General features: G+C 52.2%; 10 protein-coding genes across 53 annotated transcripts in view; 6 read left to right on the top strand and 4 right to left on the bottom strand.

Annotated features, from left to right (window-relative positions):
* Ccdc114 (coiled-coil domain containing 114) overlaps window positions 1-3,808 on the bottom strand; it is a 25,805-nt gene extending 21,997 nt beyond the window's left edge. For 2 of the 15 annotated variants that reach the window (NM_001364168.1, NM_001364169.1), the window contains exons 1-2: window positions 2,581-2,752; window positions 2,378-2,469 (exon numbers count right to left, since the gene is read on the bottom strand). In NM_001364168.1, the coding sequence (NP_001351097.1) occupies window positions 2,378-2,447 (70 nt within the window). In that variant the 5' untranslated portion in view covers window positions 2,448-2,469; window positions 2,581-2,752. Of the gene's footprint in view, window positions 1-2,377; window positions 2,470-2,580; window positions 3,472-3,717 lie in introns of those variants that run through there. The other 13 variants (XM_006540770.3, XM_030242332.1, XM_006540765.4 and 10 more) reach the window with 12 other exon arrangements.
* A 1,732-nt stretch (window positions 3,809-5,540) lies between these two features.
* Window positions 5,541-8,944, top strand: Emp3 (epithelial membrane protein 3). 2 transcript variants are annotated; one of them, NM_010129.2, is made up of 5 exons: window positions 5,541-5,725; window positions 6,563-6,678; window positions 6,930-7,032; window positions 7,509-7,649; window positions 8,732-8,944. In NM_010129.2, exons 2-5 carry the CDS (start codon window positions 6,601-6,603, stop codon window positions 8,899-8,901), a joined length of 492 nt encoding a protein of 163 aa, NP_034259.2. In that variant the 5' UTR covers window positions 5,541-5,725; window positions 6,563-6,600; the 3' UTR covers window positions 8,902-8,944. The 2 variants fall into 2 exon arrangements, with proteins under 2 accessions (NP_034259.2, NP_001139818.1); NM_001146346.1 differs by lacking the exon at window positions 5,541-5,725 and adding an exon at window positions 6,118-6,331.
* A 609-nt stretch (window positions 8,945-9,553) lies between these two features.
* On the bottom strand, window positions 9,554-29,976 carry Tmem143 (transmembrane protein 143). Of its 6 annotated transcripts, none has more exons than XR_003946562.1 (8): window positions 29,866-29,976; window positions 29,301-29,532; window positions 27,231-27,335; window positions 19,855-20,049; window positions 18,663-18,860; window positions 17,366-17,645; window positions 10,695-10,884; window positions 9,554-10,556 (listed from the first exon to the last, which is right to left on the bottom strand). XR_003946562.1 is itself a non-coding variant. In NM_144801.2 (8 exons), the coding sequence occupies exons 1-8, from the start codon at window positions 29,886-29,888 to the stop codon at window positions 10,336-10,338; spliced, it is 1,377 nt and encodes a 458-aa protein (NP_659050.2). In that variant the 5' UTR covers window positions 29,889-29,898; the 3' UTR covers window positions 9,554-10,335. The 6 variants fall into 6 exon arrangements, 5 of the variants coding, with proteins under 5 accessions (NP_659050.2, XP_006541251.1, XP_006541253.1 ...); NM_144801.2 differs by having other exon boundaries at window positions 18,730-18,860; window positions 29,866-29,898; XM_006541188.3 differs by lacking the exon at window positions 27,231-27,335 and having other exon boundaries at window positions 18,730-18,860.
* Window positions 29,977-30,239: 263 nt separating this feature from the next.
* Window positions 30,240-40,889, top strand: Syngr4 (synaptogyrin 4). Of its 3 annotated transcripts, none has more exons than XM_006541034.2 (5): window positions 30,240-30,359; window positions 31,079-31,276; window positions 38,118-38,355; window positions 39,461-39,600; window positions 39,842-40,889. In XM_006541034.2, the coding sequence occupies exons 2-5, from the start codon at window positions 31,184-31,186 to the stop codon at window positions 40,070-40,072; spliced, it is 702 nt and encodes a 233-aa protein (XP_006541097.1). In that variant the 5' UTR covers window positions 30,240-30,359; window positions 31,079-31,183; the 3' UTR covers window positions 40,073-40,889. The 3 variants fall into 3 exon arrangements, with proteins under 3 accessions (XP_006541097.1, NP_067457.2, NP_001277993.1); NM_021482.2 differs by having other exon boundaries at window positions 30,256-30,359; window positions 31,076-31,276; window positions 39,842-40,122; NM_001291064.1 differs by lacking the exon at window positions 39,461-39,600 and having other exon boundaries at window positions 30,256-30,359; window positions 31,076-31,276; window positions 39,842-40,122.
* A 2,351-nt stretch (window positions 40,890-43,240) lies between these two features.
* On the bottom strand, window positions 43,241-54,127 carry Kdelr1 (KDEL (Lys-Asp-Glu-Leu) endoplasmic reticulum protein retention receptor 1). Its single transcript, NM_133950.2, has 5 exons — window positions 53,866-54,127; window positions 53,108-53,208; window positions 52,766-52,924; window positions 45,215-45,467; window positions 43,241-43,990 (listed from the first exon to the last, which is right to left on the bottom strand). Exons 1-5 carry the CDS (start codon window positions 53,954-53,956, stop codon window positions 43,956-43,958), a joined length of 639 nt encoding a protein of 212 aa, NP_598711.1. The 5' UTR covers window positions 53,957-54,127; the 3' UTR covers window positions 43,241-43,955.
* A 1,645-nt stretch (window positions 54,128-55,772) lies between these two features.
* Window positions 55,773-95,084, top strand: Grin2d (glutamate receptor, ionotropic, NMDA2D (epsilon 4)). 9 transcript variants are annotated; one of them, XM_011250802.2, is made up of 14 exons: window positions 55,773-56,185; window positions 56,989-57,256; window positions 59,497-60,855; window positions 64,404-65,023; window positions 68,403-68,517; window positions 68,883-69,094; window positions 69,303-69,489; window positions 70,074-70,227; window positions 72,235-72,393; window positions 72,510-72,739; window positions 73,604-73,764; window positions 92,141-92,328; window positions 92,486-92,718; window positions 92,880-95,084. In XM_011250802.2, exons 3-14 carry the CDS (start codon window positions 60,400-60,402, stop codon window positions 94,185-94,187), a joined length of 4,023 nt encoding a protein of 1,340 aa, XP_011249104.1. In that variant the 5' UTR covers window positions 55,773-56,185; window positions 56,989-57,256; window positions 59,497-60,399; the 3' UTR covers window positions 94,188-95,084. The 9 variants fall into 9 exon arrangements, with proteins under 9 accessions (XP_011249104.1, XP_030098010.1, XP_006540694.2 ...); XM_030242150.1 differs by having other exon boundaries at window positions 56,959-57,256; XM_030242152.1 differs by lacking the exon at window positions 55,773-56,185 and having other exon boundaries at window positions 56,614-57,256; window positions 69,321-69,489; window positions 72,268-72,393; window positions 92,880-94,006; window positions 94,089-95,084.
* Window positions 95,085-95,972: 888 nt separating this feature from the next.
* Window positions 95,973-101,744, top strand: Grwd1 (glutamate-rich WD repeat containing 1). 3 transcript variants are annotated; one of them, XM_017321912.2, is made up of 7 exons: window positions 95,973-96,372; window positions 96,558-96,675; window positions 96,823-96,985; window positions 98,974-99,187; window positions 99,299-99,441; window positions 99,629-99,826; window positions 100,647-101,737. In XM_017321912.2, the coding sequence occupies exons 1-7, from the start codon at window positions 96,186-96,188 to the stop codon at window positions 100,704-100,706; spliced, it is 1,083 nt and encodes a 360-aa protein (XP_017177401.1). In that variant the 5' UTR covers window positions 95,973-96,185; the 3' UTR covers window positions 100,707-101,737. The 3 variants fall into 3 exon arrangements, 2 of the variants coding, with proteins under 2 accessions (XP_017177401.1, NP_700468.2); NM_153419.2 differs by having other exon boundaries at window positions 96,178-96,372; window positions 100,874-101,744; NR_152183.1 differs by lacking the exon at window positions 96,558-96,675 and having other exon boundaries at window positions 96,178-96,372; window positions 100,874-101,741.
* Window positions 101,745-102,219: 475 nt separating this feature from the next.
* On the top strand, window positions 102,220-110,500 carry Kcnj14 (potassium inwardly-rectifying channel, subfamily J, member 14). The gene is made up of 3 exons (NM_145963.2): window positions 102,220-102,350; window positions 106,834-107,595; window positions 108,755-110,500. The coding sequence occupies exons 2-3, from the start codon at window positions 106,888-106,890 to the stop codon at window positions 109,349-109,351; spliced, it is 1,305 nt and encodes a 434-aa protein (NP_666075.1). The 5' UTR covers window positions 102,220-102,350; window positions 106,834-106,887; the 3' UTR covers window positions 109,352-110,500.
* Window positions 110,501-112,644: 2,144 nt separating this feature from the next.
* Window positions 112,645-120,330, top strand: Cyth2 (cytohesin 2). Of its 3 annotated transcripts, NM_011181.3 has the most exons (13): window positions 112,651-112,869; window positions 113,811-113,958; window positions 114,054-114,120; window positions 114,669-114,787; window positions 115,358-115,438; window positions 116,001-116,113; window positions 116,248-116,396; window positions 116,729-116,840; window positions 118,235-118,237; window positions 118,518-118,594; window positions 118,720-118,791; window positions 118,880-119,034; window positions 119,119-120,330. In NM_011181.3, the coding sequence occupies exons 1-13, from the start codon at window positions 112,851-112,853 to the stop codon at window positions 119,204-119,206; spliced, it is 1,203 nt and encodes a 400-aa protein (NP_035311.1). In that variant the 5' UTR covers window positions 112,651-112,850; the 3' UTR covers window positions 119,207-120,330. The 3 variants fall into 3 exon arrangements, 2 of the variants coding, with proteins under 2 accessions (NP_035311.1, NP_001106171.1); XR_003946419.1 differs by having other exon boundaries at window positions 112,645-112,869; window positions 116,729-118,237; window positions 118,474-118,594; window positions 119,119-119,387; NM_001112701.1 differs by lacking the exon at window positions 118,235-118,237.
* Window positions 120,331-122,822: 2,492 nt separating this feature from the next.
* The window catches only part of Lmtk3 (lemur tyrosine kinase 3), a 21,011-nt gene continuing 8,371 nt past the window's right edge, over window positions 122,823-135,462 (bottom strand). For 8 of the 10 annotated variants that reach the window (XM_017322327.2, XM_030242731.1, XM_030242732.1 and 5 more), the window contains 8 exons: window positions 134,572-134,656; window positions 134,369-134,490; window positions 134,127-134,276; window positions 131,406-133,843; window positions 128,374-128,768; window positions 126,396-126,531; window positions 125,918-126,055; window positions 122,823-123,335 (listed from right to left, as the gene is read on the bottom strand). In XM_017322327.2, the coding sequence (XP_017177816.1) occupies window positions 123,319-123,335; window positions 125,918-126,055; window positions 126,396-126,531; window positions 128,374-128,768; window positions 131,406-133,843; window positions 134,127-134,276; window positions 134,369-134,490; window positions 134,572-134,656 (3,481 nt within the window). In that variant the 3' untranslated portion in view covers window positions 122,823-123,318. Of the gene's footprint in view, window positions 123,336-125,917; window positions 126,056-126,395; window positions 126,532-128,373; window positions 128,769-131,405; window positions 133,844-134,126; window positions 134,277-134,368; window positions 134,491-134,571; window positions 134,748-135,462 lie in introns of all 10 variants that reach the window. The other 2 variants (NR_110987.2, XM_030242735.1) reach the window with 2 other exon arrangements.

The following is a 135,462-nucleotide window of genomic DNA, read 5'->3' as shown; positions in this document are numbered from 1 at the left end:
AGTCTAGCTACCAGCACAAGGTACAACCTCGGCTATCTCTGGAACACAGCTTTTTTGTGCTCTCAGAAAACACTTCCCAGAAGATTTCACCTCAATGATGCTGTCCTCTTCTTCTTTTTTTTTTTTTAAAGATTTATTTATTATATGTAAGTACACTGTAGCTATCTTCAGGCACACCAGAAGAGGGTGTCAGATCTCATTACGGGTGGTTGTGAGCCACCATGTGGTTGCTAGGATTTGAACTCGGGACCTTCAGAAGAGCAGTCAATGCTTTTACCCACTGAGACATCTTGTCAGCCCTGCTGTCCTCTTCTTAAGCACCACTAATTTCTTAGCCCCAGCTAACCAGCATCAATTGTCCCAGTAGTCCCTTCTAGTCTTGACTCTAAAGCCAAAGCCACATGTCCAAAGCTGCCCAGTCCTACTGCTTGCAGAGGCTGAAGCATGTCCCCTTGTTCTATTACATTATCACCAGCTTTCTGTTTTCTAACTCCTTCAGTGCCAAAGCTTAGTGGTTTTGAAACTTGCTCTGTAGACTGACCTTGAACTCAGAGATCTGCATGGCTCTGTCCCCTGAATGCTGGGATTAAAGACCTGTGCCACCGTGCCTGGACTTAAGCTTTTCTTTATCTGGAACTTACTGTGTTCCAGGCTGGCCTTGAACTCAGAGATCTGCTTGCCTCTGTCTCCTGGGATGAAAGGCAGATAGCACCAAGGCTGGGCCTAAGATTTCATGGTCACTACGCCTCAAAATCTGGATCCACAAGTATGCCCTCAATTTCTGGATTGTAGTTCATGCCAGATTAAAAGCCCAAATGAAAACAATAACCAGGTAATAACATCTAACATGACATAACTATTCCTTGTTCAACTGCAAACACAAACAGTCAGCTTCGTTAGGTGAGATTGTGCCCTGAAGTCACCACTCCCTTCATCTGCTTATTCCTTGAGCACAAGATTCAGCTCCATTTCACTTCCTGGTGTCCCTTTATCACCTGAATACACAATTAATAAAAATTTTGAAATTTTTCTTTTTAAGCTTGCTATGGTTGATCAAAATGTTCTTCATGAGAGTGAACCAGAGGACAAAGTCTGTGCTGGGCTTTTCTGAGACTTCCTTTGTCAATGCAATTTAATCTGATTCTCTTCACTTTCGCCTTAGCCTCAGGCAGACTCTTCAGAAAAAAAAGGGCAAAAGTCAGTCACATTCTTCACCAAAATACCACAAAAAAAGTCTCTAGGCCATATACTCACATTCTTCTCTGAAAGCTTTTGAGCCAGGCCCCCACAGTTCAACTCATCCTCAGCACCAATGTCTTCTATGTTCCTACCAGGATGGCCCTTGAAGCCCCACTAAAAGCATTCCACTGCGTTCCAAAACGTCCCCAAATCCACATTCCTCCAAACAAAATCATGGTCAGACCTAGCAAAGCTATACCCCACTCCTGGTACCAATTTCTAGCTTAGTTAGGGTTTCCATTGCTGTGAAGAGACACCATGACTAAGGCAACTCTTATAAGGACAACATTTAAATGGGGCTGGCTTACAGGTTCAGAGGTTCAGTCCATCATGGCAGCATCCAGGCAGGCATGGTGCTGGAGGAGCTGAGTTCTATATATGTCTTTTTCCAGAGGCAAACAGGAAAAGACTGACTCCCAGGCACCTAGAAAGAGGGTCTCAAAGCCCACCTCCACAGTGATACACTTTCTCCAACAAGGCCATACCTACTCCAACTAGCCACACCTCCTCATAGTGCCACTCCCTGGGCCAAGCAGATACAAACCACTACACCATCCTTTCAATCTTTCCTACCAGCTTCCCACCCTCAGCTGAGAACTGACCCAAACCATGTCCACACTCCTACCCCAGCCACCCTAGCCATTTTTTTTTTTTTTTTGAGACAGGGTTTTACTATGTAGGGTTTTACTATGTAGCCCTGGTTGGTCTCAAACTATCTCCGCCTCCCCAGCAGAGATGAAAGATGTGTGCCGCCACACCAGTCCTTTTCTCTTTCTGTTTTAGTGTAGGAAGGTCCCAAGGGAGTTGCTTTTCTTCTCCCACCCCCTGGGTTCCCGAGTGGCACTCAGGCCGTCAGTTTGGTGCCAAGAGCCTTTACTAGGTAAGCCATCTCACGGGTCCTCCCCTAGCTCTCTTCTGGATGTTCTGGACCCCATTCAAACCACTCCTGAAGTCCAATGTCTGCCTAGACATCCCACTGCCTGGCTTGGCCCCACCACAGGCCAAGATCCCCCTGTTTGGGCTCGAATCTGCCCCCAGGAGAGGGCGCTCCTGGGAGGCCTCCCACCCCTGGCTCTGGAACTTGAAGAAGCTGAGAACAGAAAAGGAACTTCGGAGGAGATGGGGAATCATGAATTACCTGATCCCTCCAGGAAGATCTCGCTTCCTTCTTCGGAGCGGGCGCTCCTGGTGGGTGGACCCAAACGCATCCTCGACATAGCGGTGGAGCTCCTGCAAGGGCACACCAGCCTCAGAGAGCGCAAGCCAGCGCACAGAGCGACCAAACAGCACTGCGGCCTCTCTGAGCCTCGACCCTTCAAGGACTACTGGGATATCGCTCACCCCAAAAACACACAATCTGGACCCTGCGGCTTGACTCAGACTCGGTCCCTGGGCAGCTTCTCCGCACCTCGGAACCCCGGCCGGATTGGGGTGGGGTGGGAGGCGAGGTCAAGGTTCTACCTGCTTGAGTGCCTGACCAGTCGCTGTAGCTCCACTCTCACTGTTGTAGTCTGGTTACTGGGGAGACAAGGGGCCAATAAGGCCTGAGGACAGCGGAAGGGGCGGGCAGGAGAGATCAGTGGAAGACTCAGCCAACTTTAGTCTTGGACCCAGAGGAGGCCAGGCCAGAGCAGGGGCAGGCCAGAAGACGGGCCTGAGTGGGCGGGGGCAGGGCTGAGAAGACCCTAGAGAACAGCGGTTCTCAACCAGTGAGTCGCGACCCCGTTGTAGCCTCCAACGACCTTTTCACAAGGAGTCACCAGAGACCATCGGACAACACAGATGTTTGCATTACAATACATAACTGTAGCAAAACTACAGATATTTATGAAGTAGCAACAAAAATAATTTTACGGTAGGGCGGGTAAACACAACATAAAGAACTATATTAAAGGGACGCAGCATTAGAAAGGTTGAGAATCCCCGCCATAGAAAGAGCCAGGGGAGTCAAGGGAGTGGAGGTTAGGAGAGCGGGGAAGGGGAGGAGCATAGGTAGGATCAAGGGCGGAGCCTGGGGAAGATCTCATTGTAAAAGGGGAGGGGAGAAAGTGTAGTACTAAGAGGCGGAGCCAGAGGCTGTTAATAAAAGGAGGAGGGGCTCGGATGCTATAAGGGGCAGGATTGCAAGCAGAGGGTGGCATCAGTCCTGTACAGAGCGTTAACTATAGGGGAGAGATGCTCACGGTCTGTAAGGGGCGGGGACTAGAAGGGAGCGGCCGGCGAGTTTAGTGAGAAGGCGGGGCCTTGGGTTTGGGGGCGGGGCGGGCCCTGTTATTTAAAAAGAGCCAAGCGAGGTGCTGGAGATTGACTTGAATGCCTGGGAGGGACACTCGTGGGGCTCGGGACTATGGGCAGTGGAAACTGAAGGGAAACGTTTAGAAGACTAGACTTTGGGACTAGGCAGGGTCCTTCGGGGTCCAAGAAGTGCGTGCCTTGGACTGGTTATTTGGGAAATTCATGGTTTGGAGGAACGCTCACCACGATCTCAGTTCCTACACAGGTTCACTACGCATGCGCAACCAACGGTTTGGGGCCACGCAGGGCAGAGCCGGAAGTGGGAGTGGGCGGAACCTCCAGCGGTCCCATCTGGCCAAGCTCTTCATCCCACGTGGTCCTCTTGCAAGCGGGCTGTGGACGCCACTGCCTGAAGGCTGGGTGTGCCCGACGCCTGCGGTTTCCTGTGGGAGGAAGTGCTGCGATGCCGCGCTCCTTAGAGGCTTGGGCAGGGGAGATCCCACCACCCCTACCTCTAGTGTCTCCAGATACTTCCACTTCTATTGGGCACTATTGTTGGGGATTCCCTAAACGCCTCCCCTAGGCACCCCAAGTACCGAACTTTTTCAACTCTCAAGGAATATTAAAACATCCCAGCTGGCTTCTCAGCCAGTGGAGCTTCCTTGCTCCTGGTCCACACTCCTCCCAGGCCTGGGATGCAGCCTCCTGTCCCTGCAATCATGGAGAAGTACAAGCTTCCATCCCAGCCCCCCAATTTTGTCCTCAGTGACCCACTCTCTACTCTCTCCAGGGTCAGAGTTAGACTTCCCCTTGTTTCTGTCCCCCTCCTCCATCCATCCTCATTTAAGATTCCAAACTTTAGCTTCCGGACGCACTGGCCTCAAGTCTTTGCCCTTTCTCCAATTACTAGAGCCAGAGTTCCCTCGACTCCACTCGGGGCTCCAAAGCCCGCTCTAAGTTGTACAGTATTACCAGGCACTGCTCTAGATCTAAGCTAGCCGCGATGCTATCCCTCTTTTACAGATGAAGGAAAATAGTGGAGACGTCATCAGTAACGCCTATGGTCACACTGCCAATGGATGCTGCAGAGGCTGTGCTGTGTGGTACCCAGCTCCCAGTCTCGCAATCCCCAAGCCAGCTGGTCACTCACCCCTGCAGGCTTAGGTCATCACACCCAGCTCTAGCACCATCATCCAGATCCCCAGCCCTAACTTCATCAGTCCTAGTTCATCACCCACAGCCCCTAACTCTGAGAATAAATGATAGTTCACACTATAACCCTGGGACTAGAGTGCTGTGAGAATTCTAATGGCCTCCCACAGCACTTACAGTAAAATCCTGATTCCTCCATGACTTCCAAGTGAATCCTCTGCTGTCCCGCTCACCACACCCTACGCTCTCTGTGCTCCAGACACACTGGCCATTCTGTCTGCTCTCCAAACGGCCAGCGTTTCTTCTCAAAGCTTGGGACATTTTCTCCCTAGTATCCAAATGACTCAGGTCAAATAGCACCTCCTCCAAGAAGCTTTCCAGGATTATCCTTTTTAAATTAGCATCTGCCCACCTAGTCATTATTGCCATCCGTCTATTTTCTTTATTGACTGTGTATTATACCCACTATATAGATTAGCAAACTGAGGCCCAAGTAAGTGAAATAATCTATCCCAGGCCACACAACCATGGAATGGCAACATTGGCATTCTTTAAAGCTATATCCTGCTCCTTCCCGTAATTTCATACTTTTTGTCCTGCCATGAGCCAGCCCAAAGTTTGATCTGTGTCACAGGATCTGGCCTTCTACAGATTCTTGTGTCATCTACTCTGCCCCAAACTTCATCAAAGAGAGCAGGCATCCAGTCCAAGAAGGTAACATGCTCCACCCCAGGGCCTCAAGGACTTCTCATCTGAGCCCTGAAAGGAGGTCCCAGAACATGCCTTCTGTGTGACTGGGTGGGCAGAGAATAAGGAACCAAGATTTCGTGCCCTCCCCTGACTGGAGACCTCAGCTGGGCGAGGCTAAAGTGGATATAAAAGGGTTGGTATATATTGAGAGTCGAGAGAAGCAGAAAACCACCAGAGGAGAGAGAGAAAGGGAGGGAGGGAGAAGGCAGACGGAGAAGGGTGGGTATTAAAGGGTGGGAGGAAGGCGGTGAGGGAGGCGGGGGCCTCAGAGTGGAAGGAGGGAGCAGAAGGGCGGGGCAAGAGGCCCAACGAGGACAGACTCCAACTCTGACTTCTTCAGCAACTCTCGGTAAGTTTTTCAATCCGTTATTCAGATGGGGCTTTATTTACTGGGCGGCATGGCACCATGGGCGGGGCACCTTAGGCAGGAAGAGACCCTCCACTCTTAGCTCCAGAGGAGACTGGTAATTGAAGAACTGATCTCTCAGCCTTTGTAGTGGGAATACAGGAGAGCTTAGAGCTGTCTATGAGACTTGTCCCAACAGAGCCCACCATGAAGAATGTCCTGTGGCTTCTCCCTGGGGTCTTCCACTCCCTTCTTAGATGAAGGGGTGCAGGAGGGCTCCCAGGGCTGGCTGAGTTCTCTGGACACTGAAGGGTGGTAGGAGGTGGTCTCTCCACTCAGACCACACCCTCCCTGCTGCAAATCCACCTCCCTGAGTGTCTAGAGCCGGGGTCTGCAGTCAGGTCGGGTGAGGACCAGAGACTCAGCCAGAGGCTGGCATTTCCCTGGTGTTGGAGGGAGGGGGGATGAGTCACTCGTGACTCACTCCAGGAGAAAGAAGAGAGTCAGTGAGTCAAGGATGCCTGTCCCGGGGGCAATTCCTGCTCCTGATGGTTCATATGGAGACCCACACGGCCCAGGGACAGAGTGTTGAAGATGCACCAGCTCACTGTTAGTCCTGCCCGTTCCTCTGTCTCCCAAAAGTCCATCTAGGACAGTCTCTGCCCGCCTCCAAGAGCAGGAGTCCCCTGGCTTGCCCTTCTCCCCAGGGAGGAACTGCTCGGCCTACTCCCCTTCTCCCTCACACCAGAGACTTCCCTACCTCCCTGGCCCTCCTCTCTGATTTAGAAAGCCATTCTCCAGCCCTCCTCCCCTAGGATTGAGTGCTCCCACCCTTTGCAGGCTTGCCTCTCCTGCCCTGAGCCAGACATCTGGCAGCCATGTCACTCCTCCTGTTGGTGGTCTCTGCCCTCCACATCCTCATTCTTGTCTTGCTTTTTGTGGCCACTTTGGACAAGGTAAGTTTCCAGCTCACTGGGAACCCCAGATATAGCCCATCTCTAAGACCCCACCTACCTGCCTCTGCTTCCCTTCCTCCCTACCTCTGTGCCTCCTCCTCCCCACTCCTCCCCTTCCCTACTCTTACTTCTGCGTGTGTACTTTCCCCTGGCCTAGCCCATGCATTTGGCCATCAGGAGTCATCCCCACTCTCCCTGACATCTTTTGTCCTGTGTCTCACCTCACCCTCCCCGGTCTCTGTCCCTTCCAGTCCTGGTGGACTCTCCCAGACAAAGAGTCCCTGAACCTGTGGTATGACTGCACGTGGAACACCACCACTCAAACATGGGCCTGCAGTAACGTCAGTGAGAATGGTGAGCATATGGCTGAGGGCAGGGGAAGGCCTGCCAGGGCCAGGGTTGGGAGCCTAGACTAGGCTATGAGCACCTGGGGTGGCCATAGGCAGCTTGTCTGGATGGAAAGGCACCAATAAATCCAGAGAGGTTGGAGCCACATGCTGTAGCTTAAGGAACAGGGGAGAAAGCTCCCTAAATTCTGAGAAGACTTTTCAGAGTTGTAAAGAAATGGAGCGAGTGTTGTGATGTGGGAGGGAGAATAGGGAGAGGCCAGAGTTCTAAGAGATGGAGTGGCCTGCCTCCTTTCAGGATTCGAAGTGACCGCCAGTGAGTGTGGGGATGGGGCTCATCAGTAAGATGTTTCCCTGGTAACCCTTGTAATCCTTGTAACACGGACATCTCTGAAGCTTGCCTGGCTGAACCTACAGTGAGTAGAGTCCAGCCAGTGGGAACAGCGGTTCCAGCTGTGACCTCACCTGTGTCGCCCCCTGTAGGCTGGCTGAAGGCAGTGCAGGCCCTCATGGTGCTGTCTCTCATCCTCTGCTGCCTGTCCTTCATCCTCTTCATGTTCCAACTCTACACCATGCGGCGCGGAGGGCTCTTCTACGCTACCGGCCTCTGCCAGCTTTGCACCAGTAAGCACTTCCCCCAGCTTGGGGAACGGTGGCGAGGAATGGGAGCGGGCCACTGGAGGCTCCCAGCCCTCTCCTGAGAGCAGCCTCCATGGCCCCCACAGGAGAGGGAGAGTGGAGCTGTGTGCCTTAGAGGCTCTGCGGTGAGCCAGTGCTTGAGAAGTCAGTGGTGGTAAATGAGCTGGGTTCCAGGGATGGGGGCAGCTAAAGGATCCACAGAAGGAATGTTCTGCATCATATCCGCCAACTGTGGTTTCTTGGGCACCTGTTCAAGAAGTCGTTTTGTTTGTTTGTTTTCTATTCTCCCAATACCGGGGCTATAACACGGGGCGTGCCAGACGGACTCTCATCTCTGAGGCATGTGCCCAGCTCCACACTGGTGGATTCTAGGCATGTGCTCTCAACTCTTTTTATTTATTTTATTGGAAATAGGTTGGATAAATGGTCCCAGCTGACCTTGAACTTTCTATCCTCATGCCCCAGCACCCTGGGTAGCTGAGAGAGCAGAGGTGGGCCATTATGTCCCACTTTTTTTTTTTTGTTTTGTTTTTGGTTTTTCGAGACAGGGTTTCTCTGTGTAGTCCTGGCTGTCCTGGAACTCACTTTGTAGACCAGGCTGGCCTCGAACTCAGAAATCCACCTGCCTCTGCCTCCCAAGTGCTGGGATTAAAGGCGTGCGCCACCACCGCCTGGCCCCACTTTTTTTTTTTTAAGGTCAAATAAATTGAGGTTTGAGACAGTGTGGGGGTGAGGGGAGGTCAATGAGATCTGAAAGCACAGGTCTATTTTTCCTTTTTTAATTTTTTTTGGTTCCAGGTTGCAAAGGGCTGAGTTAATCATGGTGGTTTTGAAAACATCTTCCTGGGTTCCCAGAGAACCCCCTTCATTTTTATCTCATGCTTGCATTTTTGGCTCATGAAAAACTCAAAAAGGTTCCATGGATACACAGCTGTCCATGGCCTTATTTCACAGATGAGCAGTTAGGGACCAGAGGTGGTAGTGGTTCTGGGAGGCCACTGAGGAGGACCTAGGACAGTGCGGCCTCCTGTGCACCCAGCCCCACACTGCTGTTGGTGGTCCCGCAGGTGCAGCTGTGTTCTCCGGGGCACTCATCTATGCCATCCACACCGAGGAGATCCTGGCCAAGCACCCGAGTGGGGGCAGCTTCGGTTACTGCTTCGCCCTGGCCTGGGTGGCTTTTCCACTCGCTCTGGTCAGCGGCACTGTCTACATCCACCTGCGGAAACGTGAATGAGCACTGTGTCCCCTAGAAAATAAATTCATTTAACCACGAGCCTGACTCGGCTCCTCTTCCTTCCTTAACAACACCTGTCCTCTCCCGGCCTCATCCAGAGCTCAACTCCCAGGCGCTGTGCCCTGGGACACTGGCTGAAGCCAGCTTCCCCAGGGCGCCCCTCTCCTCCCGGAATACCTCAGTGGAGCTTAGTGTCAGTCCCTCTCCCTGCTCCGGCTTCTGTGGTGTCACTCTTAGAGGAGCCCAGGCTGCCGTGCATTCTGAGTTGATGGTCTCTCCCGTCCCTCCTCTCTGACCCAGACACTTACTGACTGGCTGTTTCCTATTGCAAAAGGTTCTCCCCTCCATTGTAGAACCTAACCCTTCCCTCACCAACAAAGGCCACCTCTACAGCCAATATGACACCTTCCTCTACTCTCAGGCAAGGGGTACCAGCTAGATTTCCCAGGCACCTACTTTCTGGCTGCCCGCCATTGCGTGGTGATCAATCTGCCCTCCTGCCCTTCCTGTTTGGGATCCAGACTCTCGCAGGCAAAACTCTGCTCAGGCATGAGTGCTTGCTTCTAAGGGTCGAGTCTCAGACCCAGCCACACCCTCTTTCCAGGACTGTGATTCCCAACCCCCCTTGACCTGCAGCCACACTACTCCAGAGTTATTAAGCATGATTTATTCCTTTGGAAGAGGGTGCACAGACAGGGAGACCCAGACTAAGGGGATTGCTGCAGCGAGGCAGAGCGGGCCACGGAGCCTGCTGGGGCCTGGGCTGGAGTGATCTTGGGGTGGAATCCTGCAATTCTTCTTTGGGGCATGAAGTTTCCAGTGCCTCCAACCAGAGCAGATGAGCTGCAGAACAGATGGCTCATCTTACGTGGGGTCTGAAGAGGTTCCTCCAGACATTCTGACCGGCTGCCTGTGGCTGAGGTGCCCAGTGTCTGTCACCCACTGTGTGCCAGGGGCAAATGGCTCAGGTGCCTGTGGCGAGCAGTTCTGCGCAGGTTAAATAGAAAATAAAGCAGCTTCCCCCACTCCCACCCCCGTCCCTCCTCCCCGCCCCCATGCAGCTTTCACAGCCTGGCCCATCTCAATGTGGCCAAGGCTGGCAGCTGCAATCCAGCAGCTGTGTGAGCCTCCCCAAGTCCCGCCTCCTCCAGCGACCTTGGTGAGGTTCCCGCCAGAGGCGGGTCTAAGAAATAAAATAACAAGTTGAAATAAACGGCTTTGATTGGTTGGCCTCAGGAGGCTGCCTAGCAACTGCCAGCAGCCCCGATTGGCTACTCTTACGTCTATAGCATAGCAAAATTAATGGCCTAGCAGAAATAATAGCCTGTCAACAACTGAAAGTCCAGGAAGGAGATGCAGTTGCCACAACTGACAGTTTGCCACGGAGGAGGCGGAGCTTGGGACCCTGTCAGCGCAGGGCCTGGTAGTAAGTGGTCAGGGTGAGGGGTAGCTGCTACCCAGCGCAGCCTGCGTGGCCTCTGGAGTGCCTAGGACCATTGGGTCCAGTTGTGGCAATTCAGGTGGTGGGAACAGTCCAAGGCTGGGGGTCAGGGCTTGCAGATGGGCCAGGGCCCGAGGTCCATTGAAGGTTACATCACAGCCTGATTGGGCCAGAAGCCAGCTTTCCACTTCAGACTGCAGCCACCTGGAGGTCTCTGTAGGGAGAGACAGTGTCCACGTTGTAGCTAGAGGAAACCTGGGCCTAAGGCACAGCAGGAAAGGCCTGGGGGCGCAGCAGGGAGGGGATGGGAGGTATCAGGGAAGGCTCATCCACAGCAGGAAGGGCGACTTACCTTCAGGTTTGCCTTGGGAGCCCCCTGGCCGGCGGGCTAGGAAGCTGTGAGCCAGGAGGGCTTCCTTGATATGTTCCTCCTGGGCTCGGAGTGCCAGGGCACTGAGCAGTTCTGAGTTGTTGGACGTGCTTCGGTAGTACAGCACGTGTGCCAGCTCCAGCGCCTGGGCACTGCGGCGCTGCCCAAACACCTGTGGGAGTACAGGCTTAGACACACGGATGCAGGGCCACTCAGCATTGGAGTGCCCTAGCCACCTGCTGCTTCAGATTAACTCTGAGTTGGGGCTGGGTTTAGGCCAAAATGGACTCCCTTGACCAGGGCTTTGCTTTCTGGCCACATGTTAATGGGTTTATGCAAAGATTTCAAACACGAGTTTTTGCCTAGGAGAAATTCTCCCCCATCCCCTCTCTCTGTATGTGTGTGTTAGAATATTTTAATTATTATTTTTTACTTATTCACTTTGCATCCTGCCCCTGCTCCCTCCCTCCCACAATCCTTCCCCTTCTCCTCCCCCTGGGTATCCCCCCACCCTGGCACATCAAGTCTCTGCAGAGCTAGGCACATCTACTCCCACTGAGGCCAGACAAGGCAGCCCAGCTAGAAGAACATATCCCACATCCAGGCAACAGCTTTTGGGATAGCCCCCCACTCCATGTGGTCTCTTCACGAAGACCCAGCTGCACATCTGCTATATATGTGCAGGAGGCCCAGGTCCAGCCTGTGTGTGCTCTTTGGTTGGTAGGACTTGGAAATTCTAAGCCCAGTACACCCCTGTCAAGTATTCTTCCATATTCCCAAGCAACATCTAAATTCACTTCACAGTGACTCAGTACAGACAGATGGGTGTGTTACAATGTAATCAGATTGTTGTAAACCGACACTGGGTGCAGGTGACCCTATTTCTGTGTCTATTTGAACCTTTCCATAATTGAAAAAGAAACATTTAAGCTACTACACTGTAAAGAGATCTGCAGGTAAAGGGCACCAGGTGCAGCCTGGCCCTCGCCCACACTGCAAACCAAGTGTTAGGCGGGATAGATGAGCTCACAGCAGTCCTGTGCCCTTGGGCGGCTCCTACCAGCTCCTACCAGCTCCAAGGCCTTGAGTGAGAGTGGTCTAGAACAGCACTGTCTATTTACAAGGGTGATGTGGGGAGGGCCCAGAAATCAGGACACATGATGGATAGTGTAAGGACAGAGCTTCGAGGCCCACCCTAGCATGCCAAAATCCAGCCTGCACTGACACATCAGGGGACCTTCCAACATGGTTGTGTGGCCAGACCTTCTTCTTAAGAGCCTACACCATGGATTCTACCCCTGCTTTGGAACCAATTGCCATAGAGGCAGGAATTCTTCAGTCTCCTATCTTCATCTGCCCAGACTGTAGTGCAGAGTTTTCAGGGCTAAAGGAGCATGGCACAGTGGTGTGCAAACATGCTCCCCAACTCCCCATGCCCTATTCTGGCAGCCCTACCTTCTATGGGTCACAGGCCACAGCCTACCACCATCCTCATCCCTCTTGCCTGGCCAGCTTGTCTGTCCCTCACCCATCCTGATGCCTGCTTCTTCCCTGGCTCCATCTTCCTATCCCCTGCTCATAGCCTCCCTAGCTCAGAATTTGAAACTCTACACCCCAGTCCTAGTGCAGCCCACATAGTAAACACTGCTGTACCCAAATATGTGCCCCAGCCTCCGGCCCCTTGGATCATGGGTCTTTAAACGAGCAACAGACCCCAGTCTGTTCTTAGAAAACACTGCCTCATGCTCAAGGCTGGCCAGAGAGTGGATGCACCCTCAGGCTCCTACAGCCCATGCCACCTAACCTGTGTCCACAGGCCTCTGCCCCCTAACAGAGCCTACATTCCCAGAATCCAAGCTGCCCTGGCCTGCTCTGCACAGGGAAGGCAGACTGTGGTAGGGTGTCCAGAGACCCATTCTAGCCCTAGTGATCTAGGAAAGTCTCAGGGACCTGATGGCCTCTGGCCAAGAGATGAGGGACGCAGAGGGTGACCGGCCCAGTGAGAAAGAATCAGTCAGAGCGGACGGAACGTGCAAATGCAGAGTCTAGGGAAGCAGGAGAGGAGGTTAGGTGTCACAAACACACAGAGCAGAGACTGGGGGTCAGGTGGGATAGTGGTGGTAAAGGATTCAGCTAACCACAAGGTAAGCTCAACAGGGCCCCCACCAGGTAGTAAGAAGGCCGGGTAGGGCCTGCCCTGGGTGGGGTTGGGAATGGGCTATAGATGCCACCTGGAGGCTGGAAACAAGGCAGGCACCATGGCCATGCCCCCACAAAGAACAGATATGAGAGGTGTTGGCTGTAGCAGTCAGTGAGAACCACCGCTTCAGGCCCAGCTTGCCACGGAGACTTAAGGCCCAAAGGCTCCCCAGCAGAGTTCTATATCCTGCTCCAAGACAGTAGCCTGCTGAGAAGCCAGGCAGAGAGCATGTGGCTGTAACAGGGAGACAGGAAAGGTCCAGGAGAGGGGCCTGTGGTACAGCAAACCCGGGGGCACTGAACACAGGAGGAATGAATACTTAGAGATGTGGATGGCTGAGAGTTGGCCCGGTGGGAGGTCAGCACAGGACTGCAGCTGGAGTATGAACAAATGAGTAATCAGATCACCAGAACTGGATGAACGGGGCCCTTCCACTCTGTAGGGCTCCACAGCCCTCTAGGGCCACTGAGGAGTGAGAGGAGGGCTCGCCTTGGTCAGTGTCCCCTCCCCAGAATTCTGGAGTGAGCACCCTCTAGCCTCCCTGCTTCCGGTCCTGCCCTCCTATGGCCCAGCAGCTCCTCTCCTTTTAACCTCCTTCCTGGTACCCTGAGGAGATAGCCCAGAATGATGTGTGGGCATGAAGCGACCATGCAGGCCACCCTGGGCCTTGTCTCAGTCCCTGCTGCACACTCCTCTCCCCACTCCTTGTGCTCGCCCTGGGTATCCAATCTCCCTGAGGCCAGTATGGCCTGGCCAATACTTGTAGGATTTACACTTCTTCCTGAGAAAGAACCTGTCAAGACTGCTGAAAGCAGCTTGAGAACTGGTGAGCTGGGGAGTGAATGATAGGATACCACACACAGCTCATGGCAGGCTACACTCTGGGGTCCTGTGATGGTTTGTATATGCTTGGCCTGGGGAGTGGCACTGTTGGGAGGTGTGGCCTTGTTGGAGCAGGTGTGGGCTTTAACACCCTTGTCCTAGCTGCTTGAGAATCAGTATTCTACTAGCAGCCTTCAGATGAAGATGTAGAACTCTCAGTTCCTCCTGTACTGCCATGCTCCCACCTTGATGATAATGAACTGAACCTCTGAACCTGTAAGACAGTCCCAATTAAATGTTGTCCTTAATAAGAATTGCCTTGGTCATGGTGTCCACAGCAGTAAAACCTTAATTAAGACAGAAGTTGGTACCAGGGACTGGGGTATTGCTGTGATAGGCCTGACCATGCTTTTGTTTGGAATGATGTAGATTTTGGGTTTTGAATTTGGAAAACAGTGGAATGCTTTAAATGGGGCTTAATAGGAATATGGAAGATTTTGTTGGTGAGATTGATTTGAGCTGTGCAGAGCTGGCCCAAGAGGGTTCAGTGGAGAAGAACTTCAGTATGTGGTCTAGAGACTATTTAGTGGTATTTTGGTGAAGAATGTGGCTGCTTTTTTGCCCTTGTCTGAAAACTCTACCTGAGTCTAAGGTAAAAATATTTATATTGCCGGGCAGTGGTGGCACACACCTTTAATCCCAGCACTTGGGAGGCAGAGGCAGGTGGATTTCTGAGTTAGAGGTCAGCCTGGTCTACAGAATGAGTTCCAGGACAGCCAGGGCTACACAGAGAAACCCTGTCTCGAAAAACAAAAAACAAAAAAAAAACCCAAAACAAAACAAAATTATACTAATTGCATTGACAATGGAAGTCTCAAAAAGCCCAGCAGAGACTTTGTTCTCTAGTTAAGTCTCATAAAGAGTGTTTTGAACAGGCATAGCAAGCTTAGAAAAGAAAAATATAAAATATATGATTCAAGTATTAAAGGGACACCAGGAAGTGCAATGGAGTGGAACCCTATGTTCTAGGAGAGAACAGATTAAGGGTTTGGGGCAAGATTCTATCCAGCTAAATTTAGATCCAGGCATGGTGGTAAATACCTTTAATACCAGAAGACAAAAACAAATAAATCTCTGAGTTCAAAGCCAGCCCCGGACAAAGCAGGTTCTAGGTGAAGAAAAGCTTAAATCCAGGTATGGTGAGGAGACAGAGCCCTGCAGATCTCTGAGTTCAAGGTCAGTCTACATAGCAAGTTCCAGGACAGCCAAGCTTAGGCAGTGAGGGAGTGGGAAAACAGAAAGCTGGTAATAGAATAAGGGGGGCCGTGTTCCAGCCCCAGCAAGCAGTAGAACATGGCAGCTTCAGCCATATGACTCTGGCTTTAGAGTGAAAAATAGAAAGAACTACTGGGACAATTGATGCTGGTTAGCTGGAGCTAAGAAATTAGTGGTGTAGCCGGGCATGGTGGCACACGCCTTTAATCTCAGCACTTGGGAGGCAGAGGCAGGCAGATTTCTGAGTTCGAGGCCAGCCTGGTCTACAAAGTGAATTCTAGGACAGTCAGGGCTATACAGAGAAACCCTGTCTTGACCCCCACCACACACCCCAAAAAAAGAAATTAGTGGTGATTAAGAAGAGACCAGCATCACTGAGGTGAAATCTTCTGGGAAGTATTTTCTGAGAGCACAAAGAAGCTATGTTCCAGAGATAGCTGAGGTTGAACCTTGTGCTGGTAGCTAGACTTGGTAATGTACAAAAATCACCCAGGTGGTACTGGTTTTGAAGGCATGAAGGGGTAATGAAGAATAGCTGAGGCTTGGCACTGTCAGAGGCCATGGAAGGCCATTGGTGAAGGTGCAGCCTCAGTTTCAGTTGACGGCCCAGGACTGAAGAGGTCACGCAAAGGATTTGAGGCTTAGCAACATGAAGAGAGCCTATGAGAGGCTAGTGGTGAAGCCTAGTTGCAGCAGAAGATCCCAGATCACCAAGAACAGCAGAGCAGTGGAGTGGATCAGCCTGAGCTTAGAGTGCTACCGAGGGCAAAGCTGGAGAAGTGATGCCAGCCCTTGGGAGGAGCCCAGAAGATCTTGTCTGGATCCCAGACACTGAAACAAGAAGTTGCCCTGGAGACCCCAAGATGCCAGAGCCATAGTCTACCTCCTGAGGAATGTTGCTAACAGGGAGTGGAAGGAGTCCAGGAAAATAAATTTGTTGCAGTCAACAAAGATGAAAAAGGATTTAGAGCCGGGCAGCAGTGGCGCACGCCTTTAATCCCAGCACTTGGGAGGCAGAGGCAGGCAGATTTCTAAGTTCGAGGCCAGCCTGGTCTACACAGTGAGTTCCAGGACAGCCAGGGCTACACAGAGAAACCCTGTCTTGACCCCCGCCCCCCCCCCCCAAAAAAGGATTTGGGATCTGGAGATCTAAAAAGCGCTTTGACATGAGACATGGAGATGCGGGGTTTGGAGTTTGGTGAACTGGTTTCCCATCTTGATTAGGGGATTACAGTTAAGTGATTGGCTGGATCTTAGAAGAGACTTTGGACTTTTGATATTGTTGAGACTGGTATAGACTATGGGGACTTTGGAAGTTGGACTAAATGTACTTTTTAAATTATGCTATGGCTAGATACAGCTTCCACAGACTCACGTGTCTGAACAAGCCTATGGGGGCCAGGGAGTGGAATGTGATGGTTTGTATATGCTTGGCCCAGGGAGTAGCACTCTTGGGAAGTGTAACCTTTTGGAGTAGGTGTGGCCTTGTGGATGTGGGCTTTAATACCTTTGTCCTAGCTGCCTGGGAGCCAGTATTCTGCTAGTAGCCTTCAGATGAAGATGTAGAACTCTCAGTTCCTCCTGTACCATGCCTGCCTGGATGCTGCCATGCTTCCCGCCATTATGATAATGGACTGAACCTCTGAACCTGTAAACCAGCTCCAATTAAATGTTGTCCTTTATACGACTTGCCTTGGTCATGGTATCTGTTCACAGCAGTACAATCCTAACTAAGATAGGTATTGCAACCACAGAGCTGAGAAAGGCCACCCTTCCCAGCCACCTCAGCCAACAGGGCATTCAATGGTCAGGAGAACACAAGTTGGGTGTCAGTACCACCTGACCTCTTGACCCTGAATCCCAGCTGGTGAGCAACACCACCAGTCTGAGGAGGCCTGAACGCCACGCTGCTGCTCAGAAAGGGAGGATAATACCCTCCAGGAAGGAAACGTAGGGACAAAGAGTCCCACTGTAGTGACCATCATCACCTCGGCAGTGACGTCACATGGTCCTTCCTGTGCTGTGGCAGGCTCCCTGTGACTCATCCCTGTCCACCCCTCTATGTCAGGTCTCCCCGTCACTGTCATTCTGCAGTGACAGAGCTGGGCTAAGACAGAAGAGCAGAGTCGTGCTCCTACGAGGTCAGTCAAGCTGCAAAGAACCTTCACTACGTTCTGAAAGATGCCAGTGAAGAAACTGAGGCAGGAAGAGTGAGAGCCCTGTCGGGGCACAGGGGGCTGATAAAGGAATTTAAAGGCTGTAAGGCCATTGTGCACCCGGAACAATGCATGGAAGAAGCAAAAGTACGGGAGGCCTGGGTGCGCAGCCCGTGGAGCGAGGAGCCAAGGGTGCTCACCTTGGAGGCCTTCACGCCCATGAAGGCAGCAAAGAGCAGCAGCAGCAGGGAGGTGGCCATCTTGAGGTCAGACAGTATCACCATGCCCACGTTGACGAAGATCATGACGCCTGAGACCACCAACATGAGGTTGAGCAGGGCGCGCTGCAGCACGGGCGTGCGCACCTTCAGCTCCGGCAGCAGCTGCTCTAAGCCCTCCAGCGGGGTATCCTTGAAGCTCTTCAGGACCAGGTGCCCTCCTTTCGTCCGGGCAGCCAACACCACACGCTTGAAGTATCTCCTGGGGACCAGAAAGGAGGAAGTGAGCACGGGACGGCCAGAACCCTCTCACCTTGTGACAGTTAATCCCGGTTGTCACATTGACTAGAATCATCTAAAACCCAAGCCTCTGGGTGCTCCTGTGAGGGATTTTCTTGACTGGATTTTTGAGGTGGGAAGACCCATTCTAAAATGTGGCAACCCACTTTCCAGTGATAGCCCGTATAAAAGGCTTGGTGATGTACACCTTGATTCTAGCATTCAGGAGGTAGAGGCAGGTAGATCTTCCTGAGTTTGAGGCCAGCCTGGTCTACACAGTGAGCTCCAGGCCAGTCAAAGCAACATATGGAAGACCATGTCTCAAAATTAATAAAGAGACAAGAAGAAGGGGGCTTCTGGGGTTTGCCTACTTGCTCTCACTCTCACTGGCAAGGGTATCCTGCTGCTGAGGCAGACCTCCTCCTGTTAGCCCGAGCTTCAGGGTTCCAGTCAGCAGCTCTCCAGAAACTCCAGGACTGAACAACTATTAAGTCTTAGCCTTTCCATCACGAGGCAGCCACTGGACTACCCTGACCACAGCCTGAAAGACAGTCTAATAAACCCAGTGTGTGTGTGAGAGAGAGAGAGACAGAGAGACAGAGAGATACAGAGAGAGACCTGTTCCTTTAAAGAACTCTGACTAACACACATCTAAAACTCCACATCTCCATGCTGCATGGCCTTTGAGAAAGCTATTTAACCACAAGAGACTGGAAGTAAGTCACATGTTCAGCCATGGGGGTGGGGCTGGTTAATTATATAACTTCTTAATGGACCTGTCAGTTGTTCATCAGAATCATGGCTGTGCCACTTCTTCAGGACATGTCCCCTCTGTGATTCTCAATTTTCCTCATTCAATGGAGGGCTGACCCTCCCCCTCTTCCTCTGGAATCAGTAGTTCTTCCTTTCTCTTGGGAAGAAAAGGCCGCATTTGGACAATCTGTACCTCCCATCTCTGGACTTCTCCCAGGGGCCCGAGACACCAAAGCCAGACACTGACCTGTCAGTTCCTCCCAAGTCAAACCTGGCTCTCTTTTGCTGCAACTGGGGAACAAGGGCCTCCTCACCTCTCCACAGGGGGCAACTTTCTGAAGAAGCCACGCTTGGAGCCCACACTGGACTTGTGGGGCATCTGCCCAACTCTCTGGCCCAGGGCCCAGAACTGTATGTAGATATACTGATCCAAATTTATTGTCACCTGCCAAGGGGGGAAAGGAAGCAGAGGCAGCTGAACATGAGCCGGGCATTATGGGCAAGGAGGCAGAACACTCTACCCAGGCAGAAATGGTCCCTGCCTTGTGTTGCTGAGCATGCAGTGTGGGGAGGTGGGGAGGTAGGTAGTAGTCTCCTGTGGTTGTTTGTGTTGAGCACTGCAGAAGGGCACCACCTCTAGGGCGGCCCTACAATGTAAGAATCTTCTTAGAGCCAAAGAGTCTCCATTTATGAAGCAACTACGAGGACAAGACATTGTCATTTAAATCATGTCTTATCACCACTGGCTGGACACTTCACAAAATGTGACAGTATGTCTAGGAAAAATAGATCTTAAAGTTCGCTAAGACGTGGAACTGGAAGATTTTAGTATTTCTTCCCAATTTTGTTGACTTTAAGGAGGAGGGGATCGTGCAGGGTTTTTTTGTTATTTTTTAATGGAATAGATAAAAAATTTTCAGGGAATACTGAGAAAGGGTCTCACTATGTAGTCCTGACTGGACCGGAACTTGCTCTGTAGACCAGGCTGACATTGAACTCACAGAGATCCACCTGCCTCTGCTTCCCGAGTGCTGGGATTAAAGGTGTGTGCCGCCACGCCCGGCCTTTGAATGATTTTTTTTTAAGATTTGTTTGTATTTTATGTGTATAGGTGTTTGGTGTTCATGTATGTAAGGGTGCTGCATGCATGTCTGGTGCCTACCTGTAAAAGCCAGGAAAGGACAATGGATGGCCCAGAACTGGAACTACAGACTGTCATGCGTGACCTCGTAGATACTAGTCCTCTACAACAGCAGCAAGTGTCCTTAACCATGGACTATCTGTCCAACCCCATGGAGTGAGTGCTACACTGTTTATCATAAAATCCTCTTAGGTGGCAGCACTGTACCTGAGACCCTCATCTGATAGCCCTTGCCTGACAGGTGAGGGAGGCATGCTTCCTCTAGGCTAGCAAACATGGCTCCTCTGGGGACAGGTACCTGGACCTCATCCTGAGGATGATGGACGACTAGTGCATAAGCCAGGGCATCTTCAGAGAGTGGAGAGAAGTTGGCCTGGGCCAGCAGGGGCCTCAGAGCCTGGAGCACATCCTTCTCACTGGACAGGCGCTCGGGGTCAGTAAGGGACGGCTGGTCCAGGGTCTCCCTGTCGGGGTTGATGGGGTCATACAAGGCCTGAGGAAAGACGACAGGAGAAACAGGGAGTTCACAACCTGAGTAATGTGGGCCCCAGAGGACTGAGAAAGCCCGAGCTCACTTCCTCTATCCTCTCCTCCAAGCTACCCTGTGTTACGCTTGCCACACACACACCTTAAAACACTGTGCAGCTGGACGTGACAGTGCACATCTCTAATCCCAGCACTTGGGAGGCAGAGGCAGGTGGATCTCTGTTGAGTTAGAGCCCAGCCTGGTCTATATAAGAAGTTCCAAGTTGGGGCTGGCGAGATGGCTCAGTGGTTAAGAGACCTGAGTTCAAATCCCAACAGCCACATGGTGGCTGACAACCATCCGTAACGAAATCTGATGCCCTCTTCTGGAGTATCTGAGGACAGCTACAGTGTACTTACATATAATAAATAAATAAATCTTTAAAAAAAAAAAGTTCCAAGTTAGCCAGGGCAACCCTGTTTCAAAAAGAAAAAAAAAAGTGTCGCTGGAGAGATGACTGTTCTTCCAGAGAACTTGGGTTCAATTCCCAGCACCTACATAGCAGCTCACAGCTGTCTGTAGCTTCTAAGGATCTGACAACCTCACATATAAATATATATAGTCAAAACACCAACATACATAAAATAAAAATAGAAAAAAGCCAAAACACTGTACAGACCACCTCAGCAGCTCTTCCAGCTTCCCTCTGAGGGCTGTCCTGAGCAGGTGGCCTCGCCATCTGTAAAGAGGCTGCAGGAGACTGTTGGGAACTTAAAAGGGGGGGCCCTGGGGAAGAGGGGAAAGGGGAAGACCCACACTCTGCCAGAGTTCCACCTATGCTCTAGTCAGGAGGGCGTGAGAGGGCTGCCATATGCTTTCCTGAGTGGGCATTCAAGCCTCTGACCCACTCTTCAGGGGGTGGCCAAGAGGCAGCCCTACCTGGGAGCCCCGGGGCTACTTTTCTAAAGCCCCCCCCCCGAGTTATAGGAGAGAGGGGTGAGGGAAGAGAGGTTCCCAACACCTGTGAGAGTGAGCGCAGCGGATCTTGACAGGAGCACAGGAAGGCCTTCCATTGGAAGATTAGAAACGGCTCATTAGGAGAAAGCCTATCCCATCCTCCAAGCACAGTGGGCCTTGATGAGCAGAGATATTCTATGGTTTTAGAGCTTTACTGTAGAAAGGCAGGGGGAAAGAGAGAAGGTAGAAAGAGAGAGAGAGGGGAAAGGCTAGAGAGAAAGAGTAAGAGGGAGAGAAGAGAGGAGAAAAGACAAAGAGAGAGGAGTGGGAGGGTGAGAGTGAAGAGTAAGAGAGAGACAATAAGAGAGAGATCAGAGGGGCCTAACAGCCCCTTTTTATGGTCTTCACTGTTGCTAGGTACCTGGGGAGGAGTCTAGCCTGAAGGTCAGAAGCTTGGGACATTGCCTATGTGACTGCTAGCCATGCTTCTCTTGTGGGAGCTGTGGGGGTCGATAACTTAGGCAGGAGCCAGAGTTCCAGGAGCATGAGGGAACACCTACCGTATCATTCTGGGGTTCATACTTCAGCTCAACTGGAGACCAGCCTGTCTGTGCATAGCCCAATTCCCCACAGGAGACCAGAGCCCAGACAGCCCTGGGGGAGACTACGATCAGGGTTCTAGGAGATAGGTTCACGCAGGGACGGAGTGGAGATGACAACCATGCCTCTGAACTTCTACTGCAACTTGTTGTACAAGCCTCACACCCCACCTGGCTTGCTGAAGCTGAGAGCCTGAAAATCTCCTGTAGATTAGGTCAGTGGGCCCCATGCATTTGGGCTAGGGAATCCGTGAAGAAGACTAGGAGGTATTTTGACGGGTCATGGTGGCATACACTGTCATCCCAGCTCTCAGGAAATTAAAACAGGAATATCACAAGTTCAAGACCAGCCTGGGATGGCTAAAACAAAACTTTTCAGACTGTTGAAGACATGGTCCTCCCAGCAGCAGCAAAGGCCCAGCCAGAAGCATGTCTGAGCTGTGCAAAGTGATCAGTCAGAGCTGCCCCATGCCTCCAGCCCCTCCTGATAGAGGACCATTTCCTCTGAGGCTTCATCCCAGGGCTAGGAGCCAGACCACCAGAGGCCACACCACACACAGCCCACAGCTCCAAGCCTGCAGAAGGTCTCATCCTGTAGTGCAATCCTGAGCTTTCTGCTTCTGCCCTGGCTGTCCGAGGAACGCCAACAGAGCTCCCACCATCCTGTGCCTGCCTCAGGTAGCCCAGCACAATGGGGTATGGCACCTTCCTCTAGAATAGTGAGAAAAGTAAATGTCTTTTCCCTGGTCTCCCCTGTGCCCCTTCTCATAGCTGTACCTGACTTACCTCCCCATATATGAAGATACAACAGGGTTGGAGAGATGGCTCAGTGGTTAAGAGCACTGACTGCTCTTCCAGAGGACCTGAGTTTAATTCCCAGCAACCACATGGTGGCTCACAACCATCTGTAATGGAATCAGATGCCCTCTTATGCTGTGTCTAAAGACTCATACACACATAAAATGAATAATTTTTTAACAAGGATAAAGCAAAAGGTGGCACAGGTCTGTCTTTCCATCTTTTAAAAAGGCTGAAACAAAACTGAAAGCTCAAAACCAGCTTGCAAAATTTTGCAACATGCTGTCTCAAAAGTGAGTGAATGAGTGAGTGAGTGAATGAATGAGTGAGTGAGTGAATGAGTGAGTGAATGAATGAATGAGTGTGTGAGTGAGTGAATGAGTGAGTGAGTGAGTGAATGAATGAATGAGTGAGTGAATGAGTGAGTGCGTGAGTGAATGAGTGAATGAGTGAATGAGTGATGAATGAGTGAGTGAATGAGTGAGTGAATGAGTGAGTGAGTGCGTGCGTGAGTGAGTGAGTGAATGAGTAAATGAGTGATGAATGAGTGAATGAGTGAGTGAATGAATGAATGAGTGAATGAATGAGTGAATGAGTGAGTGCGTGCGTGCGTGAGTGAGTGAGTGAATGAATGAATGAGTGAATGAGTGAGTGCGTGCGTGAGTGAGTGAGTGAGTGAGTGAATGAGTGAATGAATGAATGAGTAAATGAGTGATGAATGAGTGAGTGAATGAGTGAGTGAATGAGTGAGTGAATGAGTGAATGAATGAGTGAGTGAATGAGTGAGTGAATGAATGAATGAGTGATGAGTGAGTGAGTGAATGAGTGAATGAATGAATGAGTGGGTGAATGAGTGAATGAATGAATGAGTGAATGAATGAATGAGTGGGTGAATGAGTGAATGAATGAATGAGTGAATGAATGAATGAGTGGGTGAATGAGTAAATGAATGAATGAGTGAATGAATGAATGAGTGGGTGAATGAGTGAGTGGGTGAATGAGTGAGTGAGTGAATGAGTAAATGAGTGATGAATGAGTGAGTGAATGAATGAGTGAGTGAGTGAATGAATGAGTGAGTGTGTGCGTGAGTGAGTGAATGAGTGAATGAGTGAATGAATGAATGAATGAGTGAGTGTGTGTGTGAGTGAGTGAATGAGTGAATGAATGAATGAGTAATGAATGAGTGAGTGAGTGAATGAATGAATGAGTGAATGAATGAATGAGTGAATGAATGAGTGAGTGAGTGCGTGCGTGAGTGAGTGAATGAGTGAGTGAGTGAGTGAATGAGTGAGTGAGTGAGTGAATGAGTGAGTGAGTGAGTGAATGAGTGAGTGAGTGAGTGAATGAGTGAGTGAGTGAGTGAGTGAGTGAGTGAGTGAATGAGTGAGTGAGTGAGTGAATGAGTGAGTGAGTGAATGAGTGAGTGAGTGAGTGAATGAGTGAGTGAGTGAGTGAGTGAATGAGTGAGTGAGTGAATGAGTGAGTGAATGAGTGAGTGAGTGAGTGAATGAGTGAGTGAGTGAGTGAGTGAATGAGTGAGTGAGTGAGTGAATGAGTGAGTGAGTGAGTGAGTGAATGAGTGAGTGAGTGAGTGAATGAGTGCGTGCGTGCGTGCGTGAGGCACCTGATAAAGCTCAGTATAGAACATTTGTCTAGACTCCGCTACTGAGGGTCTGGGGGGCATGGCTCAGCAGAGAGAATCCCTGTATGTGTAAGATCCTGGGGCTGCAAAACAAATGTAAGGAGAAGGTAAAACAGACAGGCCCAGCAGATCCCACACAGGGCAGCGGAAGAGCACCACAGAATGAACTGTGTCCCAGGGCCCCCCCCCCCCCCCGGGGCGTTCTGCCTGGAAACCCTTGCGTAGGCTCTGTGTGGACAACTAAGCCTGAACACTAACTACACTCACCCTCTCACACGTGCTTCAAATCACTGCGGCCCAACACTTCATCAGAGACTCATTTCCTCTTCAAACCTGCTCCCTAAGACGTCCTGCCTTTGGTTTTCCCAGTCAGTCTCTGATGGCTTCTGTAACTCCCATTCCCCTTCCAAGATATTCCACCTGCTGATTTCTTCCTATCATCACCCCATACTCCTGACATCACAACCTGAACCCCCTTATCTCTCCTGATCCCCTCCCCAACCCCATGGGAGGGAACTTTTCTTACCTGCTTGGCTCTGCCCACTTAAAACTCTCTCACAAAGCCACGCCTCAGAGATTTCCACTTCATTTGGAATGAAGTGTGAATCTTTTTTTTGTTTGTTTGTTTTTCGAGACAGTTTCTCTGTGTAGCCCTGGCTGTCCTGGAACTCACTTTGTAGACCAGGCTGGCCTCGAACTCAGAGATCCGCCTGCCTCTGCCTCCCAAGTGCTGGGATTAAAGGCGTGTGCCACCACCACCCGGCTGAAGTGTGACTCTTTTTTTTTTCTTTTTCTTTTAATTAGGTATTTTGAAGTGTGACTCTTAGCAAGACCTTAACAGCCCCTAAAAGTGGCCCTAGCCCCCCTCATCTTCTGTACTGACAACCACCCCCAAGGCTCTGGGAGGGAGGGAAGGAGCAGCAAGAATCCCAGCTGCCAGACTATCTGATCCAGGTATGATGTGTAATTTGTCCTAGACATTGTGACACACACTGGAGGGACACGAGGTCTCAGGCCATCAGAACAACCTTTGAGCATGCACCACAAGACAGCAGAAGGTATTCCGTACGGAAGAGCCTGAGCAAAGGTTGATAGATGTCCAATGCCATTGAGCAGGAAGATGAGAGGACCAGGGCAAGACTCAAGCAAAGTCAGCCATAGACCACACCTACAGTCAGTCATAGGCCACACCCATGGTCAGTCATAGGCCACACTCACAATCAATCATAGGCCACACCCACAGATGCCCAGAAAGATTGCATGGCTGAGACTAACGCTGGAGCCTTCAGGGCTGAGGGGAGACGAGTAGCTGTGCCCTTTATGCCATCAGCCAGGTTCTCCTCTGAGAGCTTCAAGCTAGAAACTTAAACATGGCACATGGTCTGACGCTCCCCGTCCCCTCCCTCCCTCTCCCCCCCCCCCTGCTTGCCCCTCCTCTGGGTCTGCTGCCCAGCACAGATGGATGCGTTTCCCAGTTCACTGTTCCCCACCAGCAATACAAATCTAACCACCACAAGCTTCTCACTTAGTTTTGCTTGTTTGTTTCAATTTTTTTAAGATTTATTTTATGTGTATGAGTGTTTTGCCTGCATGGATGCATGTGTGCCACATAAGCCCACAAAAGTCAGAAAAGGACTACAGAAACCCTAGAACCAGGGTTGTGGATAGTTGTGAACCACTATCTGGGTGCTGGGAACTGAACTCGGGTCCTCTGTAAGAGCAACAAGCCTTAACTGCTGAGCCTTCTCTCCAATTCGGGACCTCCCCATTTGGAGGGGCTCAAACCACACTGATACCCTCAAGCCCCATTCTCTGCCCAGCACCATGAAATCTCCACAGAAGATGGAAAGAGTGTGTGAAAATTCTGCCCATTTTTCTGTTATGCTTGAAGCAAGTTAGAGGTACATTGCTAGCATGTAAAAATGGGACCATTGTGATTCTTACTTACAGATGTGAAAACTGAGGTACGGACATGCGCAGATCTGCCAATTATTTACAAAACTCCTTTAGTGCTTGGGAGGCAGGAGGATTGTATGCATTTGTGAACTTGAGGCCAGCCTGGGCTACCAGTGAGATCACACACCAATCAATAAATAAATGAAACCCTGCCAAGGTTGCCATTGCCCCTGGGAAGCAGGAGCGTATGCCCGTGAGGCCCTACAAAACGTCTATGTAACCCTGGTGTGTTTGTCTCTGATGGTGGGACGCACATGCACCAACCACACTGCAGTGGTCCGAGGATAACTCTGCGGAGCTGACTCTTTCTTCCCACCTTTACATGGGCTGGCAGCGGCAGAGGCCTGCGGGACACAGTATGCACACAGGGCTCTGAAGGGTTGCCCCTATTCAAGGGCAGCTAGAGGATGGTGTGGAGAACCAGCTCAGAAGCTTGAGGGGTCCCAACTTTATGCATTTATCCTTCACAGTGAGCACCTGGCTGACCTGCAGCCCTGACTACTTCAGGTCCCGTCACTGTCACTGTAACCTATGGCTGAACCTAGACCACTCAGTTTCTGTCTAATCTATGGAAGGGCTAGAGGAAAAGGTCAGCCTCCACGCCAAGATGTGATATTAACAGATTAGACTTAGGGGAGGAGAGATAGAGCCCACATGGAGATCAACATCCTTACAAGAAACCCCAGAGCTCTTGCTCAGTCCTCCCGCATGTGTGGACAAGGTGAGAGCATCCACTCTGAATGAGGAAGCAACCCTCATTGGACCCCAGATCCTGAACACTCTGAGCTCAGACTAAAGCTTCATGTCCCTGAGGAGACACGCTAGTGTATATAACGGCGAACCGAGAGCCTTTCTGTTATAATATCAGAAACAACACTAACTCCCTGACAGTCAGTGTCAAGAGCCTTCCATAGCTTCTCCGAGCCTTCAGTCTCCCTCTGCTGTCCAACTGGAATAACTAGCTTCCTCCAGGCGCAGTACAGAGGAGGCAGAAGTGTCGGTCTCTATGAGTTCAAGGACACCCCAGTCCCTTCTCCCTGCAGATCCCTCAGCCAGACATATTTTACATTCATTTTAGTTCCTATCCCACCCTGCCATCCTCATGCCTGCTCCATGAGGTCATGACCACATCTGTCCTGGCCATAGCAGAGTCCTCAGAACATAAAAGAGAACCAGGCTCCAAGCAAGTATCCATCACACCATACTAAACAGACGACGAGCAAACACACACGGCAGGACTGGAGAGCCATCCTCACCTGCAGCCTGGCCAGGAGCTGATGGTAGTGAAAGAGGGTACAGAAGTCCACGTGAGCTGAGAATGCCTCCAAAGCTGCTCTCTCCGCTGGGCTGGAGTGGAACTCCTGACACCCAGAAAGAAAACCCAGTTAGGCCTCTCTCCTCTTCCTCCAGAGGAACCCTTTCAAGGCAACCACGTACAGGATGGAAATTCTGGGCTTTTACATTTGTATTTAAAAGCTGATCAGAGGGCTGGAGAGGAGGCACAGTGGTTAAGAACACTGACTGCTCTTCTGAAGGTCCTGAGTTCAAATCCCAGTAACCTCACAGTGGCTCACAACCATCTGTAATGAGATCTGATGCCCTCTTCTGGGATGTCTGAAGACAGCTACAGTGTACTTACATATGATAAATAAATAAATCTTGAGGCCAGAGCGAGTGGGCCAGAGAGAGAAGAAAAAGTATCTGAACACAGCTACAGTATACTTACATATAATAAATAAATAAATCTTTAAAAAAAAAGAAAAAATGATTTGGTCGGGCTGAAGAGATGGCTCGGTGGTTAAGAGCACTAACTGTTCTTCCAGAGGTCCTGAATTCAATTCCCAGCAACCACATGGTGGCTCACAACCATCTATAATGGGTTCCAGTGCCCTCTTCTGGTGTGTTTGAAGAGAGCAGTGGTGGTGTACTCATATGCATACAATAAATAAATAAATAAATCTTAAAAACTGATTTGGTCAATTATACAGACCCAGCATAGCACGGGGAAGAGAAGTCTACAGGATGCAGAGGCTTGGCACCTGCTCTGTGGCAGCCGCACATCCACAGAACATGTGCTCTGTGGCAGCCGCTCTTCCTTTGCAGAACATCATCCTCCAAAGAAGGGACGGGGTGGATGGAATTAAAACTTCAGTTTTTCAAAAGAGGAAACTGAGGTTCAGTGAAGCCATTTCTGAGGGTCATGATGGGCTCATCTGACTCCAGAGAGAATCTAATTTATCGCGTGTTTACATATATGTGTGTTTTGATTGCATGTATGTGCACCACATATGTGCCAGCAATGGTCAGAAGGCGGCACTGGCTGATCCCCTGGAACTAGAGCTATGGGTGGTTGTGAGTTATCATGTGGGTACTAGAAGCAGATCCTGGGTCCTCTGCAAGAGTAACAAATGCTTCTAACTGGTAAGCCATCTTCTCAGGCTGACTAGAGGAATTTTTTTAAATTATTTTTATTTATATCAGTACATTGTTGCTGACTTCAGACACACCAGAAGAAGGCATCGGATCCCATTACAGATGGTTGTGAGCCATCATGTGGTTGCTGAGAATTGAACTCAGGTCCTCTGGAAGAGCAGTCAGTGCTCTTAACCACTGAGCCATCTCTCCAGCCACTAGGGGGAGTTTTTGATGAGATTGTTTGTGCTTGTACGTATGCATGTGGGCATAAAATCTAGCACGGGACTTGGTAGACACAGCAGGTGTTCAGTAAATCACTATTATACTAATGATCATCTGACAGTGATGGAGGGCTGAGAGCTCAAGCTATGGAATAGATCAGGGGTGAAGTAAGGGGCGCACTCTAGAGTCAAGCAAGCATGGGCCACTCACTGTAGCTTTGGATGGGTCACTGCCTTTAAACCTGTAAAATGGGATAATGGTGGCCTCTCACAGGGTTGTTCTGATGGCTCTATACATTACAAACACTTAGCACGGTGCCACGGAATAAAGAGCTCAAGGTGTGATAATAATTATCATTATGGCTTTGCAGATACAAATTTATTATGTACTAGAAAGGAATTATGAGGATGATAGTTACATCTATTTCAAGGGAAAAACTTATGTCCCAGTGTGCCTGTTCAAGGCCCCAGAAGAAGCCCAAGTCCAGAGATCTTTAGGCATCTCATCTTGGAGTTCTTTCTAGCCCCTGCATTCCAACTTTCTCGAACCCACTAGGAACGCCAAAGGGACCAGAAACTACACTCCCAGGAGGGCGCTAGCGCAGACCTCAAAAGCAGGTATAGTGGTGCAGTCGCGAGGTCGGCTGGAAACTGTAGTCTCTAGGTCCTTAGACCACTGATGGGCGGTACCTGTATCAGGAGGCGGAGCAGCTGCTCCTTGGAGAATGGAATGAAGCGCTCGCGGTACTGCTGGGCCCAGTCGCAGGGCTCCTTGGGGTTCCACATCTTGCGGTACACCCCCATCCTGTTCTCCAGGGACGACAGAGCTCGGGGAGTCCCGAGGAGAGCAGGCACCAGGGACCATAGTCGGACCTTGGACCCCCAGGTCACATGCAACATGGCCTGCCCCCTTTCCCAGAGCCTAAACATAAGCAAATGAAGGGGGATGTCAAAGGTCAGTTGGAGGTAGTACCTCCACACACCCCTCCCTTCGGGGACAGTTCCTGGCCAGTCTCCCTCCCTCTAATCCCTTTCCGGTTCCTTCTACACTGCACATTTAGGTTGGCTCCGGAATAGGGTCAGAGGTCGTAGTTTGGAGTATCTTGCAGGCCCAGGGACCCTGAAGCGGTACAAATGGTCTCTGAGAAGCTTAAACAATGAGGTGGAGCTCAGGAGTGTTGAAAAACTAGGAAAAGTTAATAGCGGGTGCTGGGCCGTCCTTCCTGGGCCATGCAATCCCCCACCCTGCCCTCACCTTAACCAACGCGCGACTGTCATTGAGCCTTCTGCGCATGTGCAGTAAGAGGTCCTAGGCCCAGAGGATTGGCTTCAGCAAGCAGTAAGGCGCATGCGCACAGCCTGAGCCGCTTGAAACCATTTAATAGCCTTTATCTCAACTGCGCATGCCTCATCGCTAGTCCTTTTTTTTTTTTTTTTTTTTTTTTTTTTTTAAAGGTAATGCGCACGCGCTGAAGACGTGTGGTCCGCTATTTGGAGCTGGGTCGGGCCCTCGCGCGCGCCCGGCCAACGGCGACCCGCCCAACGTCCGCCGAGACCACGCCCTTTCCATAGTCAGTTCGGATAGGCGGAAAGGAAAGGGGCGGGACTTGGCTGCAGCCAATCATCTGTAGAGGACAGAAAAGGCGGGAAAAAGAGGAACCAAAAAGAGGCTAGAGGTGGCTCCCGGGACCAGGAGAGGAAGCCAGGCAGGCAGAAGAGGAACGCAGGTCCTCGGCCCTCGGAGAAGAGGTGGTTCTCTTCAGCCAGCGTCCCCTTGGGGTCTCAGCACTTCCGCCCCCAGGTCCTTAGAAGGGAAGCCCCTAGTCTAAGGAGGTTGCCATGACTCTCATACCGAGTGGCAGCTGGTTTCTGAGGCTTCAGTCTTAAGACAATATGTCATCCTGAAACAGAGCTGAAGCCTAAGCAAGCCTGGTGTTACGGAAAATGACCCAAGTTAGGGAACACCTCAAATATTGCTGGGCTCTACGTGGTCTTCTATACCTAGGGTAGCTGCATTCCCTCAAGGACCAGTCTACAGTCCCCCTATTGACCCCACTCTGAGGGCCCAGCAGACCTGCCACCCCTTATCACCCTCATCCTGTATTCCCAAAATCTAGGGCCCTCAGAACCCTCTGGCCCCTTATCAGCACCTGAAACCTCCAATAGCCCATCAGCCTACATTTCCAACTTCTGGAACCCCGAAGCAGCCTTCCAGCCGTGCTCCCATTTCCAGAACCTCCCACATACCCTATCATGTCTCATCTCCAGCACCTAAGACCACCCAGCAGTTTCTCACCCCATATTCCTGACAACTGAAAACGGGAGCAGCCAGCCCCTTCAGCCCACCCCCTCTGTTCCTAGGGCTCCTAACAGCCCCTCAGCCTATCCATCCCCACAAAGGAAGGGCCAGTACTCCCCACTCCCAGCACTTTTACTCTGACATTCCCATTCCTCTTTTCTTGCAGTAGCTGAGCCTTGAGGTGGGTCTGAGGCACACAGGAAGTGGTGCCCAGAAAGCAGCACCCAACACCCCTGCCCCTACCTCCCGGGACACCCAAAGAAGAGCAGCCACTATGCACCTCCCTGAAAGCCTCCACGACCTGGCAGACAATGAGACTGTGCGCTTTCTGAGGAGACCAAAGAGCATCTCAAGGATCTTCGGAGGGGTGAGACCCCAGGGGTCAGGACACAGGCGACATCCAGGAAGAGGGCAAGGGGTCAGTGTGGTCAGAGAGGGAGAGAAGCAGACAGGAGCCCAAAACTGAAGCCACCTTTTACTGAGTATCTGGTCACTAGCCACTGTCAGCATCAACCGAGTCATCACAAGAAAGAGCCCCTCAAACCTGGGGCTCCTCAAAGGGCCTCTCAAATCTGTCACACCAGCACATAAAAGACTGAGGTAGGAGGATTGACATAGGTTTGAGGCCAGCCTGGGTTACAGTGTAAGAAAATGGAAAAAGTGAAAAAGAACCCTTTCAAAGGCGAAGAAAAGTAAAGCCACCCCCCCAAAAAACCCCATAATTTTGATAAATGGCATCAGTGTTTGAAGACTGCTTGTCCAGTGGAGTAGCCACAAGCCACGGGTGCTACTCCAATTCCAACTCATCAAATGGGATTCAAATGGGCTGCTCTGCAATCATGGTGGCCATATTTCAGGGGCTTAGTTGCCAAAGGTGCCTTATGAGTCTCCAGTTGGACAGCATAGATTCAGGCCACTTCACCATGCCAGGAAGTTCCATGGGACAGCATCCATTAAGGTTAACACAAAAGGGGGGAAGCACCACTCGGTTCTAGGAGATGCTAGGACCCATCCATTTTCTATTTCTCAGGTAGGGGAGGGGTGAACAGGGACTAGATCTATTTTTTTAAAAAAGCATAGATCTGGGAGGACCACAAGCACCAGACTCAGGGAGCAGATGTGAGTCATCACTGTGCCAGGCGTGATGCCGATGCTTTCTGTGCATCACTACCATCTTCCCAAGGGATCTGGACACTGAGAGCAAAGTCCCCATTCAGCCCACTGGTGCTATGTAACCTTGGAATAGAACCAGCCAGCCACTGCCTCTCTCTGAACATCAGTACAAGGGCCATCTGTGTCTATGGGCTGCGACCCACACTGCCTCCTTCTCCTTTTAAAGATTTTAGAAGCATATATATGTGGCTTCATGAGTTTATGTGCGCCACAGGCATGCAGGTGGTGGTGGAGGCCATAGGGGCTCAGGTCACCTGGAACTGGCGTTGGAGTCTGTTGTGAGTCTTAGTTTCTTTTCTATTGCTGTGAAGAGATGCCATGACCGAGGCAACTCAGAAACGAAGGCATTTAATTGGGGGCTTGCTTGTCGTTTCAAAGGGGGAGTCCATGACCATCATGGCAGGGAGCAAGGCAGCAGGCAGACAAGCATGGTGCTGGAGAAGTGGCTGAGAACTTACCTCTTATCTGCAAGTTGAAGAGAGGAAGAGAGAGAGAGAGAGAGAGAGAGAGAGAGAGAGAGAGAGAGAGAGAGAGAGAGAGAGAGAGAACTGGGGTAGCATGGGCACTTGAAAACTCAAAACTTCACCCCTAGTGACACACTTCCTTCCAAAAGGCCACACCCCTCATCTTTACCAAACAGTTTCACCAACTGAGGACCAAGCATTCAAATATATGAGCCTGGTCAAGGTGTGGTGCCACACACCTTCAATCCTAGCACTATAGAGGCAGAAGCAGAAGGATCTGCCTGAGTTTGAAGCCTGCCTGGTCTATATAGCAAGCTCCAAAGCAGCCAAAAATACACAGAAAGACCCTGCCTCAAAACAAACACAGAACAAAACCAACAACCTGAGCACCTGAGCCTGTGGGGGTCATTCTCATCCAACCACCACTCACAGTGTCCCTAACCACTGAACTCCAAACCACCACTCACAGTGACCCTAACCACTGAACTAGTGCACACCCTGCTTTATGTCTCTGCTGTCTTTTGTTTGTCTTTGTTGTTTGAGGCAGGGTCTTAATTTGTAGCCTAGCCCAAGTGAGCCTTGGATTCACAATGATCCTCCTGCTTGAGCCTCCCTGAGTGCTGAGATTATAGGTATGAGCTACCATGCTCAGCCAGCCTGTACTAGTTGTGCTGTTACCCCTGAACAGAACTGACAACTGAGGCAATGGTGAGATCAGATAGGGCTGTGGGAGCAGGAGCAACCCTCTGACCTGGTTCTTCACAGAGAGTCTCTAGGAAGTCAGCATTCATCTCCTCCTCCATGGGTTAAACGCCAAAGTCTTTCCTCGGGTTCCCAGGCCAGAGTGTCTTCTCTCTGTCCTCTCGAACAGAGTCCAGACAGGACTGGCTTTGAGGTCCATCCTAGCCATGTGTCCATTGGAGGGACATGCTACCCTGTTGGCTGGGCTGTCTATGACATTACCACCATCACCAGCATCAGTACCTCTCATTCCCAGAGATGCCCCTTTGGCTCAGTAGTTTACATGGTCAGACTATACCTGTGTGACCTGAAACATCTCTGAACCTTTGTGTCCTCATCTGGATCCAGAGAGTCCTAATACCCGCCTCCTGGGCAGAACTGCTGTGAAGATGAAAGAAAGCAATACATAGACAGGCTGTTTAGTGGGGGGCTGGCATGTGACGAGCTCTCCTTAAATAGCAAGCATTGTCACTGGAATAACTCTCGACTGTGAGGGAGGAGAGGGCTGGAGGAACCTGGCATGGCAGGGACTGGTGCCACACTGTCTTTCTTCCTTGTGAGAACAGAGGAATTATGACTGCCACACACCACTTCCTGGTGCCTTCTGTCCTCACCACACCTATGACAAGGGCATATTTGTATAATCCTAGGGGAAACTGAGACTCCAGAGGTTGAGTGGTTTGTCAAGGTGACCCATTTGATGAAGGAGTCAAACTCAGATCCACTCTGTTTCCAGTGCCTGGAAAGTAGAGGCAAGGAAGGACGAGGGAGCTGGGAGCCCAGGTGGTGTGGCCCAGTGCAAGCTGGGAGAAAGGCAGCCAGCCATGCCAGACCTTATGGTCACAGACATTGCCCATGCCACCATCTCCCTCCCCCACTGTCCTCTTCCTTCCCCTAGCCTGGTTCTTCAATGGGCGTCTCTGGGCATCTGGTGCTCATGTCCTCTATGCCACCTGCCAACTGGTGCCTTAACTTTTGAATCTTTGCTCTCTCCCTGGAGACAACTCAGGGAAGGTGCAGAAAAGAGACAGGACACAGCCTTCAAAGAAATAAGATTCCCCAGACAGTGGGTGCCCTTCCCCACATTCCAGTGCCCAAGGCTTTACCATAGACAAACAGCCCCTGGGGCCTGGAAGTCAGGAGGGCCCCACTCTAGAGCAGCTAAGGTTAAGGGTCTGCTTCTTCTTCTTCCTAGATGGTCCTGAGCACTACTGGGCCTGAGCCCCCACTCCCCTTCTTCACAATATAAACACAGTCAGGTTCCAAGGCCTGAATGACTTGCTCAAGCCCACACAGCTTGGCTGAATCGGACACATACGGCTTTTTCCATTGCACTGTGATGTAGATTTATCAAAAGTAGAAGGGAATTCTTAACATTCCCTTTGTTATCTGATGCACAGTTCCAGGGAGGTAGCACTGGTGGAAAGAATATAGCTGAGAAACAATTGAGGTGTCTCCTCGCCTAGCCTTGCCTTGTCCTGGCGTGAGCTATGTTAAGCTAAGTCAACATAGCTAGACCCAAGACCTCAAGACGGAATCGTTCACTCCCAGACCAGTTGTTGTCAGCCTTCCTAATGCTGCGGCCCTTTAGTACAGTTCCTCGTGTTGTGATGACCCCAACCATAAAAGTATTTCCATTGCTACTTCATTACAGTAATTTTGCTACTGTTATGAATCATAGTGTAAGGATCTGATATGCAGGATATCTGATATGTGACCTGCCTGTCCCAGACTATTACAGCCTTCCTTCATGGATTAACCATAGAGTTCTTGGCAAGAAGAGAGGCTAATTGCTGTGCTTATAAAGCAATTACTTCGAAGGGGAGAGGAGGAGGGGCAGGACAAAGGCAGGGTAAATTAGGGCCAGCCTCTCACCTCCTACCCCCATACTAAGGCACATGAAAGGAACAAGGAGCCAGGATTATTCTTCACACTCATTTGCTGAGGCCTTGCACTTGTGTGTGCAGACATACACAGACCCTGCAGAACCTGTCCCAGGGTTCAAATCTTATCCAACTTTTCATCTTCCCTTCTGCAGAACTTCATTGCTTATAGTCCCACCCACCCACCCATCAATCACCAGATCCAGCTTTACATCCAAAATGTCTGCGAACTGCTGGGAATCTGCTCTCCCTACAGACCTGCTCTGTGAACTTCTGCCTCACCCTTATCCAGTCCACTGGCCACGTGACCCCAGAGGACTTCTCTAATCCTTGAGTCTGGTCCTGGCTATCTTCTTAGAACCTCTCAATGTGTGAGGGAATTTAAATGAGGGGCTAGAGAGATGGCTCTTGCTCTTCCAGGGGACCCAAGCTGAACTCTGAGCAGCCACATTTTAACTTTCACATCTTAGAGCTGTTGAGGTCTTTGAGGGCTGGAATCAAGACCCCTTGTCCTCAGAGGAGCCAGCTCTGTAACCTCTGACTCTTGCAAGTGCTCCCTTCTCTTTTTCTGTTTCTTGAGACAGCGTCTCATAAAGTCCAAGCTGTCCTGAGACTGAATATGTAGCTGAGGCTGGCTCCTGGCTCCTGCATCCACTTTTCCTCCATCTTGGGTCATGACCCCGTTGGGGATTAAATGACCCTTTCACAGAGGTCACATATCAGATATCCTGCTTATCAGATATTTACATTACAATTCAGTATAGTAGCAAAATTAGTTATGAAGTAGCAATGAAAATAAGTTTATAGTTGGGGCTACAACATGGTGGACTCTATTAAAGGTCGCAGCATCAGGAAGGTTGAGAGCCATGGATTACAGGCATGCACCATACCCTGCAAAACTCCTTTCAGGTCCAGGTCTCAACTTATTTTTCCAAAATTCAGCCCCAGAACTTTGGTTTCCCCCACAAAGTTCAACCCTTGTCCACTGACTCCCCTGACATGCAGACTTACTCCTCCAGCCAATTCTACATCACCTGAAGGCTGTTTCCACACTGAGAGCTGATCCTGCCCTGCTCACAGCCCTCCAAACTATAGTCCCACTCCTCAACCCTTCTCACCCTGTGACATCCAGGTAGAAAGCCCCTGAACCATCCACTCTCCATCCAGTAGACTCTCATGGGTTCCTTCTATGCCTACACAGGGCTTGTCACACTGCAGTGTGACACACAGGGCCTCAGCCTCTCACAGATTAGCACTGGTAGGAACCACTGCTCCCAAGGTGGGATCAAGCTTGAGCCAGAGTCCAAGTCTAGGCTCTGCTGCTTACTAGCTGATAAAGTCACCTGGCTCTTCATCCTCTGTATCTCATATTCATGGTCAGAGAAGGAAGCGCCTCTGTTGCAGTGTGGTTGTAGGCTGCACAGAGGTGGACACTTACCAGGGCAGTGCTGTATTGCTTATTTCAGAATTCTAAAGCAAAAACTAGATGTAGTGTCCTCCGCCTATAATCCCAGAGCTTCGGAGGCTGAGGCAGGAAGATGATTGTGAGCACAAGGCCAGCTAGGGCTGCTTGTGAAATCCTGTGAAGTTAAAAAAGCAAAATGTTGGCATTTTAATTCTGTACTCAATACTGCATCTTTGTTTTGTCTTTGCATATTTTCCAGTATATTTTGACCATTTCAAACATTTATTTCAAAAAAGTGAATTGAGGAGGAGGGAGCTGGAGAGATGGCTTGACAGCTGAGAGCGCTGGCTACTCTTGCAGAGAACCTGGATTTGGTGTCCACAACCTGTTAACTTTAGCTCCAAGCAACCCAATGCCCTCCCTTCCTCTGGCTTATACACACGCACAGCACAGATGTGTACAAACATGGGTAATTCAAAATCTTTTTAAAACGGGGCCAGAGTGCCAGGCAATGGTGGTGCATACCTATGATCCCAGCACTTGAGAGACAGAGGCAGGTGGGTCTATGAGTTGGAAGACAGACTGGTCTATAGAGTGAGTTCCAAGACAGCCAAGACAGAGAACCCCTGTCTCAAAAAACAAACAAAAAATAAAACTAACTAACTAACTAACTAACTAACTAACTAACTAACTAAAAAGCAATGGGGCCTAGAGAGATGGTTCAGTTGTTGAGAGCACTTGCTGTTCTTCCAGAGGTACCAGGTTCAATTCCCAGCACCCATAGAGTGGCCCACAAACTATCTGTAACTCTACCCCCCCATGGACACTGCATGTGTGTAATTAGTGCACAAACATACATGTACAAAAAATACCCATACATATTAAATGAATAAATTTTAAAAATAAAAAATGAGCTGGGCAGTGGTGGCACATGCCTTTATTCCCAACATTTGAGAGGCAGAGGCAAGCAGATCTCTTGAATTCTCAGCCAGCCTTGTCTGCAGAGAGAGTTCTAGGACAGCCAGGGCTACACAAAGAAACCCTATCTCAAAAAAAAAAGTTAAAAAAATTTTTTTTTTAATGAATTGGGGCTGAACACAGACTAGAGTGTTTGGGTGGAGTTTTGGGTTTGTGAGCCAGGAAAGGAGAGAAGAGCTAGAAGAGTGGGGTTGGGGTGGTGGTGTGCCTCTTGTTAGCTTTTATGCCCCGAATAAGAGTGGTGGCAGGAAAGTCTGGAGCAAAGCAAGGGTGAGCGGACAAAGATTAGGTTAGCGGGAGCGCTTTGGAGGCCACGGTGATGGGTTAGGACAGCCCTGGGTCACTGGGACCATGGTCAGGAAGAGCAGAGAGGAGACTGGGGTGACGGTGGGGAAAGGATGAGATCAGAGCCCAGAGGGAGGAAAGGAAGCAAAAGGCAGAGACAGGGCTCTGAGGCTGGAACAGGAAGGGCAGCTGCAGAAGGGCCTGTCCCCAGGTGTCCACCCAAAGGGAAGGGCATCTTGGAAGGGCACTGATGTCTACCCTTTCCATTGTGGTTCACAGGTCTTTTCCCTGGTCATCTTTTCCTCTCTACTAACTGATGGTTACCAGAACAGAACAGAGTCTCCTCAGCTCCGCTGTGTCCTCAACAGCAACCACATGGCCTGTAGCTTTGCAGTAGGAGCTGGCTTCCTGTCCTTTCTCAGCTGCTTGGTCTTCCTTGCCATAGATGCCTATGAGAGGCGCCTCGTGGGCACCCGCTTTAAGATAGCCTTCCAGCTCTTGGACTTCATTCTGGCTGGTGAGTTCCAAGGGACCATGCAGAGCTACCCTTCTGTTCAGCCCTCTCAGGCTCCTCCCCAGGGCCCATAGCTCACAGTCCCGGGCCACCCACCAAACCTGTGCCTGATGACTCCTCCTGGAAGCATCTTCTGGTCCTTGTCCCTTCCAGTCCCCTCTCTGCCTCTAGCCCAAGTTGCTTTTCCCTCATTCATTTCTGTAGCCCACTAAGCATAGCCTGAAAAGCCCACCCTGTGGCAGGGATTTGATGAAGGACCCTCAGTGAACATTAGGGTGAAGCTTCTGCCTTGCAGGGGTTCTGAGTGTTCGGGGCACTGCCCAGGGTTAGGCGCCCCATCAAGGCGTGTGCCTCCTCTCCTCCAGCTCGAAGAACCCATTTTCTCATAAGAAAAACCGAGGCTGAGGTGCTCATGTGGCTGAGGCACTGCTTCCTTGTGAACGGCACTCCTTATGCTTCACAGCAGAGCAGCCTCCATCACCGTGGCCCACCGTCTCAAAAGCTTGGCACACGGAAAGCACTAAACCCAGTCTTAATTTTTAAAAAAGATTTATTTTATGTATATGACTACACTGGAGCTGTTTCCAGACACACCAGAAGAGGGCATCGGATCCCTTTACAGATGAGCCATCGCGTGGTTGCTGGGAATTGAACTCAGGACCTTCGGAAGAGCAGTCAGTACTCCTAACCACTGAGCCATCTTTCCAGCCCTCTAAGCCCACTCTTTATACCCCAACCCTCGGGTGCTCTTCACACTGCCTCTCTGCCCCTCTCCGGGAGTCATTTTTAGCAGCTCAGGGTTAGAGAACCTCTGCAGTGGGAAGGCCCTCTGTGTGAGGGATCCCGTCACATATAGCTCCTGAGCATATGAGATGTGACTGGGCCACAGGGAACTACGTTCCTTTGTGATTCTGAGGAAGTTGAAGCTGAAAGGGTGCTATGTTAGACACGGAGCCCCACTTCAGAGGTTGGCTTTTGGGGATTTGGGTTAGCACCAGATGTGTGTGTGTGTGGTGTGTGTGTCCCAGGACTCCCTAGCCCACCCCTAGCCCACCTTGCCCCTGCCCCAGCATGCTCTTCCAGGTCTCTTCTTTGCTTGCCCCTCCAGTCCTCTGGGCAGGTGTCTGGTTTGTGGCTTTCTGCTTCCTAGCCAGCCAGTGGCAGCATTCGAAGTCCAAGCACTTCCTCTTGGGGAACAGCAGCGCCAAGGCAGCCATTGCCTTTTCTTTCTTCTCCGTCCCTGTCTGGGTGAGGACAAGCCCTGCCTGGCCCCACTCCAGGGTGGGCTGGGAGGGCTATATATCTAGTGACTAGAGCCAGGACTCTCCCTGGGTCTCTGCTGTCATCTCTAAACCTGCCTTCCTCAGGCAAACCCATCCTGGGCACCGCTGGGCAGTGAGCAGACAGCAATCTACTGCATCCCCCAGGCCAGCCCCGGGGCCTCCTTCCCATCCTAGCCAACTTAAATCCTGCCCTTTCCTGCCCACAGATACTCCAGGCCTACCTAGCCTTCCAGGACCTCCGAGACGAGGCTCCAGTCCCCTACAAGCGCTCCCTGGAGGAGGGTAGTGTGGTGCTGAACACCCTCTCTCCATCATCCACCAGCCCCTCCAACCCTCCCATCACAGGCCCCAACAGTCTGAGTTACACCAGCTCAGCCCTGTCCCCCTACATGACGACTCCAAAGGCCCCACGCCTGGCTATGATGCCAGACAGCTAAACAGCCTGTATACATAAGTAAATAGCCCCCTCTGAGGGGTTTATGAACCACCCTGTCCTGTCTGTTCCTCTTTCATCCCTTGAGTGGCAGGAGGAGGAGGAGGAGGAGGAGGAGGAGGGCGACCCCTGCAACAGGTACATTTCTGTGCTACCCCCCAAGCACCGTCACCTAGCTGAGAGCAGGCGGGAAGTGGACACAAGCAGGAAGCCCTGCTATGTTCCCTGCACCTTGAGCCCACACTGGCCTTGAAGAGGATGCACAAGGGCCTCCTGCTACATCTGAGGCTGAGGGAGGAATGCAGCACCGGCCCAGCAGCCCAAGCTCTGTACCCCAGAGAGATGAAGGCAATCAACAGTAGTGTGTAAGGGGTCAGTCAGGGCGCCGAGTCCATGAATGAGACTGATTCAGGAGAGATCTGGGTCTTCAAATACATTCAAGGCTATCCGGGTAAACAGGCAAGTGTCTACTATACTCCTCCCAGGGTCACTAGGCCCTGCTAGGAGGGATGAGGCAGGTGGTACTGTGTGCCCAGCACCCAGCCCTGGGCTGAGGATGCAGTCTTGCTCAAGGCTTCATTAGAAAACAAGTCCATTTCAATATATTTCATCTAACTTAATATATCCAATGTGTTACTGTTTCAACGTATAACCAATATGAAAACTCAGCTTTTCTTTCTTTGTAAAACAAGGCCTCATGTGTAACTCAGGCTGGCCTCAATACTGGGATGACAGGGTGCCACCATTCCCAGCACTGACAGGAACCATGCAGCACTGTACATCCATTCTAACCATTAAAGTCCACTGTGCGCCTTACCTCACAGCACGCTCACTTTTGTTCGGCCATGTCAAGTGTCATAGATGAGCAACCGACTGGAAGTACCTCTCTTTATCCTTCTAGTGGTTTCTTTAGAACAACTAAACATCTTTTCTTGTTGTTTTTGGCTTTGGTTTGGTTTTTGTTTGTGTATTAGTGGGTGACAGACTTTTTTTAAAATAGGGAGCGAGGGCTGTAACTCACTTGGTAGTGTACTTGCTCAGCATGCACATCCCTGGGTCATGTAATCTCTAGCAGCACATAAACCAGACGTGACCGTGCACATCTATAACAACTCTCTCAGGACAGAGGCAGGAAGATCCGAAGTTTAAGACTTAGGGATTTACGCCGGGCGTGGTGGCGCATGCCTTTAATTCCAGCACTTGGGAGGCAGAGGCAGGCAGATTTCTGAGTTCGAGGCCAGCCTGGTCTACAAAGTGAGTTCCAGGACAGCCAGGGCTACACAGAGAAACCCTGTCTCACCGCCCACCCCCCACCCCCCAAAAAAGAAAAAGACTTAGGGATTTGAGGCCAGCCTAGGTATGTGAGGCCCTGACATGCACATATAACTGACACAGTCAAATCTGTATAAGGCTTGGCATGCCCTGCAGAGCATTTACAAACTGGACAGAGATACAAGGTCAAATTAAGGCTCCAGCATGTCCTTTGTGAGGGCTTCCTGTGTCAGGCACAGAAACCACACATTGGCTCAATGCAGAAGAGAGGACAGGGGAGTGACAGAGGCACTCTCCCCATGGAAATGGGCCTGAGCCTTTTATGCTGTCATGAGTGGAAGGTCTTCAACATTTAATATGATTTCTTTTAGATGGATTGGCTCTTCAACCATATTCAAAGAGGCAGTTCAGGGATGAGCAGTCAAGGACCTGCCGACGCCATGCACTTGTGTTCTTCCAGACTTCTGTGCAAACTTCTAAACAGAAGGACCACTAAAACACCACACAGTAGTTAAACATGAGGGCTCTGGAGCCAGGAAGTCTAGGAACAAACCCCATCCCCCATCTTGCCACTTATTCCATGCCTCAGTTTTCTCATTTATGAAACAGGGCTGAGGGCCAAATAAAAGTATCCATGGGCTATGGAGGCATGGCAAGCCCTCTGGAAAGTTAGCCCCAGTCCCCTAGGCTTGTCCAAAGAAGCAGGATAGATACAACTAAGAACTGGGAAGTTCTCAAAGGACAAACAGGAAGCTTGAACCAAGGATCCAACTTCAGATGCTGGCTGGGCAGAGCCCAATGAAGAACTGCTCGCCTAGGATGCAGCCAAGGCCACTGTAACACACAAAACTTACCCTGCCACTCACCAGAGCCAGGACGAGATGGGAAGCCGGAAGGGCTAGGTATGGAGCCATCATTTGGGGGGTTTGGTTTTTGTGTTGGCTTTTTGTTTGTTTGTTTTTGTTCTGTTGTTTTGGTTTTTCGAGACTGTTTCTCTATGTGTAGCCCTAGCTGTTCTGGAGCTCACTTTGTAGACCAGGCTAGACTAGAGATCTGTCTGCCCTGCCTCTCAAGTGCATGCCCAGCTTTCATTTGCTTTTTAACTCTATAAGCAAAACCACACTCAGTATCAGCCCAGTAATAAATGGTAACAGCTCATGGGCAAGAACTAGCGCCGTGGCAAATGCAGGCGCCCCATCTACTCAGCCTCAGCCATCTGCTGCCATTGACCAACTTCTTTTAACTTTTAAAGGGCCAGAAATCCAGACTGTAGAATAAAGATCTCTTTTTTAAAAGCTAGCAAGCTTGTTTGTTTGTTTGTTTGTTTCATTTTTATTAAACAGTATCAAATGCCAGGTTTGGAGTATGTCTGGATTGGTAGCCCAGCCATTGAGTGCATGCACTCATTGACTGCTCTTGCAGCGGACCTGAGTTCAATTCCCAGCACCTATATAACAGCTCACAACTGTCTTAATTTGAGTTCCAGGGGATCAGACAGCCACTCCTGGCCTCTGTGGGCACCAGGCACACAAATAGTACACATACATGCTTGCAGGCAAAATACTCATACACATAAAACAATTTTTTGTGAATGACAGTTGCGGGAAGGATGGGGGCTGTCCCATCCACGGGCTAGGATATGCATTGGTCTTCAAGGTCCTCTGAGCTGGTTAGGTCTGGATAGCCATCAGGTAAGTTTCTATACCAAACAATGAATCTGATTCTCCCAACCTCGTCCCTGCAGAACCTCAAGGCCTCAGGGATCCCTGGAGAGTCCTGGGAGCCCCATTTCTCATCTTCCTGCTCCTTTCAGATTGCTGATTATCCCCAGAAGGTCCATGATGCAAAAGTAGAACTGGCTCGGTACTAACCAAAGCGGGCAGGGAACAGCAAAGAGAAGGACAGGTTTCTTGGTTTATTTCAAGAGAACAAAGAATCAGCCATCAAATTCTGTACAAAAACATGGTGTTAGAGTGTAGTCTGGGTCACCACCTGGGTCAGCCAGCCTCTTTCCCTTGCCTAAGCCCATAGCTTCCCCTAATTTATCAAAAACAGGACAACCCTCCCCTCCCCCACCCCACACACAAAAAGCTAACAAATTCTGGGGAAGAAAAAAAATCATGAAAAATTAGGAGACCCTCCTTAACTTTCCTCCTTCTTACCACCAATCCAGGAACATGTAAGGAGCATCGTTGTCACAGCCAAGGTGGGCAGGCAGATATTGGCAGACGTAGTGTTTGGCAACCATGGGGCTGGGGTGGGATTTTGGAGAAGGGGGTCGACCTCCCCTGGCCCTGATCCAGAGAACACTCAAAACACAGTTTATAAAAAATCAGGGCCAGGTAGAAGAGAAAAAAGTCATCAGAATCAAAAACTAAATAGTGGAAAGATTTGTTTTTTGTTTTTCTTCTCTAAAAGGCAAAAGGCTACAAACAGCTCAGGTCCTGAGCTCCCCAGGAGCAGGGTCGTCCATAGACCCCAAAACCCAGCTGGAGGGGTGGGGAGCCAGGAGAGGCGAGCTCTTTACAAAGTCAGCTCTGGATGGAAGGCTCTCGGGCTCCAGCAGCCTTCCTCTGCCTCCTGCCCTGCCTCAGAGAAGGCTGGTGAGGCCAGGGTTATGCCGGCAAGCTCAGCTTCTTCCCCTTCAGGACTGTGGAGAGAGAGACAAGGTAGGCCTTACCTACCACTCTACAGAGGAGCACCTCCCACCCCGAGCAAGGGCCGCTGGGAGCTGTACGAGGAGAGGGAAGCCCCAGAACTCTGCATCCTGAACTACTAGGTTGGGTCTACATCAACCAGGGGTGGAACAAGAATCATGACACAAGGCCTGAGCAGAGGCGGCCACAAGCATGCTTTGTTTTCAGTAGTGCTGACTAGAAACCTGAATCACTACAGAAAGGGGCAGACAGACTAGCAGGGTTGACTAGACAAAGACTACCCCTTCCAAAGTTCTAAGCCTTAATTCTCAGGCCTGAGAACAACCTGAACTCCAAACTGTTGTCTTGATTGTCCCAGACTCTGTGTTTTTGTGATGCTTAGGCTAGCATGAAACTCAACACAAACCTGCCTTAGCCTCCACGGTGCTGGGATAACGGACCTGGCGTTATTGTGCCTTCACAGACTGATTCCTGGTCTTTAGGTTTTTGCTTAAACATGGTGTTAAGATGTCCATAGGCCCTGGTTAAGACTCATCACCCCATGAATGCACGCCTGCCTTCCCCCAGTCAGTGTTCCTCGCATGGCCAGAGCTTTCCCTTACAGTTCATGTGCCACCTTCCTCAGTAGGATCTAAGGAAGAATGGGCCTCGACTACCGTTTCCACCACAGCTGAGCCCTAGACACACAGATACTCAAAAGTTCACACAATGTGAATTAATGAACTTTGGGCAAGAGTCCCTGCTTTGCCTGGTCTCCACTTGTGGTAATCCAGCCTGAGAGTCAAAACTTGAACCTCGGGGCTGGTGAGATGGATGGCTCAGCGGGTAAGAGCACTGACTGCTCTTCCGAAGGTCCTGAGTTCAATTCCCAGCAACCACATGGTGGCTCACAACCATCCATAATGAGCTCTGACACCCTCTTCTGGTATGTCTGAAGAAAGCTACAGTGTACTTACATATAATAAATAAATCTTTAAAAAAAATAGCAAACTTCTCTCTGGGATGGAGGTGCACACACACCATTTAAAAAAACCAAAAAACTTGAATCTCAGGGAGGCAGGGTTTAGAGTCTAAATAGGGGATGGTGGAACCCCAGAAGTCAGGAAAGGAAGCCCCATTCCTTAAGTGATATGTAAGAATAAACAGACCCTGGGCCCATGGAATACAGGAGTGGGGAGAGAGCAGACCCCTTTCAGCCAGCCCTGCATCCCAGCTACCTTTGGTGATATAGAGGTAGAAGAAATCGCAGTAGAGGACTGTCTGGACCAGGCCAGCAACGATGGCGATGAGGTCAAAAAAGCCCTCGAAGTGGTAGCGCCAGATCCAATTGAAGAGATAGAGTGTACGGTAGACACCCAGTGCAAACAGGTAATGGCTGGTGATGGTCTCCGCCTCACCCGTCTTGCTCACCATGAACAACTGTGGCAAGATAGCCACTGACTCCAGGTAGATGGAGAAGGTCCAGAGGATCTGCAGAGATAAGAGACAGGATGAGGCACTGTCAGCATCACAGAACAAGCACTATGAACGGACCCTAGCACCCAAGATGTGCCTCATCCTAGTGATCCCACACAACCAGGCCATCGTTCTGTTCTCACCACAGCCCTCTAACTAAAGCCTGAGACAGTCAGACCCTTTCCCACGACCACAAAGTCACAAGCAGCAGAGCTGGAGACTTGACTGGAGCCCAAGCTCATGTACACTCTTCATCTCCTGAGAGCAAAGACACCAACTCCACCCCCAACTCCACCCCCAACTCCACCCCCTCTTCCTGTCTCTACAACAGGAGGCAGAGGCAGGTGGATCTACAGAGTGGGACAGCCAAGGCTACACAAATACCTCCCCCCAAAAAACATAGTTATTCCCTTGCTTAAAATTCCTTGGTGGCTTGTTACTGCTCAGAATAAAATCTAGACTCCAGACCTTTCCCTCTCTGGGCAGCAGGGACCAAGTTCCTCCTGCCACCGGGCCTCTGTACTTGCTCTTCCCCGGCATATCCTCCCGCTGAGCCCTCCCAACCTCAGCAGCCAGTCACTTCCTGGAAAGGGCCCACCTTGTGCATTCTTCCTCCAAGACTCATGACAATTTGCCTTTTTGGATTATTTGTTTTATTTACAATTTTTTTTTAAAATGGGGCTGGAGTGATGGCCTGGTGATTAAGAACACTGGCTGCATACCTAGAGGACCTGGTTTTGGTTCCCAGCACCCACATGGCAGCTTACAACTGTAAGTCCAGTCTCAGAAGATCCAGCACCCTCTTCTGGCCTGTGGGGATGAGGCGCATATGCACTGCACAGATATACGTGCAGGTAAAACACCCACTGTGGTGGTTTGAATACGCCTGAGCCAAGGAGTGGCAATATTAGCAGGTGTGGCCTTGTTGGAGGATGTGTCACTGTGGGGATGGGCTTTGAGACCCTTCTTCCGAGCTGCAGTTGGATCAAGATGTAGAACTCTCAGCTCCTCCCCATCATGCCTGCCTGGACGCTGCTATGCTCCCAGCTTGATAATGGACTGAACCTCTGAACCTGTAAGCCAGCCATAAATAAATGCTGTCTTTATAAGAGTTGCCTTAGTCATGGTTCACAGCGGTAAAACCCTAACTAAAAAAGAAGTTGGCACCAGGGACTGAGAAATTTCTGAGATAGGCCTGACCATGCTTGTGTTTGGAGGACTGTGGATTTGGAAAGCCATGGAATGCTTTAAGTGGGACATAATGGGCCATGCTAGTATGAATACGGAATGCATTGGCGCTGAGGGTGATTTGAATTTTCTTATGATGTTTTGGTGAAGAATTTTCCTTTTTGCCCTTGTCTGAAGAGTCTACCTGAGGCTAAGGTAAAGAGATTTCAATCAATTGCATTAACAAAGGAAGTGTCTGAAATGCCCTGCATAGACTTGTCCTCTGGTTTTCTATCTTGAAGAGCATTTTGATCAAGCAAGCTTAGAAAGGAAACATCTGAAATGTATGGTTCAAAGAGTAAAGAGGCACAGGAAGTGGAATGGAGCTAAATCCTGTGTTCAAGAATACGAAATGGAATTAAGGGAATGGTGACCTCAGGGCAAGATCCTACCCAGCTAGACTTATGCATGTGCAGTTGTCTGAGAGAGAGTTAGGCATTATTATGACCTCATTATTGTTTTCATTTGGACATAAGGAGATAGGATTATGTGTCAAATTGACAAGGGATGGATTGTGATGACTATTCTGTTTTCAACTTGATTAAGATCTATAATGAAAAGCTGAGGTCTAGGCAGGGTGGTACACACCTTTAATGCCAGGAGACAGAGGCAAGCAGACCTCTGAGTTCAAGGTCAGCCTGGTACACAGCAAGTTCCAGGTAAAGAAAAGCTTGAGTCCAGGCAGGCCTTTACCCAGCATTCAGGAGACAGAGCCATTGAGATCTCAAGGTCAGTCTACAGAGCAAGTTCCAGGACAGCTTAGATAGTGAGAGAGTCTAAGTGGGAGATGAGAAGAACAGAAAGCTAGTAATAGAATAAGGGCCAGGCCGGAGAGATAGCTCAGCGGTTAAGAGCATTAACTGCTCTTCCAGAGGTCCTGAGTTCAATTCCCAGCAACCACATGGTTGTTCACAACCATCTGTAATGGGATCCGATGCCCTCTTCTGGTGTGTCTGATGACAGCTACAGTGTACTCATATACATAAAATAAATAAATAATTATTTTTAAAACAACAAAAAACAAAACAAAAAAAGAATAAGCGGGCCAATGTTTCAGCTCCGGCAAGCAGCAGAACTCAACAGCTTTGGCCACGTGGCTCTGTCTTTAGAGTGAAAAATAGAAGGGACTACTGGGACAATTGATGCTGGTTGGTTGGAGCTAAGGAATTAGTGGTGATTAAGAAGAGACCAGCATCACTGAGGAGAAATCTTCTGGGAAGTGTTTTCTGAGAGCACAAAGAAGCTGTGTTCCAGAGGCAGCCAAGGTTGTACCTTGTGCTGGTAGCTAGACTTGGTAATGTGTAAGAGTCACCCAGGTGGTGCTAGTTTTGAAGGCATGAAGGGGTCATGAAGAGCAGCTAAGGCTTGGCACTGTGAGAGGCCATGAAAGGTCATTGGTGAAGGTGCAGTCTCAGCTGCAGTTGACAGCCCAGGACTGAAGGGGTCACGCAAAGGCATTGAGGCTTGGCACCATGAAGAGAGCCTATGAGAGGCTGTTGGTGAAGCCTAGTTACAGCAGAAGACTCCAGCGTATTGGAGATGCCAGTACCATGGGAAGATCACCAAGAACAGCAGCAGCAGTAGAGTGGAGTCTACCAGAGCCTACAGTGCTACAGAGGGCAGAGCTGGAGATGTGACCCAAGCCCTTTGGAGGAGCTCAGAAGATCATGTGGGGATCCCAGACATTGGAACACAAGCTGCCAAATTGGAGTTGCCTTGGAGACCCCAAGATGTTTGAGATGTCAGAGAATACCTTCTGAGGAAAGCTGCTAACAGGGAGTGGAACCAGCCAAAGAGAGAGTAGTTTTTTACAGTCGACAAAGATGAAAGAAGTTGGAGATCTGAAGAGTGCTTTGACATCAGACATGGAGATGCAGAGTTTGGAGTTTGGCCAGCTGGTTTTTTTTTTTTTTTTTTTTTTTTTTTTGGTCTTGCTTCAGTCCAGTATTTCCTCACTATGACATTTTGGAGTAGTAATATATATCCTGTGATGTTGGAGGTATGTGATCTGCTTTTTAATTTTGATTATATAGGGGATTATAGTTAAGTGATTAGATGAGTCTCAGAAGAGACTTTGAACTTTTAATATTGTTGAGACTGTTATATAGAGTATGGGACTTTTGAAGTTGGATAAATATATTTTGTATTACGCTATGGCTAGGCATGGCCCCCATAGACTCTTATGTTTTAACTGACTATGGGGCCAGGGAGTATAATGTAGTGGTTTGAATGTACTAGGCCAACTATTAGGAGGTAGCAACTACTAGGAGGTGTGGCCTTGTTGGAGAAAGTATATCACTGTAAGGGTGGCCTTTGAGACCCTCCTCCTAGCTGTGTAGGAGAGAGTCCTCTCCTGGCTGCAGTTGGATCAAGACATAGAACTCTTAGCTACTTTCTAACACCATGCTTCCTACCTTGATGATAAAGGACTGAACCTCAGAAGCTGTAAGCCAGCCTCAATGAAATGTTTGTCCTTTATAAGAGTTGACTTGGGCCGGCCGGGCAGTGGTGGCGCACGCCTTTAATCCCAGCACTTGGGAGGCAGAGGCAGAGGCAGGCAGATCTCTGAGTTCGAGGCCAGCCTGGTTTATAGAGTGAGTTCCAGGACAGCCAGGGCTACACAGAAAAACCCTATCTCAAAAGACAGAGAGAGAGAGAGAGAGAGAGAGAGAGAGAGAGTTGACTTGGTCATGGTGTCTCTTCACAACAATAAAAACTCAAAGGCACCTATACACATAAAAATGTTTAAGAAAAAATTTATGTGTATGTACGTTTAGCTTGCATATGTGGAGCCGACTACACAGCCCAGGCCGGTGCTGTACCCAGGAACCTGCTGTTATCACTACATGCTAGTTAGTCCACTGCACATGGCACGCCATCCTGTCATGGCTCCTTTCTGTGACTCCTATGAGGCCTGGAACCTGTGTCTTGTTCACCCCAGGGTCCTCAGCACCAGACACAGCTCCTGAACGGGGAAGGCGATGAGCCACCTAGGGTGAGTAGCTATGAAGGATGCCCACGTACAGCATAAGCCAACCTTAAGGGAGCACGGACAGCCACCTTGATGACCAGGTCATCACAGCCTCTGTGACGGCCTGCTCTCTGAAAGTCCCACCTGGGTTACTCGCTCGATCAGCAGCATGCCCGAAACCTCCCCTCTGAGAACACTGTCGGGTGGCAGCTGTGGCTTCTCCCCAGGTGTTTGGTTTTAAAGGAAGGAACTGAGAAAGACAGAACATGCTGGTAACAACCCAGGAACCTCTCTTACACCATGGGACACTAACTGGCTCCAGCTGTAATATTTCAAGGTGGGTCCAGCTATAATCCTCAGTATACATATGAGCAAACTAGGGCCCAAGGGCTAAGAGCCCACTCCCAGCAGCAGGATGCCAGGCCTAGTCCCTTGACTATCCTGACTCCTCCAGGCAGCCTTTCAAGAAATAGACCCATTAGGCTGACCAGCACTCGGCCCTCATCCCTGGAGGACCCTGGGGGACTGAAGCACAGCACAGCAAACACACACACACACACACACACACAGAGGCCTACTGCACTTTATCTTTTTGATATCTCAATTATTTTTTAATTTTTTTAGATTTACTTCATGTGTGCTACTGTGATTTTTTTTTTCCCTTTATTTTGTATGTATGTATGAGAAAGAGAGACTGACAGACAGACACTGACTCACAGGCCAGGCTGTCCTTGAACCCAAAGACCCACCGGCCTCTGCCTCCTGAGTGCTGGGTCAGGTACATGTTTTAAGTTAATGTGTATGAATGTTATGGTCACTCCCGGTGCCGTGGAGGTCAGGAAAGGGTACTGGGTCCCCTGGACCTGGAGCGAGACGACTGGGATCGAATATGTATGTGTATGTTAAAAACTGAACTACGTGCTTCTGAAATGCTCTTAATCATTTCTCTCCAGACCCATGAATTTAAGATCTGTTTTTATTTTTATTTTTGTGTATGTCTGTATAAGTGAATGCCACATATACACTGGGTGCCTGTGTAGGATAGAAAGAAAGCACAGGACCCCTGGACCTAAAGTGACCAAATTCTGCAGGGAATACTCTTAACTGCCGAGCTGTCTCTAGCCCCGAATCTGAACTTTATTTTGTTTTATTTATTTTTATTATTAATCATTCATTCATTCGTTTTGGGGGGCAGGGTCTCACTGTGTGTTCTTGGCTGAGATCTACCTGCTTCTGCCCCAGATTGAAGACAGGCACCGGGAGAGCGATGGTGGTACAGGCTTGTACCCCTCCCAGCTCTTGGGAGGCTGAAGCAAGAGTATTGGTTTTAACTGATGGCTATTCTGGCCTACACAGCAGAATCATGTCTTAAAAGTTATTTTCCCCTCTTAGAGTGCACTATTTACTAGCACAGACTCAGAGAACAGAAGACAGTCACCCTCTCTGCCTATCCCACCTTAGTGAGTCTCCGAACCTGGGAAATGAGTCCAGTAACCCCAAGCTGGCTGCGGTAGGGAGTAACTCGACGGTTTAGGTAATGCCCATGCAGCACAGTGGTAGTGGCCCATTTGCAGGCAGGGTCTAGCTGGGCTCCCAGCACGACAGCCACCCTCCCTCTGCTGCTTCAGGGGCCCATGGGCCTAGGCTGACTTTAGCCTGCACAGTGCTTTTACTCACACATTTTGAGCTTTGCACAGTGGGAGTATCATAGTCAATGAAGTTTATCCAAGGTGCAATTATTGCTAATTGAAAACTTTTCTCCTGGTCTGGTCTACAGAGCAGACAGGGCTACAGAGAAATCTCATCTCAAAAACAAACAAAAAAGAAAAAAAAAAATTTTTTTTCCCAAATACCCCACCATGACAATCTCCATGGTGACTTAATAAGAGGGAAAGAAAAAGAAATGTATCTTGAATATGTAGCTAAAACATTAAAGCTAGATCTTGTCCGAGGACTCCCAAACTTCAGCTTCTGCTGAAAACCGCAGCCTGTCTGACCACGCAGGGGCGGCTCCCTGTAAGATGGGAGTGGGCTGCAAAGGGGAGGGGCTCCAGCTAATGACTCCCACCAGCCCATGAGGCAAGAGTTGAACACATACAGACCCAACCAAAACACCAAAGGGTTAAAAATCACAACACCCACCAGCTGGAGGTGGAAGTACCATAGAGACTAGCCAGGTCCTCAGCAAATGCTAACCAGTCCTTTCCCATCTCAAACCAGACCACTTCAAACACATTAACCTCCCATCACAGCTGAGAGGGCTGGAGCGCTCAGTGGTGCACAGGGCCTAGGCTCCATCCTGCACCTTACAGAAGGATGCTAAGAGGCAGGGACTGACTTCCTCTTGTCCTTTTGGTTGTGTGTCCTTTTAGCCATCTATCCATCCCCTCATTTCCCCATTTTACAAAAAGCCCAGGTGTACACTGGTCCATAGTCCCACCACTGTCCAGCTGAAGAAGCAAGCTTCCAGTCCCTGTACCTCAGCTCCAGAGTCTCTGCATATAACCACCAGGCAACCCTGAACCCAGTGACCCTCTCATGACCATTTTACAATGGGGAAACTGAGGCAAAGAGGCTGAAGTCATTATAGTAGAAATTGGGGCTCCCAACCAGGGGAGATAACAGACAGCTATAATCCAAGCAGTGAAGCAAGAGGACTGTAAGTTCTAGGCCAGCCCCTATCTTAGAAAACCAATAATTGACAGTGCCTCCAGAAGAAAGCACCGGCCTCGCATGCATAAGACCCTAGACTCTATCTCCAACACTTCCTGAGAGGAAAAAAAAAACAAACTAAAAATAGGATGTGTAACTGGGATTTAAACTCACGTGGCCCCACCGCAGAGCTCTGCTTGCCATTCCTAGCCCTCATCAGCCCAGCTCTTGCTGGACTAGGTGCCCTTGGACATTCAGACGACTTAAGGGGTGCCACTCTAGACGCCAGGTACATTAACTGCTCAGAGCAGCAAATGGGATGCTGGGTTGTGATTATGTTCACAGTGTCTGCCACCGACGAACTTAGGCCTTAGCAAGCTGTGTAGAGGAAGACACCTGACAGGGCCTCCTGTCAGATACTCTGCCTCTACCCAACCACCACACAGGCCCAGCAGAAACCTACCTCCAGAGGGGTGAAGTCATGGTTGACCAGGAAAGCCAAAATAGCAGTAGGAACGACGAGGAACTCCACCCGGAAAGTGTCGTGGTTGCCATCATAAGTAGCTTTGAACTTGCTGTAGATCATCCACACCGTGGTAAAGGAACAAGCTATGTAGACCACCTGATAAGAGGGTAACAGGGCATCTCAGCTCACAGGTAGGGCCTCAGGTCACGGTGAGGGAGAGAGAAATCATGTTCCCCAGCCACCTCCCTCAGACCATATGTCTAGGCCCAAGCCTCTTTGGTGACTCCTCCCTGATCCCTGGCCTGGAACCCTGCCACAGGGGGCTGACTGCAACTCTACCTTCATGCAGGTGTTGTAGAGTGAAATGTAGTTGGTGAACAGGTCCAGATATCGGGCAGTGAACACCACAGCAAACAGGACTTGGCTCTTCCCTGAAATGCCTGGTTGAGACAGAGAACGAAGGGCAGGGTGGAGGGAGCTGGAGGTGGGCTACTTGGGGCAATAATAAACTAACATGCAGCGCCTGGGCCAGCCGGCTGGAGCTCTAGACCACAGCGATTCCCCAAGGCCTTTAAGCCTGAGCTCGGCCCTTTTTCCACCATCCACAGGCAGGGGGCAGCCGGCTCCAAAAATACTAGAGACCGAGGCTCTATCCCAGGCTAGGCCTCGCCGGTCCTTCTGTCTCCCTCAGGTCCTCCTGACAGTCTAGACCTACACTGGGACCTAGGGAGAGCCCTGCCTGACTTCAGCCTCCCAGTCGGTCACCTTCCTCCCGCTCCCTTCCTGGCCTTCCACAGTCCACGTCACCAACTCCCAGCCACCTCCCCGCCTGCCATGGCTCCTGGTTCCCAGCCCCGGAACACCCAGAGCTGTCCCAAAGGGTGCTGCAGAAGGTTGAACTGAACGCCCGAAGCCACCCCCACCAAACTATGTGTACCCCTTAGTCTAGGGAAAGGAGCTGACCCCCTGGTGACCCTAGAACTAGAAAAGTGATCCCCAGCAGGCAGTCCGGGAGGACTCTGACCTGCCGAGCTCCAGCCTTCCCGGTGCCCCAGAGCGGCCCGCTCCCGCCCCCTCTCCGCGGGGGGGCCTCTCACCCGCACACGATCGGGACTTCCAGATTTTGAGCAGTAACAAGATGATAGCTAGGAGGTGGGAGAGGTCTCCCAGGAATCGGAAGAGGTTCATGACTGGGGGACTCGGGCAGGGCTGAGCTGGGTGGGGGGGGAGGCTGGCCGGCCGGGCTGCCCCGGAGCTGCGGTGCTGCTGGGTTGAGGGCGGGAGAGAAGCCCTTCGGTAGCTCAGCTCCGGGGAAGGGGCTCTGGAAGGTGAGCCGAGGCCGGAGCTGGTGGTAAAGCTGGCTGGGAGAAAAGGGAGGAGGGCCGAGGTGGGAAGGGAGGAGTCTGAGCTGTAGCGCCACCCCAAGGGCGGGTTGACTGTCTGGCGCCCTCTGGCGCCTGCAACCTGCTTTGCAGAGTCGTATCGAATAAGCCTACTAACTGATGGAAGGGTCTTTAGGGTCCCACATTCCCAGGTGCCTTCTCTTTAGTAAGGAACTGTAGAGAGTTCGTCTAACCTCTGCCCTTAAACAGGAATCCTGAAGTTTGAGTTCTGAATCTAAAGATCCTAGTGCTGTGTTGGGTGATGGTGTAGCCTGTAATCTTAGTACTGGGAGGATGAAGCAGAGGGACCCCCCAGTTCCAGGCCTAGGGCTCCACAGTGACAGTCTATTCCTGCACAAATTATTAATACTAATAGTAACAACAACAAGAATCCTGGAGATTAAGAGGGTAGACTTCTAGCTTTGTCTGTGATCTCTAGTCCCAATTCAGTTAGAAAACCCAGGCCCCACTGCCACACACTCGGGGATCCTGACTGAGCCTACCGCCTCTACAATCCTATCCCCAACAATTACTTTATTGCTCAACATTCTGACCTGGGAATCTACACCCATAACTCCATCCTCCTTCTAAGACCCAAAATGCCAGGTCCTGGCTCTTTCAGAAACTGTCATGACCCGAGTCTTCCCAGGTCTTAGGGCACGAGAAGCAGGGCTCCAATCGACTGCTACAGGCCTAGGTCCCAGCGCCTCTACACATTCATATTCTCCCTCTCTCTTCCCCTCCTCCACCTCTCTTTCTCCACCTCCAACTTCCATTCTCAGGGACCCGGGAATCCTGAAGCACACTCCTCCCAATGTTAGATACTAAGGACTGTCCTACCAGAGGCAAGATGGACAGGTGACTTTATGGGACCTCAGAACCTCAAAAGTAGGGTTATAGTTTAGGATTACTGTGTCTGTGACAAAGGAAGCAGTTTTCCTCCAGGGAATTGTGTACTCAGAGCTGTGAGAGACTAGTCCCTCACTCATCAAGTGGTCCCTCAGTGAGGAACTTGCTCAAGACCTGGCCCCCAGGTATGATCGAGAAGGACTAAGGGAGAATCTGTGGTCTTCGAAAGGAGGGCTGTTATCTAAATTCCTGCTTCTGAGAGAACAGGGCCAGGCATTGGACCCCAAATCTGAAATAGAAGATCCACAACTTGGAATCCAGGGATTCTGGACCCCTGGTTTGGAGGGAGGATGGCTGGGATCTAACCCCTAGGTCACAGAAAATGGTGCCAGAGTCTGGCCACCTAGGCCTGAAAGAAGAGGGTCGAGTATGGACATCTAGGTCTGAGGGAGGAGGGGACTGGGAGCCTAGCCCCATAGGTTTAAGGGGAGGGCTACAGTCTGAGGTAGGAGAACTGGGATCCAGCCCCATCCGTCTAGAGGGAAAGAACTAGGGTCTAGTCCCTTGGGTATGAGGGAGGTGGGCTGGCATCTGGACAACTGGGTCCAAGGGATAAGGGACTTGGAGTCTAGATTCCTGGCTCCAAGAGAGACAGCATGCATCCTGTCTTTGCAGCCATAAAATTCACAGGCTGGGTCTTAGTATGGCGGGTGCTGAAGTGCAGAAGAGGGAAGGGGCAAGTGACAGTGACCCCAGCCCTCTCTCTAGGTCTCAAACTGTCTGTACCAGGTGGTGTCCTTGTCCATCTACCTCTGCTTCCTCCCATTTCGTCGCAGCCCCTCGGTCCCATGAGGAAATCAGAGACTTTGAAATGGGGTAAGGGCTGGCCCCCTCCCTCAGACCTAATGGGAAGAGGGGTCCCTAGGGAAGCGTGAGGGGGGCAGCTGTGGGTCTCCTGGCAGGGAGGGACGGGGACTGAATGTTAATCGCATCCTGAGTGAGTGTGCGGGAACAGCGAGTGTGCGAGTCCCTCCCGCTCTGGCTCCTGCAAGCCGTGGCCGCTGCCGCCAGCCACCCTCCGCCTGCGCCCACAGCCTCCTCGGCCAGCAGCGCCCTGTTGAGGGGTACCAGCCTGGGTGGGTCCGCCTGGCCCCCAGGGGTCTCTCGTGCTACAGCCATCTGCTAGGTGAGGATGTATGCCTTGGTGTCAGGCTGGCTGGTGGGGGGTGTGTGTCTGTAAGGGCTGCAGCGGCGGTAGCTGAGGGAGGAGGGGTCTGTCTGTCTGGACCGACCCTGAGCCTCCTGCCTGCACCTCACGGGCCCCCGATCTGTTCCCTGAGCCCCCAAACCTGGATGGATGGTGTGCACCTGGGTTCTGTGCCTCCTGCCTGCGTCCAGCCGAGTGTCTGTGTGTCCCCGGATGCCTGTGTCCTCCTGTCTGTCCAAACAGCCACTGAGAGCAGCGACAACACGCCCATGTTGGGGCCCTGCGCAAGCGTGTGTGTGTGTGTGTGTGTGTGTGTGTGTGTGTGTGTGTGTCCGGGGGTGTTGAGGGGGAATCCCAGGGAAGTGAGGTTGTGTGTATGAGCATCTGCATCTGTGTTCCTGCCTGTGCTTGAGAGTGGGGGCACGGGGGGGGGGGTCTGGAGGTGGCCAAGCAAGGAATGGGCAAGCAGTTCCCCTGATAGGCAGCCTCACGCTCCTTATAAAACATACACACGAGCCACTGGCTTCAGAGGTGACCCAGACAGACAGACAGAGACAAGGGAGGGGGTGCTGAGAGCACAAAGGGGGTGCCAATAAGCTAGGGAGAGGTAATGGGACATGCCAGCCAGGGGAGGAGCCCGGACTGAAGCCAGTAGGGGGGGCACCCCAGGTGGGTGGAGGGGGATCCCCATGGGGTCAGGCCGCAAGAGGACACCCCGACAGCCTCCGCAATGTCCGGGGCCCAACTTCCAGCGCAACATGTGTAGCCTCATCCTTGCCTAGTCTGGTGGCCGCAACCTTGGGGGACAGGGCAGGGCAGGACCAAGAAGAGGAGGGACAGAGCCGGGACAGGCAAAAGGTCCCCGCCACTGCCGCCTGCGCTGCTACTGCTGCTGCTGCTGCTGCTGCTGCTACTGCTACTGCCTCCGCTGCCGCCCTGGGCCTGGCCCCCAACCAGCTCCCCAGCACTCCACGGAATCTTTGGGTCTCTGGACGCTGGTTCCGGTCCTGGCCCCCAGCAATTTCCCCCAAAGAACAGGGTCATGAAAAGGTAAGGCTGGGGCAGGGGATGCAGGGGTGGGGGTGGGGACACAGCCCCCTCCAATCTAGGGCAGGGAAAGTTGGCCAGGGATCTCAAGGAGGGAAGGGGTTTGAATGCAAGCAAACCAAATGTCTCTGCCCCCTTGTCCCTGAGGGACTGTCTTCCATCTGCTCGCGCGCGCTCTCTCTTTCACTCACTGCCCCTTTCCTGGGTTTCTATGCCTCAAAACCACCCAAGCCTCCCATTCCTCTGACATGTTACCCTGTCCCCAGCTGCGCATAGCTGAATCCCACCTCTGTCAGTCTCTCCACCTCATCTTCTCTATACCCCTCCCTGCATCAGTCTTCCCATGCCTGGCTATCCCTCTCTCCTCTCGCTTTCCCCTCCCACCTCAGAGCTATGAGTCTGCTATTAATACCCCTGCCAAGGACCTTGAGGGCGTCCAGTGACCGGCACCCAGCCCCAAGCAGCCACCCCTTCCTCAAGGTTCTGGAATGCCCTTCCAGGATAGGGATGGGTGTGTGTGTGTGTGTGTGTGTGTGTGTGTGTGTGTGTGTGTGTGTGTATCTGTGTGTGTGTCTGTGTGTGTGAAGTGGGGGGAATAGGAAGCTCTCTGCAGCACAATGAGGGGGAGCTGTTGATCAAAGCTTCTCCCCATGATGGATTAGGGGGCAATAAAGACACAGAGAGCCCCTACCTCCTTACACCATAGACAAGATATGAGGGAAACAACTGGAAAGGCCAGAGCTAGTGAGCTGGAAGGATGTTGGGACTGATGGGGTCTGAGGCAAAAGGGGGGGGGGCTCCTTAAAGGAGAACAAGACAGGAACCAAGACTCCCCGGTGTTGGGACAGGATGAGGCCAGGATGCCCAGGCCCTGAGAAAAAGATGAGTGGACTGCAGAGCTGGGTGAGGTGGGGTACCTGCCAGGCCAAGTTCAGTCAGGAATTTCGGGAGGGTGAGCACTCCTGACGGAGCAGGCTCGGGGTGCTTCTGAGGCCCCTGTAGGATGGAAACAGAGGCTAAACTCATAAGGTGGAGGTCGGAATGGACTTTGCCAGCTCTGATGTGAGATCTGGGGACTTTGCTTCCTGAGGACTGATAACGGGGTACAAGCGCTGGGTAGAAACATTGCCCTCAAGAACCCTGTATGTGAAAACACTGCCTCCCGACAGGGGTGGGGCTGAGGCTGTCCTCCTAGGCCTCACAGTGACAAGGACCTTGGACCCCCAAAAAAGCAGAGGCTAGGGTCTGAGAAGTGGAGGAGGGGGCTGATGGCTGAGCAGCCACCAGGAAGGGAGAGAACCAGTATTAACCCCGCGGGGGCCAGGCCACAGCTGTGCGTTATTTTGGGGAGAAAGGGGGGCTATTCTGAGCAGGGACTGAGCCAGCTGCTTGGGAAGGAAAGGCAATGAAGAGGGGGGACAGGAGGAGGTATGGCCTGCAGGAGGGGGCACCCCCTTCCCTGGGGAGACAAGTGCCCAGGACCTCCAGAAAGGTGGAGTAATGATTTGGAAGATAAGGGTTCCAGCCAGGGTAGGGGGTGTGTGCCTTTGCCCCAACCCTTGCTGTCTAGAGTGGACCGGCCTGTGCTACCATGGCAACCAGACAGGAGACTGACGGCCAAGAGAGAACCCTTCTGTATCTGGACCCTGGCCCATTCAGGAAGCCCCCAGTGCAGGTCCTTGGAGCTTTATGTGAGCAGAGATCAGGCCCCCAGGGCTCCTCCTCAAACCTAGTACCCAGAAGCCTGGGATCCTGGCCCACCCACCCCAGGCAACTAGTATTCAACAGGGGCCACTGGAGGCAACACTCTTCTTCCTTTAATTTACTAAATTGCTCTGGGCTGGAAGCCAGGGACAACCCCCCCCCCCAGCTCCCCACAGCTGTGCCCCCAACCCCAAGACTGGCCTGTGACTCAGTTTCATCAAGAATGAAAACGAGGGGGGCAGGGACAGGAGGAGGGGCTAAGAATGGCTTAGGGTGGTGGGCATTGTCTCTCCTTGGATACCCAACTAATTTCTCCTTCTCTCTCCCCCATACACCTGACCCCTTTTCCTCTCCCGTTTCCCCCTTACTTTCGCCCTTTTCTTTCCATTTCCTCTGCCACCTGCCTCTGCCTTGCTTTTATGTGTGCTGGGCACCTCCCGGGTGGGGGTCTGGGGCTTCGCCTTGCCTTGCTATTTCTGTCTTCTCTGTATTCCATTCGCTCTGCTTGCCTCTCTCCATCTCCACTCCTTCTTCCTGAGGTTGGTGTGTGCCTGACTCTGGGTGACTGTGGGTCTCTGCTTTGCTTTCTATTCCCCGCAACTTTCTCATCTCTCCGCCTCCCTGTATTTCTCTCTGCATCTCTCCTTGCCTCACTACCATCCTCTGCCGTGCTCCCTCTCCTGTGCTCCCTCTCCTGGGTCTGTGTCCCCGTGAGCCTGGCCTTTCATCTCTCTTCACTCTTTCCCCTCTCCTTGACCATCTCTCTCGCTGTCCCCCTCTCCTTTGCTCTCACTGGCGTTCTTTTCCTGGTCTTTGTCCCATCTCTGGGTCTCTTTCCCATCTGTTCGATCACTGCCCCTTCCATGCCTGCCTTCTCCCCCCACCTCTTACCTCTGCATCTTCCCTGACCCCATTACTCACCCCCTCCCGCCTTTGTGCCTCCTGGTTCCCACATTTCATTCCTTCATCTCACCCCCCCACCCCTCCCTCTATTTGGGTTCCATCTTTCCCTTCCACTCCCTCCATTGCCTTTCCCGCTGTCTCTTCTTGTCTCTGGTCTCTGTATGTCTCTTTCCTGCCTCTTTCCCTCTCTGTCTCTCCATTTCTTCCCGTCTCCCTCTCTTCATTTGTCTCCCTCTATGCTTCTGCCGCCGCGCCTTCTCTCACCCAACTTTCCCCTCTCATCCTGACTCTGCATCTCCCTCACTATCTGGGTCTCACTGTCTCTGTCGCCTTCCCTATCTCTGTTTCTCGATCTCTGTCTCCTCCTTCTGTCTCGTTCTCCCTTATCTCTGTCCCTCATCTCTGTTTCCCTCCGTGTCGGCCCCTCCCTCTCTCCATCACCCAACCTTCCCCTCTCGCCCCGTCTCTCCCGTGTCTCCCCTCGGGCTCTGCCCTCGCCTCCCGTCCACGCAGAGGCCGCCCGGCGGGGCCCGCAGGCGATGCGCGGCGCCGGTGGCCCCCGCGGCCCTCGGGGCCCCGCTAAGATGCTGTTGCTGCTGGCGCTGGCGTGCGCCAGCCCGTTCCCGGAGGAGGTGCCGGGGCCGGGCGCGGCCGGCGGGGGCACGGGCGGGGCGCGGCCGCTCAACGTGGCGCTGGTCTTCTCTGGCCCGGCGTACGCGGCCGAGGCGGCGCGCTTGGGCCCGGCCGTGGCGGCGGCAGTGCGCAGCCCGGGCCTGGACGTACGGCCCGTGGCGCTGGTGCTCAACGGCTCCGACCCTCGCAGCCTTGTGCTGCAGCTCTGCGACCTGCTGTCGGGGCTGCGCGTGCACGGCGTGGTGTTCGAGGACGACTCGCGCGCGCCCGCCGTCGCGCCCATTCTCGACTTCCTGTCGGCGCAGACCTCGCTGCCCATCGTGGCCGTGCACGGCGGCGCCGCGCTCGTACTCACACCCAAGGTGCGCGCGACCGCGGGGGACGGGCCGCCTCGGGGGCGGGGCCTTGCGGCTCGGGGGCGGGGCCTTGCGGCTCGGGGTCTTGGATCGGACGTAGTTTTGATTGACTTGAGGCGGGAGGTTCGTCGAGGGGCAGTGCCTGCGTAGGCTGAAGGGAAAGACCTTTGAGAGGCGGGACCTATGATAACTTGGGGGGCGGGTTGTATTAAGATGGGGGGGGGGGGTTGTAAGGACGGAGACAGTAACTAGGGGGTGGAGCCGTCCGTTGGTCAGTTTCCATGTTGGTGGTTAAAAGTCAAGTCTATACAGTGAGGAGTCTGATTTGAAGAGATGTGCTCTATGGGGTTCACAGCACCTTTCAGGGGTCACCTACAAGGGTCAGATCAATAATCAGGAAAGAGGTGGGTTACAATGAGGATTGAGGAAAAGCCAATGGCAGAAGAGATAGATTTAATGAGTGACGACAAGGTCAGAAACTAGAGTTATGGCTCTTGGACCAATGAGGGGAAGAGTCAGTTGGAAAGGGATGGGGTTCAGAAAGAGATGGAGTCTAGTGTCCAGGAAGGCAGAGATGGGAACCATAGGATAAGAGAACTAGGTGCTGAAGGAGGGCATGGTGGGAGGCTTAGCTGGAGGCTTGGAGCCTAGAGGTGTAGGAATGAGAGCAGAGCCATGCATTCTGAGAGTTGGACTGATGAGAAGCAGGCCAAGCCCAAGGACCCTGCTAGTGCTCAAGGATGGAGGGATCCAGTGGAGAAGGCCGAGGGTAGACCCACTCCAATGGATGTAATAAAAGGACTTTGCTGAGAGAGGAGGAAGTAGGCCCTTGAAGTGGGGTTTGAGAATGAGCTTGTCAAACTGTAAAGGTACGGAAATGAGGATTTTGAACCCAGAGAAAACCAGAAACCTGAAGTGGAGTCAGGAGAGACTGGTCCTGGTAGTAGCCTGGAAAGAGACCTGCCCCCAAAGGCCTGGGTGGGGACAGTGGGTTGTGGTAGGCCTTTGGTACCAAAGAAGAGACATGGACTACCCTAATTTGCAGATGAAGCCTGAGAAAGGGGTGTACTAGATGTGGAGCAAGTGAAACCTAGAAGTGGGGTTGGCTGAAGGATGGGGCCGCCTGGGTGGATGGAACCTAAACCAACCAGTTGCCGGCTAGGAAGGCCTGTGACCTTGTTCCCAGAGCACCATTGCATCCGAGGGCCCTCAGGTCTGCCCAAAACATTCTGGGAAAGACCTCTATCCGGCTTCTTTGTTCTTGGCTAGATTTGTAGGCAGATATGTAGGCCTGGCTGCTCCCTCCATAGAACACTGGTGTACACAGTCCCTTGTGCTTCCATTGTTGGTGACTGTGCCCCACTGAAAATTGCTATCCACTTTGTATGTAGCCTGTCACCTTCAGGGACATATATAGTTCACTGCCCTGGGGGAGGGGGGGAAGTGTTATCGTTGCTGCTCCAGCTGTGCTAAATGAGTGCCAAGACCTAGTCTGTTCATAGCCATCCCCTCTGAGGGGTGAGGTCGTCTGTGAGTCTCCAATGCATGCTGGGAAGGCCCCTCTTTTCAGGACAGCTGTCTTGTACCCAGCACTAAACCACTGGCATGTGCCAAAGGAGAAATTCTGATTGCTGTTTGCATGTAGGTGCAGGAAGGCGTGTGAGGCCTGGGGCCTGTTTAGTTAGGTTCGGGATTATAAAACTGAGTTGGGGGGGGGGGGGCAGCGCTCACTTGTACTCTAATGAGGGAGACAAACTAAGTAAGCAACAGATAGTGAAATCTGCCCGAAGGGAAAGCAGGAACGGCTGAGGCTAAGGCTGCAATAGATGGGAATCAAGAGAGGGCTCCAGAGGAGGTGGTATCTGCATGGGCCCTGAAGGATGATAAGGGGTAGCTAGGCATGGAGGAACTGGGGACTGTGTCCCCAGGAGGGACAACTGCTGAGGGCAAAGCTTAGAAGAAACATTCTGTGTGAAAAGAGAACAAGGCAGAGCTGGGGAGGCAGCTGAGCTCAGACGGGCACGGAGGCTTGGTTCATGCAGGGCCCTGGGCTCAGGTTTTGATTCTAAAGTAGAATTTATTGGAAGGTTTTCAGTTGAGAAGAGATGTGTTCCTGTTAATATTCTGAAATGATCCCTTCGGTTGCTGTTTGGAGAACAAACTAAAAGACATGAGCAGGGATGAAAAGAGTGCCAGAGAGCTGCAGTTGTCTAGGCTAGAGCAACGGTGATGGCAAGGGCAGAGACTGGGGGTGCAGACGGGGCCAGCAGGTTAGAGCACACAGCCGGGAGGTGTTGAAGGTGGCTCGCATGTAAGTACCAGGGAAACAGAAAAGGATGAAGCTGGGGCTGTACATTTGCCGCTATAGTGCTTGTCCAGGATGAATGAGGTCCTGGGTCCCGTCCCATGTAAAGTGGGTGTAGCGGTGCGTACCTGTAAGGCCAGCGCTCTGGAGGAGACAAGAGGAGCAGAAGTCAGGGTCATCTTCTGTTTTATTTGGTGATATATGAGATCTTAGAGGAAGGGGGGGGAGGGAGGAGGTTGGCTGGTTCTGCTCTAAAGAGAAGGGTTGAAGAGAGTCAGGAAATTGCTTTTGACATGCTGGTTCCTGAGATACTTGTGGAAATCCTGGTTTGGGGATGGAGACTAGAACGTGGGGTTGGTTTGTCTGAAGCTCACAGGAGTGGTTGTAACCAGCGATAAGAGCCTTGGGCACATCCCACTGAGCGCCTGCCATGATGAAGATGGACAGTGCACCTCCATCCAGCAGGCAGCTGCAGAGCCACAGGTGGCTGGCGCGCACTTGCAGGATGCAGCTGAGGAACTATATATTTTTTTCAGTGTTACTTAATTTTAATTTGAATAGCTACGCATGGCTAGTGGCTACCATGCGGGATAGTGCTGGAGACAACATTTAAGCCCATGGATCGAAATGACAGAGAGGGGACAGAAAAGGAAAGAGAACGTCATAAAAACATTCTTATATTTATATAGGGTTCTGTCTGAGGAGCAGAGAGGCCAGTAAGAGAGACAAAAATGGGGGACATAGGGTCAGGAGGGAAATTAAAGGGCCATCACTCCACTGCATGCTGGGAATTGTAGTCTTGCTCTTTGCAACAATACATCAGTGAACTCTGGGAAGACGTGGGATGAATTTATGGTGGTGATATCACATGCTGCCACCAGATAAACCCTCAAACCTCAGCAGCTCACCCCATAAGTTTCTCGTCCATACAAAATCCAAATAGGAAGTCCTGACTGGAGGTAGCCTTCTTCCACATGCGGAGCGGCGCAGGCTGCCATCCCTCCTGTGACTGTGAGACCTTAGGTCTTCTGGGTCTCTACAACTGCCCTCAGACAGGAGAGTAAAATTCAGGGCGAGGTTTTTTTAAGGTGAGCCTGAAAGAACTCAGTTATGTGGCTAAACATGACCTAGAGGAAGCCAGTACCACAGAAGGAAAAGGAGCCAGGCCTGGTGAGCAGCCATAGTGGAAGCTGTGGTGGCACTGACTCAGGCAACCATGGTCTGCTCACTGTCCTCCCTGTTCCCACAGGAGAAGGGCTCCACCTTCCTGCAGCTTGGCTCCTCCACAGAGCAACAGCTGCAGGTCATTTTTGAGGTGCTGGAGGAGTACGACTGGACATCCTTTGTGGCAGTGACTACGCGTGCCCCAGGCCATCGAGCCTTCTTGTCATACATCGAGGTGCTGACTGATGGCAGCCTGGTGGGCTGGGAGCATCGAGGAGCGCTGACACTGGACCCCGGAGCGGGTGAGGCCGTCCTGGGCGCACAGCTCCGTAGTGTCAGTGCGCAGATCCGCCTGCTCTTCTGCGCCCGCGAGGAGGCAGAGCCTGTTTTCCGGGCGGCAGAAGAGGCTGGTCTCACTGGGCCTGGCTACGTCTGGTTCATGGTGGGACCTCAGCTGGCCGGAGGTGGGGGCTCCGGGGTCCCTGGGGAACCACTTCTTCTGCCAGGAGGTGCCCCACTGCCTGCTGGGCTGTTTGCAGTGCGCTCTGCTGGCTGGCGTGACGACTTGGCACGTCGAGTGGCTGCTGGTGTGGCGGTGGTGGCCAGAGGTGCCCAGGCCCTGCTGCGAGACTATGGCTTCCTGCCTGAGCTGGGCCATGACTGTCGCGCCCAGAATCGCACCCACCGCGGGGAGAGTCTGCACAGGTGATTGGCGGGAAAGTACTCACTCATCAGTGGGCTGGGATGGAGCTCCTCCAGGTTCGGATTTCCTTTCTGTAAACGGGTGCAACTGGGTCTCCTTTCTGGACTGCAGCCAGGGAGTTTGGAAAGCACCTAATATACAGAGTTTGTCATCATTATTTCATAGCTTCAGGATATGTAGACATAAGGCTGGACATGGTGGTGAAAGACTTTAATCCCAGGGCCTTTAGGAGTGGAGGCAGAAGACTCAGTCATTCAGGGGCATCCTTGAATGTATAGCAAGTTGGAGGCTAGCCTGGGCTACATGAGACCCTGTCTCAAATAAATAAAGCAAGGCAATACAAAAACGTTAATTTTAGTTCATTGTGGCAGTATAGACTTGCTATCTCAGCAGCAATCTGGAGATGGAAGCAGGAACCAAGGCTAAAATATCTAAGACAAAAATATTACACACACGCACATACACACACTCGCCTTTGAAGTCAAGATATCTGATCAGTTATGTTTGAACTGGCAGAGCTTCTGGGTTTGTTTGCTTGTTTGTTCTGTAAGTAAAAAACAGTGACAATTGATATCATCTTAGGCTGGATAAAATAAATCCCCATGAGGTGAGTCTCAGTGATAACAAGACCCAATGATCGAGCAGCCGTTCAAGGCAGAGGTTTGTGCCTCTGTCACATAGCAGCCCAGAGACGAGTGTCTGGCAGTCCTGGTTGTCAGGAAACTGGGGCTCCATGTGGTGATTCAGTATTCTACTCTGCACAGTAGAAGCAGGGTTGTAGGCATGGCAGAATGAGCCTAGTCTAGGGAAGGCAGAAAGTCATAGCAGAGAGCAAGCACCTTTGAGAGATGCGGAGGGCACAGGGCTCACCTGGCCAGGACTTACATACTGACTGTACAGGACACATCCCTTCTGGTTAGTTAACCATCTTCGCTGATAGGGAAGGCTCACGCTCTGGTTGGGTAGTAACCTGTACTGTGCTGATTGTTAGATATTTTAGTACCACCCTTGCATGTGGCCTGGACGGGCTGCCAAGGAGGCTGGCACCCTTGTTGTGGCCATGGGTCCAGCTTACACCCTGTGATGTTGGAAGGAAACAGTGTCACAGCAGCTCTAGCATGTAAAGCTTTGGGAGTGGGGACACTGTGCACACAGTGACCGCAGCAGAAGGAATGAGTCTGGGAGGAGGGGGTGGTGCAGAAGAGGACCTAAGCAGGGAGAACGGACAACTGAGCTGGGAATCAGGACCCCAGAACAAGAGGGTGAGAAAAGCATCCTGTGTTCATAAATACCAAGTGCCTGCTAGGAACTAGGGCTCACGCTGGGCCCTGGAAACACAGGGATGAATAAGACCACAGATTTCTTCAAAGAATGCAAGGACCTAAAGAGGTGACATACAGGGATGGGAATAATGGCCACACAGTGTGAGGCTTGCAGTAATGGAGATAGCAGCAGCCATGGGGAAGGTGGGGGGAGGAATCCTGCCCAACCAGGACAGTTTGGGGTTGCAAAAAGGCAGTCTCGTTTAAATTTTCCCAGGAGAAAGAGGCTCCATTGGAAAGATTAACATGCACTGAAAAGACTGCAGAAACCGAGGCCAAGCGCCGGCCATCGGCCCTTTCATCTCCCGATTTCGCCTTTCTGACTCTAGTCTCTCTCCCCTCAGGCTCACTCTCCCCAGCTACTGTTCGGATCTTAATCCATACTTTCTCCTTCCTCGTAATTTTAGAGCCTACAGGTCTCACTGTAAAAGAGCGTCCCAAGGGGAGACGGTTGGTAACAATCTGCCTCCAATGCAGGCTGCATAACTGGGGGGGGGGGGGGGGGTAAACTCCAGTGTCAGGGAGGCTTCCTGGCGGACAGGATCCTAAACTGACACCTAAGGATCAACCACTGGCCAAACATCCATCCACTGAAAAACCTGCTACTGAGAATCTATGTGCCAGGCATTGCTTTAGGCACAAAAGAATCAAAGTTGGGTGTGGCAGGAACTAATCCCAGCACTCAGACTGAGCTCCAGGAGTTCAAGACCAGCCTGGTCTACATAGTGAGTTCCAGGCTAGCCAGAGCTATATAATGAGACCCTGAATTTAAAAAACTGAAATAAATTAAGTAAATTCCCTACTCTCATCACAGAGCTGACAGTCTAATGCAGGGAGGCAGGGGAGAGGAACAGGCCAGAAAAGAAAGAACTGTCCACAGATGGCAGCCTCCGAGATCAAATAAAACGGGTGGGGGGGGTGGGGGGGTGAGACTAAAAAGCCCAGAGGGTTAGGTGACACCAGGTAGGTAACACTTAAAGGCTAAGAAAATGTAGATAGGGGAGGAGCTGGAGACATGGGAGGAGCTGGAGACATGGCTCAGCACTTAGGAGCACTTGCTGTTCTTGCAGAGGGCCCAGGTTGGGTTTCCAACACCCATATTGCCATATTGGGGAGCTCACAAACACACACACACACACACACACACACACTTCTTTAAAATCAAGGTACAGAGATGGAGCTGAGGCTAGAAGACCTGTATAAAGAGAGAGCAAAGCCTCAGAGCCGTGGGGCTTCAGCCACCTCTGTGGATGGGAGTAGCCCAAAGGGGACACAGGGAGGGCCTTCAGGCCAGCTTCAATCTAAGGGTGCTCACCAAGCTCACCAGACACGCAAAACACTCATTCCAGGCACGAGTAAAGCATACAGAAAGACTCAAGGATAAACAAACAAACCCTAAGCAAACACAGGGCCTCCATAGCACAGAGCAGATGAGGGAGGGGATGAGGGGATGAGGCCAGGAAGGTGGGAGGGACCAAAACTTGGCCTTGTGTGTGTGGTTGTACAGCTTAGACTCTGTTCTGGGATCCTGGGAGCCAAAAGCAGGTCCTAAGGAGGGGAGGCAGACACAGATGCAGCTCTAGCTGTAGAGAGACTCCTCCGGGGTGGGATACAGACTGGAAAGCCAGTCAGGAGGCCTTGGGGAGGGTCCAGAGGGATTGAAGCTGCTGGAGGAGAGGTAGGAAAAGGAGAGTGGGGCTTGCAGACTGGTAGCCTGGATGGAGGGACAAGGAGAATGTTTACGAGAGTGTTTACAACTTATCAAAATGGTTCAAGATGAGAGATGGGTTTTTAGGTACAGCCCAGCCCTTCAAAGGCCTGAAGGACAGACACCTTTCCTACCCCCGTTAGGGGGGTTCAGAAAGAGGCCAAACCATAGTATACAATGAGGGATTAACACCAAGCTGAGAGCATGGGATCAGGTCCTTGGGGGTTCTGGCAACTAAGGGGAGAATTCGGGAAGCCGGGATGGCTAATAGAAAAGAGGATCAGCCCTCAGCAACCAAGGAACTCAACCCAGGTCCCAATGTGAAAGCCCCCCCCCCTTCCTCCCTGGCAGGTATTTCATGAACATCACCTGGGATAACCGAGACTACTCCTTCAATGAGGATGGCTTTCTGGTAAACCCGTCACTGGTAGTCATCTCCCTCACCAGAGACAGGACGTGGGAAGTGGTGAGTGGCCAACCAGACCCCAGGCATCTGTAAGAGAACCTGGACCCATGGGTCTAAAGGAGGGGGGCGGGGGGGTCTGGACCCCCGTGTCTGAGGGACGAGAGACAGGTCTAGACTCCAACGTGTTATGGAAAGTCATAACTGAAGGCACAGGTTCTGGTCTGAAGGAGGAAGGAGCAAGGTATTCTGGGTTCTGGAGGAAACTGGTAAACTCGATCTTTGGTTTGAGGGAGGGGCAGCAAAGTCAGGACACTCTGGAATGCTGCCACGGTGCTCGGCAGTATGACTCTTGTGTTTGTTTGGTTTTGTTTTGTTGTTGTTTGTTTTTGTTTTGTTTTGGTTTGGTTTGGTTTATTTTTGCCAAGGTGGGCAGCTGGGAACAGCAGACCCTCCGCCTCAAGTACCCTCTATGGTCCCGCTATGGCCGCTTCCTGCAGCCGGTGGATGACACGCAGCACCTCACTGTGGCCACGCTGGAGGAGAGACCTTTTGTCATTGTAGAGCCTGCAGACCCCATCAGCGGCACTTGCATCAGAGACTCGGTTCCCTGCCGGAGCCAGCTCAACCGTACCCACAGGTGACAGCCCCAGAGCCAGAGGGTTCGGCCTCTTTCTTTCCCCTGAAGCACAGCGGGCTAGGCTCCAGCCCCACAGCCCTCCCGCTGCGTGACTTGGCGGGGAAGCCAAGAAATTCTTAAGCTTCATCTCCCAAGAAAACACTATCCGTAGTTTTAGCAGCCTCTGGCCTCATGGGAGAGCCTAACAGTGGTCCCCAACCTCTTCAAGCCTGGTCGCTCCCCGCAGCCCTCCGCCTGACGCTCCCCGCCCGGAGAAGAGATGCTGCAAGGGTTTCTGCATTGACATTTTGAAGAGGCTGGCGCACACCATCGGTTTCAGCTATGACCTCTACCTGGTTACCAACGGCAAGCATGGCAAGAAGATCGATGGCGTCTGGAATGGCATGATTGGTGAGGTAAGACAGGCGGGACAGAACCTGTGGGAGAGGAATCTTGAGGATTTAGGCCATGAGGAGGGCGTCCGGGAGCAGGGGGCGTGGCCAAAGGAGACTGCCCGGCTTGGTAAGGGCGTTGTGTGAAGTGGAGGGTCACAGCTAAGGGCAACTTCAGGGATAGGACTGGGATGCTTGGGGCTGGGCCAGTTTATGGGAGGCGGTCAGAAGAAGGGACCTTGAAGGACAATGGCGAGGAGGGTTAGGAGGGTGGATCTCCTGGGGAGGGGCGGGACTAGAGGGTAGAACTCATAGGAAGGGGGTTTGGAGGGTGGAACTCCTAGAAGGGGCGGGGCAGGAAATCTGGATCCCTAGACCTTAAGCAAGTGATGTTGGGGCAGTGGGCGGGGTAGAGGAGACCTCTTCTGCTCCTGCTTCTGCTCTCTCTCTCCCCTACTTCCCTTGCTCCTCTGTACCCCTCCTCACTCATCAACCAGACCTCCTAGCCTGTCTCCCACACCATCACTGTCTCCCAGGGCCAGGCTTTGCCCAGCGCTGGCCTCTGTCCTCTGAGCCGCTCCCCTTGCCAACTCCTCGATCCACCCCAGGTGTTCTATCAGCGTGCGGACATGGCCATCGGCTCCCTCACCATCAATGAGGAGCGGTCAGAGATCGTGGACTTCTCCGTCCCTTTTGTAGAGACAGGCATCAGCGTCATGGTGGCACGCAGCAATGGCACTGTGTCCCCCTCTGCCTTCCTCGGTGAGCCAGCCAAGACAGAGAGTCATACTTAGACAAGGCTGGAGCAACTGTCCCTCACACTGTGGGCCCTGGGTCCTATGAGGTGACCTCACTTCCAACTTGAGGTTCCTGATCTGTAAAATGGAAGAAATACTTTGCCTGGCAGGAAGTTCAACCGGCAGTTCAGTCAGCCTGAGCTCAGGAGCCTTCACTTGCAGTGTCTTCCACGGCTCTAACCCTGGGTTTGCATCCACAGTTGTCTGGGGTGCTGTTGTTGTTGTTGTTTTTTTTTATTTGTTTAAAGACAAGGTCTCTCTATGTTCCTGGCTGCCCTGAAACTCAGAACTCAGAGCAAGCTGCCTGCCTCTGTCTCCTGAGTACTGGAACTAAAGGTGTGCCCTACCATATCTGGCCAGATTTTTGGTTTTGGTTTGTTTAAAGATTTTATTTATTTTTATTTTCTGTGCGTTGTCATTTTGACTGAACTGGAGTTACAGACAGCTGTGAGCTGCCATGTGGGCACTGGGAATTGAACCTGGGTCCTCTGGGAGAAAATACCCAGTGCTCTTAGCCACTGAGACATCTCTCCAGCCCAATAATTTTTTTTTTTTGGTGGAGGGAGTGTTTCAAGACAGGATTTCGCTATGTAGCCCTGGATGTCTTGGAACTAGCCCTATAGACCAGGCTGGTCTAGAACTCAGAGATCTGCCTCCTGAGTGCTGGGATTAAAGATTTGGGCCAACACCTCCTAGCTGATTTTTGGTTGTTTTATTTTGTTTTAAGATATAGGCTTAATATATAGCTTAGGTTTGCCTTGAACATCCAACTACTCTTATATGTCTGTCTCTGCCTGCCTCCAGAGTGTAAGGATTTGTTTTTGGTTTTTTGATTTTTTTTTTTTCTTAAAGAGGGCTCTCTGGGGCCAGGTGTACCCCAGCACAAAAATGTGTAGGGTTTGTTTGTTTAGTTTGTTTGTTTGTTTCCAGTGCTGGGGATTAAACCTAAGACCTAGAAGACCATAGTGACTAAGACAGGTGAATTCTTGTCTCCTAGGAGCTTCCCTCCCCCCTCGAGAGATGCAGACTAGACCACCCCCAATAGCTATCATGAGAAATTAGGCTGAGGTGAAGAGAGAGAGGCACAGGGTGGCTGTTGGTGTGGATAGGACAGGAGAGGGTGGTGTTGTTGTTGGGTTTTTTTGTTTGTTTGTTTGGGGTTTTTTTGGGGGGGGTTGTTTGTTTGTTTGGCACAGGGTTTCTCTGTGTAGCCCTGGCAGTCCTGGTACTCTGTAGACCAGGCTGGCCTCGAACTCAATGGAATCTGCCTACCTCTGCTTCCCAAGTGCTGGGATTAAAGGTTGGCAAGGGGGCCACCGCAGTGGTCCATGACACAAAGGACAGAGGTATGCAGAAGCACACCAGCGAGGGACAATGTTTATGGATCTGGGTGTGACCAGGAAGCCACTTTGTGGTGCATTGGGCAGAAACATCAACTCCTGATCTGGGGACAACAGAAGTGGGCAAGAGGACAAGGCCAGCAGGTCATATCTGTTGCCCCTTGCTCTTGGCAGTCTGAACAAGGTTCCAGAGAGAGAGAGAGAGAGAGAGAGAGAGAGAGAGATCCTTTCCCCTGGGGCCATGAGATTGGGGAGATGGTCCCAGAGAGAAGACTATGCTTTTTCTTTGCTGGCCATGGAGATGGGGAAGACAGGCCCAAGGAGCTTGAGGGACGGGATCAAGGAGCAGGGGGCTGTGACCTGGGGCTGGGTGGTCACGGCTGCCAAGATGCAGAGCCTGGGATGGGATGAAAGGCCCTGAGGGAAAGCTGGTGAGGTGGAGACTCAGGTCTTGAGCTCAGGATATATAGTAGACAGCTGATGGGGCCGGTGACAACCATAGAAACGGTTATAGTAGCTCTCTGTGAGGAGGACTGCCAGGAGTCTATGTGATAATAGGCCGTCCCTGAAGTAGGGACCAGGAGAGGGAACAGAATAGGATGGAGTCAACTGGGCTCCCTCTGTCCCTCAAGCCTTTGCTTGGCTGATGCCTCCCATGTCCCCAGAGCCCTACAGCCCCGCTGTGTGGGTGATGATGTTCGTCATGTGCCTCACCGTGGTCGCCGTCACAGTTTTCATCTTTGAGTACCTCAGTCCTGTGGGCTATAACCGAAGCCTGGCCACGGGCAAACGTGAGTCCCTTCCTTAGCTGACCCCACACAGAACTATATCCCAGTAGCCCTGGGGTAAAGCTAAGTATGAGGAGTGGAGGGACTGTGAGGTCCATGTCCTGTCCTGGCCCCCACAGGCCCCGGAGGCTCTACCTTCACCATTGGGAAATCCATCTGGCTGCTGTGGGCCCTGGTGTTCAACAACTCCGTGCCAGTGGAGAATCCTCGGGGCACCACCAGCAAGATCATGGTGCTGGTGTGGGCCTTCTTTGCCGTCATCTTTCTTGCCAGCTATACAGCCAATCTGGCTGCCTTCATGATCCAGGAGGAGTACGTGGACACCGTGTCTGGGCTCAGCGACCGGAAGGTGTGTACAGGGGGCAGGCTGAGCTGGCTTGTAACTTGTCCCAGGGCAGAGGGGTTCCTGGGAGACTGCCCCCTCGTCCCCAGAGGAGTAAAGATGGAAGGTTCTGAAAGGAGCTGAACGATTTAAACATTCCTGGGGAAAGAGGCTGTTCCCAATGTCCCAGGAGCAGTGATGCCAAATGGGGTGTTCTAGACAAGTGGATCACTCACACCATAATGAAGATGGAATTTCTGACACAGCTAATCCATTGGTGACCATGCTTGGGTGAAATACATTAGCAATGAATGACTAATAATGTAGAAATAACACTGAGCACCAGGACATTCAGGAGTCAATCTAAGGCTAGTGATGCATGCCTATAATTGCAGTCCTCCAGAGGCTGAGGCAGGAGGATCATAAGTTCAAGGACAGGCTGGCTACATAGTAAGTCCCTGTCTAGAATAAGAACAGCAATAAAGTCAAGTCCAATTTTTACTGATTAGATTCAACCACGCATAGAATTATCCCATCCAAACACTCCAAATACCCACCCCCTCTGTTTGTACTCTTGCCTTTGGTATCCTCCCACAGCATGTGGGGGTGGAAGCCATAAGGGACACTGTGAGACTACAGTGGCTAGCCCCCTATCTCAGACTGTGAGCGGATTGTAGCATAGATGCAATGGGTTGCATTAAGTGTTGTCTTCAGGGGAATGGAGGTAGAACATCGGTGCAAACAATATGTCGGTCATACGTCACATAGCAAAGGGTGTGGTTCTGCCAACACCCTCTGAGCCTGACCCTTAATTTGCAGGCTCTCCAGAATGTGGCATTCGGTTTGGGTGTTTCCTAGAGGGTACATTAATAACTCCTCCTTCTGTCCTAGTTCCAGCGGCCCCAGGAGCAATACCCACCCCTGAAGTTTGGAACGGTGCCCAATGGGTCCACGGAGAAGAATATCCGAAGCAACTACCCTGATATGCACAGCTACATGGTGCGATACAACCAGCCAAGAGTGGAGGAGGCGCTCACTCAGCTCAAGGCAGGGTCAGCGCAGACTCGGGCAGTGGGGCCCTAGAGCACTTGGGGAGGGTGGGGGCTCGTGTGTCGGAGGTCATCCTGGGGTGGTTCGTTAAGGAGACCTGGGACAGTCAGGACTGTGACTAGGCCCCTTCGTGGCTTTGTAACTTTAGACACCTGACTCGGTGCTCTGAGTCTGTTTCTGTGTGCACAGTGAGGATCACAAGGACATCTCCTTGCTATAAGAACAAAGTTTGGTCAGGAGTGGTGGCGCGCGCCTTTAATTCCACCACTTGGGAGGCAGCTCTTGGTGAGTTCCAGGACAGCCAGGGCTACATACTGAGACTCTGTCTCAAAATAAACCAACAAAAAACGTAGTTAATGCACACAGAGCAGTGGCCAGAGCACTGTGGGTCTTTGTGGGTTATTGTATTGATATCATCAGTTCTGAACTCTGCAGTGAATAATTCGATTATGGGAGGTGACTTTTTTTTTTAATATTAGCTCTCTAAATCATAGGGCTAAAGTTAAATTCAGTCTTCAAAGTGCAGCCCCCAAAATGGCAGACTTAGTGTGGGACCTGGTTTGTGGCTCAGCAGTAGAGGGCTGGCCTGGTCTATCCCAAGCGCTGGACTCGTCCTCCAGAACTGTGGTTTCCTACACGAGTGCAGCTGCTCTCTTGCCTCTTTCGCCATGTGTTTCTTCTCTTATCCCTTCTTTGTGCTGGACAGTGGGTAGACATTTCCTGTTCTCTGTTGCTGAGCATCAGAGAGGAAAAACGAGCAGCAAACACACAAACTGGCAGGGTCACCAGGGTGTGTGAGTGGGCTTCTCGGCGGGGTCACAGCCACCAGGGCATCTGGTGGGCTTCTGAGAAGAGATAGCACGTGTGCACTCACGGGTTGATGCAGAGCCTTGCAAGCACAGGACATATAGAGGCCCTGGGACTGGTGTGGAGGGACATCTGGAAGACCAGGTGGCTGAAGGGCGTGGACCTAGAGTGAAAGGCCAGAGGCAAGGAGGACAAAGGTGACCCCTGAGACCATCAGGGTTGGCTTTGTGCCAAAGCGGTGAGACACCTTTGCAGGGGACTAAGCAAAGAAGCCTTTAGTTCTTGAGTGTTCTCCACTCAAGACCAGAGGGGAGCATGAGCAGTATGGAGGCCATTATGTCACCTAGAACCTCCCTCGGGCCCCACCTTCTTCCTCATCCCTCAAGCAGCCATCCTGGCTAGATCTGTTACCCCTTTCTCTCACGTGGACTGTCGAGCCCCAAGAGAAGGAAGTCAGTCAGCTGGCACAGTATAAGGTGAGCCCGAGGATAAAGCTCTGTACCAAAGGCTGGAGAGATGGCTCAGTGGTTAAGAGCCATCAACCCAAGGTCAATTCCCAGCAACCATGTGATGGCTCACAACCATCTGTAATGGGATCTGATGCCCCCTTCTGGTGTGTGTCTGACAGCTACAGTGTACTCATATCCACAAAGCTCTGTACCAAAAAGTATTCGCCCACCTAAACTTGGTAAAAGAACAGTTCTGGGGGATCTGCGGTTCCTGTACTTAGAAACGTGGTCAACAGCAAAGCAGATACGCTTCGAGATTGGAAAGAACATTGACACACTGCTCTCTGTATCTTGTAGGATAACAAGTCCAGGGAGCCAATCGTGGTGGTCCATGCCTGTTGTCCCAGCACTTGGGAGGGTATAGCAAAAGGATTGAGGGCTTAAGGCCATTCTGAACTACATAGTGAGGCCCTGTCTCAAACAGGAAAAGGAAATAGTACTTGGCTAGCAGGATAGTTCAAAGATGCTATCAAGGATCCAAACTCTGTACACATTTCTGCTCTGTCAAACTTGCTGTATAGGCCTTCGTGCTCATTTGGTTGCCTCATGGTCACAGGAAAGCTGCTGCCGCTCCATGGAGCACATCCTAGTAACAAGCATGGGGGAGGAAGTGTGATGGAGTGCAGGCTCTTCTCTCTGCCAGCCTTGGCCCTCTCAGGGACTTGTGCATCTTTCTAAGAACCTATCAAGCAACCACTCGTAACTGTTAGGGCAACTGGGAGGATGATTATCTGAGCTGAGAACGAGGCTGTGGACTAAGATATAGTCTCACTATCTGCTGGAGTCTTGCCCTGTGTTTTGGGGTTTTGTTTGTTTGTTTGCTTGCTTGCTTGTTTTTGCCAAGCTCAGCAACGTTCTCTCTTGTAACTCTCCATCTCTCCATCTCTATCCTCTCTTTCTGGGGTCACATGGACTCTGTATCCAAACTCTCAATGAGCCAGGGAGCCTCGAGCCTCCCGTTGGGGTCTGAGTTTGAGTACTCCCTTATCAGCCAGCTCTGATTTGTCTCCTTCAGTGCTGTGCCCTGGCCATCAACCCTTGCTGGGACACCTCCTCCTCCTTTACCCTCTCCCTAGACCCATCTGTCACATTCATATGACAGATGTTGCTAATGCTCTAGGCAGGAACCCTGAAAACTTTCCAGGGCTCCATGCAATGGGAAACTTCTTACTTTAAGCTAGGAAGCCAGTGGTGGCCATCCTACCTTGGCAGATAACCATAACTATATAGGTAAATATAACTATATATGTATAACTATAATGACATATATATACATATATATATATATAACTCTATAATTATAACTATATACACACGTTCAAGTTAGAAATGTGGCTGCATGGCTCCTTCCATCTCTTATGACTATGAGGACTGACTGCCCTATCTTTCCCTCTAGCCAAATCCTTGCCTTTCCTTGCTTAGAGAGGGCCAACCTTCCTCTGCTCTCGGCTCCCAATTGCTCAGACCTCTCCTTGTTGACATGAATTGGAAAGAGTGTAGATAGTCTCACTATCTGCTGGAGTCTTGCCCTGTGTGGGCCAGTTTGTGTGTTGCAAGAATTCCCAGAGCAGAATCTAAAAGGGAGTATTCTGGTGGGTATAACCCTTGGCCCCAGGGACTCTGCTCTCTGTAGGGGCCCCAGAAAAAGCCCTCCTTCCCCCAAGGTCGGGACACAGCATCCGGCATCCAGTCCTCCATTTTTCGTTTGTTTCCACTCATCCATTTTGTCTGTCTGTTTACTTTGGGTCTTTTGACCAGGTCTCACGCTGTAGCTTTGGCTGTCCTGGAGCTTGCTCTATAAACCAGGTTGACCTTGAACTCGCAGAGCTCTGCCTGACTCTGCCTCCTGGGTGCTGGGACTAAAGGTGGGACTCCTGGCCTCTTCATCAGTTTTTCAGGCAAATATTCATTGAGTTCCTCTAATGTGTTAGTTCATGTGTTCCTCTAATGTGTTAGTTAGTTCATGCCAGATGCCCATGACCCCATTCACGTGTAATTTCCACTGGAGAAGGGGAGACGAGAACCACCGATGTTGCTGAAAGTTGCCATTTGCAGGGTTGGTAGGGCTGGGGAGATGGTTCATTAAGTCATGTGTTTGTTGTGCAAGCATGAAGACTCGTGTTAAATCCTGTAGCGCTGGCACTGCCAGAACAAAGATAAGACACTCTCAGGTGCTCCCCAGCTAGCCAAACTCTCTGATAGATGAGCTCCCAATTCAGCAAGAAGACCTGGTTGGAGAGATGACTTAGGTAGAAGCAATTTACCAAGCAAGCATGAGGACTTCCAATCCCCAGCATCTGCAAAACAAGCTTGGGGTGCCTGTGTGCGCGCCTGCAACCCCGGCACTGTGTGAGGCACGGACACAGGAACGACTGCTGGGGAGTACCAGTGACCAGCCCAGCTCAGGTTCCGTGAGAGACCCTATCTCAAGGGAATAAAGTGGAGCGTGCTAGAGCAGCTTGTCCTCCGGGTCTTCCTCGGGCCTCTGCACTCACACAAGCACACATACATCATGCCCGGGAGCACACATACATCATGCCCGGGAGCACACATACATCATGCCCGGGAGCACACATACATCATGCCCGGGAGCACACATACATCATGCCCGGGAGCACACACAAAAGGCAGGCAGCGATGGAAGACATCTGGTTCTACACACATGTGCACACACAGTCGTATAAACAATGTACATATATATGTATAATGTACATATAACATACACATACAGAAGGAAGGAGGAAGGAAGAAGGAAGAAGGAGGAAGGCAGGGAGGCAGGGAGGCAGGGAGGGAGGGAGGAAAAGATGTCCTTTGACATTATCTCAGCTCCTAGGCATCTGACCAGAGAGACTTGGTCCTTCTGACCTTGCTGTTTGCCTCTGAGCTGAGACCCTTTGATTCTGGTCTCCCAGGATGCAGTATTCTATTTGTCTTCAGGAAGGCCAGCAGCAGTGCGTTCAGAACCAGCTGCTGGGGTGCGGTTTGGCTGGAGCTTGCTGTGGCTCCTGCTGCACCTCACTTAAGATGAAGTGCTTTTCCTGCAAGTGGCTGGGCTGCGGAGGCAGGTTCTAAAAGCTCCTTCTCTCCCTGCCATTCCTTTCCACCTTAAAGCTGGCAGCAGCCCCCCAGCCCCGCCCACTGCTCCCCCTCTCTAGGCCTTCTTTCTAAGCCGCTCTTTCTTCTGCCACGAAATGGTCTGTTTGCTGAGCACAGGGTTTGGGTTAAAGTGCTGCCTCCCTGCTCCTTATGGCAGTTTGTGCAGTTCCTCCCACCCTTCTGGAATAGAGCTGGGACCTTCCAGTGTGAGTCAGAGCATTCTAGTAGCATGAAAAGAGAGGTGAGAATAATTTTATGTTTGTTACTCAACAACTCCAAATTGTTACCACTCAAACATGTAATTAATTAATACAAACACTGATAGAATACCCTATTGTTATGGCTTTTTGACACAGGGTCTCACTGTATAGCCCTGGCTGGTCTGGAATTCATTTTGTAGACCAAGCTAGGCTGATCTTGAACTCACAGAGATCCATCTGTCTCTACCGGGTGCTGACTCTCTCCCTCCCTGTTCTGCTACATCATTCCCCTCCTCATCTTTTTTTTTTTTTTTTTTTCCAAAACAGGGTTTCTCTGTATAGCCCTGGCTGTCCTGGAACTCACTTTGTAGACCAGGCTGGCCTCAAACTCAGAAATCCACCTGCCTCTGCCTCCCAAGTGCTGGGATTAAAGGCGTGTGCCACCACTGCCTGGCTCCTCATCTTTTAAAGTGACATTAAAATTTTTATTTTTTTATTTTTTTATTTTTATTATTTATGTATGTATGTATTTATTTATTTATTTATGTTTTTTTTTCGAGACAGGGTTTCTCTGTGTAGCCCTGGCTATCCTCCATGAAACCCTTCCTCAGGGCTGGGACTATAACAGAGTGACAGAGCACTTGCCTAACATGTGCTAGGCTCTGAGTTCAACTCCCAGTACCACGTAATAAATAAATAAGCCATATAGGCTTAAAAAAACAAAGAAAGAAAATAAACCCAAAGAAAGAAAATAAACCCCTCCTCATTTTTTGTCTTTTTTTTCCCTCCCCCTCCTTCCTTCTCCTGTTTTTCCTCTCCTCCTTCCCTCTTCTTCTCCTTCCCCTTCCCGGTTCTCTCTACTTGCCCCTCCCCTTACGATTGGTTCTCCTCTCTCCTCTCCCTCCTCCTCCTTCCCATTCTCTTGACTGTCCTGCCCTGCTTTCCGGACACAGGAATGTCACCTATAGTCCCTGGTCCCCATTGAGCTCTGATCTACTTCCTAAGCCATCAGAGCCAAGCACTCTCTGCTCTCCCTGGGGACCTTTGTTGATTTAATTCCCTCTCTGGAACATCGCATCAACTGAAATGTAACTCGCAGCTCAGAAGCGTAGGAGCCCAGGAAGCATCAGAGTGCGTGTGCTGGGGACTGGAACTCACAGCGCTGTCCAGTCGGAGTGCAGCCATACGCACCCAGTAGCCTCCCTGTGAGATGAAAATAAGCAAGTGAGGGGGTTTTGTTTGTTTGTTTTCAAATATGTTTTACTGAACCCAAAAAAGTCCAAAAATATTACTTGGACACATCAGTACAAACGTGATTTGGTTTGTATATTCAATTCTCCTTTTCTTAAGAGTTATCCAGCCAGGCGGTGGTGGCGCACGCCTTTAATCCCAGCACTTCAGAGGCAGGCAGATTTCTGAGTTCGAAGCCAGCCTGGACTAAAGAGTGAGTTCCAGGACAGTCAGGGCTACACAGAGAAACCCTGTCTCAAAAAGAAAGAAAGAGAGAGAGAGAGAGAGAGAGAGAGAGAGAGAGAGAGAGAGAGAGAAAGAAAGAAAGAAAGAAAGAAAGAAAGAAAGAAAGAAAGAAAGAAAGAAAGAAAGAAAGAAAGAAAGAGAGAGAAAAAAGTTATCCATCCAGAGTTTGGAGGATGAAATGCAGGACTTTTTCTTTTTTTAGACATCGTCTCGGGTAGCCTGGGGTTAGCCTCTTTCTTTTCTTTTTTCTTTCTTTCTTTCTTTTTTGTTTTTGTTTTTCAAGACAGGGTTTCTCTGTATAGCTTTGGCTGTCCTGGAACTCACTCTGTAGACCAGGCTGGCCTTGAACTCAGAAATCCGCCTGCCTCTGCCTCCCAAGTGCTGGGATTAAAGGTGTGCACCACCACTGCCCGGCAGCCTCTTTCTAAACATGTAACTGAGGTTGGATTTGAACTCTTCCTTTCCTTGGTTTCTCCTCTGTAGTGCTGGGATCACAGGCCTGTGTCACTAAGTCAACACTTTTCTTTTCTACTGAAAAGCATCTGTCTACTCTCCATTTCTCCCACCTGGAAAAAAATCAACATTCATCTCATTCGCTGTGTCATTTTGCTATGTATCTCCTTATCTCCAAATACCACATTTGTAAAGCTAATTTAGGTTTTCTGGGTTTTTTTTTAGATTTATGTACTTATTTTATATATGTGAGTTCAGGTCACTCTTCTCAATCACCCCAGAAGAGGGCGTCAGATCTCATTACAGATGGTTGTGAGCCACCATGTGGTTGCTGGGAATTGAGTCCAGGTCCTCTAGAAGAGCAGTCAGTGCTCTTAACCACTGAGCCACCTCTCCAGCCTCTGCTAACCTTGATTTTTTTAAAAATTCTTTTACCTTTATTTTCTGTGCATTGGGGTTTTGCCTGCATGTATGTCTATGTGAGAGTGTCAGACCTTGGGAGTTACAGGAAGCTGTGAGCTGCCATGTGGGTGCTGGGATTTGAACTCGGGTCCTCTGGAAGAATAGTCAGTGCCCCCAACTCCAACCGCTGAACCTTCTCTCTTCAGCCTCCTAACCTTGATTTTTAATTTCACCATCTTGCACCCCCTTCTCACGATGAAATATTCATTCTCATATTTAAACCATAATTGTGATTCTAACTCACTCCTTGTTTGTGTTAGGACCAGGGAACCCAGCGGCTGCAAAGTGATTGCTTCCCCCACCTGTGGTTCTATGGTTCTTCTTTTTCCTGGAGTTGATAATTGTCCTTTGCCACCCTCAGTTGTCTTTTGGGGGTGGAGGCAGGTTCTCATGCGTGTTAGGTTAGCTTCTTGCCCATGCGCCGGTTAAGTGTGTTTTTATTTTCTAAGAACTTATTTCTTTGGTCTCAGACTTGGTTTTGTTCTTGGTTTTGGCTTGTTTTTGTTTTTAGGTGGGGGCCTCACTGCCGTAGGTCCTGGCATGGCTGGAACTTTGATATTGTAAACCAGACTGGCCTTGAACTTTCAGTGTCTTTCCGCTAAGCACCTGGCACTTCTGGTCTCAGAAGTTCTTAGTGTTCTATAAATTGCATAGTAGGGTCTTTTATAGAATCCTGTTTATGTTTAATGTTGCAAAATCTTATCTTCTTCCTCTAATGTTAGTGATAATAATACTCCACCTGTTTACCTTCCTCTCCCTGTTTATTCTAGTATTTTTATTGATATCAATATTTATTATGCACATTTGGGAGTGGAGGGAATTGGTGCCAATGAGCATATGAACAGGGCTGCTGAACACGGGCTCTACCCGGGACTCATCTGGACTTGGTTACATGCACACACACACACAGAGACACGTGCATGCGCACTCATGCACACATGCACACATGTACATACATGCACACACACACTCGCACACACAGGCACATGCATATGCACTCACACATGTATACACATACATACATACATACACACACATGCACATATACTAATATGGAAAGGAATAAAGAAGGAAATAGTTGATCAGGACTGACACAGGCTTGATAAACCCCCCACGACACGAAACAGAAAAGGCTTTGATATGTCCATTCATCCCTCTGCCCTCACCAAATATCTGTTGGTCTTCTTGCGCTAGGCACTGGGCTGAGCCCTGCCTTAGCAGTGAGCAGACCCAAACCTTCTCTTGGGTGTCCAGACTAGCACTCTCCATATGGTATAGGAGACAGCCATATGCGATAGAGCTGCGTGTTCCTGCAGTGGGTGGAAAGTATTAGATGCGTGTAGTCCAGCAAGACATCCCTTGAAATGTGGTTGTCACCTGAGATGCAGATTTCTTGAATCTCAAGATGCAAGTACAAATAGCCACACATGGTCACCACAGTGGCCAAGAGAAGCCTGTCATTTCTTTGTTGTTGAGCCAGGGGATTAACGGTGTGCACCAGTGAACAGCCATCACCTGTAGTTATGCAGGCTATCTCCTAACTCGTACCAAGTTGGCAAAACAAAAAACAAAACCAGGAGAGTCCTTTATGGAACTTAAAGTCCTGTGGAGGGAAACAGAATACAAGCTGGGTAAAATGTCAGGGTGTGTGCAGGTGATGTGTGCTTGCAATATAAAAAGGTCAAGTTTGGAAAACCCGTGGAGAGGCCTTCGGTGTTAAGTGAGGGCTCCAGAATTTTCTTCTAAACAAACACTTGGAGGAAGTCAGAGGCTGAGTTGGGCTGCTGTCTGGGGAAATTTCCACAGAGGGAACAGCCAGTACAAAGATGTGAAGGCCAGCGTGGCTGGAACAGGGTGGCCAGTGTCCCATGGCACAGGACCTGTAAGCAACAGCTGACTGGTGGCATAGGAAAACTGGACAGAGGGTGCTGAGGAGAGACGGGCGCTGCTTACAATGTTGAGCTCCTTCTGCCTCCAGGCTGGGAACAAACACTCAGGAAAGCAAGAGTAAAGGCAGGGAAGCCTTAGTTTTCAATTTACACTCTACACTCTATATACACTCTAGCAAAAGCTGTAAGAAATGGCTGGGGGCGGGGGTCTGTTTGTTTATTCTATTTTAGACAGGGTTGTTGTGTGAGAAGATTTTCCCTGTGGTGACACAACACACACACACATCTACTCACCACAGATAGGCAGCCAGTGTCAAACCAAAGTACAGACACCACCCAAGTCCAACTTGGTGACCCCAAGAGCTTCACTGGGTGCCTCACGGGAGTATAACTGAGGAGTTGCTTACAAGGGCAGACGTGACTCAAAGACAGCTGTGTCCCCAAGGCCCACTCCAGCCCAGGTGACAGCTCGGAAATGCTAGGACCTTGGAGCACACTGCACAGCCTGCAGGCAGCCCCACAGGTTGGGGAGTGTCTTTCCAGGGGCTTCGGTCGGTCTAAACCTCTCTTGGCAGCTCAGCTTCCTTCTTCCTGAGAGGGACTCTCAGCTCTTACTGCTTAGTCTGACAGGCAGGTGCCTAATGATCTGGTCAGTTTCTGGGACTTCCTGATGCTAATTTGAGTTGTTTGCCTTCCTGCTGAAGGAGTTTCCCTGCAGGACGGAATGTTCCAGTCCTTGAAAACTTTGTTATACAGCACTCCACCAACCTCCATACCCGCCACCCCCACCCCTTCTTACATCCTTTCTGCCCCCTCATCCACAATGATCCCTGAGCCTTAGAGGGGGTGACGAGAGATGTCCACCTGTGGCTAAGAATTAGCTCACTGTGGCATAGACGTGGCCACTTGTTCTTAAGAGCATCGCCAATGGTTATGAGTTGAGTAAGCACACACGTTTAGATAGCAGTTTGACAGGCACATCACATCCATTCAGGAAAACCATATTCATTGTTTCTCCATTGGAAACTTGTCCTCCCCAGCCACAGGTTTTTGTCCTAGCTTACAGCACCAGATGTGAACTCCCTCTTGCAGAGCAGGCCTTACCTCCAATTGGAAGGCCATTGGTGTTACCCAATGGCTGTGCCACTATTGCACAAGCAGGCACATCCTGCCTGGCATAACAGTATCTCAGCACTCAGGGTCCATAGCCAAGCAGGAGCATTGGTGATAGTTCTCCATCATCGGCCTACATGGCCCCCTCTGGCCAGGTGAAAGCCAGAGAGTGCAGCGGGCTGGGAGCTTCCAATTCAGTCCCAGCTTAATTTCTCCATTTCCGGAAGTCCCAGCTTACACAAGCGGTATCTTCAGGGATATGATCTTACTGTCTACTTCTGCATACAACCAACAGCATTAGCAATCTACAGATTTTATGGTCCGTGGGGCCTCAGGGGCTTTCCTGGACAACAACTCACAGAAGTCACTGGGGTTTTCATTCAGTAACTTTATGACCTATGGGGGTGTCCTTTCCCAACTGTGTAAGGGTGTCTTTGGATTTAAACTCTCTAGCTATTGTTTTAACAATCCATCTTTCCTTTAAATTAACCAAGTCCTTAGAAGGACTATAAGGTAGGTGGAAGTATCATTGTAGCTGCTTGTCTCTCCAATGGCTTTCCAAATCTGCCAAACACTCAGAGGTTAACACCATCTTCCCCCCATCTCTCTCTACATATATGTATATATATATATATATATATATATATATATATATATATACACATACATATATACATATATATGTGTGTGTGTGACTATGTATTTATTATGTTTTTATATAATATATTCACATATAATATATAATACATACATACATACATACATACATACATACATACATACATACATACATATCTTTCCCAGAGGATAGGCAGGGCAAGGAACATCTTTGATTAACACCCCATATCCCACAACAAATAGTGGGTTACAAAGATGACCTTGGTGATGCCCTCAGAAAGTCTGTGGTCATCTGACCTCAGAAGTATCAGGTGACACTTCCAGGTGACACCAGGAAGATACTAATGACAGCACAGAAGGATTCCATCTGCTTGTATCATTGCTCCTCTACTGATCAAGGCTGGGTACCACTTACAGATAGCAGGTGTTAACTAGCTCCTCCTCTCCTCAGTCGCTCTGAACCATTACATTTACATATCCTGGAGCTTTCCACGGAGCTCCCGACATTTCTCCACACCTGATAAACTCAGTGGGCCTGGCTCAGACCTCCTCAGAGCCAAAGGCAAATGTGTCCCTTGCTGCACCTACTGCCTCCCTGGGTCAGAGTGGCCATGGGTTGGACCCTATTCATCATGCCTGGCTGTTGGGGGATGCTCTAGCTGGGAAAACCATTTCCACCCCAAGTATAATGTTTTCCTGGAGGGAAATGTACCCTCCTTAGCCTGGAGTTACAATTCCCAACCCCGAGACAGGCTCGGTCATCTTCATCCGTATTGTTCTGTATTCTGGGTTCTGTATTCTGCTCCTCAGGCTTTAAAGCCCCCCAGCAGCTCCTTAGACACAAGTTGGTTTTCTCTCAACTTCCCCCCTTAGGCACTCCACAGGCTCGCCACATTTGTCTTGGAGCAACCCAGGCGGACCTCTTTCCTCTGCTTGACCGCGTCTCATCTCCTAGGCTGCACTCTCAGTTAACGACACACTCCTTGTGTGCTCATCTAAGTCCCTGGGGCCGGACAAAACCTGCCCTAGTTTTTACGAGCTTGCCCCACCAAAGCTGCTAAGGCTCCATCCAACCTTGAGGTCCTGGCCTGATCAACCTTTCCCTTAACTCCTCTGCAAACACAGTTCTGTCTGGCCAAGTGAACTGGGGTTCAAGCACAGCTTCCCTTAGTCCTAGTTCCCCTCAATAGCATCTTTCCTTCTGCTATGGCCCTCCAGCCCGATATTTATGGGACTTCAGATGGTGATAACCATGTGTCCCCAGTGGCTTTCCTATGCCAGGTCATCAGGGCTCTTTCCTAAGCCAGGCTGTACCTGGCTCTTTCATTGTTTAAGTCTTCCCTAACTTTAGCAGTTCACGTGCTAGCTAGCATTTCCTGCTCACCCTGGTGTCTCATGCTGGGCCACGGTTAAGACTCCACCACAGATTTTCCCTCTTCTCCTACTAAAGGTTGGACCCTCCGGGTATCTTCTGCTTTTACACGCTCTCCCCTTCCCCACTCTCTGAATCTCCTCATGGATTCCAAGTTCTTGGATACCAGGAAGGGCTTTTGAGCATGGACCTAACTTGTTCTCTTTTCTTCCTGGCCCCCAAGCCCTAGGCAGTGGCAAGCCAGCATCTCCACCTCACCCTCTCCTTTATCTAATTCACTCGCCAAATCAGGGTAACATAGAGGATGCTAGCCACATCTCCCTCTCTGCTGCAATTGCTCCTTTGCAACAATAAATTCCTGCTCGGCACCATCTCGGCCTCAGGTGCACTTCTAAATCCAGGACGTAGCCAGGCAACTTCTGCGGCTACTTGCCAATAGCAGGGTCAACCCCTGTGCGCTAATCATGAAGACTGCAAAATTTCCTCTACCCCTTTAACAGTTTTTAGGGCATCTCCATAGTCACATGGTTGGACCCCACTCATCAAGCAGGCATGGCACCACATCCCACACAGATGAAGACTCCATCCTGGGACTCTTCCTACAGAGCCTCCTAATACTGACGGCTCAGCCTTAGTGGCATGTCTCACTGCAAGAATCACACAACCGCTGTCATAGCACAAAGGCACACTAGCACACACCACACAGGAAGGGACAACTCCACTGGAATTCCCTCCACGGGTGCCGCTCCCCCAGGCTGCTTAGCCTCAGTTGCATGCCTTGCTACTCACAGCCAGGACCGTATACTCACTCCTCCCCAACTCATCTTTGTTTCTGTTCTGTTCTTGTTCCTGGGGAGACAGAACTACTCACCCCAGAGAGGGATCCCATGACAAAGTATGGATACCACCAAAGTCCAACTCAGTGAATCATCACCAAAGCCCATCCCAGCAAAGGTGACAGCTCACAAAGCTGGGAACATGGAGCCCACTGCACTGCCTGCAGGCAGCTCTTCCGGTTGGAGAGTAGCCTTTCTTGTGCCTCAGTTGTTCTGAACCTCTCCCAGACAGCTCAGCTGGGTTCTGTTTCTTCCAGGCAGCTGGTCTGGTCTCAAGAGTCTTGTTTGCAGCTTGGCTCCTCTGAGAGGGACTCTCGGATTTTATTGATTACTCTGGCAGAGAAAGGCCTAGTGAGAGTGAAATCTAGTCAGTTTCAGGGACTTCCTGAAGCTGTTAGGTTGTTTGCTTTCTGCTTAGCTTCCACTTAGAATGGACTATTTCAGCCTCAGAGAAAACTGTTACACAAAGGTATCCTCGAGCAGCTTGGGCTTACCTCAGACTCAATGCAGTCCTCCTGTCTCACCTTCCCAAGTGATAACAGAAGTGAAGCACCTGACGAAAATAGGAATTTATTTTTGCAGTGCTATGGACTGGCTTTGCACATTGCTAGGTGCTTTACTGTTCTATTGCTATGAAGAGACACCATAACCACGGCAATTCTTAAAAAAGAAAGCATTTAATTGGGGGCGGGTGGGGGTTGCTGCTGACAGTTTTAGAGAGTTAGTCCATGATAATCATGACAGGAAGCACATGGGTATGCCACCAGAGCAGTAGCTGAGCTCTTAGGTCCTGATTCACAGGCGGGGGGGGGGGGGCAGTGGGGCTGGCCTGGGCTTTTGAAGTCTGAGAACCCACCCCCACTTGACTTAAGTGCTCTACCACTGAGTTGTGATCCCAGCCCCTCCCAGCACAGTTTTAGGCAGCCCTCCCTACCTACTGAGCTACATCTCCAGCCCAAGATTGAATTTAAGTAAGGATTTAGGAGGGAGAAGTTCCAGATAGTAAGTAGCTGAAGGAGGGAAGCAGGCATTAGGTCACAGAACTGAGCAGATAGTTACAATGAGTGCTGGGGTGTGTGGGGAGCCGGCCTGCTGTTAGAGCATCTGTCCTTGCACAAGGCCCAGGTTCTGTTGCCAGCACCCACACAGTGGTTTAGAACCACCGGTTACGCCGGTTCCAGGAGATCCTGTAGAGGATCCTCTACAGCAACTGCATGTATGTGCTGTACAGACATGCAGGCAATGCACTCATACACATATAGCAATAAAAAAATAGATCTCAAAAAGCGGAGCGGTAGTGGGTACACGCCTTTAATCCCAGCACTCGGGAGGCAGAGGTAGGCGGATTTCTGAGTTCAAGGCCAGCCTGGTCTAGAAAGTGAGTGCCAGGACAGCCAGGGCTACACAGAGAAACCCTGTCTCAAAAAACCAAAAAAAAAAAAAAAAAAAAAAAAACAAAACCCAAACCAAAAAACAACAACAACAAAAAAGCTAGGCTTGACACGCAGCCCAGTGGTGGAAAATGTTTAGCTCCAGGCTCTTGGTTCCATTAGGATGAAAGACTAGAAAGTCGGTGCCGTCTGATTCCACCTCCTGAGACCCTGAGACTCCTCCACTCTTTCCATCTTGGAAGTGTTGCCTTGTAGCTCTCTCTGAAATGCTCCTTGAGTCCATCCCACGCATTCCTCCGAGAAGACACCAAATTATTTCCACTTATATGTGGAGAGCAATTCACTCTTTTGCCCTCAAGGGCATTTTCCTAAACAAAGAGAAACCTAGAGAGAGATTACAGTTTACCTACAAGGCAGAAGTGCCTACAGGCAAGGAAGTGGAGAATCCCACGCCTGTGGAGATGGAACCTCTCTGCCAGTGACAGACTGATGGAAAAGTCGCGTCTTTATCTTGCTTTCTCACAGTCTCTTCTATCCACTAGCATTTTTGATTTAGCTGGGCGTGGTGGCGCACGCCTTTAATCCCAGCACTTGGGAGGCAGAGGAAGACGGACTTCTGAGTTCGAGGCCAGCCTGGTCTACAAAGTGAGTTCCAGGACAGCCAGGGCTACACAGAGAAACCCTGTCTCAAAAAACCAAAAAAAAAAAAAAAAAATCAAGACAATAACATCTAAAACTCTATCTTCTCGTCACACTGGCCACATTTCAAGGACTCGACAGTGGTTACCATGCTCATGCGCAGGCTCCATCGTGCCATGGCTAACACTAGACAAAGGGAAGCCCCTCCCTCTTAGAAGTTATCTGGGGACTGCAAGAAACTTGACCAGAATTTCACCCCAGTATCGATGCCATTGAAAGAATAAGCATGGAGGGCAAGAGGCTGAGGCAGGTGGATGTGAAGTTTAAGGCCAATGTCAGCAGTCTTGCAAGACCCCTGCCTCCAAATAAAGTAATTCTGGGTCTGAGCTTACGGCTCAGTCAGGAAAGTTCTTGCCTTGCACACACAAGGACCGGAGTTCAATCCTCAGAACCAGTAGAACGCCCGGAGTGGTGACCCTAGTGCCAGGACATCTAGACAGGCAGGTCTCTGAAGCTTTCTAGTCAGCAGGTCTGGCCTACTTGGTAAGGTCTAGGCTAGTAGATTGTTATGTCTCATTGGACATGGAGGTGCATGCGTCCGTCCAATCTCAGCACTCAGGAGGCAGAAACAAATGGATCTCTGAGTTTCAGGCTAGCCTGGTCTACAGAGTGAGTTCCAGACCAGCCAGAGGTATATAAGGAGACCATGTCTCAGAAAACAAACAAAAAAAGGACATCATGTCTATCATGTCTCAAAGAAGGTGACTGTGGTCCAAGGCTGATACTCAAGGCTGTCCTTTAGCCTCCACAGACATCATTTATGTACCTACAAACACCTGGGCATGCTCACATGCATTGCAAAAAAAAAAATTGGAAGGCCACGAGATAGCTCAGCAGGTAGGACTTGCTGCCAAGGCTGAAGCCCTGAGTTTAATCCCCATAACCCATGTGGTAGAGTGGGGAAGGACCAACTCCTGCAGGTTGTCCCCCAACCTCCATGTACAAGCCATGCCCACCCATCCATATAAATATATAAAAATTTTTAAATAAATTAATTTTGAATGTAGCTCAGTAGATTGCTTAGCTATCATATATAGGTCCTGTATTCAATTCCCAGTAACACAAAAATAAAGTGAGTTAGAGAGATACATACTGTTGTCTCCAAGGCTTACTGCCTTAGTCTGCTAACCTAGGCCTAGTCCTGGAAGCTTCTAACCTCTGTACTTCTAATCTAGGCCTAGAATGTTTTCAGCCTCTGAGACTGACTGTGAGTAAGCTCACCCTTTCTGGTTCTTTCTGAGCTCTGGCTGGCTCACTCAACCCAGCTGTTGTGGCTCAGACTCCTCGCCAGGCTGACTGCTTCAATCTGGCTTCTCTCAGTTTTCTCTTGAATTGCTCTGTGTGGCCTCAAACTAACTCCAGCAATATGTTCTGGTCTTCTGGCTCCTTCTCACTCTCTGGTTCATTCTGTCATCACCTCTGTTTAGCTTGTTCTCTCTTCAGCCTGTCTCTGTACGACTGACCCACTGACCCAGTAACCCTGCCTCTTCTTTTTTCCTCTCCCACTCTACTCTAAGTAGTGTCCCTTTCCTGTTCTTGTGAGACTCGGACATATCCTATCCTGTCAAATCTTTCTCTGATTCGTCACTTTGTCTGCCACTCAATTAGACATCCCTTTCAAACATGGGTGCTTCCTTCTATGAACTAACTTGACCTTCACTGTTTGGGACTTCCTAGCCAGAGGGATTAAAGGTGTGTGCTAAGGGCTGAGCCACACAACTAAAAACAGGTATTTTCAGTAAATAACACAGGGGGTTCCCAGTGTAATCAAATATCCTGCAACAGAGAGGTGTCTCAACAGTTCCAAGTGTGTACTTCGAGGATCTGAGTTCAGTTCCTAACTCTCCTCCTGGGCTCCCCAGGCACCTGCATGAACATGCAATATACCCCTCATATATGCAAGTAATTAAAAATAAAATCCTTTTCAAAAACCCAAAATAAAGTAATTAAAACATGGAGTTACCATATAACTGGGATTCCAAGTCCGGTTTTATTAATACACTCTGGACTTCTCTGCCTGTCAGATCACAAATATCATATACTGATGTGGACTATTCATTCACACAACTTTTTTGTTTCGTTTTGTTTTGTTTTGTTTGTTTGTTTTGTTTTGTTTTGTTTTTTGAGACAGGGTTTCTCTGTGTAGCCCTGGCTGTCCTGGAACTCACTCTATAGACCAGGCCGGCCTTGAATTCAGGAATCACCTACCTCTGCCTCTCAAGTGCTGGAACTAAAGGTGGGTGGCACCACCACCCGGCCTCATTCACACAACTTATTCTGTGTGTGCCATGGCCGGGCTGGGAATGAGAACAAGCAGGTGCCAGTTCCCTGGGGCTGGCAGTCTCCAGAAGCTGAGATTAGGGGGGAAGGTCGGTAGTGCTCCCCACACTTGGGGATGACTTGACTTCCCGATCTTCCCTCTGGAAAGAAAAACAGATACAAAGTTTTCAGTACTACAACTACCTTGTGAGGGTTAAATGAATCAGTGTCTGACAGAACGGTAAGCAGCGCAATACAGCTCAAATATAAGTACTGACTCTGTCATTCCCTGCTAAGTGTCACACCTCTTTCTACTGCGCGACCATGGGCTGTAGGGAGCCTGCCTAGCACTCCAGTGAGGTCTCAGGGCCTGGCTCAGTCTGAGTGATGGCCTAGCATATACAGGGGCTGGGTTCAATTAATACAATGAAAGGCCTTTTAAAAATATGTTTTAGAGCCGGGCGTGGTGGCACATACCTTTAATCCCAGCACTCGGGAGGCAGAGGCAGGCAGATTTCTGAGTTCAAGGCCAGCCTGGTCTACAAAGTGAGTTCCAGGACAGCCAGGGCTACACAGAGAAACCCTGTCTCGAAAAACAAACAAAAAAAATGTTTTAATGTATGTATCTATGTGAGTGTGTCACATGGGTGCAGGTAACTGCAGAAGTCAGAATTATAAGTGACTGTGAACTCTCATGTTACCGCCACTGAGCTACATCCTCAGTCCCTAGGACCTTTTAAAAGTGAGTTTGCCATTAAAAACACAACCCACTGGGTAGTGGTGGTGCAGGCCTTTAATTCCAGCACTTGGGAGGCAGAGACAGGTGGATCTCTATAAATTCCAGGCCAGAGTGGTTTACAGAGTGAGTTCCAGGACAGCCAAGACTACAGAGAGGAACAAACCAAACCAGTATCTTCTTTGGAAAGATACAATGAGGATTAAGAGCCTTTTCCCGTGACAGTTACAATGGCTGTCATTTCTGCAGCACCGCCTTCCCACCAGGCACTATCACTTCTGCAAAAACTTGGGCTTGGTGGCATTTACAATAATGCTTCTTTTCCCAATGTTGGAAAGAGGCACAGGGAATATCTGCTCAGGCGATCCTGGGCAGTTGCAGGTTCTGGGTGAAAGGTGTTCCTGGAGGGCTGTGAGGCCATCTAAATGAGACTGACCCTGTCTTTCATGCCCCTGTCCTCAGGAAACTGGACGCCTTCATCTATGACGCAGCAGTGCTCAACTACATGGCCCGAAAGGATGAGGGCTGCAAGCTGGTCACCATCGGCTCAGGCAAGGTCTTCGCCACCACTGGTTATGGCATCGCCCTACACAAGGGCTCCCGCTGGAAGAGGCCCATCGACCTGGCGCTGCTGCAGTTCCTGGGGGACGGTGCGGCTAGGCTGGGCATGAAGTCCTACTCTGGAAGAGGGGAGGGCTGGCCCTCGGTCCTGGGGAGGAGGGTTTTCAAGATTGGAAGGGTCTGGGGCCTGGATTCTGTATCTGAGGAGAGCGTGCTCCTAATAAGTGACTCTGACCTCATCCTCAGATGAGATTGAGATGCTGGAGCGGCTGTGGCTTTCAGGGATCTGCCACAACGACAAAATCGAGGTGATGAGCAGCAAGCTGGATATCGACAACATGGCAGGTGTCTTCTACATGCTCCTCGTGGCCATGGGCCTCTCCTTGCTGGTCTTCGCCTGGGAACACCTTGTGTACTGGCGACTGCGGCACTGTCTGGGGCCCACCCACCGCATGGATTTCCTACTGGCCTTCTCCAGGGTAAGAAAGGGAGCGAGGAGGCAGGGGCCTGCAGAGAAGGGGAGTGGGAAAGTGAGAAAGAGGTGTCAGACATAACTAATGGGGGTCGCGGGCAAGGCCCAGTGCATAGGGAATAGGTAGTGGGTACAGGCAACCCGCTGACCCCTCACCGTCTCTCACAGGGTATGTACAGCTGCTGCAGCGCTGAGGCTGCTCCGCCGCCGGCCAAACCCCCGCCACCGCCGCAGCCGCTGCCCAGTCCGGCGTATCCCGCCGCTCGCCCACCCCCTGGCCCCGCACCCTTCGTGCCCCGAGAGCGCGCAGCCGCCGACCGCTGGCGCCGGGCCAAGGGCACAGGGCCCCCGGGGGGCGCAGCGCTAGCCGACGGCTTCCACCGATACTACGGCCCCATCGAGCCGCAGGGGCTGGGCCTCGGCGAGGCGCGCGCGGCACCGAGAGGCGCAGCCGGACGCCCACTGTCCCCACCCACCACACAGCCCCCACAGAAGCCACCACCTTCCTACTTCGCCATCGTGCGCGAGCAAGAGCCGGCCGAGCCCCCCGCCGGCGCCTTCCCGGGCTTCCCATCTCCGCCCGCTCCGCCTGCCGCCGCAGCCGCCGCCGTCGGGCCGCCACTGTGCCGCCTGGCTTTCGAGGACGAGAGCCCGCCCGCGCCCTCGCGCTGGCCGCGTTCTGACCCCGAGAGCCAGCCGCTGTTGGGTGGGGGCGCGGGCGGCCCGAGCGCTGGGGCCCCGACCGCACCACCGCCGCGCCGCGCCGCGCCACCACCGTGCGCCTACCTGGACCTCGAGCCTTCGCCTTCGGACTCCGAGGATTCGGAGAGCCTGGGCGGAGCGTCGCTCGGTGGCCTGGAGCCCTGGTGGTTCGCCGACTTCCCCTACCCGTATGCGGAGCGCCTCGGGCCGCCGCCCGGCCGCTACTGGTCGGTTGACAAGCTCGGGGGCTGGCGCGCTGGTAGCTGGGACTACCTGCCCCCGCGCGGCGGCCCCGCATGGCACTGCCGCCACTGCGCCAGCCTGGAGCTGCTACCGCCACCACGCCATCTCAGCTGCTCGCACGACGGCCTAGACGGTGGCTGGTGGGCGCCTCCGCCTCCACCCTGGGCTGCGGGGCCACCGCCCCGGCGCCGGGCGCGCTGTGGTTGTCCGCGACCGCACCCGCACCGCCCCCGGGCTTCGCACCGTGCGCCCGCCGCCGCACCGCACCACCACCGACACAGGCGCGCGGCGGGTGGCTGGGACCTCCCGCCGCCCGCGCCCACCTCGCGTTCGCTGGAGGACCTGAGCTCCTGCCCACGGGCGGCCCCCACGCGCAGGCTCACCGGGCCCTCGCGCCACGCGCGCCGCTGTCCGCACGCTGCGCATTGGGGGCCGCCCCTGCCCACCGCATCTCACCGGAGACACCGGGGCGGGGACCTGGGCACACGCAGGGGCTCTGCGCACTTCTCCAGCCTGGAGTCCGAGGTATGACGCGGCTCGGGCCCCCCACCCCCGCCGCCCCCTCGGTCAGCGCAGGCCACGACCCGAGGGGACGCGCTAAGTGGACAAGACCCTCATGGGTTGGGAAGGACAGAAACGGACCTGGCTGGACCTCGCCTGGAGCAGCGTCCTGCGCCCCACCCCCTTGCCTTGGGGGAACTATGAGCCAGAGGGGACTCGGTCGCCCAAATCTCACCCATCCTGAGAGCAAGGGGGCGGGGTTCTTGGAGCCCACCGACTCTTTTTTAAACCCGAAAAGGGCTTTTTAACGTCACCTGATTGGCGGGAGGTGTGGGGGGGTCACGCCGCGCCCCACCCCTACGCTCCGGGCCATGGCCCTCACATCACTGTGCAGCTCCCTAGCCCCAGACACACCTCTAGGGGAGCCTGTTTTTAACCTTTCATTCATCAGGACTCAAAACTGTGAGACGCGTATGCCAAACTGTGACTCCAGACCTTGGCCCCGCCACACAGAAACCCCTGACCCCAGACTGTGACTTCCAACACCTAAAATGATCATCTGACCCCAGACTGTGCCCCGACCAGACTGTGACCCTTCATGTCAGACCTCAATGACCCCTCCCTTTTAGATCCTTGTTGGCTCTGACCTATGACCTCTCCTCCACGAAAGTCCTACCTTTACCTGTCTCCCCCCACTCACCTACCACCCCAGATGCCACCAATCACATCTTCAAGTCCAGCCCTTATTTGTGACCCTTCAGTGATAATCCAGCAGACACTCCACCCCCAGGTCTCCTTTCCCAGATTTCAGCAGGGTCTGAGGCTGGGCTGAGAGGAGGGTCTGGGAGCCCACACCTGACCTTTCCTCCCCTCTCCCGCTCCTACACTGCAGTGTTTGGAATAAAACCATGTTTTTACGCCTCCTCAGTCCAAGCCTGAGTTCTGTGTCTGTCCCTTCAACTTCTCTGGAGAAAAATGGAAACTGAGAACTGAGTCCTTAGGGAGGACAGTCAGACAACAGAAACTGGGCTGGTGGTGTAGCGGAGGCAGGGTGTTGTAATATTCATAACACCCTGAGTTCAGTCCCCAGTCCTAGAAAACAGGAGATTGGGGAAAGCACAGTCAACCCCAGGAAGCGGCAAGAGTCCAGGGGAGAGGGGTGGAGAGGTGACAGGGCAGAGACAACACCCCCAAGAGTAGAGATACAAAAAGGGATGCACAAATTAGGACCAAATCTAGAGACCTACTCCTTGCTACTGGCAAGAATGATTTGATGGGTTATTTTATGCAAATGGAGAGTGGCCAACCCACGCCTTGAATCTCCTTAATCTCACCAGTGAGGATCTGTTTCCAATATTTCATTACTCCAATTAACCAAAACTCGGGTGTACATGGGTAGATAAAGAGAGCTGACTCAGTTGTAGCAGCAGCCTCAAGAGAGACTTTCTGATTAAGTGCCTGCTGACCAGAGCTGCCCTGGGAATGCCTGGTTGGGAAATGGTCTGCCCCTGGAGGATAGATCCAATCCACTAACTTATACATAATGTCCAGCCTGTCTACCCTAAAGCATTTTGAAATAATTTAAAACCATCATAACAAGGAGAGGAGAAGAAATCGGCCTTAAAGGTCCTCGGGGAACAGAAGCCCAGTCTCCTTGCCAGTAAGTGCTCGTTTACATACATGAATAATTAACTAAATGGAAAGACAACCCTGGGAATGAAAGGTGGAAGATGGAGAGGGCTCTGAAGCCGAGGACTTCTGTAGAACTACAACTCCCAGAAGGTCTTGCCATTGCTGCGCGGAAGAATTCCCCAAGGTCACACGAAAGACAAAATTGCTCCTAATATAAGTCTTCTCACTGAGCCAGGACGCGGTTACTTTGTGGCGGCCATCTCTCTGCGCATTACCTTCTTCTGGCTGGTTCACAGGTTTCCAAGGTAACAGTACAGTGGGACGGGTCTTAGACTGTGGGAGGTGAAACCCGGAAGTGACGCTCTCACTTCGCGTCCGGGGCAAGAAGGTTCGAAGATGGCGGCGCGCAAGGGCCGGAGTCGCACGTGTGAAACCGGAGAACCCATGGAGGCTGAAACCTGCGACCCAGGAACCGAAGGCCCATCCCAGGTCTACCTGCCCGGCAGAGGGCCGCCACTGAGCGAGGGAGAGGAGCTGGTAATGGATGAAGAGGCCTACGTGCTGTACCATCGTGCGCAAACTGGTAGGCAGAGGGACCTGACTCTCGGGTCCAGGGAAATGAAAGGCCTGTCTTGGGGTCTGGGGGACGAAGGGTCTGGAGTCTGAGGATTGTGACCCTGCAGACTGCCGGCCTTTGGAGGAGGTGGAGGCCGAGTTCCCAGTCTCTCGTTCCTACTCAGCAACTCTAATCTCCCCGCCCATCCCTAGGCGCCCCTTGTCTCAGCTTTGACATAGTTCGAGATCACTTGGGCGACAACCGGACAGAGCTCCCTCTCAGTCTTTACCTGTGTGCGGGAACCCAGGCGGAGAGCGCCCAGAGCAATAGGTGAGACCCAGGACCTTTGCAAGACATCCACAAGGCCCCACGCATTAGGGCTCTCTGCTAATGCCAGACCTAAAAGTCTGGGACCCCAGCCTCCCTCCTCCTTCAACATCCCGGCACTCAGTTTCTAACCCGTATTTGCTTCCCCAGACTGATGATGCTTCGGATGCACAATCTCCATGGCACCAGGCCGTCACCCTCAGAGGGCAGTGATGACGATGAGGAAGATGAAGATGAAGAGGATGAGGAGGAGCAGAAACCTCAGCTGGAACTGGCCATGGTTCCTCACTACGGTGGCATCAACCGAGTTCGGGTACAGTCTTTCCAGGGGCTTGTTAAGGATTCTCTGCAGCACACCCCTCCCCCTAGATCCAAATGTCTCTCAGTACCTCCTCCAGCCCCTCAGCTTCTCTCCCTCCCCCCTCATTTTCAGACATTTTCACTCTATGAGCTGATAAACAGATAATAAAGGCTGAAACAGCTCCTGATTGTGGTGAAACGCAAGGGTGTTACTGAGCTGTTGCTTAGGAACTGAGGCAGGATAGAATGAGTTCAAAGGCAGCTTAGTGGTAGAGCGCTCACCTCAAGTTCAATAAATAGAGCACTTTATGATCAGGTAGATGAGCAAAAAAGGGAGACGGTATACAAGGAGCATGTAGAGCAAAAGCCAACCCGTAGCTGGACCTGTCTCTGTTGGACCTGTATCTGTTACATTATTCCCAGAAGGTTTAGCCTGTAGACAGAAAGCTCTGGGCCCATGAACATAACATACTAGTGGGAAAGGGAACAAGAGAAAGCTTGTAGTTTGTTACAAGATGCTGAGTGTGGTAGTATAAGGGTGTTCCTAGGGTAGAGTTGTTTTTTGTAAATGGTGAATTTGAGGAGGACTGGGTAAGTCGGTGTTCTTGGACTAGAGACCTGCAGCAAGTGTCAGGGCTGGGGTGTTTGTGGAAACAGATTTGCAGAGAAGAAAAACGAAAGTGCCAAGACCCTGGGGTGCACCTGGCACACATGATTCAGAATCTCAGGGGAAACTGGAGAGGCGACTGTGTGTGGAGCAGAATAGACTAAGCGGGGACAGTGACAGATGTGCAGGGTGAGCGCCTGGAAGACTGGTTGCTTTGCCCTTGTGGGCTAATGTAAGTCTTGGTTTCTGCTTCAGGAGAAATTAGGAATAAGTGGAGGACGTAAAGTAGAGGAGTGATTGGTCTGGTACTTGTTTTCAGAGGCTCCCGCTGGCTTCTGTGTGGAAAATTGACTGCAGAGAGCCAAAAGTGTTTGATTACATAAGGAACAACTCACGGGAAGGGTGGCCACAGTACAGGTGGTTAGAAAAGTTTTGAGAGGCGCAGCGTAGATGGGTGTGAGGAAGGAGACAGCCAAACATGGGTCTCAATGTTTTAGACTGAAGGTGAATGTCTTAGTTAGGGTTACTAACGCTGTGATAAGATGCGGTGACCAAAAGTAACTTAGATAGGAAAGGCTTTGTTTGGCTTACACCTCCACATCACTGTTCATCACCAAAGGAAGTCAGGACAGGAACTGAAACAGCAAGAATGTGGTGGCAGGGACTGATGCAGAGGCCATGAAGGGGTGCTGCTTACTGGCCTGCTTGTCATGGCTTACTCAGCTTGCTTGTTTCAGTCTTTTTCATATTGTTTTGTTTGACAGGGTTTCTTTGTATGTTCTGGCTGTCCTGGACCTAGCTCTGTAGACCAGGCTGGCCTCGAACGCAAAGATTTGCCTGCCTCTGCCTCCCAAAGTTGTGTTCCACCACTGCCCAACTAAGCTGTTTTCTTATAGAATCTGGGACCGCCTGCCCAAGGCTGGCACCACCCACAATGGACTGGGCCCTCCTAATTAACAAAGCGTCCTACTGCCTGCAGCCCTATGTCTCTGAGGCTTTTTCTCTATTGAAGCTCTTCTCTCAGATTACTCTAGTTTATGTCAAGTTGACATAAAACTAGCCACCGTGGAGATGGTCAGAGGAATGTGTTGTCTATGGTAATAGGGCAGTTTAAGGATCTTGGAGTGACTGTAGAGGGGGAAGGACGTGAGAGCGGTAGAACCCGCAGTGTTTTCTAGAACTCCACTGGGAGCTTGAGCTTCATCCTTTTGCTGTTTCTGTTCCCAGAGCCAGGAGGTGACCTGGCCATCAGCTGGTCTGGGAGCATGTAGTTTCCTCCTACAAAGCTGTCTGGGGACTATATTTGTCTGTAGACATGCCAAGGTTATAGTTTTGGGGGTCTATTGTCTAACCTTAGGCCTCTCCCCTCTTTGTTTTGTGTACCCCTCTGGCAGGTATCTTGGCTGGGGGAGGAACCTGTGGCTGGAGTATGGTCAGAGAAGGGCCAAGTGGAGGTGTTCGCACTGCGGCGGCTCCTGCAGGTGGTGGATGACCCCCAGGCCCTGGCCATCTTCCTCCGAGATGAGCAGGCCCGAATAAAACCCATCTTCTCCTTTGCTGGCCACATGGGAGAGGGCTTTGCTCTTGACTGGTCCCCTCGGGTGCCCGGTGAGTTTGGATTTTCTCATGGTTCAGGGAGGATGGGTCGTAGGACTCCTGGAAAGGCAAGAAGTGCCTTTCCCTCCAGGTGGGTAAGGTGACCTCCTAACCCTTGTCTAGGCCGCTTGCTGACTGGTGACTGTCAGAAGAACGTCCACCTCTGGACACCCACGGAGGGTGGTTCCTGGAATGTGGACCAGAGGCCGTTTGTGGGCCACACACGGTCTGTGGAGGATCTGCAGTGGTCACCAACTGAGGACACGGTGAGGAAAGGCTGGAGGCCTAGGCATGTAGGTCTGATGGGGATGAGGGCAGGTTAGGAACCTGAACCCTGGCTTGGGAGGGAAGGGGACCCAAACTGGGCCCTGATCAGACAAGGAGACAGTGAATGACAGTGCAGCCTGTGGGTTAGGGCATCTTTCCAGTTGTAACTTGTTGGACCCTACTTAGGTGTTTGCCTCCTGCTCTGCTGATGCCTCTATTCGCATCTGGGACATCCGAGCAGCCCCAGGCAAGGCCTGCATGCTCACCACAGCCACTGCCCATGATGGAGATGTTAATGTCATCAGCTGGAGCCGCAGGGAGCCCTTCCTGCTCAGCGGTGGGGATGATGGTGCCCTCAAAGTCTGGGACCTGCGACAGTTTAAGGTATCTTCCCAGCTGGGTTCCTAAGGGCTGGGAAGCTCTGGGCATTAAATCCTGGTGAGAAGGTAGGCACCGCAGGATGTGGGTGTGAGCAGAGGGGTCACTCCCTCAACCCTGCGCATCTCTCCCCTTCTTCTCTGTTCTATTCCTGAGACTTCTGAGCACCCGATACATCTGTCTTCCCGTTCACACGTGGCCCTGCTTGCTTTCTTGCTGTCTGCACTGGGAGGTACCCAGTGGTTTTGCCCCCACACCAGCTGGGCAGTTCAGAGACTGTAACTGTCATTTGCCCATTTGGCAGAGATACAGCTGGCCACGTAGCCCATGGCCTTGGGCTGCTGGGAATTGTAGTGTGTTTTAGTCTGCTTCAGCGTTAGTTGGGATTTTGAGCCCCATTCATTCCTTATAGGAAAGGAAACTAAGATATGGAACAGGAGCAGAGGTGACATCACAGCTAAGTTAAGAGTTGGCTGTAGAGCTGATCAGTATTCTAGGCCGGTGGAAGAGGCATTTCCAAGCTCTAGAGGAAGCCAGGCCTGTCCTGGCTCCAGGCCTTCCCTGCATCACCATGACGTCAGCCTCTTCCAGTTTCATTAGTTCTATAGAGTCGTCCTGGGGAAGCTTCCAGAGGGAGGTGCAGTCCTCCATGCCAAACGAACGTCCCCAGGGACTTGTGTTCCTAGCACCACTTCTTCTAACTTAGGTGCTGTCTTTTGGTAGCATCAGGGAGCTTAAGGAAACTGTTAAATTCCTGTTAAGGCTTCAACCTTAAAAGATCAGCCAAGCATGTGTTGGAGGGACCACCCCTCTGTTCTTGTTATAGGCAAGGAATGGTGCGGCATGTTCAGCGACATGCATGGGCAGGCTCCTGTCACCTTGTTAGGAGGCTGATTTGTATGAAAGCTTCCAGCAGCCCAAGGATAAGTCATCTTACCTCTGTCCTTTCCCCGTGTTTCTTTCCTGGGCCCTGGCTTTGTATGGGTATGGGAGGGGCTTCTGAGACAGAGTCTGGTACTCACACTGAGGTCTGACTCCTACACTCTCTTGTAGTCTGGCTCCCCTGTGGCCACCTTCAAGCAACATATGGCCCCCGTGACCTCTGTTGAATGGCACCCTCAGGACAGTGGGGTCTTCGCAGCCTCAGGTGCTGACAACCAGATCACACAATGGGACCTGGCAGTTGAACGGGACCCAGAGTCGGGGGAGACAGAGACAGACCCTGGGCTGGCGGCACTCCCCCAGCAGTTGCTGTTCGTGCACCAAGGTGAGACTGACCTGAAGGAGCTACACTGGCACCCACAGTGCCCGGGGGTCCTGATCAGCACCGCCCTGTCAGGCTTCACCGTCTTCCGCACCATCAGTGTTTGAGGTGGCCAACACTTGGCCTCAAGACTTGGCTCCACATGGGAACTGGATCGGTTAACTTGGCAAGGATCATTAGGCCTGTAGACTGCACCTCAGGAAGGAAGACTTGTTCAACTGGCCTACGTGGAACAGAAGGAACGGACTCTACTGACCTGGTATCTCTAAGGATTTGGATTGACCCTTGGCCCTGCCTTACACCAAAGACTAGGTGCAGGCAAAGATCCTTGCCTGTCCCAGATACGGCCTCAGGATGAGATTTTTGTCAGTGTTGACTCCTGGCTTGACCCCAAGGACCTCTGACCAGGGACCTAATTCTGGCTGTTGATCAACTTCAGGAACTTTAAGGGTTTTGCCATAGCTGGGCCAAGTCTGGGTCTGTGTCACTCCAGTGGAATTTAATTCTCTCTCTGCCTTCTGGCCAGTTAGATTTGGTTGAGATCCAAGTAGGGAGCCATCTGGGGTGCCCTCCTGTGCTGACCACTACTGTACTGGAGGAGGGTCTGGGGCTTCTGCTGTAATAAAGGACCACAATAAGGCCCCAGACACCAAGCTACAAGTCCTCTGAGCTTCTTTGCTGTGAGAAACCTAATGGTGGTAGGGAGGGGTTTGGTATAGAGCTGTCCCCTGCAGCCCTTCACCCATGCGACTCTCACCCTCTGGGCTTTCCCATGTTGTCTGGCTCCGAATGAGTAACTCTGTTTCTTTCTGGACCCCTGGCTCAGTAAGGCATCATCCTAGGGGAGCTGAGAACCCACACTTCCTCCCCTTTATCACTTACTCAGTATTTCCTGCTGAGTTCCCTAAGCCATCCGTGCCCTTCAGATGCCTCTATTTCCCATGTTCCTGATCTCTCCTGTCCCTCCCTGCCTCCCACCCATTATCTGCACTGTCCTCTCTAGTCTGCCTGGGCCGCAGCCCAGTGCCCTGCCTGGCCAGCCTCCCTGGCTCCCCCTCTGCAGTGCTGAGCCGGCTCCACCCCCACCCCCACCCCCCTCTGTTCAGGCCCTGATCCGCTGGAGCTCAGAGGTTGGGTGCCCCGGCTCAGGCTCAGGCCCCAGGGGCCGAGGACAGACCTGAACACATTAGCACCCACAGAGGCCCCTCTCCAGCCTGAGCAGAGGAACCCCCAGTGCAGGGAATGGGGGTGGGCGGCCCCCCCCAGGTAAGTGCAGATATGAGCCAGCCTGCCTCACCTTCCCTCTTCCCCCAACACCTTCCCTGATGTTCTATCCAGAAGTCTTCCCACTCTAGCACCCCACTTCTTGGTTTGTATCTCTGGTCAATTCCGACTTCATACATTTTCTCACTACCCCATTCTCCCTTTGAAAGGCAGCTCCTCACTCTCCCCATCCATCTGCATTTCATAAGATATGATCTTCATTTCTCTTTTCATTCTTATTCAGCCTTTGCTGACCTTTCTGGGTCTTGCCTGCCTCACCACCCCTGCCTGGTCTTTGTCTCTTTTTCTCTGTGTGTCTCTACCCTTTTTTCTAGGTCCCTGTTTCTCTGGTTGGTCTCTGTCTTTTTCTCTGGATTTCTGAGTTCCAGTTCACGGCCACTGTGACTCTGTTTCTGTGTGTGTGTGTGTGTGTGTGTGTGTGTGTGTGTGTGTGTGTGTGTCTGTCCCTCTCTCTGGGTCTCTTGTTTCTCAGTTGGTCTCGTCTGTCTCTTTCTCTGGGTCTCTGTCTCCCAGCTCTCCGCCACTGTGACTCTGTTTCTGTGTGTGTGTGTGTGTGTGTGTGTGTGTGTGTGTGTGTGTGTGTGTCTGTCCCTCTCTCTGGGTCTCTTGTTTCTCAGTTGGTCTCGTCTGTCTCTTTCTCTGGGTCTCTGTCTCCCAGCTCTCCGCCACTGTGACTCTGTTTCCATCTCTGGGTCTTTGCTCTCTCTCTAGGTCTCTTGTTCCTCTGAGTCAGTCCTGCACTACCCCAGCCCCCTTGGGTCTGTCTCCTGGACCATGCCACGGTGACCTCTTGTTTTTCTGTCTAGGTTTCTGTGCCTTCCTCAGTGTCTCTGTTTCTGAGTTGGTATTTGTCACTCTTTCTGGGTTTTTGTCTGTGTGTTGTTTCCTCCCCTCCGAGCCCCAGCTCAGCACTCACTTTGCATCTTCTTTGGGCCTGGTTACCCCAGTGTGCCTGGGTTAGCTGGCTACCTTGGAGACCAGGAAAGCCCCTGTCCCCTTTGAGGGGGCCTCCTTTGGGGTTCTCTCAGTATCCTCTGTTGCCACTACTTGGCAGAGGTAGGGGTGCCATTTCGTGTAAATGGGAGGGGCGGGGTTTTTGGCTCCAGATTATATAGTGACTTTGACATGAAGTTGAAGTACCTTAAGCCCTGTGGCTCCTTTATATGGAAACATTAAGCTGCTCTTGTAGGTCAGGTGGAAGATGGGGGGTGTGGATCAGGATCCTCCACCCCATCTTTTGCAGGAGCCGCCTAGCACTGGGCCATGTGGGATGCAGATGGCTCTCTGAAGGTATAAATCCCACCCAATCTAAGGTGGACACAGGTCTACCTCAGGCAGTAGCAGAGTTGTGGTCAGAGGTTTGGGACCTAAGACAGCTTTCCACCCTAGCACGGGAGCCCCAGAATGAGATGGGGTGAAGTCCTTGGCCCCTGGCCCCCTGAGCCATCAGTGCAAGGTGACTCCTAGAGGCTGGTAGGTACCCTGGACCACTGCAAGTCTTCCATCGGCACATGGGCTTGTCCCACTGCCAGCACTGTGGTCCTCACTGGGGCTTGGTATCCAAGGACTCATTGGTATCTGAACTTGCCACCTCACTCCAGCTAAGGGACTTGAAGTTGGGTGGTTCCACTTTCCCTCTCTCCCTAGCTAGCTCTTGGAAACCATTGCAAAGTAGGAATCCTGCTTCAAAGGCTGCTCATGAAAGTTAACTTAAACTTCCAACTGTACCCCTGCTCTTGAGACCAGCTTGCTCCCCCACCCAAGAATGACCTTCAGCATTCTGGGCTGCTGTCTCGAGACTCCGTCCAGCTCCGTCCTCTCAGCCGTAGGTTAGCAACTGGGGGGGGGGGGGGGTGCTAGTGAGCCCTGGATGGACTTTCTGGATATCATGGAGACTAAGAAAGGAGGTACAACGCACTCACTCTTGGGCTATAAGTGCTGAACTTGACATAACCTTCTTAAACGTACCACTCAGATGGTTCCACCAAAGCCCACGAGTCGAGTCTAGTGTGCCTAAAGTACAGAGCTGTAGATAACACTGGCAACACTTGGACCCGATCAGCCCTGAAGTGACTAGAGGTGAGCTTGAAGGCTCAGACCTGCCCTCCACTCTGAGGCTCAGGAAGGTCCATAAACACCCACCACACCCAACTGTCAGACATTAGTGCCCAGGTCAGCAGTTGGCCTAACAGCTGGCCAAGGACTCCAGAGCCCCTCTTACCTTTCAAGTCAGGGATTTTGATCTCCATCCTCAAATGAGCAAATCAGAACTCCAGGAAAGGAAGCCTGGGTTAGACCCTAAACAGATCAGGCTCTGAGGGATTTTTGTTTTGTTTTGTTTCCTTTTATAGTTAAGGTCTTGATGTGTAGGCTGGCCTGGCACTCAGTTCCACTTTCCTCCACAATGACCAGCAGGGCCTGGGTCTTTGTGACCAGAGTGTTTTCCTTACTGGGATGTTGTCCCTATCCTTGTTAAGGAAACTGAGGACTAGTGGGAATGGCTTCGGATCAGAGGGTAAAGGCTGAACTTATTAGTAGCTTCTTTTGAAAGTAATTCATCCATCAGCAGATCTGATATTTGTGTTGGAATGCTGGGGCCTAAAACCCAGGGGCCTGAGGCATGGACCACAAGCACTGCTACTGAGCCACACGGCCTAACCTGTCCAATGACCTGTAGTGTATTCACAGTTGAGCAGTAATGCTAGGACTTTTACCAGCTTATGAAGAGACCCTGCATACTTTTCCCCAAGCCACCTCTTTCCTCAGATGGAGCTAACTGTCACATACTGTCTGACCCATGTGCTTAGAGTCTTCTCTATAGCTGAGTGTAGTGCTTTAGGCCTGTAATCCTTACTCAGAGTGTGGAGGCAGGACGATCCAATCCAGACCAGTCTGTGGTATGGGAAAACTTTGTCTCAAAAACAAAACCTCTAGATTCCAATACAGAACAATGTAATGCTATACATTGGGGTTTTGTTGGTTTTTTTCAAGACCGGGTTTCTCTCTAAAGCCCTGACCTGGAACTCGCTCAGTAGACCAGGCTGGCCTCAAATCCTCAGGGAACTGCCTGTGTCTGCCTCTCAAGTGTCGGGATTAAAGGTGTGCGCCACCACCACCCAGCTTTGCTATGTAGTTTTACAGTATTGTTCAGGGAATACAAATGCGTAAAAAGGTCTGCATGTTCAGTACAGAGAACATTGCTTTCAGTTTGGCAAATTCAGAAGGTATAAATGATGTAGAAGAGACAGGGAACTAGAAAAAAAAAGATACAAGGCACTGAACAATGCCTGGAATTGGCTGCTCCCACTTAAAATGTTTTAAGGTACATGGCCTGTGTTCCCACATTCTCCAGGGACTGAGGTGCAAAGCTCACTGGAGCTCATAAGGTAGCCTCAAAGAAATTGTTCATTTTGTTTGGCCTTTGTCCCTCATTTCTCTTTCTCTGTTGGATAGAACCCTTGTTACTTGTATGAGTCATGGCTTTTTGTAGTTCTGGCTGACCTCAAATTCTCCATGCTTCTATACACCTCATGAGTTCTGCACCACACACCAGGGCCTGTGGATACAGTTATGTGCACCACATACCAGGGCCTGGGTGTTTTTTCCTTCTGGTTCTTGGTATTGGTAGTTACCTACAAGGATTCAGGAGCTAAACTGCTAGCATTCAAACCCTAGCTTGAGTAGCTGTGGTCTTAAGCAGTTTATATCGTAAGATTATATTGTCTATCTCAAAACTGTTCTTTTTTTAAGATTTATTTATTATTATATGTAAGTACACTGTAGCTGATTTCAGACACACCAGATCTCATTACAGGTGGTTGTTGTGAGCCACCATGTGGTTGCTGGGATTTGAACTCGGGACCTTCGGAAGAGCAGTCAGTGCTCTTACCTGCTGAGCCAGCCCTCAAAACTGTTCTTTGTGCTAGAGGCAGGCATGGTTCAGTGGTAGAGCACTGCCTGACATTCAGGAGTCCCTTTGTGTTCCACACCGGTATCATCTCAAAAGCAAACACCCCCCCCCTCCCCGACACACACACACACATACACACACACACCACGAATGTGTAAATCCACAAACAGTTTGCAGCAGTGTCAGCCACCAATTTGGCATATGTCATAAAAACATTAACTTGAGCCGGGCAGTGGTGGTGCACACCTTTAAATCCCAGCACTTAGGAGGCAGAGGCAGGCGGATTTCTGAGTTTGAGGCCAACCTGGTCTACAGAGTGAGTTCCAGGACAGCCAGAGCTACACAGAGAAACCCTGTCAACAATTACTTGGACTTCAAACCCTCTGATACAGTTGTACCTATACCAAGTTTCCTATGGCAGGCAGGATATTCTTAAATGTTGCCCTATCCTTTTTGTTAGCTGAGGATGCAGAAGACAGTGTTGTGGCCGGTGGGTCCTCCAATTCCTGGTACCCCTGACATTCCTGCCCATTTTTTGTTGTTGTTGTTCTGCAGGTTTGGGGCGCCTGCCCCCCGCTAGGACAGATCTAGAGGGGGTCTCCCCACCCAATGGGCCTGGCTAGGGCCCTGCGCCGCCTGAGCGGCGCGCTGGAGCCAGGAAACAGTCGAGCTGGGGATGAGGAAGAGGCGGGGGCCGGACTGTGCCGCAATGGGTGGGCTCCTGGACCGGTAGCTGGGAGCCGGCGCCGCGGGCGCTTCGTCAAAAAAGATGGGCACTGCAATGTGCGCTTCGTGAATCTGGGCGGCCAGGGCGCGCGCTACCTAAGTGACCTGTTCACCACATGTGTGGACGTGCGCTGGCGCTGGATGTGCCTGCTCTTCTCCTGTTCCTTCCTCGCCTCCTGGTTGCTCTTCGGCCTGACCTTCTGGCTCATCGCCTCGCTGCACGGCGACCTAGCTGCCCCACCGCCACCGGCTCCCTGTTTCTCGCAAGTGGCCAGCTTCCTGGCTGCCTTCCTCTTTGCACTGGAGACACAGACGTCCATAGGCTATGGTGTGCGCAGCGTCACCGAGGAGTGTCCAGCTGCTGTGGCCGCTGTGGTGCTGCAGTGCATCGCAGGCTGTGTGCTCGACGCCTTCGTCGTGGGTGCAGTTATGGCCAAGATGGCCAAGCCCAAGAAACGCAACGAGACACTAGTCTTCAGTGAGAACGCAGTGGTGGCTCTGCGAGACCACCGTCTCTGCCTCATGTGGCGGGTGGGCAACCTGCGACGCAGTCACCTGGTGGAAGCTCACGTGCGGGCCCAGCTGCTGCAGGTGAGGGGGGGGAGTGTGGGGGCTGGAGAGGGAACCCAGATGCTACAGGTGTGTGCGCGTGCGTGTGTGATTAGAAGAGGAACGGTTGGAAAGTACAGGAAGACCCCTTGTCCTGGAGGCTGCCTGATAGTTTACTGAGTGCTCTAGACTCCTCCTCCGCTGCTCCTCCTGCAGCTCCCAGCAACATTAAGGCAGGGAAGTGCCTGTGCAACAGCCTGAGATGTGTTGAGTGGGTGTTGGGGACTGTGAGGCCTTGCCACTGTCCAAGGCACAATTCCCAGGAGAAAGGATGACAGAAACTCAGGACTTGGGTCCCAGGCTCTCCCACCAATCTCCTGCCCAATAAGTAGAGCACCTAGGCTGGGAACAGTCCCACCATGAGGCCATTCTCCCCAGCCCCTAGGACAGCAACCTCCTCCAAGCCCTGCTGTAGAAGCTTCGATGCTCCTGACTTGGGGCCACATTGCTCAAGCGGCTGGGTCCCCAACAAACCATTGAGTTGCAGTCAGCATTGGCCTAGTAGAGGTTGCACTTGAGGTCAGATGAGAGGGTGGCTAATTGTGGGAAATACAGCTTCCAGAAGCCCCTGGGGCACAGAAAAAGAGCCCCAACCATACTTGAGCTCCTAGCCCTTTAAAACTCCCAAGATAACCCAGGAGGTCACTTCTTCCAGAGGTCTGCGGGGCAGTGACACAGCCTGAAAGACAGTCATAGGGTAGTAAGTAGGAGGCAAAACTCCTGACACACTGCCAGTACTGACACACACTTCTCCGTGTGCTCAGCCCTATACTCAGTGGGATGAGGGGCACAGCCGCCTGAAACAGCCGTAGAATAGTTCCTGTTGGAGCCAGATGTACCCTGTATATCCTCCTGTCTCTCTCTCGGTTCCTAGCTCTCTAAGTCTCTATCCCTCTCTCTCCAGGTCTCTTCTGCCTTCCCTTGCTCCTGAGTTTTGGTTGCCCTGGCGTTTGGGGTTTGTGTTCCCCTTTCCCTGGGTTTGAGTCTGTGTGCCTTTCTCTTAGAATCTGTCTGTCTGCCTGCCTCTGTGCCTGTCTCTGGATCAATCTCACCGTATTGCTCTTTGTTCTTTGTATCTTTGCTCCTGTCTTTCTGTAATCCTTGTTCACTTCTCTGACTCTGTCCTCTTGCTCCTGCACAGCCCCGTGTGACCCCCGAGGGTGAGTACATCCCACTGGACCACCAGGATGTAGATGTTGGTTTTGATGGAGGCACTGATCGCATCTTCCTCGTCTCCCCCATTACCATTGTGCATGAGATTGACTCTGCCAGTCCACTGTATGAGCTGGGGCGGGCCGAGCTGGCCCGGGCTGACTTTGAGCTGGTGGTCATTCTTGAAGGTATGGTTGAGGCCACAGCCATGACTACACAGTGCCGCTCATCTTACCTCCCAGGTGAGCTGCTCTGGGGACATCGCTTCGAGCCGGTCCTCTTCCAGCGTGGCTCCCAGTATGAGGTTGACTATCGCCACTTCCATCGAACATATGAGGTCCCAGGGACACCAGTCTGCAGTGCCAAGGAGCTGGATGAACGGGCAGAGCAGGCTTCCCACAGCCCTAAGTCAAGTTTCCCTGGCTCCCTCACTGCATTTTGTTATGAGAATGAACTTGCTCTGAGCTGCTGCCAGGAGGAAGATGAGGAGGAGGACACTAAGGAGGGGACTTCAGCAGAGACCCCAGAGAGGGCTGCCAGCCCCCAAGCTCTTACACCAACCCTGGCTCTGACCCTGCCTCCATGACACAGCTGAGGCCCACTTCCCCATGTGACACCCCTTCCCAAAGATGACAGCTTCCTTCCAGCCTCTGATGGGAGTGGGACAGGGGTTTCTCAGGCCCAGTGGCCTGCTGAGGTGACCATTAACCACGAGGATGTCTACCACAGATAGACCACACCTTTATTTCTCTGCTCCATTCTCACTCCCGAGACCCCTTTATGAGCTGGATTCCTGAGGCTTACCAGAGCCGAAGGATCAGATTTCTGGACCATACAAGAGACAAGGCGTGGAGGCTGGGTTTTGGTTGAACATCAGTGAGATACACAGCGTCATGGAGGAAAATGTCAATTTACACAGATCAAGAAACAAGGATTCAGGATCATTATAATTGACCAAAGACAGAACAGTGACTGGACCGTGTGTGGAGAAAAGGCCCAGTGGCTCCAGAAAGCCCAAGAGTTGAGATTCTCTTGAGTCTAAGTTGACACTGGGGATTCTAAAACAGGTTGGCTAGAGGAGAGTGGAGCTGCTCCAGAAACTACAAAGCTATGTTTCTAGAATACACAAAACATTGGTAGGTTTCTGAGTGTGGAAGGACTAAGCTGACACACGAAGGTTCCAGATCCCGGAGGACTCTGGAGGACTGGCTGTGTAGGGTCCGGCTAGAGGGGGTAGGTAGGTCTGGCTTCTCCATGATCCACAGGGTGAATTTTGTTTTTGTTTGAAGTGCCATTCTTAGAGCATCCAAAGGAATCAGGTTCTGTGGTTCAGGGCTGATCAGAGTCCGGGTGGGATCCTAGCTGTCTGTGATTTGCTGGCTCCGCTCTGCCTAGCAGGGCTGGGGACCTCCATGACCTTGGCTGGCTTGCTATGGTTCTGTAATGCCAAAAGGAATCAAAACTCCAGAGACCAGCGCTGTCCTGTCCCAAAGCCTAGAAGTCCTAGTCACCTTCAGATGGACAGCCTGACAGCTCTAGGAGGTAGACACTGCTCTGGGTGGAGCTTGCAAGCAAGAGCCTGGACGATCACAGAGCTAACGAATGGAAAAGGGAAGGAAGAGGCTGAGGCCGGCAAGCCTAAAATATCCTGGATTACTATACCTAGTGATGTGTGTCTCTTTCTCACAGATATTATACAGATGTGTATTATATATGATATAAATACAGATCTCTATCTTTTCTGTTTGTTCTGTAGTAAGATGTGAAAAGCCCCAAGCTAATTGGAGTCCTGCAGAGATCCGGGAAGGCTCACTTCATTTAGATCCCAGCAGCTACAAGTAACTTCAGGACTTTAGGCAAATCTCTCCTCGTGATGCTTCTGTTTTCCCTGTAACAACAGCCACAGTTCTCCTGGCAGGGTGGTCCTTCACCCTACAGAGGCTAAGATACAGTGTAGGTCCTGAGATTTCCTCTCCCTACCCTCATGCTGAAACAGCCTTCCAGGGGTAGTGGAGGGGACACTGACTTGATGGCTGGATCCATGTACTTAGATTCAGAACGAGCAAAAAGCATGGGCTATCACCAGGGGCCAGTGTCACCATTTCCCTGCTCCAGCTTAGGGGCTGGGGATGGGAGAGGCAGCAGTTGTCTCTAGGGTATATCCACTGTGAGAAGTGGAGGTGTTCACAGGGGGAACCCTGTCACTGTATGAAGGCCCCGGAGCTCTGGCAGGGTACCTGTATTTCTGAAATTGTGGGTCTCTGTTCTTGGCCTTTACCCATTGGTGCAGCCGCCTAAGTGCTCAGCAGGCTGAGGGCCAGCCTCAGGGGAGTTGCCAGAAAGCAGAGGTGTCCTCACTCATGTTCCCTACTGGGAGCCAGCACCATCGCTGGCACTGGCTTGCCTGAGTGCTGAGTCCACCCATGCCCTCCTCTGGTTCTCATCTTGCTTTATCCTTCAGAATCCCCAGTTAATAACCGGACAGGATTAATTAGCTGGCAGCTCTCCCACCTCCAAGTCCAGGGCAGGGACTGGGAACAAAGGAGACCATGGCGGAGAAGGATGCTAAGTTGGTTGGGCTGAACAGGCAGGGACATGGGATTCTAATGAAAAGAGAGAACTGGGTAGAACTGGTGTACCCAGGGTCTCCAGAAGAGAAGGCATGGGTCACGCCAGTCGTAAAGGTCACAGAGGGGATTAGGAGGCTCCGTGACTAATCCAGAGGCTTACCCAAGTCCTGGCCCAGAATCCGCCCCCACCTGAGCAGCTCAGGGACACAAATGAGGACAAGACCTGGAAGCCCCATCATGGGCCTGGGATTTACAAGTGTGCCGGAGTTCCCCATCACACAGGCCCCTCACTGCTTTCCCTGTAAAGAGGAGAATAATGTGTGGAGGAATGAGTTTAAGAAGAGCAGTGAGCCGAGCAGTGGTAGCGCACGCCTTTTAATCCCAGCATTTAGGAGGCAGAAGTAGGAGGACTTCTGAGTTCGAGGGCAGCCTGGTCTACAGGGTGAATTCCAGGACAGAGAAACCCTGTCTCGAAAAGAAAAAAAAAAGGGGGGGGGGCAGGAGTGTGGGAACTGAAAAGGTTGGGTGGAAGGAGGACTTTAAGCACAGGGTCTTGGAGAGTTGACAGAGTGCCAGGCAGAAGATTCTGAGGAAAAAGGGGTGTCTTGGGAGAATGCCTGGGGAAGGCAGGATTTTAGGAAGAGGAAGCTAAGAGGGAGAGTTTAGGAGGAAGAGTCACCGCGCATTCACGGTACCCAATACCATAACATTTGGAAGAAAGAATGCTTTTATTTACCATCCTTTGATTCTGAGGAGATTTGAGGTATGTAGGAAAGTCTCATGTAGAGGTATGAAAAGGGTTCAGAGATAGCGACCTGCAGAGAATTACCCTGAGAAAGGAGGCAAAAAGACCGACCTGTGTGGCTCGCAGTTGCTTGGCAACCACTGCGGTCAAAAGCTAGCGTGGAGGGCCAGGAGGTGTGGCTCGAGCTGCAACCCAAGGTTGAGACCCCGCCCTTGACAACAAAACTAACAAAGCACCGCCCCCTAACAACGAATGCCTGTTGGGGGGGGGTGGAGGGTTAAGTACCGCTAGTCTGGCTTGTGCGCAGGCGCAATCTCCCCTCTCCATGAAGCCACACCTCCTGGTCACTTCTTTATCAATTTTCTTATTGGAGGATAAAGCTGCCAAGGATTTTCCTTTGTTTCGGGGGCGGGACCGAGCACACTACCCACAGTCCGATTGGTCAGGCTAGCAGTCTATCGCCAGCTGTACGTGCCTGCATCTCCTTCTTGTGTGCCTATTGGTCCTGGAAATGATCCTGTGGGGCTAGGGGGCGGAGCATTCTGGGAGACCCGCAGCAGATTGGGTGGTGTCAAAGCAAGGGGCGGGCCCCACCGGCCGGGCGGTTGGGCCGTGAAGGGAGAGTCTTTTCGGCGCTGAGGACGGGCGCTGAGGAGGCGGCGGTGGCTCCTGGGGCGTTTGAGCGGGCTCACTCGAGCCCGCGGGCCGACGCGGACGCAGGCCCAGCCGGCGGAACCGCCCCGGACTCCCCGCGGGCCTTCCTAGCCGCCATGGAGGACGGTGTCTACGGTAGGCCGGGCGAGGCGGGCGGGCGGGCGGAGCGGCTCCCGAGCCCCGCCGCGGACAGCAGGGCAGTGGCGAGGCTTCTTTCAGCGCGCGGGACGGGCTTCCGGCGCGGTCGAGAGCCGGGGGTCCCGGGCCATTGTTTGGGCCGAGCCCGCTTCCGGCGACGGCGGGCGGGGCGGGGCGCGCAGCGGGGCGGGGCGTACACCCGCGGGAGCGGCGGCCTGGCTTTCTTCCTGCGGACCTAGGCTTAACGCCGTCCTTTCCGACCCTGACCCAGGGTCCTGCTGCCGTAGCTTGTTTCTACTGTGTACCCCAGATCCAGGCCACGTTGTCCGCTATGGCGGAACCAGAACCTCGTTTCTTTTCCAAGAAATGCACCCAAGATTCAGGACCCCCAACTTTCCCATCATGATGGAGCCAGAATCTGGCCCCCTTACGAGAAATGCACCCCAGGTTCATGCTAGGATCCCTACAGTGGTGGATCCAGAAGCCAGAGTCCTGGTGTCTTTCCAAGATTTGCATCCGAGATCTAGGACCCCAAAGCCCTTTTGATGATGAAGCCATGAGTCCAAGGCCCTGTGTCCTTCCAAGTAATGTTTCCAATATCCAAGCATCCTGTTCTACTGTGTTGGGACCAAGGAGCCAGGGCTTCCAAATAAAGCATCTAAAATTCAGACTCAGGAGTTTCTAATTGTGGTGATGGGTCCAGAATCCCAGGGACTGGTTGCCTTTCAAGTAATTGGCCCAGAAATTCATCCTCAGACCTATGAGCTGGGATTCCTAGGCACTTCTGACACAAACTCAGGACTCAGTTTTACTCCCTCTCCTCAGACTTCTGGTACCCATTCCTCTTCTGGACAGGAATCCAGGCCCCCAGCCCAAATCCTTTCTCAGGATGCAGGAGTCCTGACCCCCAGAACTAATTTCTTGACCCTGGTCCCCAGAGCCCCCAGACTTGACTCCAGAGGAGCGCATGGAGTTGGAGAACATCCGGCGGCGCAAGCAGGAGCTGCTGGTGGAGATCCAGCGCCTGCGAGAAGAGCTAAGTGAAGCTATGAGCGAGGTGGAGGGTCTGGAGGCCAATGAGGGCAGGTGAGGCCTGTGGGCACTCATGGGACATGGGGCTTAGCCAGGGCCCTGGATGCTCAAGCATCGGCCCTTGGCTGCTCCCCACCCTGCTTTTGCAGTAAGACCTTGCAGCGGAACCGGAAGATGGCAATGGGCAGGAAGAAATTCAACATGGACCCCAAAAAGGTTAGCGGGGAAGATGACTCTGGCATGGTTTTCATATCCCTGGTTCTAGAAGTGTTAAGACAATAGGTAGCCTTTAGACAGCAGACTCTGGATCTCTACACATCTGTTCCATGATTATCTGTGTAGTGAGGGCCTGGCCCTGTGCTTTGCAATGCTGTGAATCCTAAGACCCTGTCATAGCCTAGGCATCCCCTAGATAGAAGTGCTAACAGTTCAGGGTGAGATAGGGCAGTAAGAGAGGGGTTTTCCCGACACAGGAAGAGCCAGGAAGGGATTCCATGTTCATGGCTTGATGGACAGGTGTCTGGTACCTGCTTCATTTCTTTATTGTAGTGTGTAGAGTATCCAGTTATCCTTCAAACCTACTCCTTGCAGACCCGGTTGGACATGCTGGAATTAGCCTTAGAGGCTGAGGGCCTGGGTTAGGGATGGTGCCTGCAGAGCTCTGTGTAGGTGATTATGCTGTTAGGGTGAGGGGGCTTGGATGCTGAGGTCCGTGGGGAGCAGGAACCTCTGCCCTGGGCACACATCTGGCCCCCTTCCTCTAGGGGATCCAATTCTTGGTGGAGCATGAACTTCTGCAGAACACGCCTGAGGAAATTGCCCGCTTCCTGTACAAGGGCGAGGGGCTGAACAAGACAGCCATTGGGGACTACCTAGGGGAAAGGTGAGCTGCCAGGCCTGGACCGTGCGCCCACTCTCATTAGCACCTCATGGGGTAGAGCAGGTCTGTGGCCTCCACTGGGTGGATACACTGGACTGACTGGCTCTGGTGGGAGCTTGAGAGTATTGGGAAGTGGTGCCTGAAGACATCCAGTAAGTCAGGGCACCATTTATGTTTGTGGTTACTGTTGAAGCCTGAAAGTCAGTGGCTTAACCATGTATTCACAAGTGGATTGTCTGGAAGTCTGGAGCCATGGGCCAGAGTCACAAGTATATAGAAACCCTCTGTAGATAAGTGAGTAAGTAGAAACTGGGAATTGCTTGTGAATGCTTAGATAAAGGCCAGCTCTTGAGATAAAGGCTTCTAAGGAGAACAGTTAAGAGAAGTGACATTAGGTCCTTTGTGTGCTCAAAGATCTGATAGGCTGCAAGAGCAAAGTGTCCTATTCCAGGACCCAGCCTGTGGATGAAGTCAGGGGGCAGGCGGAGCAGCTGTGGGGGAAGCACAGTGAACAAGATGTGACATTGTTATCTGTCCTATCACTCATCCTGATGTGACTATCTCTCCCTCCAGGGAAGAGCTGAACCTGTCTGTGCTCCATGCTTTTGTGGATCTCCATGAGTTCACCGACCTCAACCTGGTGCAGGCCCTCCGGTGAGAACAGAAATGCCAGGGCTTTCTCAGCTGTGGGGGGAGCCACACCAACAGAAACAAGCCACATTCACCTCAGGAAATGTCTCTCAAATAAGACAAGCCCAGGGTGGGGCCCGCTTTTCCACTGTTCTCAGTGGATTCCCCTTTTTGACAGCAAAAGCACCCGCGACCCCCAGTCCAATTTATCAAACTTAGGGGGTGGAAAAAAGGCTGTTTCTACATAGACCCACCAGAACCCTTGGCCAGAGCTTACAGATCTGATCAGAGTACATGCCTATGCCTGAAGCTACAGTTGGAGCAGAGATTTGGAATCTGGTTGTTGAGGGGTTGGGGTTGAGACAGCATTTCATTGTGTAGCCCTGGTTGGCCTGGAACTCTGTAGACCAGGCTATCCTTGAATTCACAGCGAGATCACCTGTCTCTCTCCTGGGTACTGGGATTAAAAGTGTGTGCATCGCCATACCAGACAAGGTTTAGATGATGATTTGTCTGCCTTTAACAGAGATTAAGACGTGTTTTCCAGCCCTGAAACCTATGCCTACCCTGCCTCTCTCCATACCAGGCAATTCCTATGGAGCTTTCGCCTCCCTGGAGAGGCTCAGAAAATTGATCGAATGATGGAGGCCTTTGCCCAGAGATACTGCTTATGCAACCCTGGGGTCTTCCAGTCTACAGGTAGGACCAGAGGACAGGTGTGGACCTATAGTCTGAGGAAGAAGTGCTAGAATCGGGATCACCGGATGAGAGGACTAGACAAAGGGTCCAGGAAGGTCATGGTCCTCACCAGCCGCCTCTTTTACCTGGTACAGACACCTGCTACGTGTTGTCCTTTGCCGTGATCATGCTGAACACCAGCCTTCACAATCCCAATGTCAGGGACAAGCCGGGCCTGGAGCGCTTTGTGGCCATGAACCGGGGCATCAACGAGGGTGGGGATCTGCCTGAGGATCTTCTCAGGGTCAGTGCAGTTCCAGCCCCACCCTCTTCTAACCTTGTGCTCAGGGCTGTCTGCTCACCCTGTGTTTCCTCTCCTGCTCCCAAGTTTCTGCTCTAGCCCTTGGTTGGTGGTCTATGTGTACGCTCAGGCTTTGCGGGCTCTCTCTCCCGTCTCCTCTGAGAACTTAACAGACTTCTCCATCATCATCCCTCCATCTTTCTCTCCCTCCCTCCTCCCATCTCTTCTGTGTTCTGTTTTCCTTTCTCTCCTGGAGAGTGAGCAGTTGATTTTCCTGACCCTTGAACAGAAGGCGGCTTGGGCCTGGAGTCGCTAACCTGTTTTCTGCCCCTCAGAACCTCTACGACAGCATCCGGAACGAGCCCTTCAAAATCCCAGAGGATGATGGGAATGATCTCACCCACACCTTCTTCAACCCAGACCGAGAGGGCTGGCTCCTAAAGCTGGGTACGTCCCTTCCTGAGCCTGCTGGCCACCTTGCAGGGACACTAGCAGCCTGGGTCATGACCAACCGTCCTCAGTTTTTGCACCTTTGAGAACCTCAAGTTTCCACAACTGAAAAATGGGGCTGAAATCAAGAGCAGATTTGTCTGTGTGCTGGGCCTGATGAGCCAGGCTCTTACCTCCCTTAGTAAAAACCTCCCAGGCCCAGGACAGGATCAGATGCTTGGCAGATGGCTCTAGACTTGGCCTTATTGTCGGCCCGCTGAATGTCAGCCCAAGGTGAGCCAACATAGAGATAACTTTGGGCTTCAGGCCTTCCTGAGGAGGGAACAGGAGTGATGTAGGCAGATGGTTTTAGGTGACTCTTGAGTTCCCGGTTGGAAGTGTGATATGGCACCGTGTTTTAACCAGCTGCTCAGTTATCCAGGGCCAGAGACAGTAACCAGGAGAGTTGCTCTGAGCTGCAGGTGCTGTGAACCCTGAGGCTGATGCAGGCAGGATCTGGGTACTGGCCAGCCGTTAGTAACTACAGCTCCTCAGACACTCGAAGTACAGCTAGGGGTCCCGTGCCAAGCTGGAGGGATAGTGGCGGGGCTGCCCGGACACTGCTCAGAGCCAGAGCGTGAGAGCTGTAGCTAGGCTCTCCCCGCAGAGTGAGGGTAGACTCGGGCCTCACTTTCCTTGGGCTGGTCAGCAGTGGCTTTGGCATCCCTCCAGGCCTTTAGGTCCTGTCCTGCCTTGTTGATATGTGCTCACCAAACAAGGCACTGTGTCTTCACAGCCAGTGTGCTATCCTGGTGACTATACACGGCCCTTGCTGGGCAGCACCTGGCCCTGACCCCTTTGTAGGGTGCAGGGAAGTTAGTAAGATGAAAAAGATCGGGTTCCTCAGCAGAGAGTGGTTCAGGGGGAGCAAGAAGGCAACTTCCCCCAAAATGGGGCTCTGAGCTGCTCTGCCAACAGTAGTTTCCATTTCTCATTTGAAGAAACTGAGGCTCAAAGGTGCCTTGCCAGTAAGATGCATCTCTACTCCCACTGGTTCATCCAGAGGCCATCTTGTCCCAGACAAGATATGGGTGGGTGGGTCTCCAGAGAGAGCCAGGGGCTTGGTAAGATCGCCCCCACCCCTTAGATCTGGGTAGAGGTGTCAGGGCTATCCTGGCCAGGCTGAGCAAGGTGGGCAGGGCAGGGGGAGGGCCGGCTCCACCCCATGTAGATGTAACTGGTTTTCTTCCTCTCTCCCCCTCCCCTCTGCCTGTTCTCTTGCTGTGGCTCTGGCTCCCTGTGCATCCCTTCCCTGACCCCCTATTTCTGTCGCTGCGATTCTTGGGGGCACCCCATCCCTCCGCCTTCCCTTCCACACCTGGTCCTGCCTGCTTTCTCGCTGTCTGCCCCAGGAGGTAGGTACCTGGTTTTCTTGCCCCGCCCCCGCCCCATCAGAAAGGGAGGGGCTGCCTTGGCCCGGGGGAGGGGCTTGAGCCTGTGCCCGTAGAATAGGCAGAACCTTTGGCCCAAGCAGGGGGTCCCAACTCCTGGGGCCCCAGCAGCTTGTCCTTGCCTGCCTATCTTCCCTCACTGCCTCTGTCCTAGACCTAAGAACCCTACCTTTCCTGCTCTGCTCCCCCCCCCTCCCCAGCGGTTCCCCGCTGAGCCCGGCCCCTCCCACCCCTTCCCTTGCAGGGGGCCGGGTGAAGACTTGGAAGCGGCGCTGGTTCATCCTTACAGACAACTGCCTCTACTACTTTGAATACACTACGGTGAGGGTGGAGCTTGAGACTCGGGCCAGGATGGGGTGGGGGCAGGGGGGGCAAGGGCACCCAGCTCTCCCTCTAAGGGAGTCACTGGGGACCCATGTAACCTGAACTCTGCCTCTCCCTCTCAGGACAAGGAGCCCCGAGGGATTATCCCCCTAGAGAACCTGAGCATCCGGGAGGTGGACGATCCTCGGAAGCCGGTGAGGCTCACGAGGTGCCTGTCCTTAAACCTGTACCTCCATGTACTGACTCAGGGTCCTCTGACCTGTCCCCTCCCCTGTGTTCTAGAACTGCTTTGAGCTTTACATTCCCAACAATAAGGGACAGCTCATCAAAGCCTGCAAAACAGAGGCTGACGGCCGGGTAGTGGAGGGGAACCACATGGTGTACCGAATCTCAGCACCCACCCAGGAGGAGAAAGATGAGTGGATCAAATCCATCCAGTAAGCCTCGTTGGGCTGGACTCTGAGGCTGGAGGGCCGGGCCTGGGCTCAGGGCCTTGGTCCTCACCACACCTCTTTTTGCAGGGCTGCTGTAAGTGTGGACCCCTTCTATGAGATGTTGGCAGCAAGAAAGAAGCGAATTTCTGTGAAGAAGAAGCAAGAACAACCCTGACCCCTGTCCCCAACTCCATTATTTATTTTGGAGCTGCCCCGCCTGGGTGGCAGGACCCCTGGGCCCTGGGGCTGTGGATCCTGGTTCCCCATTTGGAAAATCACCACCTCTAGCTCCTGACTCCTTATTTGTAATTAACATGTTGGTAATCTTATTAATTATTTAATCCCTTGCGCCTGCAGATGCCCTCATTTCTTGGGTTTGGGAGAGCTGAGGACCCATCCCCTTGACATTTACCAGGATGCTGGGCTGCATATAGGGTGCAGACAGGCACATCCCAGACAAGTCACTCAAGCCCTGTGGGTGCTGAGTGCAGAGAGAGTTTACTGTCTCAGTGTGGTATTTAGGCACAGCATACTCTCCATGTGCTCTGCCCACCATGTTAATGTTGGACCTGTGCTCATTGGAGACCTAGCCTAGCACAGGAGACTAAGACTAAAACAACAAAGGACTGGCTCAGGAGGGAGCAAGTCCTGAGAAGGCCCCGAGTCGGTCACTAGGAACTGGCTGTGCTGTCCATGAGTACCCCAGAGTGTACTAGAGGAGGGGGCACAGCGCTATCAGGAGGTACCTGGGATGCCATTGTGACAGTGGCCTCTTCTAACCCCAGATCTAGCCTCCTGTGGAGGTGTGTGTTTCTGACTCATGAGAGGGGATCTCGGTGAAGGAATAATGCAGAGACCCCAATGGTCTTGTGCTCCTGTGCTGCTGGGGGAATAGTCTGCCCACATTTAGCCTGGAAGCTTTTTTGTTACTCTTCCTGGCCTGTGGTGAGCTTAAAGTCTGAATCCTGCCTGCTTCTTCCCAGCATGCTTTAGCATGCAGGCTTGACTGGGAAGAATGAATGCTGTCCCGGAGCCTTCTGGGAATTAAGATTCCAGAACGTGTGTATTGGATTTGCAAACCCCTGTGGGTGTGTACCCCAACAGCACTGATCTGGGTAAGGGGGAGCATCCAGGCTCTATTTTAGGTGGGCTTTGGCTCAGGCTACGTGTCAATAGACAGTGGCAGTCTTCACAGTGGCCGTCTTGTCTCCTAGGAAAAGGTCATGAATTACTATTCCCCTGCCCCCAGGGGCTGCTGTGAAATGGAGATTCCCAAATAAAACAACATGAGTGTCACCCAAAGGGCTAGGAACGCACTGGGCAGCGAGCATCAGAGGTTCTTCACCCTTTCACCTGCCCTGTCGACCTCGGTGTGGCGGGCAGCAGGGGGTACTGTCTTGGGATCTGGATTCTACTTCCCCATTTGTAGGTGTCCCTGAACTTGGTTCCTTGTCTTTCACATCCTAGGACTCAAGTTTTCTTGGCACAAGGGCTTGCACTGATTGACAAGCTTAAGGGGTGGGTTTGAGCTGGATGGTGACAAAGACAAGAGGGCAAAGGAAAACCTTAGTAGTAGGGCTTCTCACCCCAGGATCATTGCCTGACAACTGGTGACTACCATCAGCCCAGGTAAGATGGTGACTGGTGTGGCTAAGGGAGGCAAGAACAGGTTACGCAGGCCTGCCTATGAGAAGCCAAGGTGAGGCAGTGTGTCTAAGTGAAGTGGTTGTGGTGATCTGAGAGTGAGTAGCGGCGAAGGTGGGAAGGGAGGGGGAGGTCTGCAGTCCTGGGGGACCCAGTGACTAAAGGAGGAGGGAGTGGAGGAGCCACCACTGGGGGCCCAGGGCTGTGATGATCAGCACACTTGATTGCGGATCTCAAGGGAACGTTGGCCACACTAGGCTGCAGGTGCTTGTGTCACTGCAAATTGCTTTAAGCTGACCTTCAAGCCAAGTGTCAGGGGAGGGGGACTCATTTCAATCCATGTGCTAGGTGAGGAAGAATTAAGGTGTTCAAAGCCAGATTGAGATATGTGAAACCATGCCCTTCCCGGTACCCACCAACATACCCACACACATAAAAAGTTCCCAAAGTGGGTGTTTGGACAGAAGGCCACAGAGGGTGCCATGTGGGGATGAATGCAGAGTGGGGCAAAGCACAGACAAGCCAACGGAGTGCCAACGGTTACCTGAAGCCAGGCTTGCAAAACACGGAAGAGATTTTTCCAAATACTGATGTCGGTGGTCTTGGTCTTGTAGCCTCCACAATTGTGAAGCAGTAAGTTTCTGTGGTTGAAGATAACTGAATATGAGTTTGTGGGGTGAGGGCTGGTACGATAGTATACCCTCCTTCAGACCAGGGGTCCTGATCCCAGGTTCCTCCCTCAGATGCAGCAGTTCTGGCCCCAGCCCTCCTCCCTGGGGATTAGACCTTTAACTTTGCTCCCTGCAACTGGGTAGGACATTAGCATCTCAGACTTTGGATTGGCCTGGCTCTCACCCTCTTCACTCAGACTGAGGCATGAATGTCCTGTCCCTCCCTCATAATCCACCAGTTCAGGCCACAGCCTTCTCTCCTCAGACCTAAAAATCCTGGCCCTTGCTAGGTGTGGTGATGCCTTTAATCCCAGCATTCAGGAGGCAAAGGCAGGCTAATCAGTCTCTGTGAATTAGAGGCCAGCCTGGTCTACACAGTGGTTACAGGACAGCCAGGGCCACAGACAGATCTTGTCTCAAACACACAGATACACAGAGTGAGACAGGTAGACAGCACAGGTCCTAGCCCACCTCTCTTGACTTGGCATTAGGTCTCTAACTCTCATTCTTTGAACTAGGATGCCAAGATCCAGCCCACTCTACTACCATGATTCCCTCCCCAACCTGGGCAGACCTGCCTCTCAATCATGTCGCCGCTTGCCAGGCAGCAATCCAATCCTATGATGGGGAAGGAAAACCCTACTGTAGGGGTTTCCTGTGACACCTTCCACCCTGTGTCCTGTCACCCCTATATACCATCCTGCTTAAACCCACCCCTTGCTTTGGCTCTCTTCCACAATGTAAATTCACTCCCTTCATGTAAATTCTGATCCCCAAGTGTAGAGGATGAGGGACCCAAGTCCAGAGACACCAACAGCCTAGCCACTGAGAAGCTAAGGACCAGGCAGCCACGGGAGGGAGGGAGGGGACAGGGACAAGACCCAAATATAACTAAGGCAGAGAGAAGCACGGGGAGATGCATGGGAGAACACAGACACAGGAAGAAACCAGAGCAGCAGTCCTAGGTCACTGCGAGGAAGACTGGACAAAGACAAGCAGTCGGGCAGATGAAGAACAACTGGCAAGGGCCAGGGCTGGGGGTGAGGGTGTGCATGCATGATCATATAGACAGTATTTGTGTGCCGGCCCAGAAGCTGGGCAGTAACAGAGAAATGAGTGGATGGAGCCGGCCAGTGCGGGCAGGCAGGCCAGGCAGTGGCTGGCAGGTGACTCCGCCGAGTTTCAGCAGATCAGTTCTGAGTCTCTTCCCACCACCTGGTCTGGCCCTGTGATAGCTTTCAGACCCTGCAGGAACATGATTACCAAAACTGCCTGGTCCCAAGCCATCATCACTGACTCCTCATGGAACAGAGAAGGGTAAGTCAGGGCTGCCACCAATGCGCTGGAAGGGAGGCCAGCAAGCTCCACTGTTGCGTGGGCGCCTTGCCTCAGGGCCATAAGGAAAGGACAGGGACTTTCATGCAGTGTCTACTCCTGGCACCTCCCTCCCACCTCCCCAAATACACACAGGCCCCATTTTCCTCCAAAAGTTGTTTTTGTCTTTTTTTTTTAAATAATGTGAAAATGTCACGCGAAGGTTTGAATCAGAGGCCCCCTCCAGGGGCCAGGCTTGGGGGAAGGGGAGACGCAAGATGGGGGGGGGGGGCCAGGTTCCTGAAGCCAGTGGCCCTCATGGGGCCAGGAGAGACCTCTGCTGTGCCAGGGGGCTCTGGGCCCAAAAGAGTTCGGTTCAGTTCAGTTCCAAGACGTGTGGCTGTCCAGCGATGGGGCTTCCTGCCTCATGTGGCTCCAAGGGGGTCGGGGGGGTCAGGGGGATCAGGGGACTCATCTGGGGGGCTGGGTGGAGGGCCTGGGCCTCCTGTTTGGCACATGGTGGAGGAGAGGGAGGGCCCAGCCTCAGGCACCTCCCCAGAGGCTGTGTCAGTGTCAGGGGCAATGGCTCCATCGTCCACACAAGATTCTGCTCGCAAGCCCTCTTCTTGGGATGCAAAGGGGCTGGGTCTTTGGGGAGTCAGTTCTCCACGGGGCCTGAGAACAGAGAGTAGAGAAAGGATGGGAATCAGGGGAGACAGAGTCAGGGGAGACAGGCTTATGGTTTCCAACTCAAGGCAAAGGCCCAGGAAGCGGCACCATCCTATCCTCTCTGTCCTCATCCAGCCCTCTGCTCCAGGCACACTGCCCTCAAATGTTCCAGATACCGTTCTACTTCAGGGGCTTTTTGCATCTGCTGTTCCTAGTGTCTAAAATGCTCTTCCTAAGTGGTTCAGGCCCCCTCTTTTGAGGCCTTCCACAACCATTCTGGGTCCCCTGTCACCCTCAGACATCCTGGGTTATCACTTGCTTCCTCTCTTTTTTTCTCAGGTGTTCCTCTCGGGTACTGAGTATTTATTAAGTATAAGTTATTGTGGAAGAGCCCGGCGACTGCTCGCACCTTTATTGCATAGGCGGAATATGGGGCCTGTACCTAGGCCTGTGTCACACAGTGTCTTCACCAACAAATTGAGTGTGTGTGAGTGTGTGTCCCAGCAGCCACACATCACAGCCTGATTCATCCTCTGGACCTAGAGCACCAAGGCCCGTGGGGTGAGGGGTCCACCCTCCCCTGTTTACATTTCTGTGCTGACAGCCCAGGTCTGGCTACACAGAGGCACCAGAGCCCACTGCCCTTCTTGAGTGGAAAATGAGGTCCACTCCTTTTCAAAGTACACAGGATGAGTTCCTCACTCAGGACCTGGTGTCAAATAGAGGGTATGAGAGTGCCAAGGGGGCACTCACTGTGGTCTGGGGAGACAAACGTGTGTAAGTTTCCCCACCCATGCCCAGCGGGAGTATCTGTGTGAGTAGGCAAGGATTTGGGACTTCATACCACTGGGCCCTCCGTCTCCACTCCTGGTGACTAAGCGTGAGGTCACCTTGCTAGCAGCCTTGATCCTGACTCACTATCTAGCTGATGTCCCCACACCCTAGACCCACCCTGCCCTGTGCTCACAGGGGTCCTGAGATGGAGGTGTCAGGAAGTAACATTTGAGGTTAGATGGGGATGTAGTCCCAATCCTGTCTCTACCGCCCCTCCTCTGCCCCTGCCTTGCCCCTCCTCTCTTCTTGCGCTTAGTTCACAAACCTCTCCGGCTTAGCCTCTCCTCAAGCACCCAGCCTCTATTTGCTTCCATTCCCAGGCCCCAGGCCCTTCCCTGCTTACTGGCCTTCATGGTTCCCTAGGACCCTGTAGGCAAAGCTCTCCTAAATTTGTTATTATTTATTTACTAATTATTACTATTAGTAAATAGTATAGTATTGTATATTTTGGTTTTTCAAGACAGAGTTTCTCTGTGTAGCCCTGGCTGTACTGGAACTTGCTCTGTAGACCAGGCTGGCCTTGAACTCACAGATCTACCTGCCTCTGCCTCCCAAGTGGTGTTCACAATGCCCGGCCCCCAAGTCCTTTATAACTTGACCCATTTACTTAGCCGCGGCCCAACTCTGAACCCTGAGGAGCACCAGGCCTGTCTTCTGTTCTTGAACTAGCTAAACTCTTCTGCCTCCAGCCGTTGTGCAAGCTGTTCACACACCATCACAGGAGCTCCAGGCTGCATGATCGTGTGTGCGAGTGTGTGTGAGAGTGTGTGTGAGTGAGTTGAGTGTGAGCGTGTGTGTGTGTGAGTGTGTGTATGTGCGTGTGTGTGTGGTGTGTGTGTGTGTGACTGTGTGTGTGCGAGTGTGTGAGTGTATGACTGCGTGTGCGTGAGTGTGTGTGTGCGTGTGTGTGAGTGTGAGTGTGTGTGCGTGTGTGTGAGTGTGTGCGTGTGTGTGTGTGTGTGACTCTGTGTGTGTGTGTGTGTGTGTGTGTGTGTGTGTGTGTAGGGGGGATTATGCCACTTATACCCTCATAACACTCAGGATCAGGATCCATTCTCATTCCCATTCTACAGATGAGGATGCTAAGGCAGAAAGGGACACTGACTGGCCAACGTCACACAACTGAAAAAAGGCAGGGTTAATCCTGAAACTCAGAGGATCTGGGGAACTAACAGCTCCTTCCCCACATCCTGGGCGTTCAGCATGGTGGCCAGCAGGGGGCAGGAGAGAACTGATTTTCCATCTGCACAAGGACCCAATAGACGCGTACCACGAGAGGGCAGCACCCAGGGCCAGCAGCCGGGCCGGAATTATGGCTCTATGCTCCTTTCTAAGTGCCTCAGTTCTTTCCGTAAAAACCGTGGGACTAAAATCCACTGCAAGGATCGCAGTGAAATTGAGCGAGTAGCAATGTGTCAGGTCACTGTGAGCTCGCTGCTGTGATTCCTGTTCTCTGGGTGTCTGCCATATCCCCTGGCTTTAAGTGCCCTTGGAGAGGATATGGAGATCCACCAAGGTATCCGAGCTCAGAAATGGGAAAGATGGACAAGGGAGTGTGTACTTAAGGATCCTTGAAGAAGCAACTGAGGGTCAGAGACCGGTGTAACTGTCCAAGGCTGTGAATGGGAACCAACTGGTCTTAGCTGAGAGATGTCAATGTGACTGAGTGGGTGAATGGAAGAGAGAGAGAGAAGCGAGGTAAGGGAGGGCAGGTTGGGGAGGGGTGGGATAGGGTCCTGCTGGAAGCACTGTACCTGCGGGCCGGGCGTCGGGAGCCCGGGCGGGAGGCCCCGGGGTCTCCAGTGCAGGTGAGACGGAGAAGCGGGAGAAGCACAGGGGGGGGCCTGGCGGGGGGAGGAGGGGGAAATCCTCCGCCCACTCGAAACTGCCGCCTAGGGAGAAAGTGAACTAGACTTATACACCAGCTTAGCAGACCAGCACAAGGCCGCCTTTAGCCCTACCCTCCAGCAAGGCTCCATCCCTCCTCCCACTTCAGATACCTTTCCGCCCCCACCCGCCTCAACCAGCCCTTGCCTTCCTGAGCTCCGCCCAGGCCCCTCGGTACAGCTCCAGCCTACAAAGAGTGGATGGGTTCCTAGATTCAATCCTTCTCTTCCAGGTCACCCTTAGCCCTGCCCTTCCCACATGACACGCCCATTGCATAATAAGGCCACTCCCTCCACTCCCAAGCCCCGCCCTCCCGCAGCCCAAATCTTGGGTTCCGCCCCTCACCAAAGCCGCTGTCGCTGTTGGGAAACCCATCTCCTGGGGTGGTGGGGTGGGGAGGCGTCGGGGGCGCTGGGGGAGTTGATGGCTCCGTGTCCCCCTCGGGGGTGCCCTGGACGCTCAACTCGTTGGTTGGAGTCTCCTGTGAAAACAAGAGAAAAAGAATAGGAAACGTATTGTCACACCCAACCACGGCATCTCAATAATTAAATAAAACCCAACGATATTGCTGGGGCTTTCAGTACCCCATTTTGTAATTGCTGATGTATTGTATGGAGAAGTTAATGGAACTTTCATCTGCCTTCAAAAGTTCCTACAAGCTCTAATCTCACCCTGGTCTTTGTTCCTTACCTAACTATAAAGCCCCACCCAGCTCAGGAATTCCTAAATTCAGCGAGCAAGACGCTGTTCTAAACCCCGCAGCACCACCTCCAAGATCTTGGCGGCAGAGATCCAAACCTATGTCTTGGAGCTAACAGCCTGGTCCTGTAGCCTCCCAACCTCTAACTCCAGCCACGCACCAAGGGACAATTATCCCAGTCCCACTCAAACTCTCAAAGTCCCACCTTGAGTCTGGCAAGGTGGGGACCCCCTTAATTCCAGCGCTCAGGAGACAGGGTCAGGTGGGTCTCTTAAGTTTGAGACCAGCCTGGTGTACAAAGTGAGTTCCAGGACAGTTAGGGTTATACAGAGAAACCAAGATGCACATGGGTCTCCGAGTTCTAGGCCACCCTTCTCTACAAAGTTCCAGGACAGCCAGAGCTATACAAAGAAATCCTGTCTCAAACAAACAAACAAAATTGAAAAGTCCCATTTGGGCCAGGCAGTGGTAGCGCACGCCTTTAATCCCAGCATTTGGGAGGCAGAGGCAGGCGGATTTCTGAGTTCGAGGCCAGCCTGGTCTACAAAGTGAGTTCCAGGATAGCCAGGGCTATACAGAGAAACCCTGTCTCAAAAAAAAAAAAAAAAAAAAAGTCCCATCCCATTTTGGAATCCTTTGGTCTCATGACTCTGAACACTGCACCTGACCCTGTTTTCAACTATCTCACAACCTGGCCTCAAACAGTCTCACCCCAGGTTTACATAGCAAGGCTCAGGCAATAAACCTCTTTTTTTTTTTTTAAATATGGGGATTTCAGGTCCAGATGACTTTGGTAAGTTGATTATTTGTCTGTTTGAGACAGAGTTTCGGTATGTAGCTCTAGCTGCCCTGAACTATTCAGATTACATTAATTATAGATTGTCTCGACTCTGCCTCCTGAGAGCAAAGATTACTGATCTAGGCGACCAAGCCAAACTCACTCCATATTAAAGCTCCACGTGATGAGATCCGCCCCACTTAAAGCCCAGCCCCGGGAGGCTGGAGATGCTTAGAGGCTAAGGTGTAGGCCTTTTCCTGCCTACCAGAGTTTGCTGCCCAGCACCCACATCAAACACCTCCCTCCACCCACTGACAGGGCCACGCAAAGCTTTTGAAGCTTATTGGGGACACCCCCACTCAAGAATATACATAGGCACATATTAGAGTCAACTCCACAAGATTGTTGTCGATAAAACCAGGCCCCAAAGCACTAGGTTTCGCCCTCAGCAGACCCAGGCTCTGCAACCATTCTCTTGAGTAGTCTCTAATTTTATTCCTAGCCTGTCTAGGCTTCTTCTACCTGACAGCCTTCTAAACCCACCAACACTCCTCGGGTCTCTCCTTGATTTCCCGGCCCTTTCGTAGCAAAAGCCCCTATCCCATTCCTGGTTCTACTCCTGCTATGCCCGTTCACCCCGTCCAGTGCCCCCCACCCCCACCCCGGCCGCTGCCCCAGGCCCCGCCCACTTGCCGCCACTTCCTTCCAGGCTCCACCCACTGAGCCGGCTACCCAGGGCACTAGAACACGTAAATCCCTCTGGGCCCGCCCCCTTCACCTGGACCACCCGGAGGTCCATCTCCCTGCAGTCCGGGTGCTACGTGCACTAAGTGTAGCCCCCTCACCTGGTCGAAGAGGTAGACGGTCACGTCCCCGTGGAAGGAGACCATCTTGCGCTTCCTCTCCAGCTCGCTGTCCTCTGGCTCGTCGGCCGCGCGTGGAGACTTGAGCAGCCCCCGCAGCGGGCGGACCGTGTCCCCGTCGGCGCTGCTCACCACGACGGGCACTGGGGCTTCCCGCGTCCTCCCGGGATCCCGAGAGCCCGCTGCCTCCTCGTCCTCCTCGTCCTCGTCCTCGTCCTCCCCGTCCTCCTCCGCTGGCCCCGGCGCCCCCGCCCCGCCGGCCTCCCCGCCAGCTGCCCCTGCGTCCGCGCCCTCCCAAGGTGGCCGCCGCGGGCCCGGGCCCGGGAACGGCGTGAGCGTGAGCGGTGGGAGCGCCAGCGAGAGCCGGGAGAGTTTGGCTGCAAGGGGAGAAGACAGGTGAGCTCCAGCCCCGCACACAGCCTGACACAGAGTCAGGCTCTGCCCACAGCTGTATGCTGGGGGGCTCCTGAGGCCTTTCTGTGCGCACAGTGGGAGAGACCCCTCCCCACTGCAATGCATGCTCTCAGCACCCAGAGCAACAAGCTTCTTCCACAGCACCGCGCCCCGCTGTTCTCTCCATTCTGAGCCCGCCGCATTCAGGACTCTCTATTTTTGCCCCCTAACTCAACATTTATATATGCCATTCCCTCTGCCTGGAACCGAGTCCTTCACGTTCTCCAGCTCGGGGGGTGGGGGGAGCCCCAAATCTGAGCCACCTCTAAGAGCCAGTCACACACGCTCTGGCCACACCCCTCCTGCCAAGGGCAGCAGCAGTTCAGCCCTGGTCAGTGTGCCTGGCCTCGGAACACAACCGGCCCTCACGCAGCTTTAGGTCTGTGCTCACAATCCCTGGGGCTAATGAACCAGTGTCCCCTGCAGAAGGGGCGTTTCCTAGCCACTTTCTCTGTCCCCAAGGCCACTTTCCTTCCAGTCCCACCCCACTGTTTCACTGTGTCCCTCAACAAGCACAACCACCTCTCTGGGCCACTGTTCCTCCCGGGCAAATGAAAAGGGCCACTCCTTCCTTCATCGGGTAAGTAAACCACTGCAGGCACTATGGAAGGTGGCAGACAGTAGGGGACAGAGAAGGATGGTGTAGGTGAGATGCACCATCTAGTGCCCACCTCCACCCTCCCCTGCCATCCACTAGCTCCTCGTTCTGTCCCTCACTGCTGCTCAGGAGGTGGTGGGATTAGGAGCACAGCAGGCTCCCTGCTGTCAAGACAGAGGATTCTCACAGTAGGATGCAAAGATAGTCTCTAGTACCGGGAAGGCTTCCTGGGGAGGGAAGGTTTGGGTGGGATTTTAACAGATGAATGGCAGCTCCCTGGGTGGGAAACCTAAGCCATCTCTAGCCTCTTTTCAGCCAGTAGCCCTAAGCCAACCCAGACTCTCTGAAGCATTTGAGTTCTCCCAGGGGTGTCACGTGACCCCCGTATCTTCCTACACACCTGGGTGGGGTGCCACTGCAGAAGAGATATGGGGCAGTATACTCCACAGTGTTTGAGGTACTCAGGAGGACACCACCTCACCGTGGGACTCACCTTTCTGCTCTCAGCGGCTCCTCACTCTGTGCTACCCTAATACTTGCCTACTAGAGGGGGTCAGGGCAACGCCCCTTGGGGTCCAGCCATGGACAACCCATGGCTTGACACATTGGAGAGACCTCTTAGTTTATTGCCTCCTTTAAATTTTTTTCAATTAAAATTTTGTTATTTATTTATGTATTTGGGGGTGGGGGGGGTGGGGGAAGGACAGTTTCTCTGTATAGCCCTGGATGTCCTGAAACTCAAGAGATCAGCCTGCTTCTGCCTCCAGATGCTGGGATCAAAGGTGTGCGTTACCACGCCCAGCCTTTTAATTAAAAACTTTAAATTTTGTTCACTTATGACTGTGTGTATGTATTTATGTATGTGTATAGGCACACATGTACCACAGTATGTATGTAGTGGTCAGGTAACAACTTATGGGACTCAGTTCTTTTCCTCCTCCAGGTAGGCCCTGGGTATTAAACTCAGAAGGCATCAGGTGACAAGAGACTTTACCAGCTGAGCCATCTTGCCTGCCTTCAAAAATGCATGTGTGCGTGCGTGCGTGTGTGTGTGTGTGTGTGTGTGTGTATGTGTGTGTGTGTGTGTGTCTGTGTGTGTGTGTGAGTGTGTGTGCAGAGGGCAGAGGACAACCTCACATATCCTCCACACCATCCACCTCTTTTGAGAATGGGTCACTCACGCTTGGTCTTGAGTAGCTGGGCAGTGGGTTTCAGGGACCCTCATGTCTCCCCGCCCAGGCACTGGGGTTACAAGCTCATCACCACTCCTGGCTCTATGGCTTTAGTTAGGATTGAGTCCTCACATTTGCTTTACCTATTGACCCGTCTCCCCAGCCCTTCTGTTGTCTGAGACTGGGTCTTACTACTGTATCTTATCGTTGTTGGCCTGGAACTTGATATGTAGCCCAGGCTGAACTTCTAAGTCATGGCTACCTTTTTGCTTCACTCTCCCAAGGACTGTCTTAGAGACCATGTGGCACACTTATGGTTACTCTCAGCTTCTTAGAGCCCTCACATGGCCCTGATCGGCAGCACCAGACCTCTCTGAGATGGCTACAACCATCCAAACATCCAGAACACGATTCAAAAACAAAACCAGCCAATGCAACAGCCGTGGCTGTCTCTAGGCATGGGGCTTCCCCTGCCTGTTTTCTTAGCCCTCCCCATCTCTAGGTACCTTCTAGTTCCTGACTTGGAGACCCCCTCTTTACAAGCTTAAACAACATAGATGGTCTCCATTATATCCCAGAGCTCAATGGTGACACTTTGTCAAGGCCTGCCCCTCATAGCTACCTAACCAGGCAAGGGCCTTCCCTGTCATCCATTCTTGACAAGTGGAAGAAACTGAAGCCCAGATCAGTAAAGGCCTTTTCTTAGGCACAGCCTAGGCCCAAGGCCCAGTGATCCCTGGGTAGGTCTTCACCTATCCAGCCTACCCAGCTTTCCTTCCCGACCTCCTCACCTTTGATCTGCTCGCTGTTCCCCTGAGGTGGTCCCAAGTCCAGGAACAAGCGTGGCATCTCGGGGCCCTTCCTCTCCGGCTTGAGGGGGTCCTCGTCTACGCTGGGGGCCATGTCTCCGCCGAGCCTGTTGTCTGGGACCCCTGGCTCTTCCTCTTGGGCCACCTCCGGCCTGGCTTTCAGGGGCACTGGCTCCGGCCTCCTCTGTTGGGCCCCCAGTGGCTGTGGCGGAGGTGGCAGTGGTCTCGAGTTGTCTACCCATCCGGCCTTTGCGTCCACGGCGCTTGCGGGGCCGCCGGCGGGGGCCGTCCCCACGCCCCCCAGGGCTCGGCCCCCACTCCCGAGGTCCAGCTTCCCAGCCCCGGGGGCTCTCGGTGCCCCCCCACTCTCGTGGACTCTCCACTCGGTCCCGGGGTCTGGGTTCCCGCTCTTGGGGGCTGGGCCAAGCTGGCCAGGGGCCATCTCCAAGCCGTTCTGGGGCAAGGCTGCCTCGCAGGGCGCAGGGGCTCGATCCAGCAGGGTCTCGGGAGCTAGACCCCCAGTCTCGGGCGTCTTCTCCCAGGGCCCTGGGACTCTCCGAGGTCCAATCTCTGGTGGCCTCTCCGTGTTCCTGGGCAGCCTCAGGACCCCATTCTCTGCCACCTTCTCCTCGCTCTTTGGGGACATCAGAACCCCATTCGCCAGCACCTTCTCCCCGGCCTCTGGGGACATCGGCTCCCCATTCACCAGGGCTCTCTCTTCTTTCTCCGGAGATTCCAGGCCATTCTCCGCCACCTTCTCCTTCATGTCCGGGACTCCTGGCTTCCCGTTCTCCAACACTGTCACCCCGTTCACTGGAAGGCTCCTGCTGGGGACTTTCTTCCTGCTGACCAGGGATGTCAGGTCCCTGTTCGGGCCTGGGCCCTTCTCTCTGTTCGCGGGGCTTCTCCCCGCCTTCCTGGGTCCTGTCTCCCCGGGTGTCGACCCCTTGTCCCCTAGGAGGTTCTTTGTCACATCCTCCCGTAGGGACATCAGCAGCTGCTCGGTGCTCACCTGAACTACAAAGGTTGGCTTCTCCTGGGACCCTGGGAGTGGGAGGGGACCCGGGTCTGGGGGTGGCCGGGGCGCTCCTGGGTCGGGTGGCTCGGGGGGAGCCCGTGGCCGAGGGACCCCTTCCTCCTCGGCCGCCCCCCCACCTGGGAAGGCTCCCTCGGGGGAAAAAGGGGTCTCGGTCTCGTAGCCGCTGTCCCCCGGCTTGGGGCCCGGAGACGATAGGCCGGAGCCTGGACTGGCCAGGGCCGACGGGGGGTCGGGGGACGCGGCCGGTTCCGCGGAGGCCCGGGGAGGGGGCGGTGGAGGGGGGGGAGCGGGAGGTGGCCCCCGCCCGGGGTACTGGGGCGCTGCGGCCCCCATAAGGGGGTCCAGAAACTCGAGAGGGGCTGAGGTAGGGGGGACCAGAGGCAGGTCGGCCAAGGAGCCCCGCTCTGCACGCAAGGAAGAGTCGTCCTCTGGGGGGTGGGGACAACCAAGGGCAGGGTGGTCCCCCCAGCCGGCCACAGCGTCCCCCCGCTCCAATGGCAGACAGGAGCAGGGACCCTCGCGGCTGCACAAGGGACAGGGGAGGGGTCCCCTGCGGCTGGGTCCCCCTCCAAGGCTGCTGCTGTCCTCGCCTGGGGAGCTCTCTTCCTCCTCCTCTTCGGCCCAGGGTGCGGTACCCTGTTCCCCAAGCACCTCGGCAGGATCTCCTGCCAGGGTCTCTCCTGCGCCCCGGCCCTCGGGGTCCCAGCCGCTCAGCAGGAAACCACCTGATCCCGAGGACTGGGCCGGGAAGGGTCGGGGCGCGGGGAAGAGGGGGGAAGCCCAGGTCTCGGACACCAGCTGAGGGACCTCGGAGGGAGTCTGGGGGGCCTGGGGACCGGGTACTCCTGGGTCCAGCGGGTCCCAGTCGTTGGGGAAGAGGGGCTCTGGTGGAGAACCGTGCTCCTCCAGGCGGATATAGTACTCGCTGCTCACCGAGGGACTGCGTGCGCTGATGACCGGAAGCACGCTAGGGGTGGACAGCGCCTCATAGAAGGGATTGGATGGATTGGTATGGGGCGCAGGAGGCGCAGAAGCGGGTTGCCAGGGAGGTGCACCCCCACCCCGGCCTGCCCCACGGCGGGCCTTCTCCCACAGGCACTCAAGGTTGAGGCCACGGCTGCTCTCGGTGACTGTGAGTACATCATCAGGGTCAGCCCCGGGGAAGCCATCCAGAAGGGGGAACTGGGAGGACAGGGTCCCTGGGCGCGGCGCACTATGCGAGGGGGGCCAGGGCCAGGGGAAGGGCCCATCTCGGGGAGGGGGTGGTGGAGGAGGGGGCCTGGGGGGCCGCTCAGACAGCAGGTAAGTGAGCTGCAGCTGGAGATCAGAAGCTGAGGGGCGCTGGGCTGGCGGCCGCCAGCAAGACTGCAAAATGTCATACCTGGGGACAAATGAGGGGATAATGAGGAGGGGAGAACTCCAGAGGAGAGGGACAGAGGCCAATAGAGAGAGAGCCAAAGACCAAGACCCCCGAGGCAGAGGGAGTCAGAGATCCAGAGAAAATCAGAGGGGGCGGGGTTGGCCTCAGGGAGGAGGGGGGGGGTGAAGCAGACCTGCCACTCCCCTGCCTCAGTTTGCCCATTTCAGGCATCAGGTGATGGGGGAAGATGGCTTGACAGATGCTCAGTGGCTGGGATAGGAAGTTTGGGAGTCAGGTGCCTCACCAATAGTCAGCGTAGGGCAGCTTGAGCCTGGGCCGGGCCAGCTTCACGTGCTGCTGGCGGACAACAAAGGCCAGGACCTCCTCATCCGATAGGTGACGATAGGGCTGTGCCCCGAACTCGAATAGCTCCCAGAGTGTCACCCCCAGGGACCTGTGTGGGAGGTCAGAAGTCAGAGGTCAGAGAGAAGTGAAGCCCCATTCCCCCCGGACCCCCTCTCCCCCAGGTGCCAACCGTGGCCTCACCAGACATTACTCTCCCGGCTTTGATCTACCAGCACGAAGCTGCCGTGCAGCTCGCCCAGCAGCTCGGGCGCTGCCCAGCGCAGCGGCACCCATAGGCGCTCGGGTGTCAGGTAGTAGTCTTCCTAGGGGTGGGCGGGGTCAGCAGGTCAGCGGGTGACACACATCGATCCACATGCATAGACACATGCACACGCACTGCCCACCTTGTAGTTGCTGTGCGCCAGCCCATAGTCTCCAATACGCACAGTCAGGTCTGAAGTTAGCAGGCAGTTGCGCAGCGCCAGATCGCTGCGGAGTAGGGATGGGGGAGGCGGAGTGAGGAGAAAGCCCTGCCCACGGCGTGATGTCTCTCCTTCCCTTTCACAAGTCTGCACGTCTTCTGCAGGAGAGTTACCTCCTCTCCCGACTCCTTCTCCACCCATCTCCACCCCCACCTGCCATGTTCCTCCTCCTCTTCTGGGTCCTTCCTCTCCTGAACCCTCATCTTCCTCTGGCCTCTCCTGGCCTGGCTCCTTTTCCCCTGAATCCCACTTTCCTCTACTAGCTCGTCTCCTTCTGTCCTCACTCCTCCACCTTCTTTACTGACACCCCAGTCTTCGCTCCCTCTTCCTCTGCTAGCACTGCCCTCCTCTCTCAGGTCTCTTCCCTCCCCAGACTCCCTCCTTTCTCCCTCCTGACTCCTCCTCCTCTTCTGACTCCTCCTTCTCCTCTCCCCCTCCTCCCAGGGTCTCACAATGTAGCCTTAGCTGTCCTGTAACTGGCTATGTAGACCAGGCTAGCCTCAACCCTGCTGGGATTTTCCTGCCTCAGCCTTCTGAGTGCTGGGATTATAGGCTAGAGCCACCACACCGGGTTTCCTCTTCTCTCAGCTCTTCTCCTTTCCTGCAATCTGGCTCTCCCTTCCTGCTCCCCCCCCGCCCCTCCCCCGTCCTGACTCCTCCCCTTCCTTCCCTTCAGACCTTGGGGCTCCTGCCACTTTATTTTCTATTTTTTATTTTTGCATGCATAGCAATTTTATTAGGTATTTACTTCATTTACACTTCAAATGCTATCCCGAAAGTCCCCTATACGAACCGCCCCCCCCCCCACTTTAG

The sequence above is a fragment of the Mus musculus genome, chromosome 7, assembly GCF_000001635.26.
Source record: "Mus musculus strain C57BL/6J chromosome 7, GRCm38.p6 C57BL/6J".
In the NCBI taxonomy this organism is placed as follows: Eukaryota; Metazoa; Chordata; class Mammalia; order Rodentia; family Muridae; genus Mus; species Mus musculus.
Note: the sequence above shows the minus strand (reverse complement) of the source record. Positions and strands in the feature narration are given on the sequence as shown.

Excerpts from the sequence above, each read along its gene's own strand:
- Emp3 (NM_010129.2), top strand. The coding sequence starts at position 6,601 with ATGTCACTCCTCCTGTTGGTGGTCTCTGCCCTCCACATCCTCATTCTT. Across the intron at positions 7,033-7,508 it reads CAGTAACGTCAGTGAGAATG|GCTGGCTGAAGGCAGTGCAG; the intron begins GTGAGCATATGG and ends CGCCCCCTGTAG. Across the intron at positions 7,650-8,731 it reads CCTCTGCCAGCTTTGCACCA|GTGCAGCTGTGTTCTCCGGG; the intron begins GTAAGCACTTCC and ends GTGGTCCCGCAG.
- Kcnj14 (NM_145963.2), top strand. The coding sequence starts at position 106,888 with ATGGGCCTGGCTAGGGCCCTGCGCCGCCTGAGCGGCGCGCTGGAGCCA. Across the intron at positions 107,596-108,754 it reads TGCGGGCCCAGCTGCTGCAG|CCCCGTGTGACCCCCGAGGG; the intron begins GTGAGGGGGGGG and ends GCTCCTGCACAG.
- Cyth2 (NM_011181.3), top strand. Across the intron at positions 114,788-115,357 it reads GGGGACTACCTAGGGGAAAG|GGAAGAGCTGAACCTGTCTG; the intron begins GTGAGCTGCCAG and ends CTCTCCCTCCAG. Across the intron at positions 118,792-118,879 it reads TGGACGATCCTCGGAAGCCG|AACTGCTTTGAGCTTTACAT; the intron begins GTGAGGCTCACG and ends CCTGTGTTCTAG.
- Grin2d (XM_011250802.2), top strand. The coding sequence starts at position 60,400 with ATGCGCGGCGCCGGTGGCCCCCGCGGCCCTCGGGGCCCCGCTAAGATG. Across the intron at positions 68,518-68,882 it reads GAGACAGGACGTGGGAAGTG|GTGGGCAGCTGGGAACAGCA; the intron begins GTGAGTGGCCAA and ends ATTTTTGCCAAG. Across the intron at positions 72,740-73,603 it reads CTGGGCTCAGCGACCGGAAG|TTCCAGCGGCCCCAGGAGCA; the intron begins GTGTGTACAGGG and ends CTTCTGTCCTAG.
- Grwd1 (NM_153419.2), top strand. The coding sequence starts at position 96,186 with ATGGCGGCGCGCAAGGGCCGGAGTCGCACGTGTGAAACCGGAGAACCC. Across the intron at positions 96,373-96,557 it reads GTACCATCGTGCGCAAACTG|GCGCCCCTTGTCTCAGCTTT; the intron begins GTAGGCAGAGGG and ends GCCCATCCCTAG. Across the intron at positions 96,986-98,973 it reads GTGGCATCAACCGAGTTCGG|GTATCTTGGCTGGGGGAGGA; the intron begins GTACAGTCTTTC and ends CCCCTCTGGCAG.
- Kdelr1 (NM_133950.2), bottom strand. The coding sequence starts at position 53,956 with ATGAACCTCTTCCGATTCCTGGGAGACCTCTCCCACCTCCTAGCTATC. Across the intron at positions 53,209-53,865 it reads GAAGTCCCGATCGTGTGCGG|GCATTTCAGGGAAGAGCCAA; the intron begins GTGAGAGGCCCC and ends TGTCTCAACCAG. Across the intron at positions 52,925-53,107 it reads TCTACAACACCTGCATGAAG|GTGGTCTACATAGCTTGTTC; the intron begins GTAGAGTTGCAG and ends CCCTCTTATCAG.
- Syngr4 (XM_006541034.2), top strand. The coding sequence starts at position 31,184 with ATGCACCTCCCTGAAAGCCTCCACGACCTGGCAGACAATGAGACTGTG. Across the intron at positions 31,277-38,117 it reads TCTCAAGGATCTTCGGAGGG|GTCTTTTCCCTGGTCATCTT; the intron begins GTGAGACCCCAG and ends TGTGGTTCACAG. Across the intron at positions 38,356-39,460 it reads CTTGGACTTCATTCTGGCTG|TCCTCTGGGCAGGTGTCTGG; the intron begins GTGAGTTCCAAG and ends TTGCCCCTCCAG.
- Tmem143 (NM_144801.2), bottom strand. The coding sequence starts at position 29,888 with ATGACAGTCGCGCGTTGGTTAAG. Across the intron at positions 18,861-19,854 it reads ATCCTCAGGATGAGGTCCAG|GTGACAATAAATTTGGATCA; the intron begins GTACCTGTCCCC and ends CCCCCTTGGCAG. Across the intron at positions 10,557-10,694 it reads CTCCCAAGGCAAACCTGAAG|AGACCTCCAGGTGGCTGCAG; the intron begins GTAAGTCGCCCT and ends CTCTCCCTACAG.